A 144,179-nucleotide genomic window follows, 5' to 3' on the forward strand; every position below is an offset into this window, starting at 1 on the left:
TTGGGTTTGGCTCTATGACTCTAGTGTAGGCATTGGGTTTGACTCTATGACGCTAGTGTAGGCATTGAGTTTGACTCTATGACTCTAGTGTAGGCATTGGGTTTGAGTCTGTGAATCTAGTGTAGGCATTGGGTTTGACTCTGTGACTCTTGTGTAGGCGTTGAGTTTGACTCTATGACTCTAGTGTAGGCATTGGGTTTGACTCTATGACGCTAGTGTAGGCATTGAGTTTGACTCTATGACTCTAGTGTAGGCACTGGGTTTGAGTCTGTGACTCTAGTGTAGGCATTGGGTTTGACTCTATGACTCCAGTGTAGACATTGAGTCTGACTATGTAACTCTAGTGTAGGCATTGGGTTTGACTCTGTGACTCTAGTGTAGGCATTGGGTTTCACACTATGACTCCAGTGTAGGCATTGGGTTTGATTCTGTGACTCTAGTGTAGGCATTGGGGTTGACTCTGTGACTCTTCTGTAGGCTTTCGGTTTGACTCTATGACTCTAGTGTTGGCATTGAGTTTGACTCTGTGACTCTAGTGCAGGCATTGAGTTTCACTCTATGACTAGCGTAGGCATTGGGTTTGACTCTGTGATGCTAGCGTAGGCATTGGGTTTGGCTCTGTGACTCTGGTGTAGGCATTGGGTTTGACTCTGTGACTCTAGTGTAGGCATTGGGTTTGACTCAATGACTCTAGTGTAGGCATTGGGTTTGACTCTATGACGCTAGTGTAGGCATTGAGTTTGACTCTATGACTCTAGTGTAGGCATTGGGTTTGAGTCTGTGAATCTAGTGTAGGCATTGGGTTTCACTCTATGACTCTAGTGTAGACATTGAGTCTGACTATGTGACTCTAGTGTAGACATTGGGGTTGACTCTATGACCCTAGTGTAGGCATTGGGTTTGACTCCATGATTCTAGTGTAGGCATTGGGTTTGACTCTGTGACTCTAGTGTAGGCATTGGGTTTGACTCAATGACTCTAGTGTAGGCATTGGGTTTGACTCTATGACGCTAGTGTAGGCATTGACTTTGACTCTATGACTCTCGTGTAGGCATTGGGTTTGAGTCTGTGAATCTAGTGCAGGCATTGGGTTTCACTCTATGACTCTAGTGTAGACATTGAGTCTGACTATGTGACTCTAGTGTAGGCATTGGGTTTGACTCTATGACTCTAGTGTAGGCATTGGGTTTGACTCCATGACTCTAGTGTAGGCATTGGGTTTGACTCTGTGACTCTAGTGTAGCATTGGGTTTGACTCTATGACTCTAGTGTAGGCATTGAGTTTCACTCTATGACTAGCGTAGGCATTGGGTTTGACTCTATGACTCTAATGTAGGCATTGAGTTTCACTCTATGAATAGCTTAGGCATTGGGTTTGACTCTGTGATGCTAGCATAGGCATTGGGTTTGGCTCTATGACTCTAGTGTAGGCATTGGGATTGACTCTGTGCTCTAGTGTAGGCATTCGGTTTGACTATGTGACTCTAGTGTAGGCATTGGGTTTGACTCTGTGACTCTAGTGTCGGCATTGGGTTTGAATCTATGACTCTAGTGTAGGCATTGGGTTTGACTCTGTGACTCTTCTGTAGGCTTTCGGTTTGACTCTATGACTCTAGTGTAGGCATTGGGTTTGACTCTATGACTCTAGTGTAGACATTGAGTCTGACTATGTGACTCTAGTGTAGGCATTGGGTTTGACTCTATGACTCTAGTGTAGACATTGAGTCTGACTATGTGACTCTAGTGTAGGCATTGGGTTTGACTCTGTGACTCTAGTGTAGGCATTGGGTTTCACTCTATGACTCCAGTGTAGGCATTGGGTTTGATTATGTGACTCTAGTGTAGGCATTGGGGTTGACTCTGTGACTCTTTTGTAGGCTTTCGGTTTGACTCTATGACTCTAGTGTTGGCATTGAGTTTGACTCTGTGACTCTAGTGTAGGCATTGGGTTTGACTCTATGACTCTAATGTAGGCATTGAGTTTCACTCCATGACTAGCGTAGGCATTGGGTTTGACTCTGTGATGCTAGCGTAGGCATTGGGTTTGGCTCTGTGACTCTAGTGTAGGCATTGGGTTTGACTCTGTGACTCTAGTGTAGGCATTGGGTTTGACTCAATGACTCTAGTGTAGGCATTGGGTTTGACTCTATGACGCTAGTGTAGGCATTGAGTTTGACTCTATGACTCTAGTGTAGGCATTGGGTTTGAGTCTGTGAATCTAGTGTAGGCATTGGGTTTCACTCTATGACTCTAGTGTAGACATTGAGTCTGACTATGTGACTCTAGTGTAGGCATTGGGTTTGACTCTATGACTCTAGTGTAGGCATTGGGTTTGACTCTATGACTCCAGTGTAGACATTGAGTCTGACTCTGTGACTCCAGTGTAGGCATTGGGTTTTACTCTGTGACTCTAGTGTTGCAATTGTGTTTCACTATGACTCTAATGTAGGCATTGAGTTTCACTCTATGACTAGCGTAGGCATTGGGTTTGACTCTGTGATGCTAGCGTAGGCATTGGGTTTGGCTCTATGATTCTAGTGTAGGCATTGGGTTTGACTCTGTGACTCTAGTGTAGGCATTGGGTTTGACTCAATGACTCTTGTGTAGACATTGAGTCTGACTCTGTGACTCTAGTGTAGGCATTGGGTTTGACTCTGTGATGCTAGCGTAGGCATTGGGTTTGGCTCTATGACTCTAGTGTAGGTATTGGGTTTCACTCTATGACGCTAGTGTAGGCATTGAGTTTGACTCTGTGATGCTAGCGTAGGCATTGGGTTGGCTCTATGACTCTAGTGTAGGTATTGGGTTTGACTCTATGACGCTAGTGTAGGCATTGAGTTTGACTCTATGACTCTAGTGTAGGCATTGGGTTTGAGTCTGTGAATCTAGTGTAGGCATTGGGTTTGACTCTGTGACTCTAGTGTAGGCATTGGGTTTCACTCTATGACTCCAGTGTAGGCATTGGGTTTGATTCTGTGACTCTAGTGTGGGCATTGGGGTTGACTCTGTGACTCTAGTGTTGGCATTGAGTTTGACTCTGTGACTCTAGTGCAGGCATTGAGTTTCACTCTATGACTAGCGTAGGCATTGGGTTTGACTCTGTGATGCTAGCGTAGGCATTGGGTTTGGCTCTATGACTCTAGTGTAGGCATTGGGTTTGACTCTGTGACTCTAGTGTAGGCATTGGGTTTGACTCAATGACTCTAGTGTAGGCATTGGGTTTGACTCTATGACGCTAGTGTAGACATTGGGTTTGAGTCTGTGAATCTAGTGTAGGCATTGGGTTTCACTCTATGACTCTAGTGTAGACATTGAGTCTAACTATGTGACTCTAGTGTAGACATTGGGGTTGACTCTATGACTCTAGTGTAGGCATTGGGTTTGACTCCATGATTCTAGTGTAGGCATTGGGTTTGACTCTGTGACTCTAGTGTAGGCATTGGGTTTGACTCAATGACTCTAGTGTAGGCATTGGGTTTGACTCTATGACGCTAGTGTAGGCATTGACTTTGACTCTATGACTCTCGTGTAGGCATTGGGTTTGAGTCTGTGAATCTAGTGCAGGCATTGGGTTTCACTCTATGACTCTAGTGTAGACATTGAGTCTGACTATGTGACTCTAGTGTAGGCATTGGGTTTGACTCTATGACTCTAGTGTAGGCATTGGGTTTGACTCCATGACTCTAGTGTAGGCATTGGGTTTGACTCTGTGACTCTAGTGTAGCATTGGGTTTGACTCTCTGACTCCAGTGTAGGCATTGGGTTTGACTCTAAGAGTAGTGTAGGCATTGGGTTTGACTCTGTGCCTCTAGTGTAGGCATTGAGTTTGACTCTATGACTCTAGTGTAGGCATTGAGTTTCACTCTATGACTAGCGTAGGCATTGGGTTTGACTCTATGACTCTAATGTAGGCATTGAGTTTCACTCTATGAATAGCTTAGGCATTGGGATTGACTCTGTGATGCTAGCGTAGGCATTGGGTTTGGCTCTATGACTCTAGTGTAGGCATTGGGATTGACTCTGTGCTCTAGTGTAGGCATTCGGTTTGACTATGTGACTCTAGTGTAGGCATTGGGTTTGACTCTGTGACTCTAGTGTCGGCATTGGGTTTGAATCTATGACTCTAGTGTAGGCATTGGGTTTGACTCTGTGACTCTTCTGTAGGCTTTCGGTTTGACTCTATGACTCTAGTGTAGGCATTGGGTTTGACTCTATGACTCTAGTGTAGACATTGAGTCTGACTATGTGACTCTAGTGTAGGCATTGGGTTTGACTCTATGACTCTAGTGTAGACATTGAGTCTGACTATGTGACTCTAGTGTAGGCATTGGGTTTGACTCTGTGACTCTAGTGTAGGCATTGGGTTTCACTCTATGACTCCAGTGTAGGCAGTGGGTTTGATTCTGTGACTCTAGTGTAGGCATTGGGGTTGACTCTGTGACTCTTTTGTAGGCTTTCGGTTTGACTCTATGACTCTAGTGTTGGCATTGAGTTTGACTCTGTGACTCTAGTGTAGGCATTGGGTTTGACTCTATGACTCTAATGTAGGCATTGAGTTTCACTCCATGACTAGCGTAGGCATTGGGTTTGACTCTGTGATGCTAGCGTAGGCATTGGGTTTGGCTCTGTGACTCTAGTGTAGGCATTGGGTTTGACTCTGTGACTCTAGTGTAGGCATTGGGTTTGACTCAATGACTCTAGTGTAGGCATTGGGTTTGACTCTATGACGCTAGTGTAGGCATTGAGTTTGACTCTATGACTCTAGTGTAGGCATTGGGTTTGAGTCTGTGAATCTAGTGTAGGCATTGGGTTTCACTCTATGACTCTAGTGTAGACATTGAGTCTGACTATGTGACTCTAGTGTAGGCATTGGGTTTGACTCTATGACTCTAGTGTAGGCATTGGGTTTGACTCTATGACTCCAGTGTAGACATTGAGTCTGACTCTGTGACTCCAGTGTAGGCATTGGGTTTTACTCTGTGACTCTAGTGTTGCAATTGTGTTTCACTATGACTCTAATGTAGGCATTGAGTTTCACTCTATGACTAGCGTAGGCATTGGGTTTGACTCTGTGATGCTAGCGTAGGCATTGGGTTTGGCTCTATGATTCTAGTGTAGGCATTGGGTTTGACTCTGTGACTCTAGTGTAGGCATTGGGTTTGACTCAATGACTCTTGTGTAGACATTGAGTCTGACTCTGTGACTCTAGTGTAGGCATTGGGTTTGACTCTGTGATGCTAGCGTAGGCATTGGGTTTGGCTCTATGACTCTAGTGTAGGTATTGGGTTTGACTCTATGACGCTAGTGTAGGCATTGAGTTTGACTCTGTGATGCTAGCGTAGGCATTGGGTTTGGCTCTATGACTCTAGTGTAGGTATTGGGTTTGACTCTATGACGCTAGTGTAGGCATTGAGTTTGACTCTATGACTCTAGTGTAGGCATTGGGTTTGAGTCTGTGAATCTAGTGTAGGCATTGGGTTTGACTCTGTGACTCTAGTGTAGGCATTGGGTTTCACTCTATGACTCCAGTGTAGGCATTGGGTTTGATTCTGTGACTCTAGTGTAGGCATTGGGGTTGACTCTGTGACTCTTCTGTAGGCTTTCGGTTTGACTCTATGACTATAGTGTTGGTATTGAGTTTGACTCTGTGACTCTAGTGCAGGCATTGAGTTTCACTCTATGACTAGCGTAGGCATTGGGTTTGACTCTGTGATGCTAGCGTAGGCATTGGGTTTGGCTCTATGACTCTAGTGTAGGCATTGGGTTTGACTCTGTGACTCTAGTGTAGGCATTGGGTTTGACTCAATGACTCTAGTGTAGGCATTGGGTTTGACTCTATGACGCTAGTGTAGGCATTGAGTTTGACTCTATGACTCTAGTGTAGGCATTGGGTTTGAGTCTGTGAATCTAGTGTAGGCATTGGGTTTCACTCTATGACTCTAGTGTAGACGTTGAGTCTAACTATGTGACTCTAGTGTAGACATTGGGGTTGACTCTATGACTCTAGTGTAGGCATTGGGTTTGACTCCATGATTCTAGTGTAGGCATTGGGTTTGACTCTGTGACTCTAGCGTAGGCATTGGGTTTGGCTCTATGACTCTAGTGTAGGTATTGGGTTTGACTCTATGACGCTAGTGTAGGCATTGAGTTTGACTCTATGACTCTAGTGTAGGCACTGGGTTTGAGTCTGTGAATCTAGTGTAGGCATTGGGTTTGACTCTGTGACTCTTGTGTAGGCATTGAGTTTGACTCTATGACTCTAGTGTAGGCATTGGGTTTGACTCTGTGACTCTAGTGTAGGCATTGGGTTTGACTCAATGACTCTAGTGTAGGCATTGGGTTTGACTCTATGACGCTAGTGTAGGCATTGAGTTTGACTCTATGACTCTAGTGTAGGCACTGGGTTTGAGTCTGTGACTCTAGTGTAGGCATTGGGTTTGACTCTATGACTCTAGTGTAGACATTGAGTCTGACTATGTGACTCTTCTGTAGGCATTGGGTTTGACTCTGTGACTCTAGTGTAGGCATTGGGTTTCACTCTATGACTCCAGTGTAGGCATTGGGTTTGATTCTGTGACTCTAGTGTAGGCATTGGGGTTGACTCTGTGACTCTTCTGTAGGCTTTCGGTTTGACTCTATGACTCTAGTGTTGGCATTAAGTTTGACTCTGTGACTCTAGTGCAGGCATTGAGTTTCACTCTATGACTAGCTTTGGCATTGGGTTTGACTCTGTGATGCTAGCGTAGGCATTGGGTTTGGCTCTATGACTCTAGTGTAGGCATTGGGATTGACTTTGTGCTCTAGTGTAGGCATTCGGTTTGACTATGTGACTCTAGTGTAGGCATTGGGTTTGACTCTGTGACTCTAGTGTAGGCATTGGGTTTGACTCTGTGACTGTTCTGTAGGCATTGGGCTTGAATCTATGACTCTAGTGTAGGCATTGGGTTTGACTCTGTGACTCTTCTGTAGGCATTCGGTTTGACTCTATGACTCTAGTGTAGGCATTGGGTTTGACTCTATGACTCTAGTGTAGACATTGAGTCTGACTATGTGACTCTAGTGTAGGCATTGGGTTTGACTCTATGACTCTAGTGTAGACATTGAGTCTGACTATGTGACTCTAGTGTAGGCATTGGGTTTGACTCTGTGACTCTAGTGTAGGCATTGGGTTTCACTCTATGACTCTAATGTAGGCATTGAGTTTCACTCCATGACTAGCGTAGGCATTGGGTTTGACTCTGTGATGCTAGCGTAGGCATTGGGTTTGGCTCTGTGACTCTAGTGTAGGCATTGGGTTTGACTCAATGACTCTAGTGTAGGCATTGGGTTTGACTCTATGACGCTCGTGTAGGCATTGAGTTTGACTCTATGACTCTAGTGTAGGCATTGGGTTTGAGTCTGTGAATCTAGTGTAGGCATTGGGTTTCACTCTATGACTCTTGTGTAGACATTGAGTCTGACTATGTGACTCTAGTGTAGGCATTGGGTTTGACTCTATGACTCTAGTGTAGGCATTGGGTTTGACTCTATGACTCCAGTGTAGACATTGAGTCTGACTCTGTGACTCCAGTGTAGGCATTGGGTTTTACTCTGTGACTCTAGTGTTGCAATTGTGTTTCACTATGACTCTAATGTAGGCATTGAGTTTCACTCTATGACTAGCGTAGGCATTGGGTTTGACTCTGTGATGCTAGCGTAGGCATTGGGTTTGGCTCTATGATTCTAGTGTAGGCATTGGTTTGACTCTGTGACTCTAGTGTAGGAATTGGGTTTGACTCAATGACTCTTGTGTAGACATTGAGTCTGACTCTGTGACTCTAGTGTAGGCATTGGGTTTGACTCTGTGATGCTAGCGTAGGCATTGGGTTTGGCTCTATGACTCTAGTGTAGGCATTGGGTTTGACTCTATGACGCTAGTGTAGGCATTGAGTTTGACTCTATGACTCTAATGTAGGCATTGGGTTTGAGTCTGTGAATCTAGTGTAGGCATTGGGTTTGACTCTGTGACTCTTGTGTAGGCGTTGAGTTTGACTCTATGACTCTAGTGTAGGCATTGGGTTTGACTCTATGACGCTAGTGTAGGCATTGAGTTTGACTCTATGACTCTAGTGTAGGCACTGGGTTTGAGTCTGTGACTCTAGTGTAGGCATTGGGTTTGACTCTATGACTCCAGTGTAGACATTGAGTCTGACTATGTAACTCTAGTGTAGGCATTGGGTTTGACTCTGTGACTCTAGTGTAGGCATTGGGTTTCACTCTATGACTCCAGTGTAGGCATTGGGTTTGATTCTGTGACTCTAGTGTAGGCATTGGGGTTGACTCTGTGACTCTTCTGTAGGCTTTCGGTTTGACTCTATGACTCTAGTGTTGGCATTGAGTTTGACTCTGTGACTCTAGTGCAGGCATTGAGTTTCACTCTATGACTAGCGTAGGCATTGGGTTTGACTCTGTGATGCTAGCGTAGGCATTGGGTTTGGCTCTATGACTCTAGTGTAGGCATTGGGTTTGACTCTGTGACTCTAGTGTAGGCATTGGGTTTGACTCAATGACTCTAGTGTAGGCATTGGGTTTGACTCTATGACGCTAGTGTAGACATTGGGTTTGAGTCTGTGAATCTAGTGTAGGCATTGGGTTTCACTCTATGACTCTAGTGTAGACATTGAGTCTAACTATGTGACTCTAGTGTAGACATTGGGGTTGACTCTATGACTCTAGTGTAGGCATTGGGTTTGACTCCATGATTCTAGTGTAGGCATTGGGTTTGACTCTGTGACTCTAGTGTAGGCATTGGGTTTGACTCAATGACTCTAGTGTAGGCATTGGGTTTGACTCTATGACGCTAGTGTAGGCATTGACTTTGACTCTATGACTCTCGTGTAGGCATTGGGTTTGAGTCTGTGAATCTAGTGCAGGCATTGGGTTTCACTCTATGACTCTAGTGTAGACATTGAGTCTGACTATGTGACTCTAGTGTAGGCATTGGGTTTGACTCTATGACTCTAGTGTAGGCATTGGGTTTGACTCCATGACTCTAGTGTAGGCATTGGGTTTGACTCTGTGACTCTAGTGTAGCATTGGGTTTGACTCTCTGACTCCAGTGTAGGCATTGGGTTTGACTCTAAGAGTAGTGTAGGCATTGGGTTTGACTCTGTGCCTCTAGTGTAGGCCTTGAGTTTGACTCTATGACTCTAGTGTAGGCATTGAGTTTCACTCTATGACTAGCGTAGGCATTGGGTTTGACTCTATGACTCTAATGTAGGCATTGAGTTTCACTCTATGAATAGCTTAGGCATTGGGATTGACTCTGTGATGCTAGCGTAGGCATTGCGTTTGGCTCTATGACTCTAGTGTAGGCATTGGGATTGACTCTGTGCTCTAGTGTAGGCATTCGGTTTGACTATGTGACTCTAGTGTAGGCATTGGGTTTGACTCTGTGACTCTAGTGTCGGCATTGGGTTTGAATCTATGACTCTAGTGTAGGCATTGGGTTTGACTCTGTGACTCTTCTGTAGGCTTTCGGTTTGACTCTATGACTCTAGTGTAGGCATTGGGTTTGACTCTATGACTCTAGTGTAGACATTGAGTCTGACTATGTGACTCTAGTGTAGGCATTGGGTTTGACTCTATGACTCTAGTGTAGACATTGAGTCTGACTATGTGACTCTAGTGTAGGCATTGGGTTTGACTCTGTGACTCTAGTGTAGGCATTGGGTTTCACTCTATGACTCCAGTGTAGGCATTGGGTTTGATTCTGTGACTCTAGTGTAGGCATTGGGGTTGACTCTGTGACTCTTTTGTAGGCTTTCGGTTTGACTCTATGACTCTAGTGTTGGCATTGAGTTTGACTCTGTGACTCTAGTGTAGGCATTGGGTTTGACTCTATGACTCTAATGTAGGCATTGAGTTTCACTCCATGACTAGCGTAGGCATTGGGTTTGACTCTGTGATGCTAGCGTAGGCATTGGGTTTGGCTCTGTGACTCTAGTGTAGGCATTGGGTTTGACTCTGTGACTCTAGTGTAGGCATTGGGTTTGACTCAATGACTCTAGTGTAGGCATTGGGTTTGACTCTATGACGCTAGTGTAGGCATTGAGTTTGACTCTATGACTCTAGTGTAGGCATTGGGTTTGAGTCTGTGAATCTAGTGTAGGCATTGGGTTTCACTCTATGACTCTAGTGTAGACATTGAGTCTGACTATGTGACTCTAGTGTAGGCATTGGGTTTGACTCTATGACTCTAGTGTAGGCATTGGGTTTGACTCTATGACTCCAGTGTAGACATTGAGTCTGACTCTGTGACTCCAGTGTAGGCATTGGGTTTTACTCTGTGACTCTAGTGTTGCAATTGTGTTTCACTATGACTCTAATGTAGGCATTGAGTTTCACTCTATGACTAGCGTAGGCATTGGGTTTGACTCTGTGATGCTAGCGTAGGCATTGGGTTTGGCTCTATGATTCTAGTGTAGGCATTGGGTTTGACTCTGTGACTCTAGTGTAGGCATTGGGTTTGACTCAATGACTCTTGTGTAGACATTGAGTCTGACTCTGTGACTCTAGTGTAGGCATTGGGTTTGACTCTGTGATGCTAGCGTAGGCATTGGGTTTGGCTCTATGACTCTAGTGTAGGTATTGGGTTTGACTCTATGACGCTAGTGTAGGCATTGAGTTTGACTCTGTGATGCTAGCGTAGGCATTGGGTTTGGCTCTATGACTCTAGTGTAGGTATTGGGTTTGACTCTATGACGCTAGTGTAGGCATTGAGTTTGACTCTATGACTCTAGTGTAGGCATTGGGTTTGAGTCTGTGAATCTAGTGTAGGCATTGGGTTTGACTCTGTGACTCTAGTGTAGGCATTGGGTTTCACTCTATGACTCCAGTGTAGGCATTGGGTTTGATTCTGTGACTCTAGTGTAGGCATTGGGGTTGACTCTGTGACTCTTCTGTAGGCTTTCGGTTTGACTCTATGACTCTAGTGTTGGCATTGAGTTTGACTCTGTGACTCTAGTGCAGGCATTGAGTTTCACTCTATGACTAGCGTAGGCATTGGGTTTGACTCTGTGATGCTAGCGTAGGCATTGGGTTTGGCTCTATGACTCTAGTGTAGGCATTGGGTTTGACTCTGTGACTCCAGTGTAGGCATTGGGTTTGACTCAATGACTCTAGTGTAGGCATTGGGTTTGACTCTATGACGCTAGTGTAGACATTGGGTTTGAGTCTGTGAATCTAGTGTAGGCATTGGGTTTCACTCTATGACTCTAGTGTAGACATTGAGTCTAACTATGTGACTCTAGTGTAGACATTGGGGTTGACTCTATGACTCTAGTGTAGGCATTGGGTTTGACTCCATGATTCTAGTTTAGGCATTGGGTTTGACTCTGTGACTCTAGTGTAGGCATTGGGTTTGACTCAATGACTCTAGTGTAGGCATTGGGTTTGACTCTATGACGCTAGTGTAGGCATTGACTTTGACTCTATGACTCTCGTGTAGGCATTGGGTTTGAGTCTGTGAATCTAGTGCAGGCATTGGGTTTCACTCTATGACTCTAGTGTAGACATTGAGTCTGACTATGTGACTCTAGTGTAGGCATTGGGTTTGACTCTATGACTCTAGTGTAGGCATTGGGTTTGACTCCATGACTCTAGTGTAGGCATTGGGTTTGACTCTGTGACTCTAGTGTAGCATTGGGTTTGACTCTCTGACTCCAGTGTAGGCATTGGGTTTGACTCTAAGAGTAGTGTAGGCATTGGGTTTGACTCTGTGCCTCTAGTGTAGGCATTGAGTTTGACTCTATGACTCTAGTGTAGGCATTGAGTTTCACTCTATGACTAGCGTAGGCATTGGGTTTGACTCTATGACTCTAATGTAGGCATTGAGTTTCACTCTATGAATAGCTTAGGCATTGGGATTGACTCTGTGATGCTAGCGTAGGCATTGGGTTTGGCTCTATGACTCTAGTGTAGGCATTGGGATTGACTCTGTGCTCTAGTGTAGGCATTCGGTTTGACTATGTGACTCTAGTGTAGGCATTGGGTTTGACTCTGTGACTCTAGTGTCGGCATTGGGTTTGAATCTATGACTCTAGTGTAGGCATTGGGTTTGACTCTGTGACTCTTCTGTAGGCTTTCGGTTTGACTCTATGACTCTAGTGTAGGCATTGGGTTTGACTCTATGACTCTAGTGTAGACATTGAGTCTGACTATGTGACTCTAGTGTAGGCATTGGGTTTGACTCTATGACTCTAGTGTAGACATTGAGTCTGACTATGTGACTCTAGTGTAGGCATTGGGTTTGACTCTGTGACTCTAGTGTAGGCATTGGGTTTCACTCTATGACTCCAGTGTAGGCATTGGGTTTGATTCTGTGACTCTAGTGTAGGCATTGGGGTTGACTCTGTGACTCTTTTGTAGGCTTTCGGTTTGACTCTATGACTCTAGTGTTGGCATTGAGTTTGACTCTGTGACTCTAGTGTAGGCATTGGGTTTGACTCTATGACTCTAATGTAGGCATTGAGTTTCACTCCATGACTAGCGTAGGCATTGGGTTTGACTCTGTGATGCTAGCGTAGGCATTGGGTTTGGCTCTGTGACTCTAGTGTAGGCATTGGGTTTGACTCTGTGACTCTAGTGTAGGCATTGGGTTTGACTCAATGACTCTAGTGTAGGCATTGGGTTTGACTCTATGACACTAGTGTAGGCATTGAGTTTGACTCTATGACTCTAGTGTAGGCATTGGGTTTGAGTCTGTGAATCTAGTGTAGGCATTGGGTTTCACTCTATGACTCTAGTGTAGACATTGAGTCTGACTATGTGACTCTAGTGTAGGCATTGGGTTTGACTCTATGACTCTAGTGTAGGCAGTGGGTTTGACTCTATGACTCCAGTGTAGACATTGAGTCTGACTCTGTGACTCCAGTGTAGGCATTGGGTTTTACTCTGTGACTCTAGTGTTGCAATTGTGTTTCACTATGACTCTAATGTAGGCATTGAGTTTCACTCTATGACTAGCGTAGGCATTGGGTTTGACTCTGTGATGCTAGCGTAGGCATTGGGTTTGGCTCTATGATTCTAGTGTAGGCATTGGGTTTGACTCTGTGACTCTAGTGTAGGCATTGGGTTTGACTCAATGACTCTTGTGTAGACATTGAGTCTGACTCTGTGACTCTAGTGTAGGCATTGGGTTTGACTCTGTGATGCTAGCGTAGGCATTGGGTTTGGCTCTATGACTCTAGTGTAGGTATTGGGTTTGACTCTATGACGCTAGTGTAGGCATTGAGTTTGACTCTGTGATGCTAGCGTAGGCATTGGGTTTGGCTCTATGACTCTAGTGTAGGTATTGGGTTTGACTCTATGACGCTAGTGTAGGCATTGAGTTTGACTCTATGACTCTAGTGTAGGCATTGGGTTTGAGTCTGTGAATCTAGTGTAGGCATTGGGTTTGACTCTGTGACTCTAGTGTAGGCATTGGGTTTCACTCTATGACTCCAGTGTAGGCATTGGGTTTGATTCTGTGACTCTAGTGTAGGCATTGGGGTTGACTCTGTGACTCTTCTGTAGGCTTTCGGTTTGACTCTATGACTCTAGTGTTGGCATTGAGTTTGACTCTGTGACTCTAGTGCAGGCATTGAGTTTCACTCTATGACTAGCGTAGGCATTGGGTTTGACTCTGTGATGCTAGCGTAGGCATTGGGTTTGGCTCTATGACTCTAGTGTAGGCATTGGGTTTGACTCTGTGACTCTAGTGTAGGCATTGGGTTTGACTCAATGACTCTAGTGTAGGCATTGGGTTTGACTCTATGACGCTAGTGTAGGCATTGAGTTTGACTCTATGACTCTAGTGTAGGCATTGGGTTTGAGTCTGTGAATCTAGTGTAGGCATTGGGTTTCACTCTGTGACTCTAGTGTAGACATTGAGTCTAACTATGTGACTCTAGTGTAGACATTGGGGTTGACTCTATGACTCTAGTGTAGGCATTGGGTTTGACTCCATGATTCTAGTGTAGGCATTGGGTTTGACTCTGTGACTCTAGTGTAGGCATTGGGTTTGACTCAATGACTCTAGTGTAGGCATTGGGTTTGACTCTATGACGCTAGTGTAGGCATTGACTTTGACTCTATGACTCTCGTGTAGGCATTGGGTTTGAGTCTGTGAATCTAGTGCAGGCATTGGGTTTCACTCTATGACTCTAGTGTAGACATTGAGTCTGACTATGTGACTCTAGTGTAGGCATTGGGTTTGACTCTATGACTCTAGTGTAGGCATTGGGTTTGACTCCATGACTCTAGTGTAGGCATTGGGTTTGACTCTGTGACTCTAGTGTAGCATTGGGTTTGACTCTCTGACTCCAGTGTAGGCATTGGGTTTGACTCTAAGAGTAGTGTAGGCATTGGGTTTGACTCTGTGCCTCTAGTGTAGGCATTGAGTTTGACTCTATGACTCTAGTGTAGGCATTGAGTTTCACTCTATGACTAGCGTAGGCATTGGGTTTGACTCTATGACTCTAATGTAGGCATTGAGTTTCACTCTATGAATAGCTTAGGCATTGGGTTTGACTCTGTGATGCTAGCGTAGGCATTGGGTTTGGCTCTATGACTCTAGTGTAGGCATTGGGATTGACTCTGTGCTCTAGTGTAGGCATTCGGTTTGACTATGTGACTCTAGTGTAGGCATTGGGTTTGACTCTGTGACTCTAGTGTCGGCATTGGGTTTGAATCTATGACTCTAGTGTAGGCATTGGGTTTGACTCTGTGACTCTTCTGTAGGCTTTCGGTTTGACTCTATGACTCTAGTGTAGGCATTGGGTTTGACTCTATGACTCTAGTGTAGACATTGAGTCTGACTATGTGACTCTAGTGTAGGCATTGGGTTTGACTCTATGACTCTAGTGTAGACATTGAGTCTGACTATGTGACTCTAGTGTAGGCATTGGGTTTGACTCTGTGACTCTAGTGTAGGCATTGGGTTTCACTCTATGACTCCAGTGTAGGCATTGGGTTTGATTCTGTGACTCTAGTGTAGGCATTGGGGTTGACTCTGTGACTCTTTTGTAGGCTTTCGGTTTGACTCTATGACTCTAGTGTTGGCATTGAGTTTGACTCTGTGACTCTAGTGTAGGCATTGGGTTTGACTCTATGACTCTAATGTAGGCATTGAGTTTCACTCCATGACTAGCGTAGGCATTGGGTTTGACTCTGTGATGCTAGCGTAGGCATTGGGTTTGGCTCTGTGACTCTAGTGTAGGCATTGGGTTTGACTCTGTGACTCTAGTGTAGGCATTGGGTTTGACTCAATGACTCTAGTGTAGGCATTGGGTTTGACTCTATGACGCTAGTGTAGGCATTGAGTTTGACTCTATGACTCTAGTGTAGGCATTGGGTTTGAGTCTGTGAATCTAGTGTAGGCATTGGGTTTCACTCTATGACTCTAGTGTAGACATTGAGTCTGACTATGTGACTCTAGTGTAGGCATTGGGTTTGACTCTATGACTCTAGTGTAGGCATTGGGTTTGACTCTATGACTCCAGTGTAGACATTGAGTCTGACTCTGTGACTCCAGTGTAGGCATTGGGTTTTACTCTGTGACTCTAGTGTTGCAATTGTGTTTCACTATGACTCTAATGTAGGCATTGAGTTTCACTCTATGACTAGCGTAGGCATTGGGTTTGACTCTGTGATGCTAGCGTAGGCATTGGGTTTGGCTCTATGATTCTAGTGTAGGCATTGGGTTTGACTCTGTGACTCTAGTGTAGGCATTGGGTTTGACTCAATGACTCTAGTGTAGGCATTGGGTTTGACTCTATGACGCTAGTGTAGACATTGGGTTTGAGTCTGTGAATCTAGTGTAGGCATTGGGTTTCACTCTATGACTCTAGTGTAGACATTGAGTCTAACTATGTGACTCTAGTGTAGACATTGGGGTTGACTCTATGACTCTAGTGTAGGCATTGGGTTTGACTCCATGATTCTAGTGTAGGCATTGGGTTTGACTCTGTGACTCTAGTGTAGGCATTGGGTTTGACTCAATGACTCTAGTGTAGGCATTGGGTTTGACTCTATGACGCTAGTGTAGGCATTGACTTTGACTCTATGACTCTCGTGTAGGCATTGGGTTTGAGTCTGTGAATCTAGTGCAGGCATTGGGTTTCACTCTATGACTCTAGTGTAGACATTGAGTCTGACTATGTGACTCTAGTGTAGGCATTGGGTTTGACTCTATGACTCTAGTGTAGGCATTGGGTTTGACTCCATGACTCTAGTGTAGGCATTGGGTTTGACTCTGTGACTCTAGTGTAGCATTGGGTTTGACTCTCTGACTCCAGTGTAGGCATTGGGTTTGACTCTAAGAGTAGTGTAGGCATTGGGTTTGACTCTGTGCCTCTAGTGTAGGCCTTGAGTTTGACTCTATGACTCTAGTGTAGGCATTGAGTTTCACTCTATGACTAGCGTAGGCATTGGGTTTGACTCTATGACTCTAATGTAGGCATTGAGTTTCACTCTATGAATAGCTTAGGCATTGGGATTGACTCTGTGATGCTAGCGTAGGCATTGCGTTTGGCTCTATGACTCTAGTGTAGGCATTGGGATTGACTCTGTGCTCTAGTGTAGGCATTCGGTTTGACTATGTGACTCTAGTGTAGGCATTGGGTTTGACTCTGTGACTCTAGTGTCGGCATTGGGTTTGAATCTATGACTCTAGTGTAGGCATTGGGTTTGACTCTGTGACTCTTCTGTAGGCTTTCGGTTTGACTCTATGACTCTAGTGTAGGCATTGGGTTTGACTCTATGACTCTAGTGTAGACATTGAGTCTGACTATGTGACTCTAGTGTAGGCATTGGGTTTGACTCTATGACTCTAGTGTAGACATTGAGTCTGACTATGTGACTCTAGTGTAGGCATTGGGTTTGACTCTGTGACTCTAGTGTAGGCATTGGGTTTCACTCTATGACTCCAGTGTAGGCATTGGGTTTGATTCTGTGACTCTAGTGTAGGCATTGGGGTTGACTCTGTGACTCTTTTGTAGGCTTTCGGTTTGACTCTATGACTCTAGTGTTGGCATTGAGTTTGACTCTGTGACTCTAGTGTAGGCATTGGGTTTGACTCTATGACTCTAATGTAGGCATTGAGTTTCACTCCATGACTAGCGTAGGCATTGGGTTTGACTCTGTGATGCTAGCGTAGGCATTGGGTTTGGCTCTGTGACTCTAGTGTAGGCATTGGGTTTGACTCTGTGACTCTAGTGTAGGCATTGGGTTTGACTCAATGACTCTAGTGTAGGCATTGGGTTTGACTCTATGACGCTAGTGTAGGCATTGAGTTTGACTCTATGACTCTAGTGTAGGCATTGGGTTTGAGTCTGTGAATCTAGTGTAGGCATTGGGTTTCACTCTATGACTCTAGTGTAGACATTGAGTCTGACTATGTGACTCTAGTGTAGGCATTGGGTTTGACTCTATGACTCTAGTGTAGGCATTGGGTTTGACTCTATGACTCCAGTGTAGACATTGAGTCTGACTCTGTGACTCCAGTGTAGGCATTGGGTTTTACTCTGTGACTCTAGTGTTGCAATTGTGTTTCACTATGACTCTAATGTAGGCATTGAGTTTCACTCTATGACTAGCGTAGGCATTGGGTTTGACTCTGTGATGCTAGCGTAGGCATTGGGTTTGGCTCTATGATTCTAGTGTAGGCATTGGGTTTGACTCTGTGACTCTAGTGTAGGCATTGGGTTTGACTCAATGACTCTTGTGTAGACATTGAGTCTGACTCTGTGACTCTAGTGTAGGCATTGGGTTTGACTCTGTGATGCTAGCGTAGGCATTGGGTTTGGCTCTATGACTCTAGTGTAGGTATTGGGTTTGACTCTATGACGCTAGTGTAGGCATTGAGTTTGACTCTGTGATGCTAGCGTAGGCATTGGGTTTGGCTCTATGACTCTAGTGTAGGTATTGGGTTTGACTCTATGACGCTAGTGTAGGCATTGAGTTTGACTCTATGACTCTAGTGTAGGCATTGGGTTTGAGTCTGTGAATCTAGTGTAGGCATTGGGTTTGACTCTGTGACTCTAGTGTAGGCATTGGGTTTCACTCTATGACTCCAGTGTAGGCATTGGGTTTGATTCTGTGACTCTAGTGTAGGCATTGGGGTTGACTCTGTGACTCTTCTGTAGGCTTTCGGTTTGACTCTATGACTCTAGTGTTGGCATTGAGTTTGACTCTGTGACTCTAGTGCAGGCATTGAGTTTCACTCTATGACTAGCGTAGGCATTGGGTTTGACTCTGTGATGCTAGCGTAGGCATTGGGTTTGGCTCTATGACTCTAGTGTAGGCATTGGGTTTGACTCTGTGACTCCAGTGTAGGCATTGGGTTTGACTCAATGACTCTAGTGTAGGCATTGGGTTTGACTCTATGACGCGAGTGTAGACATTGGGTTTGAGTCTGTGAATCTAGTGTAGGCATTGGGTTTCACTCTATGACTCTAGTGTAGACATTGAGTCTAACTATGTGACTCTAGTGTAGACATTGGGGTTGACTCTATGACTCTAGTGTAGGCATTGGGTTTGACTCCATGATTCTAGTTTAGGCATTGGGTTTGACTCTGTGACTCTAGTGTAGGCATTGGGTTTGACTCAATGACTCTAGTGTAGGCATTGGGTTTGACTCTATGACGCTAGTGTAGGCATTGACTTTGACTCTATGACTCTCGTGTAGGCATTGGGTTTGAGTCTGTGAATCTAGTGCAGGCATTGGGTTTCACTCTATGACTCTAGTGTAGACATTGAGTCTGACTATGTGACTCTAGTGTAGGCATTGGGTTTGACTCTATGACTCTAGTGTAGGCATTGGGTTTGACTCCATGACTCTAGTGTAGGCATTGGGTTTGACTCTGTGACTCTAGTGTAGCATTGGGTTTGACTCTCTGACTCCAGTGTAGGCATTGGGTTTGACTCTAAGAGTAGTGTAGGCATTGGGTTTGACTCTGTGCCTCTAGTGTAGGCATTGAGTTTGACTCTATGACTCTAGTGTAGGCATTGAGTTTCACTCTATGACTAGCGTAGGCATTGGGTTTGACTCTATGACTCTAATGTAGGCATTGAGTTTCACTCTATGAATAGCTTAGGCATTGGGATTGACTCTGTGATGCTAGCGTAGGCATTGGGTTTGGCTCTATGACTCTAGTGTAGGCATTGGGATTGACTCTGTGCTCTAGTGTAGGCATTCGGTTTGACTATGTGACTCTAGTGTAGGCATTGGGTTTGACTCTGTGACTCTAGTGTCGGCATTGGGTTTGAATCTATGACTCTAGTGTAGGCATTGGGTTTGACTCTGTGACTCTTCTGTAGGCTTTCGGTTTGACTCTATGACTCTAGTGTAGGCATTGGGTTTGACTCTATGACTCTAGTGTAGACATTGAGTCTGACTATGTGACTCTAGTGTAGGCATTGGGTTTGACTCTATGACTCTAGTGTAGACATTGAGTCTGACTATGTGACTCTAGTGTAGGCATTGGGTTTGACTCTGTGACTCTAGTGTAGGCATTGGGTTTCACTCTATGACTCCAGTGTAGGCATTGGGTTTGATTCTGTGACTCTAGTGTAGGCATTGGGGTTGACTCTGTGACTCTTTTGTAGGCTTTCGGTTTGACTCTATGACTCTAGTGTTGGCATTGAGTTTGACTCTGTGACTCTAGTGTAGGCATTGGGTTTGACTCTATGACTCTAATGTAGGCATTGAGTTTCACTCCATGACTAGCGTAGGCATTGGGTTTGACTCTGTGATGCTAGCGTAGGCATTGGGTTTGGCTCTGTGACTCTAGTGTAGGCATTGGGTTTGACTCTGTGACTCTAGTGTAGGCATTGGGTTTGACTCAATGACTCTAGTGTAGGCATTGGGTTTGACTCTATGACGCTAGTGTAGGCATTGAGTTTGACTCTATGACTCTAGTGTAGGCATTGGGTTTGAGTCTGTGAATCTAGTGTAGGCATTGGGTTTCACTCTATGACTCTAGTGTAGACATTGAGTCTGACTATGTGACTCTAGTGTAGGCATTGGGTTTGACTCTATGACTCTAGTGTAGGCAGTGGGTTTGACTCTATGACTCCAGTGTAGACATTGAGTCTGACTCTGTGACTCCAGTGTAGGCATTGGGTTTTACTCTGTGACTCTAGTGTTGCAATTGTGTTTCACTATGACTCTAATGTAGGCATTGAGTTTCACTCTATGACTAGCGTAGGCATTGGGTTTGACTCTGTGATGCTAGCGTAGGCATTGGGTTTGGCTCTATGATTCTAGTGTAGGCATTGGGTTTGACTCTGTGACTCTAGTGTAGGCATTGGGTTTGACTCAATGACTCTTGTGTAGACATTGAGTCTGACTCTGTGACTCTAGTGTAGGCATTGGGTTTGACTCTGTGATGCTAGCGTAGGCATTGGGTTTGGCTCTATGACTCTAGTGTAGGTATTGGGTTTGACTCTATGACGCTAGTGTAGGCATTGAGTTTGACTCTGTGATGCTAGCGTAGGCATTGGGTTTGGCTCTATGACTCTAGTGTAGGTATTGGGTTTGACTCTATGACGCTAGTGTAGGCATTGAGTTTGACTCTATGACTCTAGTGTAGGCATTGGGTTTGAGTCTGTGAATCTAGTGTAGGCATTGGGTTTGACTCTGTGACTCTAGTGTAGGCATTGGGTTTCACTCTATGACTCCAGTGTAGGCATTGGGTTTGATTCTGTGACTCTAGTGTAGGCATTGGGGTTGACTCTGTGACTCTTCTGTAGGCTTTCGGTTTGACTCTATGACTCTAGTGTTGGCATTGAGTTTGACTCTGTGACTCTAGTGCAGGCATTGAGTTTCACTCTATGACTAGCGTAGGCATTGGGTTTGACTCTGTGATGCTAGCGTAGGCATTGGGTTTGGCTCTATGACTCTAGTGTAGGCATTGGGTTTGACTCTGTGACTCTAGTGTAGGCATTGGGTTTGACTCAATGACTCTAGTGTAGGCATTGGGTTTGACTCTATGACGCTAGTGTAGGCATTGAGTTTGACTCTATGACTCTAGTGTAGGCATTGGGTTTGAGTCTGTGAATCTAGTGTAGGCATTGGGTTTCACTCTGTGACTCTAGTGTAGACATTGAGTCTAACTATGTGACTCTAGTGTAGACATTGGGGTTGACTCTATGACTCTAGTGTAGGCATTGGGTTTGACTCCATGATTCTAGTGTAGGCATTGGGTTTGACTCTGTGACTCTAGTGTAGGCATTGGGTTTGACTCAATGACTCTAGTGTAGGCATTGGGTTTGACTCTATGACGCTAGTGTAGGCATTGACTTTGACTCTATGACTCTCGTGTAGGCATTGGGTTTGAGTCTGTGAATCTAGTGCAGGCATTGGGTTTCACTCTATGACTCTAGTGTAGACATTGAGTCTGACTATGTGACTCTAGTGTAGGCATTGGGTTTGACTCTATGACTCTAGTGTAGGCATTGGGTTTGACTCCATGACTCTAGTGTAGGCATTGGGTTTGACTCTGTGACTCTAGTGTAGCATTGGGTTTGACTCTCTGACTCCAGTGTAGGCATTGGGTTTGACTCTAAGAGTAGTGTAGGCATTGGGTTTGACTCTGTGCCTCTAGTGTAGGCATTGAGTTTGACTCTATGACTCTAGTGTAGGCATTGAGTTTCACTCTATGACTAGCGTAGGCATTGGGTTTGACTCTATGACTCTAATGTAGGCATTGAGTTTCACTCTATGAATAGCTTAGGCATTGGGTTTGACTCTGTGATGCTAGCGTAGGCATTGGGTTTGGCTCTATGACTCTAGTGTAGGCATTGGGATTGACTCTGTGCTCTAGTGTAGGCATTCGGTTTGACTATGTGACTCTAGTGTAGGCATTGGGTTTGACTCTGTGACTCTAGTGTCGGCATTGGGTTTGAATCTATGACTCTAGTGTAGGCATTGGGTTTGACTCTGTGACTCTTCTGTAGGCTTTCGGTTTGACTCTATGACTCTAGTGTAGGCATTGGGTTTGACTCTATGACTCTAGTGTAGACATTGAGTCTGACTATGTGACTCTAGTGTAGGCATTGGGTTTGACTCTATGACTCTAGTGTAGACATTGAGTCTGACTATGTGACTCTAGTGTAGGCATTGGGTTTGACTCTGTGACTCTAGTGTAGGCATTGGGTTTCACTCTATGACTCCAGTGTAGGCATTGGGTTTGATTCTGTGACTCTAGTGTAGGCATTGGGGTTGACTCTGTGACTCTTTTGTAGGCTTTCGGTTTGACTCTATGACTCTAGTGTTGGCATTGAGTTTGACTCTGTGACTCTAGTGTAGGCATTGGGTTTGACTCTATGACTCTAATGTAGGCATTGAGTTTCACTCCATGACTAGCGTAGGCATTGGGTTTGACTCTGTGATGCTAGCGTAGGCATTGGGTTTGGCTCTGTGACTCTAGTGTAGGCATTGGGTTTGACTCTGTGACTCTAGTGTAGGCATTGGGTTTGACTCAATGACTCTAGTGTAGGCATTGGGTTTGACTCTATGACGCTAGTGTAGGCATTGAGTTTGACTCTATGACTCTAGTGTAGGCATTGGGTTTGAGTCTGTGAATCTAGTGTAGGCATTGGGTTTCACTCTATGACTCTAGTGTAGACATTGAGTCTGACTATGTGACTCTAGTGTAGGCATTGGGTTTGACTCTATGACTCTAGTGTAGGCATTGGGTTTGACTCTATGACTCCAGTGTAGACATTGAGTCTGACTCTGTGACTCCAGTGTAGGCATTGGGTTTTACTCTGTGACTCTAGTGTTGCAATTGTGTTTCACTATGACTCTAATGTAGGCATTGAGTTTCACTCTATGACTAGCGTAGGCATTGGGTTTGACTCTGTGATGCTAGCGTAGGCATTGGGTTTGGCTCTATGATTCTAGTGTAGGCATTGGGTTTGACTCTGTGACTCTAGTGTAGGCATTGGGTTTGACTCAATGACTCTTGTGTAGACATTGAGTCTGACTCTGTGACTCTAGTGTAGGCATTGGGTTTGACTCTGTGATGCTAGCGTAGGCATTGGGTTTGGCTCTATGACTCTAGTGTAGGTATTGGGTTTGACTCTATGACGCTAGTGTAGGCATTGAGTTTGACTCTGTGATGCTAGCGTAGGCATTGGGTTTGGCTCTATGACTCTAGTGTAGGTATTGGGTTTGACTCTATGACGCTAGTGTAGGCATTGAGTTTGACTCTATGACTCTAGTGTAGGCATTGGGTTTGAGTCTGTGAATCTAGTGTAGGCATTGGGTTTGACTCTGTGACTCCTGTGTAGGCATTGAGTTTCACTCTATGACTCTAGTGTAGGCATTGGGTTTGACTCTGTGACTCTAGTGTAGGCATTGGGTTTGACTCAATGACTCTAGTGTAGGCATTGGGTTTGACTCTATGACGCTAGTGTAGGCATTGAGTTTGACTCTATGACTCTAGTGTAGGCACTGGGTTTGAGTCTGTGACTCTAGTGTAGGCATTGGGTTTGACTCTGTGACTCTAGTGTAGACATTGAGTCTGACTATGTGACTCTTCTGTAGGCATTGGGTTTGACTCTATGACTCTAGTGTATGCATTGGGTTTGACTCCATGACTCTAGTGTAGGAATTGAGTCTGACTCTGTGACTGTAGTGTAGGCATTGGGTTTTACTCTGTGACTCTAGTGTTGCAATTCTGTTTCACTATGACTCTAATGTAGGCATTGAGTTTCACTCTATGACTAGCGTAGGCATTGGGTTTGACTCTGTGATGCTAGCGTAGGCATTAGGTTTGGCTCTATGATTCTAGTGTAGGCATTGGGTTTGACTCTGTGACTCTAGTGTAGGCATTGGGTTTGACTCAATGACTCTTGTGTAGACATTGAGTCTGACTATGTGACTCTAGTGTAGGCATTGGGTTTGACTCTGTGACTCTAGTGTAGGCATTGGGTTTCACTCGATGACTCCAGTGTAGGCATTGGGTTTGATTCTGTGACTCTAGTGTAGGCATTGGGGTTGACTCTGTGACTCTTTTGTAGGCTTTCGGTTTGACTCTATGACTCTAGTGTTGGCATTGAGTTTGACTCTGTGACTCTAGTGTAGGCATTGGGTTTGACTCTATGACTCTAGTGTAGACATTGAGTCTGACTATGTGACTCTAGTGTAGGCATTGGGTTTGACTCTATGACTCTAGTGTAGACATTGAGTCTGACTATGTGACTCTAGTGTAGGCATTGGTTTTGACTCTGTGACTCTAGTGTAGGCATTGGGTGTCACTCTATGACTCCAGTGTAGGCATTGGGTTTGATTCTGTGACTCTAGTGTAGGCATTGGGGTTGACTCTGTGACTCTTTTGTAGGCTTTCGGTTTGACTCTATGACTCTAGTGTTGGCATTGAGTTTGACTCTGTGACTCTAGTGTAGGCATTGGGTTTGACTCTATGACTCTAATGTAGGCATTGAGTTTCACTCTATGACTAGCGTAGGCATTGGGTTTGACTCTGTGATGCTAGCGTAGGCATTGGGTTTGGCTCTATGACTCTAGTGTAGGCATTGGGTTTGACTCTGTGACTCTAGTGTAGACATTGAGTCTGACTATGTGACTCTAGTGTAGGCATTGGGTTTGACTCTATGACTCTAGTGTAGGCATTGGGTTTGACTCCATGACTCTAGTGTAGGCATTGGGTTTGACTCTATGACTCTCGTGTAGACATTGAGTCTGACTCTGTGACTCTAGTGTAGGCATTGGGTTTTACTCTGTGACTCTAGTGTTGCAATTCTGTTTCACTATGACTCTAATGTAGGCATTGAGTTTCACTCTATGACAAGCGTAGGCATTGGGTTTGACTCTGTGATGCTAGCGTAGGCATTAGGGTTGGCTCTATGATTCTAGTGTAGGCATTGGGTTTGACTCTGTGACTCTAGTGTAGGCATTGGGTTTGACTCAATGACTCTTGTGTAGACATTGAGTCTGACTCTGTGACTCTAGTGTAGGCATTGGGTTTTACTCTGTGACTCCAGTGTAGGCATTGGGTTTCACTATGACTCTAGTGTAGGCATTGAGTTTGACTCTGTGACTCTAGTATAGGCATTGAGTTTCAGTCTATGATTCTAGTGCAGGTATTGGGTTTGACTCTATGACTCTTGTGTAGACATTGAGTCTGACTCTGTGACTCTAGTGTAGGCATTTCGTGTTACTCTGTGACTCTAGTGTAGGCATTGGGTTTCACTATGACTCTAGTGTAGGCATTGAGTTTGACTCTGTGACTCCAGTGTAGGCATTGAGTTTCAGTCTATGATTCTAGTGTAGGTATTGGGTTTGACTCTATGACTAGTGTAGGCATTGGGTTTGACTCTATGACGCTAGTGTAGGCATTGAGTTTGACTCTGTGACTCTAGTGTAGGCATTGGGTTTCACTCGATGACTCCAGTGTAGGCATTGGGTTTGATTCTGTGACTCTAGTGTAGGCATTGGGGTTGACTCTGTGACTCTTTTGTAGGCTTTCGGTTTGACTCTATGACTCTAGTGTTGGCATTGAGTTTGACTCTGTGACTCTAGTGTAGGCATTGGGTTTGACTCTATGACTCTAGTGTAGACATTGAGTCTGACTATGTGACTCTAGTGTAGGCATTGGGTTTGACTCTATGACTCTAGTGTAGACATTGAGTCTGACTATGTGACTCTAGTGTAGGCATTGGTTTTGACTCTGTGACTCTAGTGTAGGCATTGGGTTTCACTCTATGACTCCAGTGTAGGCATTGGGTTTGATTCTGTGACTCTAGTGTAGGCATTGGGGTTGACTCTGTGACTCTTTTGTAGGCTTTCGGTTTGACTCTATGACTCTAGTGTTGGCATTGAGTTTGACTCTGTGACTCTAGTGTAGGCATTGGGTTTGACTCTATGACTCTAATGTAGGCATTGAGTTTCACTCTATGACTAGCGTAGGCATTGGGTTTGACTCTGTGATGCTAGCGTAGGCATTGGGTTTGGCTCTATGACTCTAGTGTAGGCATTGGGTTTGACTCTGTGACTCTAGTGTAGACATTGAGTCTGACTATGTGACTCTAGTGTAGGCATTGGGTTTGACTCTATGACTCTAGTGTAGGCATTGGGTTTGACTCCATGACTCTAGTGTAGGCATTGGGTTTGACTCTATGACTCTCGTGTAGACATTGAGTCTGACTCTGTGACTCTAGTGTAGGCATTGGGTTTTACTCTGTGACTCTAGTGTTGCAATTCTGTTTCACTATGACTCTAATGTAGGCATTGAGTTTCACTCTATGACAAGCGTAGGCATTGGGTTTGACTCTGTGATGCTAGCGTAGGCATTAGGGTTGGCTCTATGATTCTAGTGTAGGCATTGGGTTTGACTCTGTGACTCTAGTGTAGGCATTGGGTTTGACTCAATGACTCTTGTGTAGACATTGAGTCTGACTCCGTGACTCTAGTGTAGGCATTGGGTTTTACTCTGTGACTCCAGTGTAGGCATTGGGTTTCACTATGACTCTAGTGTAGGCATTGAGTTTGACTCTGTGACTCTAGTATAGGCATTGAGTTTCAGTCTATGATTCTAGTGCAGGTATTGGGTTTGACTCTATGACTCTTGTGTAGACATTGAGTCTGACTCTGTGACTCTAGTGTAGGCATTTCGTGTTACTCTGTGACTCTAGTGTAGGCATTGGGTTTCACTATGACTCTAGTGTAGGCATTGAGTTTGACTCTGTGACTCCAGTGTAGGCATTGAGTTTCAGTCTATGATTCTAGTGTAGGTATTGGGTTTGACTCTATGACTAGTGTAGGCATTGGGTTTGACTCTATGACGCTAGTGTAGGCATTGAGTTTGACTCTATGACTCTAGTGTAGGCATTGGGTTTGAGTCTGTGACTCTAGTGTAGGCATTGGGTTTGACTCTATGACTCTAGTGTAGACATTGAGTCTGACTATGTGACTCTAGTGTAGGCATTGGGTTTGACTCTGTGACTCTAGTGTAGGCATTGGGTTTCACTCTATGACTCCAGTGTAGGCATTGGGTTTGATTCTGTGACTCTAGTGTAGGCATTGGGGTTGACTCTGTGACTCTTTTGTAGGCTTTCGGTTTGACTCTATGACTCTAGTGTTGGCATTGAGTTTGACTCTGTGACTCTAGTGTAGGCATTGGGTTTGACTCTATGACTCTAATGTAGGCATTGAGTTTCACTCCATGACTAGCGTAGGCATTGGGTTTGACTCTGTGATGCTAGCGTAGGCATTGGGTTTGGCTCTGTGGCTCTAGTGTAGGCATTGGGTTTGACTCTGTGACTCTAGTGTAGGCATTGGGTTTGACTCAATGACTCTAGTGTAGGCATTGGGTTTGACTCTATGACGCTAGTGTAGGCATTGAGTTTGACTCTATGACTCTAGTGTAGGCATTGGGTTTGAGTCTGTGAATCTAGTGTAGGCATTGAGTTTCACTCTATGACTCTAGTGTAGACATTGAGTCTGACTATGTGACTCTAGTGTAGGCATTGGGTTTGACTCTATGACTCTAGTGTAGGCATTGGGTTTGACTCCATGACTCTAGTGTAGGCATTGGGTTTGACTCTATGACTCTAGTGTAGACATTCAGTCTGACTCTGTGACTCTAGTGTAGGCATTGGGTTTTACTCTGTGACTCTAGTGTTGCAATTCTGTTTCACTATGACTCTAATGTAGGCATTGAGTTTCACTCTATGACTAGCGTAGGCATTGGGTTTGACTCTGTGATGCTAGCGTAGGCATTAGGTTTGGCTCTATGATTCTAGTGTAGGCATTGGGTTTGACTCTGTGACTCTAGTGTAGGCATTGGGTTTGACTCAATGACTCTTGTGTAGACATTGAGTCTGACTATGTGACTCTAGTGTAGGCATTGGGTTTGACTCTGTGACTCTAGTGTAGGCATTGGGTTTCACTCTATGACTCCAGTGTAGGCATTGGGTTTGATTCTGTGACTCTAGTGTAGGCATTGGGGTTGACTCTGTGACTCTTTTGTAGGCTTTCGGTTTGACTCTATGTCTCCAGTGTTGGCATTGAGTTTGACTCTGTGACTCTAGTATAGGCATTGGGTTTGACTCTATGACTCTAGTGTAGACATTGAGTCTGACTATGTGACTCTAGTGTAGGCATTGGGTTTGACTCTATGACTCTAGTGTAGACATTGAGTCTGACTATGTGACTCTAGTGTAGGCATTGGGTTTGACTCTGTGACTCAAGTGTAGGCATTGGGTTTCACTCTATGACTCCAGTGTAGGCATTGGGTTTGATTCTGTGACTCTAGTGTAGGCATTGGGGTTGACTCTGTGACTCTTTTGTAGGCTTTCGGTTTGACTCTATGACTCTAGTGTTGGCATTGAGTTTGACTCTGTGACTCTAGTGTAGGCATTGGGTTTGACTCTATGACTCGAATGTAGGCATTGAGTTTCACTCTATGACTAGCGTAGGCATTGGGTTTGACTCTGTGATGCTAGCGTAGGCATTGGGTTTGGCTCTATGACTCTAGTGTAGGCATTGGGTTTGACTCTGTGACTCTAGTGTAGGCATTGGGTTTGACTCAATGACTCTAGTGTAGGCATTGGGTTTGACTCTATGACACTAGTGTAGTCATTGAGTTTGACTATATGACTCTAGTGTAGGCATTGGGTTTGAGTCTGTGAATCTAGTGTAGGCATTGAGTTTCACTCTATGACTCTAGTGTAGACATTGAGTCTGACTATGTGACTCCAGTGTAGGCATTGGGTTTGACTCTATGACTCTAGTGTAGACATTGAGTCTGACTCTGTGACTCTAGTGTAGGCATTGGGTTTTACTCTGTGACTCTAGTGTTGCAATACTGTTTCACTATGACTCTAATGTAGGCATTGAGTTTCACTCTATGACTAGCGTAGGCATTGGGTTTGACTCTGTGATGCTAGCGTAGGCATTAGGTTTGGCTCTATGATTCTCGTGTAGGCATTGGGTTTGACTCTGTGACTCTAGTGTAGGCATTGGGTTTGACTCAATGACTCTTGTGTAGACATTGAGTCTGACTCTGTGACTCTAGTGTAGGCATTGGGTTTTACTCTGTGACTCTAGTGTAGGGCATTGGGTTTCACTATGACTCTAGTGTAGGCATTGAGTTTGACTCTGTGACTCTAGTGTAGGCATTGAGTTTCAGTCTATGATTCTAGTGTAGGTATTGGGTTTGACTCTATGACTCTTGTGTAGACATTGAGTCTGACTCTGTGACTCTAGTGTAGGCATTGGGTTTTACTCTGTGACTCTAGTGTAGGCATTGGGTTTCACTATGACTCTAGTGTAGGCATTGAGTTTGACTCTCTGACTCTAGTGTAGGCATTGAGTTTCAGTCCATGATTCTAGTGTAGGTATTGGGTTTGACTCTATGACTAGTGTAGGCATTGGGTTTGACTCTATGACGCTAGTGTAGGCATTGAGTTTGACTCTATGACTCTAGTGTAGGCATTGGGTTTCAGTCTGTGACTCTAGTGTAGGCATTCGGTTTGACTCTATGACTCTAGTGTAGACATTGAGTCTGACTATGTGACTCTAGTGTAGGCATTGGGTTTGACTCTGTGACTCTAGTGTAGGCATTGGGTTTCACTCTATGACTCCAGTGTAGGCATTGGGTTTGATTCTGTGACTCTAGTGTAGTCATTGGGGTTGACTCTGTGACTCTTCTGTAGGCATTCGGTTTGACTCTATGACTCTAGTGTTGGCATTGAGTTTGACTCTGTGACTCTAGTGTAGGCATTGGGTTTGACTCTATGACTCTAATGTAGGCATTGAGTTTCACTCTATGACTAGCTTAGGCATTGGGTTTGACTCTGTGATGCAAGCGTAGGCATTGGGTTTGGCTCTATGACTCTAGTGTAGGCATTGGGTTTGACTCTATGACGCTAGTGTACGCATTGAGTTTGACTCTATGACTCTAGTGTAGGCATTGGGTTTGAGTCTGTGACTCTAGTGAAGGCATTGGGTTTGACTCTATGACTCTAGTGTAGACATTGAGTCTGACTATGTGACTCCAGTGTTGGCATTGGGTTTGACTCTATGATTCTAGTGTAGACATTGAGTCTGACTCTGTGACTCTAGTGTAGGCATTGGGTTTCACTATGACTCTAGTGTAGGCATTGAGTTTGACTCTGTGACTCTAGTGTAGGCATTGAGTTTCAGTCTATGATTCTAGTGTAGGTATTGGGTTTGACTCTATGACTAGTGTAGGCATTGGGTTTGACTCTATGACGCTAGTGTAGGCATTGAGTTTGACTCTATGACTCTAGTGTAGGCATTGGGTTTGAGTCTGTGACTCTAGTGTAGGCATTGGGTTTGACTCTATGACTCTAGTGTAGACATTGAGTCTGACTATGTGACTCTAGTGTAGGCATTGGGTTTGACTCTGTGATTCTAGTGCAGGCATTGGGTTTCACTCTATGACTCCAGTGTATGCATTGGGTTTGATTCTGTGACTCTAGTGTAGTCATTGGGGTTGACTCTGTGACTCTTCTGTAGGCATTCGGTTTGACTCTATGACTCTAGTGTTGGCATTGAGTTTGACTCTGTGACTCTAGTGTAGGCATTGGGTTTGACTCTATGACTCTAATGTAGGCATTGAGTTTCACTCTATGACTAGCTTAGGCATTGGGTTTGACTCTGTGATGCTAGCGTAGGCATTGGGTTTGGCTCTATGACTCTAGTGTAGGTATTGGGATTGACTCTGTGCTCTAGTGTAGGCATTCGGTTTGACTATGTGACTCTAGTGTAGGCATTGGGTTTGACTCTGTGACTCTAGTGTCGGCATTGGGTTTGAATCTATGACTCTAGTGCAGGCATTGGGTTTGTCTCTGTGACTCTTCTGTAGGTTTTCGGTTTGACTCTATGACTCTAGTGTAGGCATTGGGTTTGACTCTATGACTCTAGTGTAGACATTGAGTCTGACTATGTGACTCTAGTGTAGGCATTGGGTTTGACTCTATGACTCTAGTGTAGACATTGAGTCTGACTATGTGACTCATCTGTAGGCTTTCGGTTTGACTCTATGACTCTAGTGTAGGCATTGGGTTTGATTCTGTGACTCTAGTGTAGGCATTGGGGTTGACTCTGTGACTCTTTTGTAGGCTTTCGGTTTGACTCTATGACTCTAGTGTTGGCATTGAGTTTGACTCTGTGACTCTAGTGTAGGCATTGGGTTTGACTCTATGACTCTAATGTAGGCATTGAGTTTCACTCTATGACTAGCGTAGGCATTGGGTTTGACTCTGTGATGCTAGCGTAGGCATTGGGTTTGGCTCTATGACTCTAGTATAGGCATTGGGTTTGACTCTGTGACTCTAGTGTAGGCATTGGGTTTGACTCAATGACTCTAGTGTAGGCATTGGGTTTGACTCTATGACGCAAGTGTAGGCATTGAGTTTGACTCTATGACTCTAGTGTAGGCATTGGGTTTGAGTCTGTGAATCTAGTGTAGGCATTGGGTTTCACTCTATGACTCTAGTGTAGACATTGAGTCTGACTATGTGACTCTAGTGTAGGCATTGGGTTTGACTCTACGACTCTAGTGTAGACATTGAGTCTGACTCTGTGACTCTAGTGTAGGCATTGGGTTTTACTCTGTGACTCTAGTGTTGCAATTGTGTTTCACTATGACTCTAATGTAGGCATTGAGTTTCACTTTATGACTAGCGTAGGCATTGGGTTTGACTCTGTGATGCTAGCGTAGGCATTGGGTATGACTCAATGACTCTACTGTAGGCATTGGATTTGACTCTATGACGCTAGTGTAGGCATTGAGTTTGACTCTATGACTCCAGTGTAGGCATTGGGTTTGAGTCTGTGACTCTGGTGCAGGCATTGGGTTTGACTCTATGACTCTAGTGCAGACATTGAGTCTGACGATGTGACTCTAGTGTAGGCATTGGGTTTGACTCTGTGACTCTGGTGTAGGCATTGGGTTTCACTCTATGACTCCAGTGTAGGCATTGGGTTTGATTCTGTGACTCTAGTGTAGTCATTGGGGTTGACTCTGTGACTCTTCTGTAGGCATTCGGTTTGACTCTATGACTCTAGTGTTGGCATTGAGTTTGACTCTGTGACTCTAGTGTAGGCATTGGGTTTGACTCTATGACTCTAATGTAGGCATTGAGTTTCACTCTATGACTAGCTTAGGCATTGGGTTTGACGCTGTGATGCTGGCGTAGGTATTGGGTTTGGCTCTATGACTCTAGTGTAGGCATTGGGATTGACTCTGTGCTCTAGTGTAGGCATTCGGTTTGACTATGTGACTCTAGTGTAGGCATTGGGTTTGACTCTGTGACTCTAGTGTCGGCATTGGGTTTGAATCTATGACTCTAGTGTAGGCATTGGGTTTGACTCTGTGACTCTTCTGTAGGCTTTCGGTTTGACTCTATGACTCTAGTGTAGGCATTGGGTTTGACTCTATGACTCTAGTGTAGACATTGAGTCTGACTCTGTGACTCTAGTGTAGGCATTGGGTTTCACTCTATGACTCCAGTGTAGGCATTGGGTTTGATTCTGTGACTCTAGTGTAGGCATTGGGGTTGACTCTGTGACTCTTCTGTAGGCTTTCGGTTTGACTCTATGACTCTAGTGTTGGCATTGAGTTTGACTCTGTGACTCTAGTGTAGGCATTGGGTTTGACTCTATGACTCTAATGTAGGCATTGAGTTTCACTCTATGACAAGCGTCGGCATTGGGTTTGACTCTGTGATGCTAGCGTAGGCATTGGGTTTGGCTCTATCACTCTAGTGTAGGCATTGGGTTTGACTCTGTGACTCTAGTGTAGGCATTGGGTTTGACTCAAAGACTCTAGTGTCGGCATTGGGTTTGACTCTATGACGCTAGTGTAGGCACTGAGTTTGACTCTATGACTCTAGTGTAGGCATTGGGTTTGAGTCTGTGAATCTAGTGTAGGGATTGGGTTTCACTCTGTGACTCTAGTGTAGACATTGAGTCTGACTATGTGACTCTAGTGTAGGCATTGGGTTTGACTCTATGACTCTAGTGTAGGCACTGTGTTTGACTCCATGACTCTAGTGTAGGCATTGGGTTTGACTCAATGACTCTAGTGTAGACATTGAGTCTGACTCTGTGACACTAGTGTAGGCATTGGGTTTGACTCTGTGATGCTAGCGTAGGCATTGGGTTTGGCTCTATGACTCTAGTGTAGGTATTGGGTTTGACTCTATGACGCTAGTGTAGGCATTGAGTTTGACTCTGTGATGCTAGCGTAGGCATTGGGTTTGGCTCTATGACTCTAGTGTAGGTATTGGGTTTGACTCTATGACGCTAGTGTAGGCATTGAGTTTGACTCTATGACTCTAGTGTAGGCATTGGGTTTGAGTCTGTGAATCTAGTGTAGGCATTGGGTTTGACTCTGTGACTCTAGTGTAGGCATTGGGTTTCACTCTATGACTCCAGTGTAGGCATTGGGTTTGATTCTGTGACTCTAGTGTAGGCATTGGGGTTGACTCTGTGACTCTTCTGTAGGCTTTCGGTTTGACTCTATGACTCTAGTGTTGGCATTGAGTTTGACTCTGTGACTCTAGTGCAGGCATTGAGTTTCACTCTATGACTAGCGTAGGCATTGGGTTTGACTCTATGACTCTAGTGTAGGTATTGGGTTTGACTCTATGACGCTAGTGTAGGCATTGAGTTTGACTCTATGACGCTAGTGTAGGCATTGAGTTTGACTCTGTGATGCTAGCGTAGACATTGGGTTTGGCTCTATGACTCTAGTGTAGGTATTGGGTTTGACTCTATGACGCTAGTGTAGGCATTGAGTTTGACTCTATGACTCTAGTGTAGGCATTGGGTTTGAGTCTGTGAATCTAGTGTAGGCATTGGGTTTGACTCTGTGACTCTAGTGTAGGCATTGGGTTTCACTCTATGACTCCAGTGTAGGCATTGGGTTTGATTCTGTGACTCTAGTGTAGGCATTGGGGTTGACTCTGTGACTCTTCTGTAGGCTTTCGGTTTGACTCTATGACTCTAGTGTTGGCATTGAGTTTGACTCTGTGACTCTAGTGCAGGCATTGAGTTTCACTCTATGACTAGCGTAGGCATTGGGTTTGACTCTGTGATGCTAGCGTAGGCATTGGGTTTGGCTCTATGACTCTAGTGTAGGCATTGGGTTTGACTCTGTGACTCTAGTGTAGGCATTGGGTTTGACTCAATGACTCTAGTGTAGGCATTGGGTTTGACTCTATGACGCTAGTGTAGGCATTGAGTTTGACTCTATGACTCTAGTGTAGGCATTGGGTTTGAGTCTGTGAATCTAGTGTAGGCATTGGGTTTCACTCTATGACTCTAGTGTAGACATTGAGTCTGACTATGTGACTCTAGTGTAGACATTGGGGTTGACTCTATGACTCTAGTGTAGGCATTGGGTTTGACTCCATGATTCTAGTGTAGGCATTGGGTTTGACTCTGTGACTCTAGTGTAGGCATTGGGTTTGACTCAATGACTCTAGTGTAGGCATTGGGTTTGACTCTATGACGCTAGTGTAGGCATTGACTTTGACTCTATGACTCTCGTGTAGGCATTGGGTTTGAGTCTGTGAATCTAGTGCAGGCATTGGGTTTCACTCTATGACTCTAGTGTAGACATTGAGTCTGACTATGTGACTCTAGTGTAGGCATTGGGTTTGACTCTATGACTCTAGTGTAGGCATTGGGTTTGACTCCATGACTCTAGTGTAGGCATTGGGTTTGACTCTGTGACTCTAGTGTAGCATTGGGTTTGACTCTCTGACTCCAGTGTAGGCATTGGGTTTGACTCTAAGAGTAGTGTAGGCATTGGGTTTGACTCTGTGCCTCTAGTGTAGGCATTGAGTTTGACTCTATGACTCTAGTGTAGGCATTGAGTTTCACTCTATGACTAGCGTAGGCATTGGGTTTGACTCTATGACTCTAATGTAGGCATTGAGTTTCACTCTATGAATAGCTTAGGCATTGGGTTTGACTCTGTGATGCTAGCGTAGGCATTGGGTTTGGCTCTATGACTCTAGTGTAGGCATTGGGATTGACTCTGTGCTCTAGTGTAGGCATTCGGTTTGACTATGTGACTCTAGTGTAGGCATTGGGTTTGACTCTGTGACTCTAGTGTCGGCATTGGGTTTGAATCTATGACTCTAGTGTAGGCATTGGGTTTGACTCTGTGACTCTTCTGTAGGCTTTCGGTTTGACTCTATGACTCTAGTGTAGGCATTGGGTTTGACTCTATGACTCTAGTGTAGACATTGAGTCTGACTATGTGACTCTAGTGTAGGTATTGGGTTTGACTCTATGACTCTAGTGTAGACATTGAGTCTGACTATGTGACTCTAGTGTAGGTATTGGGTTTGACTCTGTGACTCTAGTGTAGGCATTGGGTTTCACTCTATGACTCCAGTGTAGGCATTGGGTTTGATTCTGTGACTCTAGTGTAGGCATTGGGGTTGACTCTGTGACTCTTTTGTAGGCTTTCGGTTTGACTCTATGACTCTATTGTTGGCATTGAGTTTGACTCTGTGACTCTAGTGTAGGCATTGGGTTTGACTCTATGACTCTAATGTAGGCATTGAGTTTCACTCCATGACTAGCGTAGGCATTGGGTTTGACTCTGTGATGCTAGCGTAGGCATTGGGTTTGGCTCTGTGACTCTAGTGTAGGCATTGGGTTTGACTCTGTGACTCTAGTGTAGGCATTGGGTTTGACTCAATGACTCTAGTGTAGGCATTGGGTTTGACTCTATGACGCTAGTGTAGGCATTGAGTTTGACTCTATGACTCTAGTGTAGGCATTGGGTTTGAGTCTGTGAATCTAGTGTAGGCATTGGGTTTCACTCTATGACTCTAGTGTAGACATTGAGTCTGACTATGTGACTCTAGTGTAGGCATTGGGTTTGACTCTATGACTCTAGTGTAGGCATTGGGTTTGACTCTATGACTCCAGTGTAGACATTGAGTCTGACTCTGTGACTCCAGTGTAGGCATTGGGTTTTACTCTGTGACTCTAGTGTTGCAATTGTGTTTCACTATGACTCTAATGTAGGCATTGAGTTTCACTCTATGACTAGCGTAGGCATTGGGTTTGACTCTGTGATGCTAGCGTAGGCATTGGGTTTGGCTCTATGATTCTAGTGTAGGCATTGGGTTTGACTCTGTGACTCTAGTGTAGGCATTGGGTTTGACTCAATGACTCTTGTGTAGACATTGAGTCTGACTCTGTGACTCTAGTGTAGGCATTGGGTTTGACTCTGTGATGCTAGCGTAGGCATTGCGTTTGGCTCTATGACTCTAGTGTAGGTATTGGGTTTGACTCTATGACGCTAGTGTAGGCATTGAGTTTGACTCTGTGATGCTAGCGTAGGCATTGGGTTTGGCTCTATGACTCTAGTGTAGGTATTGGGTTTGACTCTATGACGCTAGTGTAGGCATTGAGTTTGACTCTTTGACTCTAGTGTAGGCATTGGGTTTGAGTCTGTGAATCTAGTGTAGGCATTGGGTTTGACTCTGTGACTCCTGTGTAGGCATTGAGTTTGACTCTATGACTCTAGTGTAGGCATTGGGTTTGACTCTGTGACTCTAGTGTAGGCATTGGGTTTGACTCTATGACTCTAATGTAGGCATTGAGTTTCACTCTATGAATAGCTTAGGCATTGGGTTTGACTCTGTGATGCTAGCGTAGGCATTGGGTTTGGCTCTATGACTCTAGTGTAGGCATTGGGATTGACTCTGTGCTCTAGTGTAGGCATTCGGTTTGACTATGTGACTCTAGTGTAGGCATTGGGTTTGACTCTGTGACTCTAGTGTCGGCATTGGGTTTGAATCTATGACTCTAGTGTAGGCATTGGGTTTGACTCTGTGACTCTTCTGTAGGCTTTCGGTTTGACTCTATGACCCTAGTGTAGGCATTGGGTTTGACTCTATGACTGTAGTGTAGACATTGAGTCTGACTATGTGACTCTAGTGTAGGCATTGGGTTTGACTCTATGACTCTAGTGTAGACATTGAGTCTGACTATGTGACTCTAGTGTAGGTATTGGGTTTGACTCTGTGACTCTAGTGTAGGCATTGGGTTTCACTCTATGACTCCAGTGTAGGCATTGGGTTTGATTCTGTGACTCTAGTGTAGGCATTGGGGTTGACTCTGTGACTCTTTTGTAGGCTTTCGGTTTGACTCTATGACTCTAGTGTTGGCATTGAGTTTGACTCTGTGACTCTAGTGTAGGCATTGGGTTTGACTCTATGACTCTAATGTAGGCATTGAGTTTCACTCCATGACTAGCGTAGGCATTGGGTTTGACTCTGTGATGCTAGCGTAGGCATTGGGTTTGGCTCTGTGACTCTAGTGTAGGCATTGGGTTTGACTCTGTGACTCTAGTGTAGGCATTGGGTTTGACTCAATGACTCTAGTGTAGGCATTGGGTTTGACTCTATGACGCTAGTGTAGGCATTGAGTTTGACTCTATGACTCTAGTGTAGGCATTGGGTTTGAGTCTGTGAATCTAGTGTAGGCATTGGGTTTCACTCTATGACTCTAGTGTAGACATTGAGTCTGACTATGTGACTCTAGTGTAGGCATTGGGTTTGACTCTATGACTCTAGTGTAGGCATTGGGTTTGACTCTATGACTCCAGTGTAGACATTGAGTCTGACTCTTGTGACTCCAGTGTAGGCATTGGGTTTTACTCTGTGACTCTAGTGTTGCAATTGTGTTTCACTATGACTCTAATGTAGGCATTGAGTTTCACTCTATGACTAGCGTAAGGCATTGGGTTTGACTCTGTGATGCTAGCGTAGGCATTGGGTTTGGCTCTATGATTCTAGTGTAGGCATTGGGTTTGACTCTGTGACTCTAGTGTAGGCATTGGGTTTGACTCAATGACTCTTGTGTAGACATTGAGTCTGACTCTGTGACTCTAGTGTAGGCATTGGGTTTGACTCTGTGATGCTAGCGTAGGCATTGGGTTTGGCTCTATGACTCTAGTGTAGGTATTGGGTTTGACTCTATGACGCTAGTGTAGGCATTGAGTTTGACTCTGTGATGCTAGCGTAGGCATTGGGTTTGGCTCTATGACTCTAGTGTAGGTATTGGGTTTGACTCTATGACGCTAGTGTAGGCATTGAAGTTTGACTCTATGACTCTAGTGTAGGCATTCGGTTGAGTCTGTGAATCTAGTGTAGGCATTGGGTTTGACTCTGTGACTCCTGTGTAGGCATTGAGTTTGACTCTATGACTCTAGTGTAGGCATTGGGTTTGACTCTGTGACTCTAGTGTAGGCATTGGGTTGACTCAATGACTCTAGTGTAGGCATTGGGTTTGACTCTATGACGCTAGTGTAGGCATTGAGTTTGACTCTATGACTCTAGTGTAGGCACTGGGTTTGAGTCTGTGACTCTAGTGTAGGCATTGGTTTGACTCTGTGACTCTAGTGTAGACATTGAGTCTGACTATGTGACTCTTCTGTAGGCATTGGGTTTGACTCTATGACTCTAGTGTATGCATTGGTTTGACTCCATGACTCTAGTGTAGGAATTGAGTCTGACTCTGTGACTGTAGTGTAGGCATTGGGTTTTACTCTGTGACTCTAGTGTTGCAATTCTGTTTCACTATGACTCTAATGTAGGCATTGAGTTTCACTCTATGACTAGCGTAGGCATTGGGTTTGACTCTGTGATGCTAGCGTAGGCATTAGGTTTGGCTCTATGATTCTAGTGTAGGCATTGGGTTTGACTCTGTGACTCTAGTGTAGGCATTGGGTTTGACCTCAATGACTCTTGTGTAGACATTGAGTCTGACTATGTGACTCTAGTGTAGGCATTGGGTTTGACTCTGTGACTCTAGTGTAGGCATTGGGTTTCACTCGATGACTCCAGTGTAGGCATTGGGTTTGATTCTGTGACTCTAGTGTAGGCATTGGGGTTGACTCTGTGACTCTTTTGTAGGCTTTCGGTTTGACTCTATGACTCTAGTGTTGGCATTGAGTTTGACTCTGTGACTCTAGTGTAGGCATTGGGTTTGACTCTATGACTCTAGTGTAGACATTGAGTCTGACTATGTGACTCTAGTGTAGGCATTGGGTTTGACTCTATGACTCTAGTGTAGACATTGAGTCTGACTATGTGACTCTAGTGTAGGCATTGGTTTTGACTCTGTGACTCTAGTGTAGGCATTGGGTTTCACTCTATGACTCCAGTGTAGGCATTGGGTTTGATTCTGTGACTCTAGTGTAGGCATTGGGGTTGACTCTGTGACTCTTTTGTAGGCTTTCGGTTTGACTCTATGACTCTAGTGTTGGCATTGAGTTTGACTCTGTGACTCTAGTGTAGGCATTGGGTTTGACTCTATGACTGTAATGTAGGCATTGAGTTTCACTCTATGACTAGCGTAGGCATTGGGTTTGACTCTGTGATGCTAGCGTAGGCATTGGTTTTGGCTCTATGACTCTAGTGTAGGCATTGGGTGTGACTCTGTGACTCTAGTGTAGACATTGAGTCTGACTATGTGACTCTAGTGTAGGCATTGGGTTTGACTCTATGACTCTAGTGTAGGCATTGGGTTTGACTCCATGACTCTAGTGTAGGCATTGGGTTTGACTCTATGACTCTCGTGTAGACATTGAGTCTGACTCTGTGACTCTAGTGTAGGCATTGGGTTTTACTCTGTGACTCTAGTGTTGCAATTCTGTTTCACTATGACTCTAATGTAGGCATTGAGTTTCACTCTATGACAAGCGTAGGCATTGGGTTTGACTCTGTGATGCTAGCGTAGGCATTAGGTTTGGCTCTATGATTCTAGTGTAGGCATTGGGTTTGACTCTGTGACTCTAGTGTAGGCATTGGGTTGACTCAATGACTCTTGTGTAGACATTGAGTCTGACTCTGTGACTCTAGTGTAGGCATTGGGTTTTACTCTGTGACTCCAGTGTAGGCATTGGGTTTCACTATGACTCTAGTGTAGGCATTGAGTTTGACTCTGTGACTCTAGTATAGGCATTGAGTTTCAGTCTATGATTCTAGTGTAGGTATTGGGTTTGACTCTATGACTCTTGTGTAGACATTGAGTCTGACTCTGTGACTCTAGTGTAGGCATTTCGTTTTACTCTGTGACTCTAGTGTAGGCATTGGGTTTCACTATGACTCTAGTGTAGGCATTGAGTTTGACTCTGTGACTCCAGTGTAGGCATTGAGTTTCAGTCTATGATTCTAGTGTAGGTATTGGGTTTGACTCTATGACTAGTGTAGGCATTGGGTTTGACTCTATGACGCTAGTGTAGGCATTGAGTTTGACTCTATGACTCTAGTGTAGGCATTGGGTTTGAGTCTGTGACTCTAGTGTAGGCATTGGGTTTGACTCTATGACTCTAGTGTAGACATTGAGTCTGACTATGTGACTCTAGTGTAGGCATTGGGTTTGACTCTGTGACTCTAGTGCAGGCATTGGGTTTCACTCTATGACTCCAGTGTAGGCATTGGGTTTGATTCTGTGACTCTAGTGTAGGCATTGGGGTTGACTCTGTGACTCTTTTGTAGGCTTTCGGTTTGACTCTATGACTCTAGTGTTGGCATTGAGTTTGACTCTGTGACTCTAGTGTAGGCATTGGGTTTGACTCTATGACTCTAATGTTGGCATTGAGTTTCACTCCATGACTAGCGTAGGCATTGGGTTTGACTCTGTGATGCTAGCGTAGGCATTGGGTTTGGCTCTGTGACTCTAGTGTACGCATTGGGTTTGACTCTGTGACTCTAGTGTAGGCATTGGGTTTGACTCAATGACTCTAGTGTAGGCATTGGGTTTGACTCTATGACGCTAGTGTAGGCATTGAGTTTGACTCTATGACTCTAGTGTAGGCATTGGGTTTGAGTCTGTGAATCTAGTGTAGGCATTGAGTTTCACTCTATGACTCTAGTGTAGACATTGAGTCTGACTATGTGACTCTAGTGTAGGCATTGGGTTTGACTCTATGACTCTAGTGTAGGCATTGGGTTTGACTCCATGACTCTAGTGTAGGCATTGGGTTTGACTCTATGACTCTAGTGTAGACATTGAGTCTGACTCTGTGACTCTAGTGTAGGCATTGGGTTTTACTCTGTGACTCCAGTGTAGGCATTGGGTTTCACTATGACTCTAGTGTAGGCATTGAGTTTGACTCTGTGACTCTAGTATAGGCATTGAGTTTCAGTCTATGATTCTAGTGTAGGTATTGGGTTTGACTCTATGACTCTTGTGTAGACATTGAGTCTGACTCTGTGACTCTAGTGTAGGCATTTCGTTTTACTCTGTGACTCTAGTGTAGGCATTGGGTTTCACTATGACTCTAGTGTAGGCATTGAGTTTGACTCTGTGACTCCAGTGTAGGCATTGAGTTTCAGTCTATGATTCTAGTGTAGGTATTGGGTTTGACTCTATGACTAGTGTAGGCATTGGGTTTGACTCTATGACGCTAGTGTAGGCATTGAGTTTGACTCTATGACTCTAGTGTAGGCATTGGGTTTGAGTCTGTGACTCTAGTGTAGGCATTGGGTTTGACTCTATGACTCTAGTGTAGACATTGAGTCTGACTATGTGACTCTAGTGTAGGCATTGGGTTTGACTCTGTGACTCTAGTGTAGGCATTGGGTTTCACTCTATGACTCCAGTGTAGGCATTGGGTTTGATTCTGTGACTCTAGTGTAGGCATTGGGGTTGACTCTGTGACTCTTTTGTAGGCTTTCGGTTTGACTCTATGACTCTAGTGTTGGCATTGAGTTTGACTCTGTGACTCTAGTGTAGGCATTGGGTTTGACTCTATGACTCTAATGTTGGCATTGAGTTTCACTCCATGACTAGCGTAGGCATTGGGTTTGACTCTGTGATGCTAGCGTAGGCATTGGGTTTGGCTCTGTGACTCTAGTGTACGCATTGGGTTTGACTCTGTGACTCTAGTGTAGGCATTGGGTTTGACTCAATGACTCTAGTGTAGGCATTGGGTTTGACTCTATGACGCTAGTGTAGGCATTGAGTTTGACTCTATGACTCTAGTGTAGGCATTGGGTTTGAGTCTGTGAATCTAGTGTAGGCATTGAGTTTCACTCTATGACTCTAGTGTAGACATTGAGTCTGACTATGTGACTCTAGTGTAGGCATTGGGTTTGACTCTATGACTCTAGTGTAGGCATTGGGTTTGACTCCATGACTCTAGTGTAGGCATTGGGTTTGACTCTATGACTCTAGTGTAGACATTGAGTCTGACTCTGTGACTCTAGTGTAGGCAATGGGTTTTACTCTGTGACTCTAGTGTTGCAATTCTGTTTCACTATGACTCTAATGTAGGCATTGAGTTTCACTCTATGACTAGCGTAGGCATTGGGTTTGACTCTGTGATGCTAGCGTAGGCATTAGGTTTGGCTCTATGATTCTAGTGTAGGCATTGGGTTTGACTCTGTGACTCTAGTGTAGGCATTGGGTTTGACTCAATGACTCTTGTGTAGACATTGAGTCTGACTATGTGACTCTAGTGTAGGCATTGGGTTTGACTCTGTGACTCTAGTGTAGGCATTGGGTTTCACTCTATGACTCCAGTGTAGGCATTGGGTTTGATTCTGTGACTCTAGTGTAGGCATTGGGGTTGACTCTGTGACTCTTTTGTAGGCTTTCGGTTTGACTCTATGTCTCTAGTGTTGGCATTGAGTTTGACTCTGTGACTCTAGTATAGGCATTGGGTTTGACTCTATGACTCTAGTGTAGACATTGAGTCTGACTATGTGACTCTAGTGTAGGCATTGGGTTTGACTCTCTGATGCTAGCGTAGGCATTGCGTTTGGCTCTATGACTCTAGTGTAGGTATTGGGTTTGACTCTATGACGCTAGTGTAGGCATTGAGTTTGACTCTGTGATGCTAGCGTAGGCATTGGGTTTGGCTCTATGACTCTAGTGTAGGTATTGGGTTTGACTCTATGACGCTAGTGTAGGCATTGAGTTTGACTCTTTGACTCTAGTGTAGGCATTGGGTTTGAGTCTGTGAATCTAGTGTAGGCATTGGGTTTGACTCTGTGACTCCTGTGTAGGCATTGAGTTTGACTCTATGACTCTAGTGTAGGCATTGGGTTTGACTCTGTGACTCTAGTGTAGGCATTGGGTTTGACTCTATGACTCTAATGTAGGCATTGAGTTTCACTCTATGAATAGCTTAGGCATTGGGTTTGACTCTGTGATGCTAGCGTAGGCATTGGGTTTGGCTCTATGACTCTAGTGTAGGCATTGGGATTGACTCTGTGCTCTAGTGTAGGCATTCGGTTTGACTATGTGACTCTAGTGTAGGCATTGGGTTTGACTCTGTGACTCTAGTGTCGGCATTGGGTTTGAATCTATGACTCTAGTGTAGGCATTGGGTTTGACTCTGTGACTCTTCTGTAGGCTTTCGGTTTGACTCTATGACCCTAGTGTAGGCATTGGGTTTGACTCTATGACTGTAGTGTAGACATTGAGTCTGACTATGTGACTCTAGTGTAGGCATTGGGTTTGACTCTATGACTCTAGTGTAGACATTGAGTCTGACTATGTGACTCTAGTGTAGGTATTGGGTTTGACTCTGTGACTCTAGTGTAGGCATTGGGTTTCACTCTATGACTCCAGTGTAGGCATTGGGTTTGATTCTGTGACTCTAGTGTAGGCATTGGGGTTGACTCTGTGACTCTTTTGTAGGCTTTCGGTTTGACTCTATGACTCTAGTGTTGGCATTGAGTTTGACTCTGTGACTCTAGTGTAGGCATTGGGTTTGACTCTATGACTCTAATGTAGGCATTGAGTTTCACTCCATGACTAGCGTAGGCATTGGGTTTGACTCTGTGATGCTAGCGTAGGCATTGGGTTTGGCTCTGTGACTCTAGTGTAGGCATTGGGTTTGACTCTGTGACTCTAGTGTAGGCATTGGGTTTGACTCAATGACTCTAGTGTAGGCATTGGGTTTGACTCTATGACGCTAGTGTAGGCATTGAGTTTGACTCTATGACTCTAGTGTAGGCATTGGGTTTGAGTCTGTGAATCTAGTGTAGGCATTGGGTTTCACTCTATGACTCTAGTGTAGACATTGAGTCTGACTATGTGACTCTAGTGTAGGCATTGGGTTTGACTCTATGACTCTAGTGTAGGCATTGGGTTTGACTCTATGACTCCAGTGTAGACATTGAGTCTGACTCTGTGACTCCAGTGTAGGCATTGGGTTTTACTCTGTGACTCTAGTGTTGCAATTGTGTTTCACTATGACTCTAATGTAGGCATTGAGTTTCACTCTATGACTAGCGTAGGCATTGGGTTTGACTCTGTGATGCTAGCGTAGGCATTGGGTTTGGCTCTATGATTCTAGTGTAGGCATTGGGTTTGACTCTGTGACTCTAGTGTAGGCATTGGGTTTGACTCAATGACTCTTGTGTAGACATTGAGTCTGACTCTGTGACTCTAGTGTAGGCATTGGGTTTGACTCTGTGATGCTAGCGTAGGCATTGGGTTTGGCTCTATGACTCTAGTGTAGGTATTGGGTTTGACTCTATGACGCTAGTGTAGGCATTGAGTTTGACTCTGTGATGCTAGCGTAGGCATTGGGTTTGGCTCTATGACTCTAGTGTAGGTATTGGGTTTGACTCTATGACGCTAGTGTAGGCATTGAGTTTGACTCTATGACTCTAGTGTAGGCATTCGGTTTGAGTCTGTGAATCTAGTGTAGGCATTGGGTTTGACTCTGTGACTCCTGTGTAGGCATTGAGTTTGACTCTATGACTCTAGTGTAGGCATTGGGTTTGACTCTGTGACTCTAGTGTAGGCATTGGGTTTGACTCAATGACTCTAGTGTAGGCATTGGGTTTGACTCTATGACGCTAGTGTAGGCATTGAGTTTGACTCTATGACTCTAGTGTAGGCACTGGGTTTGAGTCTGTGACTCTAGTGTAGGCATTGGGTTTGACTCTGTGACTCTAGTGTAGACATTGAGTCTGACTATGTGACTCTTCTGTAGGCATTGGGTTTGACTCTATGACTCTAGTGTATGCATTGGGTTTGACTCCATGACTCTAGTGTAGGAATTGAGTCTGACTCTGTGACTGTAGTGTAGGCATTGGGTTTTACTCTGTGACTCTAGTGTTGCAATTCTGTTTCACTATGACTCTAATGTAGGCATTGAGTTTCACTCTATGACTAGCGTAGGCATTGGGTTTGACTCTGTGATGCTAGCGTAGGCATTAGGTTTGGCTCTATGATTCTAGTGTAGGCATTGGGTTTGACTCTGTGACTCTAGTGTAGGCATTGGGTTTGACTCAATGACTCTTGTGTAGACATTGAGTCTGACTATGTGACTCTAGTGTAGGCATTGGGTTTGACTCTGTGACTCTAGTGTAGGCATTGGGTTTCACTCGATGACTCCAGTGTAGGCATTGGGTTTGATTCTGTGACTCTAGTGTAGGCATTGGGGTTGACTCTGTGACTCTTTTGTAGGCTTTCGGTTTGACTCTATGACTCTAGTGTTGGCATTGAGTTTGACTCTGTGACTCTAGTGTAGGCATTGGGTTTGACTCTATGACTCTAGTGTAGACATTGAGTCTGACTATGTGACTCTAGTGTAGGCATTGGGTTTGACTCTATGACTCTAGTGTAGACATTGAGTCTGACTATGTGACTCTAGTGTAGGCATTGGTTTTGACTCTGTGACTCTAGTGTAGGCATTGGGTTTCACTCTATGACTCCAGTGTAGGCATTGGGTTTGATTCTGTGACTCTAGTGTAGGCATTGGGGTTGACTCTGTGACTCTTTTGTAGGCTTTCGGTTTGACTCTATGACTCTAGTGTTGGCATTGAGTTTGACTCTGTGACTCTAGTGTAGGCATTGGGTTTGACTCTATGACTGTAATGTAGGCATTGAGTTTCACTCTATGACTAGCGTAGGCATTGGGTTTGACTCTGTGATGCTAGCGTAGGCATTGGTTTTGGCTCTATGACTCTAGTGTAGGCATTGGGTGTGACTCTGTGACTCTAGTGTAGACATTGAGTCTGACTATGTGACTCTAGTGTAGGCATTGGGTTTGACTCTATGACTCTAGTGTAGGCATTGGGTTTGACTCCATGACTCTAGTGTAGGCATTGGGTTTGACTCTATGACTCTCGTGTAGACATTGAGTCTGACTCTGTGACTCTAGTGTAGGCATTGGGTTTTACTCTGTGACTCTAGTGTTGCAATTCTGTTTCACTATGACTCTAATGTAGGCATTGAGTTTCACTCTATGACAAGCGTAGGCATTGGGTTTGACTCTGTGATGCTAGCGTAGGCATTAGGTTTGGCTCTATGATTCTAGTGTAGGCATTGGGTTTGACTCTGTGACTCTAGTGTAGGCATTGGGTTGACTCAATGACTCTTGTGTAGACATTGAGTCTGACTCTGTGACTCTAGTGTAGGCATTGGGTTTTACTCTGTGACTCCAGTGTAGGCATTGGGTTTCACTATGACTCTAGTGTAGGCATTGAGTTTGACTCTGTGACTCTAGTATAGGCATTGAGTTTCAGTCTATGATTCTAGTGTAGGTATTGGGTTTGACTCTATGACTCTTGTGTAGACATTGAGTCTGACTCTGTGACTCTAGTGTAGGCATTTCGTTTTACTCTGTGACTCTAGTGTAGGCATTGGGTTTCACTATGACTCTAGTGTAGGCATTGAGTTTGACTCTGTGACTCCAGTGTAGGCATTGAGTTTCAGTCTATGATTCTAGTGTAGGTATTGGGTTTGACTCTATGACTAGTGTAGGCATTGGGTTTGACTCTATGACGCTAGTGTAGGCATTGAGTTTGACTCTATGACTCTAGTGTAGGCATTGGGTTTGAGTCTGTGACTCTAGTGTAGGCATTGGGTTTGACTCTATGACTCTAGTGTAGACATTGAGTCTGACTATGTGACTCTAGTGTAGGCATTGGGTTTGACTCTGTGACTCTAGTGCAGGCATTGGGTTTCACTCTATGACTCCAGTGTAGGCATTGGGTTTGATTCTGTGACTCTAGTGTAGGCATTGGGGTTGACTCTGTGACTCTTTTGTAGGCTTTCGGTTTGACTCTATGACTCTAGTGTTGGCATTGAGTTTGACTCTGTGACTCTAGTGTAGGCATTGGGTTTGACTCTATGACTCTAATGTTGGCATTGAGTTTCACTCCATGACTAGCGTAGGCATTGGGTTTGACTCTGTGATGCTAGCGTAGGCATTGGGTTTGGCTCTGTGACTCTAGTGTACGCATTGGGTTTGACTCTGTGACTCTAGTGTAGGCATTGGGTTTGACTCAATGACTCTAGTGTAGGCATTGGGTTTGACTCTATGACGCTAGTGTAGGCATTGAGTTTGACTCTATGACTCTAGTGTAGGCATTGGGTTTGAGTCTGTGAATCTAGTGTAGGCATTGAGTTTCACTCTATGACTCTAGTGTAGACATTGAGTCTGACTATGTGACTCTAGTGTAGGCATTGGGTTTGACTCTATGACTCTAGTGTAGGCATTGGGTTTGACTCCATGACTCTAGTGTAGGCATTGGGTTTGACTCTATGACTCTAGTGTAGACATTGAGTCTGACTCTGTGACTCTAGTGTAGGCATTGGGTTTTACTCTGTGACTCCAGTGTAGGCATTGGGTTTCACTATGACTCTAGTGTAGGCATTGAGTTTGACTCTGTGACTCTAGTATAGGCATTGAGTTTCAGTCTATGATTCTAGTGTAGGTATTGGGTTTGACTCTATGACTCTTGTGTAGACATTGAGTCTGACTCTGTGACTCTAGTGTAGGCATTTCGTTTTACTCTGTGACTCTAGTGTAGGCATTGGGTTTCACTATGACTCTAGTGTAGGCATTGAGTTTGACTCTGTGACTCCAGTGTAGGCATTGAGTGTAGGTATTGGGTTTGACTCTATGACTAGTGTAGGGCATTGGGTTTGACTCTATGACGCTAGTGTAGGGCATTGAGGTTTGACTCTATGACTCTAGTGTAGGCATTGGGGTTTGAGTCTGTGACTCTAGTGTAGGCATTGGGGTTTGACTCTATGACTCTAGTGTAGACATTGAGTCTGACTATGTGACTCTAGTGTAGGCATTGGGTTTGACTCTGTGACTCTAGTGTAGGCATTGGGTTTCACTCTATGACTCCAGTGTAGGGCATTGGGTTTGGATTCTGTGACTCTAGTGTAGGCATTGGGGTTGACTCTGTGACTCTTTTGTAGGCTTTCGGTTTGACTCTATGACTCTAGTGTTGGCATTGAGTTTGACTCTGTGACTCTAGTGTAGGCATTGGGTTTGACTCTATGACTCTAATGTTGGCATTGAGTTTCACTCCATGACTAGCGTAGGCATTGGGTTTGACTCTGTGATGCTAGCGTAGGCATTGGGTTTGGCTCTGTGACTCTAGTGTAAGGCATTGGGTTTGACTCTGTGACTCTAGTGTAGGCATTGGGTTTGACTCAATGACTCTAGTGTAGGCATTGGGGTTTGACTCTATGACGCTAGTGTAGGCATTGAGTTTGACTCTATGACTCTAGTGTAGGCATTGGGTTTGAGTCTGTGAATCTAGTGTAGGCATTGAGTTTCACTCTATGACTCTAGTGTAGACATTGAGTCTGACTATGTGACTCTAGTGTAGGCATTGGGTTTTGACGTCTATGACTCTAGTGTAGGCATGGGTTTGCTCCATGACTCTAGTGTAGGCATTGGGTTTGACTCTATGACTCTAGTGTAGACATTGAGTCTGACTCTGTGACTCTAGTGTAGGCAATGGGTTTTACTCTGTGACTCTAGTGTTGCAATTCTGTTTCACTATGACTCTAATGTAGGCATTGAGTTTCACTCTATGACTAGCGTAGGCATTGGGTTTGACTCTGTGATGCTAGCGTAGGCATTAGGTTTGGCTCTATGATTCTAGTGTAGGCATTGGGTTTGACTCTGTGACTCTAGTGTAGGCATTGGGTTTGACTCAATGACTCTGTGTAGACATTGAGTCTGACTATGTGACTCTAGTGTAGGCATTGGGTTTGACTCTGTGACTCTAGTGTAGGCATTGGGTTTTCACTCTATGACTCCAGTGTAGGCATTGGGTTTGATTCTGTGACTCTAGTGTAGGCATTGGGGTTGACTCTGTGACTCTTTTGTAGGCTTTCGGTTTGACTCTATGTCTCTAGTGTTGGCATTGAGTTTGACTCTGTGACTCTCTAGTATAGGGCATTGGGTTTGACTCTATGACTCTAGTGTAGACATTGAGTCTGACTATGTGACTCTAGTGTAGGCATTGGGTTTGACTCTATGACTCTAGTGTAGACATTGAGTCTGACTATGTGACTCTAGGTGTAGGCATTGGGTTTGACTCTGTGACTCAAGTGTAGGCATTGGGTTTCACTCTATGACTCCAGTGTAGGCATTGGGTTTGTTCTGTGACTCTAGTGTAGGCATTGGGGTTGACTCTGTGACTCTTTTGTAGGCTTTCGGTTTGACTCTATGACTCTAGTGTAGGCATTGGGTTTGACTCTATGACTCGAATGTAGGCATTGAGTTTCACTCTATGACTAGCGTAGGCATTGGGTTTGACTCTGTGATGCTAGCGTAGGCATTGGGTTTGGCTCTATGACTCTAGTGTAGGCATTGGGTTTGACTCTGTGACTCTAGTGTAGGCATTGGGTTTTGACTCAATGACTCCTAGTGTAGGCATTGGGTTTGACTCTATGACACTAGTGTAGTCATTGAGTTTGACTATATGACTCTAGTGTAGGCATTGGGTTTGAGTCTGTGAATCTAGTGTAGGCATTGAGTTTCACTCTATGACTCTAGTGTAGACATTGAGTCTGACTATGTGACTCCAGTGTAGGCATTGGGTTTGACTCTATGACTCTAGTGTAGACATTGAGTCTGACTCTGTGACTCTAGTGTAGGCATTGGGTTTTACTCTGTGACTCTAGTGTTGCAATTCTGTTTCACTATGACTCTAATGTAGGCATTGAGTTTCACTCTAATGACTAGCGTAGGCATTGGGGTTTGACTCTGTGATGCTAGCGTAGGCATTAGGTTTGGCTCTATGATTCTAGTGTAGGCATTGGGTTTGACTCTGTGACTCTAGTGTAGGGCATTGGGTTTTGACTCAATGACTCTTGTATAAGACATTGAGTCTGACTCTGTGACTCTAGTGTAGGCATTGGGTTTTACTCTGTGACTCTAGTGTAGGCATTGGGTTTCACTATGACTCTAGTGTAGGCATTGAGTTTGACTCTCTGACTCTAGTGTAGGCATTGAGTTTCAGTCCATGATTCTAGTGTAGGTATTGGGTTTGACTCTATGACTAGTGTAGGCATTGGGTTTGACTCTATGACGCTAGTGTAGGCATTGAGTTTGACTCTATGACTCTAGTGTAGGCATTGGGTTTGAGTCTGTGACTCTAGTGTAGGCATTCGGTTTGACTCTATGACTCTAGTGTAGACATTGAGTCTGACTATGTGACTCTAGTGTAGGCATTGGGTTTGACTCTATGACTCTAGTGTAGGCATTGAGTTTCACTCTATGACTAGCTTAGGCATTGGGTTTGACTCTGTGATGCAAGCGTAGGCATTGGGTTTGGCTCTATGACTCTAGTGTAGGCATTGGGTTTGACTCTATGACGCTAGTGTACGCATTGAGTTTGACTCTATGACTCTAGTGTAGGCATTGGGTTTGAGTCTGTGACTCTAGTGAAGGCATTGGGTTTGACTCTATGACTCTAGTGTAGACATTGAGTCTGACTATGTGACTCCAGTGTTGGCATTGGGTTTGACTCTATGATTCTAGTGTAGACATTGAGTCTGACTCTGTGACTCTAGTGTAGGCATTGGGTTTCACTATGACTCTAGTGTAGGCATTGAGTTTGACTCTGTGACTCTAGTGTAGGCATTGAGTTTCAGTCTATGATTCTAGTGTAGGTATTGGGTTTGACTCTATGACTAGTGTAGGCATTGGGTTTGACTCTATGACGCTAGTGTAGGCATTGAGTTTGACTCTATGACTCTAGTGTAGGCATTGGGTTTGAGTCTGTGACTCTAGTGTAGGCATTGGGTTTGACTCTATGACTCTAGTGTAGACATTGAGTCTGACTATGTGACTCTAGTGTAGGCATTGGGTTTGACTCTGTGATTCTAGTGCAGGCATTGGGTTTCACTCTATGACTCCAGTGTATGCATTGGGTTTGATTCTGTGACTCTAGTGCAGTCATTGGGGTTGACTCTGTGACTCTTCTGTAGGCATTCGGTTTGACTCTATGACTCTAGTGTTGGCATTGAGTTTGACTCTGTGACTCTAGTGTAGGCATTGGGTTTGACTCTATGACTCTAATGTAGGCATTGAGTTTCACTCTATGACTAGCTTAGGCATTGGGTTTGACTCTGTGATGCTAGCGTAGGCATTGGGTTTGGCTCTATGACTCTAGTGTAGGTATTGGGATTGACTCTGTGCTCTAGTGTAGGCATTCGGTTTGACTATGTGACTCTAGTGAGGCATTGGGTTTGACTCTGTGACTCTAGTGTCGGCATTGGGTTTGAATCTATGACTCTAGTGCAGGCATTGGGTTTGTCTCTGTGACTCTTCTGTAGGTTTTCGGTTTGACTCTATGACTCTAGTGTAGGCATTGGGTTTGACTCTATGACTCTAGTGTAGACATTGAGTCTGACTATGTGACTCTAGTGTAGGCATTGGGTTTGACTCTATGACTCTAGTGTAGACATTGAGTCTGACTATGTGACTCTTCTGTAGGCTTTCGGTTTGACTCTATGACTCTAGTGTAGGCATTGGGTTTGATTCTGTGACTCTAGTGTAGGCATTGGGGTTGACTCTGTGACTCTTTTGTAGGCTTTCGGTTTGACTCTATGACTCTAGTGTTGGCATTGAGTTTGACTCTGTGACTCTAGTGTAGGCATTGGGTTTGACTCTATGACTCTAATGTAGGCATTGAGTTTCACTCTATGACTAGCGTAGGCATTGGGTTTGACTCTGTGATGCTAGCGTAGGCATTGGGTTTGGCTCTATGACTCTAGTATAGGCATTGGGTTTGACTCTGTGACTCTAGTGTAGGCATTGGGTTTGACTCAATGACTCTAGTGTAGGCATTGGGTTTGACTCTATGACGCAAGTGTAGGCATTGAGTTTGACTCTATGACTCTAGTGTAGGCATTGGGTTTGAGTCTGTGAATCTAGTGTAGGCATTGGGTTTCACTCTATGACTCTAGTGTAGACATTGAGTCTGACTATGTGACTCTAGTGTAGGCATTGGGTTTGACTCTGTGACTCTAGTGTTGCAATTGTGTTTCACTATGACTCTAATGTAGGCATTGAGTTTCACTTTATGACTAGCGTAGGCATTGGGTTTGACTCTGTGATGCTAGCGTAGGCATTGGGTTTGACTCAATGACTCTAGTGTAGACATTGAGTCTGACGATGTGACTCTAGTGTAGGCATTGGGTTTGACTCAATGACTCTAGTGTAGGCATTGGGTTTCACTCTATGACTCCAGTGTAGGCATTGGGTTTGATTCTGTGACTCTAGTGTAGTCATTGGGGTTGACTCTGTGACTCTTCTGTAGGCATTTGGTTTGACTCTATGACTCTAGTGTTGGCATTGAGTTTGACTCTGTGACTCTAGTGTAGGCATTGGGTTTGACTCTATGACTCTAATGTAGGCATTGGGATTGACTCTGTGCTCTAGTGTAGGCATTCGGTTTGACTATGTGACTCTAGTGTAGGCATTGGGTTTGACTCTGTGACTCTAGTGTCGGCATTGGGTTTGAATCTATGACTCTAGTGTAGGCATTGGGTTTGACTCTGTGACTCTTCTGTAGGCTTTCGGTTTGACTCTATGACTCTAGTGTAGGCATTGGGTTTGACTCTATGACTCTAGTGTAGACATTGAGTCTGACTCTGTGACTCTAGTGTAGGCATTGGGTTTCACTCTATGACTCCAGTGTAGGCATTGGGTTTGATTCTGTGACTCTAGTGTAGGCATTGGGGTTGACTCTGTGACTCTTCTGTAGGCTTTCGGTTTGACTCTATGACTCTAGTGTTGGCATTGAGTTTGACTCTGTGACTCTAGTGTAGGCATTGGGTTTGACTCTATGACTCTAATGTAGGCATTGAGTTTCACTCTATGACTAGCGTAGGCATTGGGTTTGACTCTGTGATGCTAGCGTAGGCATTGGGTTTGGCTCTATGACTCTAGTGTAGGCATTGGGTTTGACTCTGTGACTCTAGTGTAGGCATTGGGTTTGACTCAAAGACTCTAGTGTCGGCATTGGGTTTGACTCTATGACGCTAGTGTAGGCACTGAGTTTGACTCTATGACTCTAGTGTAGGCATTGGGTTTGAGTCTGTGAATCTAGTGTAGGGATTGGGTTTCACTCTGTGACTCTAGTGTAGACATTGAGTCTGACTATGTGACTCTAGTGTAGGCATTGGGTTTGACTCTATGACTCTAGTGTAGGCACTGTGTTTGACTCCATGACTCTAGTGTAGGCATTGGGTTTGACTCAATGACTCTAGTGTAGACATTGAGTCTGACTCTGTGACTCTAGTGTAGGCATTGGGTTTTACTCTGTGACTCCAGTGTTAGCATTGTGTTTCACTATGACTCTAGTGTAGGCATTGAGTTTGACTCTGTGACTCTAGTGTAGGCATTGAGTTTCAGTCTATGATTCTAGTGTAGGTATTGGGTTTGACTCTATGACTAGTGTAGGCATTGGGTTTGACTCTTGACTCTAGTGTAGGCATTGGGTTTGACTCTCTGACTCTAGTGTAGGCATTGGGTTTGACTCTAAGAGTAGTGTAGGCATTGGGTTTGACTCTCTGACTCTAGTGTAGGCATTGGGTTTCAGTCTGTGACTCTAGTGTAGGCATTGGGTTTGACTCTATGACTCTAGTGTAGGCATTGGGTTTGACTCTGTGACTCTAGTGTAGGCATTCGGTTTGACTATGTGACTGTAGTGTAGGCATTGGGTTTGACTCTGTGACTCTAGTGTCGGCATTGGGTTTGAATCTATGACTCTAGTGTAGGCATTGGGTTTGACTCTGTGACTCTTCTGTAGGCTTTCGGTTTGACTCAATGACTCTAGTGTAGGCATTGGGTTTGACTCTATGACGCTAGTGTAGGCATTGAGTTTGACTCTATGACTCTAGTGTAGGCATTGGGTTTGAGTCTGTGAATCTAGTGTAGGCATTGGGTTTCACTATGACTCTAGTGTAGGCATTGAGTTTGACTCTGTGACTCTAGTGTAGGCATTGAGTTTCAGTCTATGATTCTAGTGTAGGTATTGGGTTTGACTCTATGACTAGTGTAGGCATTGGGTTTGACTCTGTGACTCTAGTGTAGCATTGGGTTTGACTCTCTGACTCTAGTGTTGGCATTGGGTTTGACTCTAAGAGTAGTGTAGGCATTGGGTTTGACTCTGTGACTCTAGTGTAGGCATTGAGTTTGACTCTATGACTGTAGTGTAGGCATTGGTTTCAGTCTGTGACTCTAGTGTAGGCATTGGGTTTGATTCTATGACTCTAGTGTAGGCATTGAGTTTCACTCTATGACTAGCGTAGGCATTGGGTTTGACTCTGTGATGCTAGCGTAGGCATTGGGTTTGGTTCTATGACTCTAGTGTAGGCATTGGGATTGACTCTGTGACTCTAGTGTAGGCATTGGGTTTGACTATGTGAGTCTAGTGTAGGCATTGGGTTTGACTCTGTGACTCTAGTGTAGGCATTCAGTATGACTCTGTGACTCCAGTGTAGGCATTGAGTTTGATTCTATGACTCTAGTGTAGGCATTGGGTTTGACTCTATGACTCTAGTGTAGGCATCGGGTTTGACTCTATGACTCTAGTGTAGGCATTGGGTTTGACTCTATGACTCAAGTGTAGACATTGAGTTTGACTCTATGACTCCAGTGTAGGCAATGGGTTTGACTCTATGACTCTAGTGTCGGCATTGGGTTTGACTCTATGACTCTAGTGTAGGCATTGGGTTTGACTCCATGACTATGGTGTAGGCATTGGGTTTGACTCTATGACTAGTGTAGGCATTGGGTTTGACTCTGTGACGCTAGTGTAGGCATTGATTTTGACTCTATGACTCTAGTGTAGGCATTGGGTTTGAGTCTGTGACTCTAGTGTAGGCATTGGGTTTGACTCTATGACTCTAGTGTAGACATTGAGTCTGACTATGTGACTCTAGTGTAGGCATTGGGTTTGACTCTGTGACTCTAGTGTAGGCATTGGGTTTCACTCTATGACTCCAGTGTAGGCATCGGGTTTGACTCTGTGACTCTAGTGTAGGCATTGGGTTTCACTCGATGACTCCAGTGTAGGCATTGGGTTTGATTCTGTGACTCTAGTGTAGGCATTGGGGTTGACTCTGTGACTCTTTTGTAGGCTTTCGGTTTGACTCTATGACTCTAGTGTTGGCATTGAGTTTGACTCTGTGACTCTAGTGTAGGCATTGGGTTTGACTCTATGACTCTAGTGTAGACATTGAGTCTGACTATGTGACTCTAGTGTAGGCATTGGGTTTGACTCTATGACTCTAGTGTAGACATTGAGTCTGACTATGTGACTCTAGTGTAGGCATTGGTTTTGACTCTGTGACTCTAGTGTAGGCATTGGGTTTCACTCTATGACTCCAGTGTAGGCATTGGGTTTGATTCTGTGACTCTAGTGTAGGCATTGGGGTTGACTCTGTGACTCTTTTGTAGGCTTTCGGTTTGACTCTATGACTCTAGTGTTGGCATTGAGTTTGACTCTGTGACTCTAGTGTAGGCATTGGGTTTGACTCTATGACTGTAATGTAGGCATTGAGTTTCACTCTATGACTAGCGTAGGCATTGGGTTTGACTCTGTGATGCTAGCGTAGGCATTGGTTTTGGCTCTATGACTCTAGTGTAGGCATTGGGTGTGACTCTGTGACTCTAGTGTAGACATTGAGTCTGACTATGTGACTCTAGTGTAGGCATTGGGTTTGACTCTATGACTCTAGTGTAGGCATTGGGTTTGACTCCATGACTCTAGTGTAGGCATTGGGTTTGACTCTATGACTCTCGTGTAGACATTGAGTCTGACTCTGTGACTCTAGTGTAGGCATTGGGTTTTACTCTGTGACTCTAGTGTTGCAATTCTGTTTCACTATGACTCTAATGTAGGCATTGAGTTTCACTCTATGACAAGCGTAGGCATTGGGTTTGACTCTGTGATGCTAGCGTAGGCATTAGGTTTGGCTCTATGATTCTAGTGTAGGCATTGGGTTTGACTCTGTGACTCTAGTGTAGGCATTGGGTTGACTCAATGACTCTTGTGTAGACATTGAGTCTGACTCTGTGACTCTAGTGTAGGCATTGGGTTTTACTCTGTGACTCCAGTGTAGGCATTGGGTTTCACTATGACTCTAGTGTAGGCATTGAGTTTGACTCTGTGACTCTAGTATAGGCATTGAGTTTCAGTCTATGATTCTAGTGTAGGTATTGGGTTTGACTCTATGACTCTTGTGTAGACATTGAGTCTGACTCTGTGACTCTAGTGTAGGCATTTCGTTTTACTCTGTGACTCTAGTGTAGGCATTGGGTTTCACTATGACTCTAGTGTAGGCATTGAGTTTGACTCTGTGACTCCAGTGTAGGCATTGAGTTTCAGTCTATGATTCTAGTGTAGGTATTGGGTTTGACTCTATGACTAGTGTAGGCATTGGGTTTGACTCTATGACGCTAGTGTAGGCATTGAGTTTGACTCTATGACTCTAGTGTAGGCATTGGGTTTGAGTCTGTGACTCTAGTGTAGGCATTGGGTTTGACTCTATGACTCTAGTGTAGACATTGAGTCTGACTATGTGACTCTAGTGTAGGCATTGGGTTTGACTCTGTGACTCTAGTGCAGGCATTGGGTTTCACTCTATGACTCCAGTGTAGGCATTGGGTTTGGTTCTGTGACTCTAGTGTAGGCATTGGGGTTGACTCTGTGACTCTTTTGTAGGCTTTCGGTTTGACTCTATGACTCTAGTGTTGGCATTGAGTTTGACTCTGTGACTCTAGTGTAGGCATTGGGTTTGACTCTATGACTCTAATGTTGGCATTGAGTTTCACTCCATGACTAGCGTAGGCATTGGGTTTGACTCTGTGATGCTAGCGTAGGCATTGGGTTTGGCTCTGTGACTCTAGTGTACGCATTGGGTTTGACTCTGTGACTCTAGTGTAGGCATTGGGTTTGACTCAATGACTCTAGTGTAGGCATTGGGTTTGACTCTATGACGCTAGTGTAGGCATTGAGTTTGACTCTATGACTCTAGTGTAGGCATTGGGTTTGAGTCTGTGAATCTAGTGTAGGCATTGAGTTTCACTCTATGACTCTAGTGTAGACATTGAGTCTGACTATGTGACTCTAGTGTAGGCATTGGGTTTGACTCTATGACTCTAGTGTAGGCATTGGGTTTGACTCCATGACTCTAGTGTAGGCATTGGGTTTGACTCTATGACTCTAGTGTAGACATTGAGTCTGACTCTGTGACTCTAGTGTAGGCATTGGGTTTTACTCTGTGACTCCAGTGTAGGCATTGGGTTTCACTATGACTCTAGTGTAGGCATTGAGTTTGACTCTGTGACTCTAGTATAGGCATTGAGTTTCAGTCTATGATTCTAGTGTAGGTATTGGGTTTGACTCTATGACTCTTGTGTAGACATTGAGTCTGACTCTGTGACTCTAGTGTAGGCATTTCGTTTTACTCTGTGACTCTAGTGTAGGCATTGGGTTTCACTATGACTCTAGTGTAGGCATTGAGTTTGACTCTGTGACTCCAGTGTAGGCATTGAGTTTCAGTCTATGATTCTAGTGTAGGTATTGGGTTTGACTCTATGACTAGTGTAGGCATTGGGTTTGACTCTATGACGCTAGTGTAGGCATTGAGTTTGACTCTATGACTCTAGTGTAGGCATTGGGTTTGAGTCTGTGACTCTAGTGTAGGCATTGGGTTTGACTCTATGACTCTAGTGTAGACATTGAGTCTGACTATGTGACTCTAGTGTAGGCATTGGGTTTGACTCTGTGACTCTAGTGTAGGCATTGGGTTTCACTCTATGACTCCAGTGTAGGCATTGGGTTTGATTCTGTGACTCTAGTGTAGGCATTGGGGTTGACTCTGTGACTCTTTTGTAGGCTTTCGGTTTGACTCTATGACTCTAGTGTTGGCATTGAGTTTGACTCTGTGACTCTAGTGTAGGCATTGGGTTTGACTCTATGACTCTAATGTTGGCATTGAGTTTCACTCCATGACTAGCGTAGGCATTGGGTTTGACTCTGTGATGCTAGCGTAGGCATTGGGTTTGGCTCTGTGACTCTAGTGTAGGCATTGGGTTTGACTCTGTGACTCTAGTGTAGGCATTGGGTTTGACTCAATGACTCTAGTGTAGGCATTGGGTTTGACTCTATGACGCTAGTGTAGGCATTGAGTTTGACTCTATGACTCTAGTGTAGGCATTGGGTTTGAGTCTGTGAATCTAGTGTAGGCATTGAGTTTCACTCTATGACTCTAGTGTAGACATTGAGTCTGACTATGTGACTCTAGTGTAGGCATTGGGTTTGACTCTATGACTCTAGTGTAGGCATTGGGTTTGACTCCATGACTCTAGTGTAGGCATTGGGTTTGACTCTATGACTCTAGTGTAGACATTGAGTCTGACTCTGTGACTCTAGTGTAGGCAATGGGTTTTACTCTGTGACTCTAGTGTTGCAATTCTGTTTCACTATGACTCTAATGTAGGCATTGAGTTTCACTCTATGACTAGCGTAGGCATTGGGTTTGACTCTGTGATGCTAGCGTAGGCATTAGGTTTGGCTCTATGATTCTAGTGTAGGCATTGGGTTTGACTCTGTGACTCTAGTGTAGGCATTGGGTTTGACTCAATGACTCTTGTGTAGACATTGAGTCTGACTATGTGACTCTAGTGTAGGCATTGGGTTTGACTCTGTGACTCTAGTGTAGGCATTGGGTTTCACTCTATGACTCCAGTGTAGGCATTGGGTTTGATTCTGTGACTCTAGTGTAGGCATTGGGGTTGACTCTGTGACTCTTTTGTAGGCTTTCGGTTTGACTCTATGTCTCTAGTGTTGGCATTGAGTTTGACTCTGTGACTCTAGTATAGGCATTGGGTTTGACTCTATGACTCTAGTGTAGACATTGAGTCTGACTATGTGACTCTAGTGTAGGCATTGGGTTTGACTCTATGACTCTAGTGTAGACATTGAGTCTGACTATGTGACTCTAGTGTAGGCATTGGGTTTGACTCTGTGACTCAAGTGTAGGCATTGGGTTTCACTCTATGACTCCAGTGTAGGCATTGGGTTTGATTCTGTGACTCTAGTGTAGGCATTGGGGTTGACTCTGTGACTCTTTTGTAGGCTTTCGGTTTGACTCTATGACTCTAGTGTAGGCATTGGGTTTGACTCTATGACTCGAATGTAGGCATTGAGTTTCACTCTATGACTAGCGTAGGCATTGGGTTTGACTCTGTGATGCTAGCGTAGGCATTGGGTTTGGCTCTATGACTCTAGTGTAGGCATTGGGTTTGACTCTGTGACTCTAGTGTAGGCATTGGGTTTGACTCAATGACTCTAGTGTAGGCATTGGGTTTGACTCTATGACACTAGTGTAGTCATTGAGTTTGACTATATGACTCTAGTGTAGGCATTGGGTTTGAGTCTGTGAATCTAGTGTAGGCATTGAGTTTCACTCTATGACTCTAGTGTAGACATTGAGTCTGACTATGTGACTCCAGTGTAGGCATTGGGTTTGACTCTATGACTCTAGTGTAGACATTGAGTCTGACTCTGTGACTCTAGTGTAGGCATTGGGTTTTACTCTGTGACTCTAGTGTTGCAATTCTGTTTCACTATGACTCTAATGTAGGCATTGAGTTTCACTCTATGACTAGCGTAGGCATTGGGTTTGACTCTGTGATGCTAGCGTAGGCATTAGGTTTGGCTCTATGATTCTAGTGTAGGCATTGGGTTTGACTCTGTGACTCTAGTGTAGGCATTGGGTTTGACTCAATGACTCTTGTGTAGACATTGAGTCTGACTCTGTGACTCTAGTGTAGGCATTGGGTTTTACTCTGTGACTCTAGTGTAGGCATTGGGTTTCACTATGACTCTAGTGTAGGCATTGAGTTTGACTCTCTGACTCTAGTGTAGGCATTGAGTTTCAGTCCATGATTCTAGTGTAGGTATTGGGTTTGACTCTATGACTAGTGTAGGCATTGGGTTTGACTCTATGACGCTAGTGTAGGCATTGAGTTTGACTCTATGACTCTAGTGTAGGCATTGGGTTTGAGTCTGTGACTCTAGTGTAGGCATTCGGTTTGACTCTATGACTCTAGTGTAGACATTGAGTCTGACTATGTGACTCTAGTGTAGGCATTGGGTTTGACTCTATGACTCTAGTGTAGGCATTGAGTTTCACTCTATGACTAGCTTAGGCATTGGGTTTGACTCTGTGATGCAAGCGTAGGCATTGGGTTTGGCTCTATGACTCTAGTGTAGGCATTGGGTTTGACTCTATGACGCTAGTGTACGCATTGAGTTTGACTCTATGACTCTAGTGTAGGCATTGGGTTTGAGTCTGTGACTCTAGTGAAGGCATTGGGTTTGACTCTATGACTCTAGTGTAGACATTGAGTCTGACTATGTGACTCCAGTGTTGGCATTGGGTTTGACTCTATGATTCTAGTGTAGACATTGAGTCTGACTCTGTGACTCTAGTGTAGGCATTGGGTTTCACTATGACTCTAGTGTAGGCATTGAGTTTGACTCTGTGACTCTAGTGTAGGCATTGAGTTTCAGTCTATGATTCTAGTGTAGGTATTGGGTTTGACTCTATGACTAGTGTAGGCATTGGGTTTGACTCTATGACGCTAGTGTAGGCATTGAGTTTGACTCTATGACTCTAGTGTAGGCATTGGGTTTGAGTCTGTGACTCTAGTGTAGGCATTGGGTTTGACTCTATGACTCTAGTGTAGACATTGAGTCTGACTATGTGACTCTAGTGTAGGCATTGGGTTTGACTCTGTGATTCTAGTGCAGGCATTGGGTTTCACTCTATGACTCCAGTGTATGCATTGGGTTTGATTCTGTGACTCTAGTGCAGTCATTGGGGTTGACTCTGTGACTCTTCTGTAGGCATTCGGTTTGACTCTATGACTCTAGTGTTGGCATTGAGTTTGACTCTGTGACTCTAGTGTAGGCATTGGGTTTGACTCTATGACTCTAATGTAGGCATTGAGTTTCACTCTATGACTAGCTTAGGCATTGGGTTTGACTCTGTGATGCTAGCGTAGGCATTGGGTTTGGCTCTATGACTCTAGTGTAGGTATTGGGATTGACTCTGTGCTCTAGTGTAGGCATTCGGTTTGACTATGTGACTCTAGTGAGGCATTGGGTTTGACTCTGTGACTCTAGTGTCGGCATTGGGTTTGAATCTATGACTCTAGTGCAGGCATTGGGTTTGTCTCTGTGACTCTTCTGTAGGTTTTCGGTTTGACTCTATGACTCTAGTGTAGGCATTGGGTTTGACTCTATGACTCTAGTGTAGACATTGAGTCTGACTATGTGACTCTAGTGTAGGCATTGGGTTTGACTCTATGACTCTAGTGTAGACATTGAGTCTGACTATGTGACTCTTCTGTAGGCTTTCGGTTTGACTCTATGACTCTAGTGTAGGCATTGGGTTTGATTCTGTGACTCTAGTGTAGGCATTGGGGTTGACTCTGTGACTCTTTTGTAGGCTTTCGGTTTGACTCTATGACTCTAGTGTTGGCATTGAGTTTGACTCTGTGACTCTAGTGTAGGCATTGGGTTTGACTCTATGACTCTAATGTAGGCATTGAGTTTCACTCTATGACTAGCGTAGGCATTGGGTTTGACTCTGTGATGCTAGCGTAGGCATTGGGTTTGGCTCTATGACTCTAGTATAGGCATTGGGTTTGACTCTGTGACTCTAGTGTAGGCATTGGGTTTGACTCAATGACTCTAGTGTAGGCATTGGGTTTGACTCTATGACGCAAGTGTAGGCATTGAGTTTGACTCTATGACTCTAGTGTAGGCATTGGGTTTGAGTCTGTGAATCTAGTGTAGGCATTGGGTTTCACTCTATGACTCTAGTGTAGACATTGAGTCTGACTATGTGACTCTAGTGTAGGCATTGGGTTTGACTCTGTGACTCTAGTGTTGCAATTGTGTTTCACTATGACTCTAATGTAGGCATTGAGTTTCACTTTATGACTAGCGTAGGCATTGGGTTTGACTCTGTGATGCTAGCGTAGGCATTGGGTTTGACTCAATGACTCTAGTGTAGACATTGAGTCTGACGATGTGACTCTAGTGTAGGCATTGGGTTTGACTCAATGACTCTAGTGTAGGCATTGGGTTTCACTCTATGACTCCAGTGTAGGCATTGGGTTTGATTCTGTGACTCTAGTGTAGTCATTGGGGTTGACTCTGTGACTCTTCTGTAGGCATTTGGTTTGACTCTATGACTCTAGTGTTGGCATTGAGTTTGACTCTGTGACTCTAGTGTAGGCATTGGGTTTGACTCTATGACTCTAATGTAGGCATTGGGATTGACTCTGTGCTCTAGTGTAGGCATTCGGTTTGACTATGTGACTCTAGTGTAGGCATTGGGTTTGACTCTGTGACTCTAGTGTCGGCATTGGGTTTGAATCTATGACTCTAGTGTAGGCATTGGGTTTGACTCTGTGACTCTTCTGTAGGCTTTCGGTTTGACTCTATGACTCTAGTGTAGGCATTGGGTTTGACTCTATGACTCTAGTGTAGACATTGAGTCTGACTCTGTGACTCTAGTGTAGGCATTGGGTTTCACTCTATGACTCCAGTGTAGGCATTGGGTTTGATTCTGTGACTCTAGTGTAGGCATTGGGGTTGACTCTGTGACTCTTCTGTAGGCTTTCGGTTTGACTCTATGACTCTAGTGTTGGCATTGAGTTTGACTCTGTGACTCTAGTGTAGGCATTGGGTTTGACTCTATGACTCTAATGTAGGCATTGAGTTTCACTCTATGACTAGCGTAGGCATTGGGTTTGACTCTGTGATGCTAGCGTAGGCATTGGGTTTGGCTCTATGACTCTAGTGTAGGCATTGGGTTTGACTCTGTGACTCTAGTGTAGGCATTGGGTTTGACTCAAAGACTCTAGTGTCGGCATTGGGTTTGACTCTATGACGCTAGTGTAGGCACTGAGTTTGACTCTATGACTCTAGTGTAGGCATTGGGTTTGAGTCTGTGAATCTAGTGTAGGGATTGGGTTTCACTCTGTGACTCTAGTGTAGACATTGAGTCTGACTATGTGACTCTAGTGTAGGCATTGGGTTTGACTCTATGACTCTAGTGTAGGCACTGTGTTTGACTCCATGACTCTAGTGTAGGCATTGGGTTTGACTCAATGACTCTAGTGTAGACATTGAGTCTGACTCTGTGACTCTAGTGTAGGCATTGGGTTTTACTCTGTGACTCCAGTGTTAGCATTGTGTTTCACTATGACTCTAGTGTAGGCATTGAGTTTGACTCTGTGACTCTAGTGTAGGCATTGAGTTTCAGTCTATGATTCTAGTGTAGGTATTGGGTTTGACTCTATGACTAGTGTAGGCATTGGGTTTGACTCTTGACTCTAGTGTAGGCATTGGGTTTGACTCTCTGACTCTAGTGTAGGCATTGGGTTTGACTCTAAGAGTAGTGTAGGCATTGGGTTTGACTCTCTGACTCTAGTGTAGGCATTGGGTTTCAGTCTGTGACTCTAGTGTAGGCATTGGGTTTGACTCTATGACTCTAGTGTAGGCATTGGGTTTGACTCTGTGACTCTAGTGTAGGCATTCGGTTTGACTATGTGACTGTAGTGTAGGCATTGGGTTTGACTCTGTGACTCTAGTGTCGGCATTGGGTTTGAATCTATGACTCTAGTGTAGGCATTGGGTTTGACTCTGTGACTCTTCTGTAGGCTTTCGGTTTGACTCAATGACTCTAGTGTAGGCATTGGGTTTGACTCTATGACGCTAGTGTAGGCATTGAGTTTGACTCTATGACTCTAGTGTAGGCATTGGGTTTGAGTCTGTGAATCTAGTGTAGGCATTGGGTTTCACTATGACTCTAGTGTAGGCATTGAGTTTGACTCTGTGACTCTAGTGTAGGCATTGAGTTTCAGTCTATGATTCTAGTGTAGGTATTGGGTTTGACTCTATGACTAGTGTAGGCATTGGGTTTGACTCTGTGACTCTAGTGTAGCATTGGGTTTGACTCTCTGACTCTAGTGTTGGCATTGGGTTTGACTCTAAGAGTAGTGTAGGCATTGGGTTTGACTCTGTGACTCTAGTGTAGGCATTGAGTTTGACTCTATGACTGTAGTGTAGGCATTGGTTTCAGTCTGTGACTCTAGTGTAGGCATTGGGTTTGATTCTATGACTCTAGTGTAGGCATTGAGTTTCACTCTATGACTAGCGTAGGCATTGGGTTTGACTCTGTGATGCTAGCGTAGGCATTGGGTTTGGTTCTATGACTCTAGTGTAGGCATTGGGATTGACTCTGTGACTCTAGTGTAGGCATTGGGTTTGACTATGTGAGTCTAGTGTAGGCATTGGGTTTGACTCTGTGACTCTAGTGTAGGCATTCAGTATGACTCTGTGACTCCAGTGTAGGCATTGAGTTTGATTCTATGACTCTAGTGTAGGCATTGGGTTTGACTCTATGACTCTAGTGTAGGCATCGGGTTTGACTCTATGACTCTAGTGTAGGCATTGGGTTTGACTCTATGACTCAAGTGTAGACATTGAGTTTGACTCTATGACTCCAGTGTAGGCAATGGGTTTGACTCTATGACTCTAGTGTCGGCATTGGGTTTGACTCTATGACTCTAGTGTAGGCATTGGGTTTGACTCCATGACTATGGTGTAGGCATTGGGTTTGACTCTATGACTAGTGTAGGCATTGGGTTTGACTCTGTGACGCTAGTGTAGGCATTGATTTTGACTCTATGACTCTAGTGTAGGCATTGGGTTTGAGTCTGTGACTCTAGTGTAGGCATTGGGTTTGACTCTATGACTCTAGTGTAGACATTGAGTCTGACTATGTGACTCTAGTGTAGGCATTGGGTTTGACTCTGTGACTCTAGTGTAGGCATTGGGTTTCACTCTATGACTCCAGTGTAGGCATCGGGTTTGACTCTGTGACTCTAGTGTAGGCATTGGGTTTCACTCGATGACTCCAGTGTAGGCATTGGGTTTGATTCTGTGACTCTAGTGTAGGCATTGGGGTTGACTCTGTGACTCTTTTGTAGGCTTTCGGTTTGACTCTATGACTCTAGTGTTGGCATTGAGTTTGACTCTGTGACTCTAGTGTAGGCATTGGGTTTGACTCTATGACTCTAGTGTAGACATTGAGTCTGACTATGTGACTCTAGTGTAGGCATTGGGTTTGACTCTATGACTCTAGTGTAGACATTGAGTCTGACTATGTGACTCTAGTGTAGGCATTGGTTTTGACTCTGTGACTCTAGTGTAGGCATTGGGTTTCACTCTATGACTCCAGTGTAGGCATTGGGTTTGATTCTGTGACTCTAGTGTAGGCATTGGGGTTGACTCTGTGACTCTTTTGTAGGCTTTCGGTTTGACTCTATGACTCTAGTGTTGGCATTGAGTTTGACTCTGTGACTCTAGTGTAGGCATTGGGTTTGACTCTATGACTCTAATGTAGGCATTGAGTTTCACTCTATGACTAGCGTAGGCATTGGGTTTGACTCTGTGATGCTAGCGTAGGCATTGGTTTTGGCTCTATGACTCTAGTGTAGGCATTGGGTGTGACTCTGTGACTCTAGTGTAGACATTGAGTCTGACTATGTGACTCTAGTGTAGGCATTCGGTTTGACTCTATGACTCTAGTGTAGGCATTGGGTTTGACTCCATGACTCTAGTGTAGGCATTGGGTTTGACTCTATGACTCTCGTGTAGACATTGAGTCTGACTCTGTGACTCTAGTGTAGGCATTGGGTTTTACTCTGTGACTCTAGTGTTGCAATTCTGTTTCACTATGACTCTAATGTAGGCATTGAGTTTCACTCTATGACAAGCGTAGGCATTGGGTTTGACTCTGTGATGCTAGCGTAGGCATTAGGTTTGGCTCTATGATTCTAGTGTAGGCATTGGGTTTGACTCTGTGACTCTAGTGTAGGCATTGGGTTTGACTCAATGACTCTTGTGTAGACATTGAGTCTGACTCTGTGACTCTAGTGTAGGCATTGGGTTTTACTCTGTGACTCCAGTGTAGGCATTGGGTTTCACTATGACTCTAGTGTAGGCATTGAGTTTGACTCTGTGACTCTAGTATAGGCATTGAGTTTCAGTCTATGATTCTAGTGTAGGTATTGGGTTTGACTCTATGACTCTTGTGTAGACATTGAGTCTGACTCTGTGACTCTAGTGTAGGCATTTCGTTTTACTCTGTGACTCTAGTGTAGGCATTGGGTTTCACTATGACTCTAGTGTAGGCATTGAGTTTGACTCTGTGACTCCAGTGTAGGCATTGAGTTTCAGTCTATGATTCTAGTGTAGGTATTGGGTTTGACTCTATGACTAGTGTAGGCATTGGGTTTGACTCTATGACGCTAGTGTAGGCATTGAGTTTGACTCTATGACTCTAGTGTAGGCATTGGGTTTGAGTCTGTGACTCTAGTGTAGGCATTGGGTTTGACTCTATGACTCTAGTGTAGACATTGAGTCTGACTATGTGACTCTAGTGTAGGCATTGGGTTTGACTCTGTGACTCTAGTGTAGGCATTGGGTTTCACTCTATGACTCCAGTGTAGGCATTGGGTTTGATTCTGTGACTCTAGTGTAGGCATTGGGGCTGACTCTGTGACTCTTTTGTAGGCTTTCGGTTTGACTCTATGACTCTAGTGTTGGCATTGAGTTTGACTCTGTGACTCTAGTGTAGGCATTGGGTTTGACTCTATGACTCTAATGTAGGCATTGAGTTTCACTCCATGACTAGCGTAGGCATTGGGTTTGACTCTGTGATGCTAGCGTAGGCATTGGGTTTGGCTCTGTGACTCTAGTGTAGGCATTGGGTTTGACTCTGTGACTCTAGTGTAGGCATTGGGTTTGACTCAATGACTCTAGTGTAGGCATTGGGTTTGACTCTATGACGCTAGTGTAGGCATTGAGTTTGACTCTATGACTCTAGTGTAGGCATTGGGTTTGAGTCTGTGAATCTAGTGTAGGCATTGAGTTTCACTCTATGACTCTAGTGTAGACATTGAGTCTGACTATGTGACTCTAGTGTAGGCATTGGGTTTGACTCTATGACTCTAGTGTAGGCATTGGGTTTGACTCCATGACTCTAGTGTAGGCATTGGGTTTGACTCTATGACTCTAGTGTAGACATTGAGTCTGACTCTGTGACTCTAGTGTAGGCATTGGGTTTTACTCTGTGACTCTAGTGTTGCAATTCTGTTTCACTATGACTCTAATGTAGGCATTGAGTTTCACTCTATGACTAGCGTAGGCATTGGGTTTGACTCTGTGATGCTAGCGTAGGCATTAGGTTTGGCTCTATGATTCTAGTGTAGGCATTGGGTTTGACTCTGTGACTCTAGTGTAGGCATTGGGTTTGACTCAATGACTCTTGTGTAGACATTGAGTCTGACTATGTGACTCTAGTGTAGGCATTGGGTTTGACTCTGTGACTCTAGTGTAGGCATTGGGTTTCACTCTATGACTCCAGTGTAGGCATTGGGTTTGATTCTGTGACTCTAGTGTAGGCATTGGGGTTGACTCTGTGACTCTTTTGTAGGCTTTCGGTTTGACTCTATGTCTCTAGTGTTGGCATTGAGTTTGACTCTGTGACTCTAGTATAGGCATTGGGTTTGACTCTATGACTCTAGTGTAGACATTGAGTCTGACTATGTGACTCTAGTGTAGGCATTGGGTTTGACTCTATGACTCTAGTGTAGACATTGAGTCTGACTATGTGACTCTTGTGTAGGCATTGGGTTTGACTCTGTGACTCAAGTGAAGGCATTGGGTTTCACTCTATGACTCCAGTGTAGGCATTGGGTTTGATTCTGTGACTCTAGTGTAGGCATTGGGGTTGACTCTGTGACTCTTTTGTAGGCTTTCGGTTTGACTCTATGACTCTAGTGTTGGCATTGAGTTTGACTCTGTGACTCTAGTGTAGGCATTGGGTTTGACTCTATGACTCGAATGTAGGCATTGAGTTTCACTCTATGACTAGCGTAGGCATTGGGTTTGACTCTGTGATGCTAGCGTAGGCATTGGGTTTGGCTCTATGACTCTAGTGTAGGCATTGGGTTTGACTCTGTGACTCTAGTGTAGGCATTGGGTTTGACTCAATGACTCTAGTGTAGGCATTGGGTTTGACTCTATGACACTAGTGTAGTCATTGAGTTTGACTATATGACTCTAGTGTAGGCATTGGGTTTGAGTCTGTGAATCTAGTGTAGGCATTGAGTTTCACTCTATGACTCTAGTGTAGACATTGAGTCTGACTATGTGACTCCAGTGTAGGCATTGGGTTTGACTCTATGACTCTAGTGTAGACATTGAGTCTGACTCTGTGACTCTAGTGTAGGCATTGGGTTTTACTCTGTGACTCTAGTGTTGCAATTCTGTTTCACTATGACTCTAATGTAGGCATTGAGTTTCACTCTATGACTAGCGTAGGCATTGGGTTTGACTCTGTGATGCTAGCGTAGGCATTAGGTTTGGCTCTATGATTCTAGTGTAGGCATTGGGTTTGACTCTGTGACTCTAGTGTAGGCATTGGGTTTGACTCAATGACTCCTGTGTAGACATTGAGTCTGACTCTGTGACTCTAGTGTAGGCATTGGGTTTTACTCTGTGACTCTAGTGTAGGGCATTGGGTTTCACTATGACTCTAGTGCAGGCATTGAGTTTGACTCTGTGACTCTAGTGTAGGCATTGAGTTTCAGTCTATGATTCTAGTGTAGGTATTGGGTTTGACTCTATGACTCTTGTGTAGACATTGAGTCTGACTCTGTGACTCTAGTGTAGGCATTGGGTTTTACTCTGTGACTCTAGTGTAGGCATTGGGTTTCACTATGACTCTAGTGTAGGCATTGAGTTTGACTCTCTGACTCTAGTGTAGGCATTGAGTTTCAGTCCATGATTCTAGTGTAGGTATTGGGTTTGACTCTATGACTAGTGTAGGCATTGGGTTTGACTCTATGACGCTAGTGTAGGCATTGAGTTTGACTCTATGACTCTAGTGTAGGCATTGGGTTTGAGTCTGTGACTCTAGTGTAGGCATTCGGTTTGACTCTATGACTCTAGTGTAGACATTGAGTCTGACTATGTGACTCTAGTGTAGGCATTGGGTTTGACTCTGTGACTCTAGTGTAGGCATTGGGTTTCACTCTATGACTCCAGTGTAGGCATTGGGTTTGATTCTGTGACTCTAGTGTAGTCATTGGGGTTGACTCTGTGACTCTTCTGTAGGCATTCGGTTTGACTCTATGACTCTAGTGTTGGCATTGAGTTTGACTCTGTGACTCTAGTGTAGGCATTGGGTTTGACTCTATGACTCTAATGTAGGCATTGAGTTTCACTCTATGACTAGCTTAGGCATTGGGTTTGACTCTGTGATGCAAGCGTAGGCATTGGGTTTGGCTCTATGACTCTAGTGTAGGCATTGGGTTTGACTCTATGACGCTAGTGTACGCATTGAGTTTGACTCTATGACTCTAGTGTAGGCATTGGGTTTGAGTCTGTGACTCTAGTGAAGGCATTGGGTTTGACTCTATGACTCTAGTGTAGACATTGAGTCTGACTATGTGACTCCAGTGTTGGCATTGGGTTTGACTCTATGATTCTAGTGTAGACATTGAGTCTGACTCTGTGACTCTAGTGTAGGCATTGGGTTTCACTATGACTCTAGTGTAGGCATTGAGTTTGACTCTGTGACTCTAGTGTAGGCATTGAGTTTCAGTCTATGATTCTAGTGTAGGTATTGGGTTTGACTCTATGACTAGTGTAGGCATTGGGTTTGACTCTATGACGCTAGTGTAGGCATTGAGTTTGACTCTATGACTCTAGTGTAGGCATTGGGTTTGAGTCTGTGACTCTAGTGTAGGCATTGGGTTTGACTCTATGACTCTAGTGTAGACATTGAGTCTGACTATGTGACTCTAGTGTAGGCATTGGGTTTGACTCTGTGATTCTAGTGCAGGCATTGGGTTTCACTCTATGACTCCAGTGTATGCATTGGGTTTGATTCTGTGACTCTAGTGTAGTCATTGGGGTTGACTCTGTGACTCTTCTGTAGGCATTCGGTTTGACTCTATGACTCTAGTGTTGGCATTGAGTTTGACTCTGTGACTCTAGTGTAGGCATTGGGTTTGACTCTATGACTCTAATGTAGGCATTGAGTTTCACTCTATGACTAGCTTAGGCATTGGGTTTGACTCTGTGATGCTAGCGTAGGCATTGGGTTTGGCTCTATGACTCTAGTGTAGGTATTGGGATTGACTCTGTGCTCTAGTGTAGGCATTCGGTTTGACTATGTGACTCTAGTGTAGGCATTGGGTTTGACTCTGTGACTCTAGTGTCGGCATTGGGTTTGAATCTATGACTCTAGTGCAGGCATTGGGTTTGTCTCTGTGACTCTTCTGTAGGTTTTCGGTTTGACTCTATGACTCTAGTGTAGGCATTGGGTTTGACTCTATGACTCTAGTGTAGACATTGAGTCTGACTATGTGACTCTAGTGTAGGCATTGGGTTTGACTCTATGACTCTAGTGTAGACATTGAGTCTGACTATGTGACTCTTCTGTAGGCTTTCGGTTTGACTCTATGACTCTAGTGTAGGCATTGGGTTTGATTCTGTGACTCTAGTGTAGGCATTGGGGTTGACTCTGTGACTCTTTTGTAGGCTTTCGGTTTGACTCTATGACTCTAGTGTTGGCATTGAGTTTGACTCTGTGACTCTAGTGTAGGCATTGGGTTTGACTCTATGACTCTAATGTAGGCATTGAGTTTCACTCTATGACTAGCGTAGGCATTGGGTTTGACTCTGTGATGCTAGCGTAGGCATTGGGTTTGGCTCTATGACTCTAGTATAGGCATTGGGTTTGACTCTGTGACTCTAGTGTAGGCATTGGGTTTGACTCAATGACTCTAGTGTAGGCATTGGGTTTGACTCTATGACGCAAGTGTAGGCATTGAGTTTGACTCTATGACTCTAGTGTAGGCATTGGGTTTGAGTCTGTGAATCTAGTGTAGGGATTGGGTTTCACTCTATGACTCTAGTGTAGACATTGAGTCTGACTATGTGACTCTAGTGTAGGCATTGGGTTTGACTCTGTGACTCTAGTGTTGCAATTGTGTTTCACTATGACTCTAATGTAGGCATTGAGTTTCACTTTATGACTAGCGTAGGCATTGGGTTTGACTCTGTGATGCTAGCGTAGGCATTGGGTTTGACTCAATGACTCTACTGTAGGCATTGGATTTGACTCTATGACGCTAGTGTAGGCATTGAGTTTGTCTCTATGACTCCAGTGTAGGCATTGGGTTTGAGTCTGTGACTCTAGTGTAGGCATTGGGTTTGACTCTATGACTCTAGTGTAGACATTGAGTCTGACTATGTGACTACAGTGTTGGCATTGGGTTTGACTCTATGACTCTTGTGTAGACATTGAGTCTGACTCTGTGACTCTAGTGTAGGCATTGGGTTTTACTCTGTGACTCTAGTGTAGGCATTGGGTTTCACTATGACTCTAGTGTAGGCATTGAGTTTGACTCTGTGACTCTGGTGGAGGCATTGGGTTTGACTCTATGACTCTAGTGCTGACATTGAGTCTGACGATGTGACTCTAGTGTAGGCATTGGGTTTGACTCTGTGACTCTGGTGTAGGCATTGGGTTTCACTCTATGACTCCAGTGTAGGCATTGGGTTTGATTCTGTGACTCTAGTGTAGTCATTGGGGTTGACTCTGTGACTCTTCTGTAGGCATTCGGTTTGACTCTATGACTCTAGTGTTGGCATTGAGTTTGACTCTGTGACTCTAGTGTAGGCATTGGGTTTGACTCTATGACTCTAATGTAGGCATTGGGATTGACTCTGTGCTCTAGTGTAGGCATTCGGTTTGACTATGTGACTCTAGTGTAGGCATTGGGTTTGACTCTGTGACTCTAGTGTCGGCATTGGGTTTGAATCTATGACTCTAGTGTAGGCATTGGGTTTGACTCTGTGACTCTTCTGTAGGCTTTCGGTTTGACTCTATGACTCTAGTGTAGGCATTGGGTTTGACTCTATGACTCTAGTGTAGACATTGAGTCTGACTCTGTGACTCTAGTGTAGGCATTGGGTTTCACTCTATGACTCCAGTGTAGGCATTGGGTTTGATTCTGTGACTCTAGTGTAGGCATTGGGGTTGACTCTGTGACTCTTCTGTAGGCTTTCGGTTTGACTCTATGACTCTAGTGTTGGCATTGAGTTTGACTCTGTGACTCTAGTGTAGGCATTGGGTTTGACTCTATGACTCTAATGTAGGCATTGAGTTTCACTCTATGACTAGCGTAGGCATTGGGTTTGACTCTGTGATGCTAGCGTAGGCATTGGGTTTGGCTCTATGACTCTAGTGTAGGCATTGGGTTTGACTCTGTGACTCTAGTGTAGGCATTGGGTTTGACTCAAAGACTCTAGTGTCGGCATTGGGTTTGACTCTATGACGCTAGTGTAGGCACTGAGTTTGACTCTATGACTCTAGTGTAGGCATTGGGTTTGAGTCTGTGAATCTAGTGTAGGGATTGGGTTTCACTCTGTGACTCTAGTGTAGACATTGAGTCTGACTATGTGACTCTAGTGTAGGCATTGGGTTTGACTCTATGACTCTAGTGTAGGCACTGTGTTTGACTCCATGACTCTAGTGTAGGCATTGGGTTTGACTCAATGACTCTAGTGTAGACATTGAGTCTGACTCTGTGACTCTAGTGTAGGCATTGGGTTTTACTCTGTGACTCCAGTGTTAGCATTGTGTTTCACTATGACTCTAGTGTAGGCATTGAGTTTGACTCTGTGACTCTAGTGTAGGCATTGAGTTTCAGTCTATGATTCTAGTGTAGGTATTGGGTTTGACTCTATGACTAGTGTAGGCATTGGGTTTGACTCTGTGACTCTAGTGTAGGCATTGGGTTTGACTCTCTGACTCTAGTGTAGGCATTGGGTTTGACTCTAAGAGTAGTGTAGGCATTGGGTTTGACTCTCTGACTCTAGTGTAGGCATTGGGTTTCAGTCTGTGACTCTGGTGTAGGCATTGGGTTTGACTCTATGACTCTAGTGTAGGCATTGGGTTTGACTCTGTGACTCTAGTGTAGGCATTCGGTTTGACTATGTGACTGTAGTGTAGGCATTGGGTTTGACTCTGTGACTCTAGTGTCGGCATTGGGTTTGAATCTATGACTCTAGTGTAGGCATTGGGTTTGACACTGTGACTCTTCTGTAGGCTTTCGGTTTGACTCAATGACTCTAGTGTAGGCATTGGGTTTGACTCTATGACGCTAGTGTAGGCATTGAGTTTGACTCTATGACTCTAGTGTAGGCATTGGGTTTGAGTCTGTGAATCTAGTGTAGGCATTGGGTTTCACTATGACTCTAGTGTAGGCATTGAGTTTGACTCTGTGACTCTAGTGTAGGCATTGAGTTTCAGTCTATGATTCTAGTGTAGGTATTGGGTTTGACTCTATGACTAGTGTAGGCATTGGGTTTGACTCTGTGACTCTAGTGTAGCATTGGGTTTGACTCTCTGACTCTAGTGTTGGCATTGGGTTTGACTCTAAGAGTAGTGTAGGCATTGGGTTTGACTCTGTGACTCTAGTGTAGGCATTGAGTTTGACTCTATGACTGTAGTGTAGGCATTGGTTTCAGTCTGTGACTCTAGTGTAGGCATTGGGTTTGATTCTATGACTCTAGTGTAGGCATTGAGTTTCACTCTATGACTAGCGTAGGCATTGGGTTTGACTCTGTGATGCTAGCGTAGGCATTGGGTTTGGTTCTATGACTCTAGTGTAGGCATTGGGATTGACTCTGTGACTCTAGTGTAGGCATTGGGTTTGACTATGTGAGTCTAGTGTAGGCATTGGGTTTGACTCTGTGACTCTAGTGTAGGCATTCAGTATGACTCTGTGACTCCAGTGTAGGCATTGAGTTTGATTCTATGACTCTAGTGTAGGCATTGGGTTTGACTCTATGACTCTAGTGTAGGCATCGGGTTTGACTCTATGACTCTAGTGTAGGCATTGGGTTTGACTCTATGACTCAAGTGTAGACATTGAGTTTGACTCTATGACTCCAGTGTAGGCAATGGGTTTGACTCTATGACTCTAGTGTCGGCATTGGGTTTGACTCTATGACTCTAGTGTAGGCATTGGGTTTGACTCCATGACTATGGTGTAGGCATTGGGTTTGACTCTATGACTCTCGTGTAGACATTGAGTCTGACTCTGTGACTCTAGTGTAGGCATTGGGTTTTACTCTGTGACTCTAGTGTAGGCATTGGGTTTCACTATGACTCTAGTGTAGGCATTGAGTTTGACTCTGTGACTCTAGTGTAGGCATTGAGTTTCAGTCTATGATTCTAGTGTAGGTATTGGGTTTGACTCTATGACTAGTGTAGGCATTGGGTTTGACTCTGTGACGCTAGTGTAGGCATTGAGTTTGACTCTATGACTCTAGTGTAGGCATTGGGTTTGAGTCTGTGACTCTAGTGTAGGCATTGGGTTTGACTCTATGACTCTAGTGTAGACATTGAGTCTGACTATGTGACTCTAGTGTAGGCATTGGGTTTGACTCTGTGACTCTAGTGTAGGCATTGGGTTTCACTCTATGACTCCAGTGTAGGCATTGGGTTTGATTTGTGACTCTAGTGTAGTCATTGGGGTTGACTCTGTGACTCTTCTGTAGGCATTCGGTTTGACTCTATGACTCTAGTGTTGGCATTGAGTTTGACTCTATGACTAGCTTAGGCATTGGGTTTGACTCTGTGATGCTAGCGTAGGCATTGGGTTTGGCTCTATGACTCTAGTGTAGGCATTGGGATTGACTCTGTGCTCTAGTGTAGGCATTCGGTTTGACTATGTGACTCTAGTGTAGGCATTGGGTTTGACTCTGTGACTCTAGTGTAGGCATTGGGTTTCACTCTATGACTCCAGTGTAGGCATTGGGTTTGATTCTGTGACTCTAGTGTAGGCATTGGGGTTGACTCTGTGACTCTTCTTTAGGCTTTCGGTTTGACTCTATGACTCTAGTGTTGGCATTGAGTTTGACTCTGTGACTCTAGTGTAGGCATTGGGTTTGACTCTATGACTCTAATGTAGGCATTGAGTTTCACTCTATGACTAGCGTAGGCATTGGGTTTGACTCTGTGATGCTAGCGTAGGCATTGGGTTTGGCTCTATGACTCTAGTGTAGGCATTGGGTTTGACTCTGTGACTCTAGTGTAGGCATTGGGTTTGACTCAATGACTCTAGTGTCGGCATTGGGTTTGACTCTATGACGCTAGTGTAGGCACTGAGTTTGACTCTATGACTCTAGTGTAGGCATTGGGTTTGAGTCTGTGAATCTAGTGTAGGGATTGGGTTTCACTCTATGACTCTAGTGTAGACATTGAGTCTGACTATGTGACTCTAGTGTAGGCATTGTGTTTGACTCCATGACTCTAGTGTAGGCATTGGGTTTGACTCTATGACTCTAGTGTAGACATTGAGTCTGACTCTGTGACTCTAGTGTAGGCATTGGGTTTTACTCTGTGACTCTAGTGTTAGCATTGTGTTTCACTATGACTCTAGTGTAGGCGTTGAGTTTGACTCTGTGACTCTAGTGTAGGCATTGAGTTTCAGTCTATGATTCTAGTGTAGGTATTGGGTTTGACTCTATGACTAGTGTAGGCATTGGGTTTGACTCTCTGACTCTAGTGTAGGCATTGGGTTTGACTCTAAGAGTAGTGTAGGCATTGGGTTTGACTCTCTGACTCTAGTGTAGGCATTGGGTTTCAGTCTGTGACTCTAGTGTAGGCATTGGGTTTGACTCTATGACTCTAGTGTAGGCATTGGGTTTGACTCTGTGACTCTAGTGTAGGCATTGGGTTTGACTCTATGACTCTAGTGTAGACATTGAGTCTGACTATGTGACTCTAGTGTAGGCATTGGGTTTGACTCTGTGACTCAAGTGTAGGCATTGGGTTTCACTCTATGACTCCAGTGTAGGCATTGGGTTTGATTCTGTGACTCTAGTGTAGGCATTGGGGTTGACTCTGTGACTCTTTTGTAGGCTTTCGGTTTGACTCTATGACTCTAGTGTTGGCATTGAGTTTGACTCTGTGACTCTAGTGTAGGCATTGGGTTTGACTCTATGACTCGAATGTAGGCATTGAGTTTCACTCTATGACTAGCGTAGGCATTGGGTTTGACTCTGTGATGCTAGCGTAGGCATTGGGTTTGGCTCTCTGACTCTAGTGTAGGCATTGGGTTTGACTCTGTGACTCTAGTGTAGGCATTGGGTTTGACTCAACGACTCTAGTGTAGGCATTGGGTTTGACTCTATGACACTAGTGTAGTCATTGAGTTTGACTATATGACTCTAGTGTAGGCATTGGGTTTGAGTCTGTGACTCTAGTGTAGGCATTGGGTTTGACTCTATGACTCTAGTGTAGACATTGAGTCTGACTATGTGACTCCAGTGTAGGCATTGGGTTTGACTCTATGACTCTAGTGTAGACATTGAGTCTGACTCTGTGACTCTAGTGTAGGCATTGGGTTTTACTCTGTGACTCTAGTGTTGCAATTCTGTTTCACTATGACTCTAATGTAGGCATTGAGTTTCACTCTATGACTAGCGTAGGCATTGGGTTTGACTCTGTGATGCTAGCGTAGGCATTAGGTTTGGCTCTATGATTCTAGTGTAGGCATTGGGTTTGACTCTGTGACTCTAGTGTAGGCATTGGGTTTGACTCAATGACTCTTGTGTAGACATTGAGTCTGACTCTGTGACTCTAGTGTAGGCATTGGGTTTTACTCTGTGACTCTAGTGTAGGGCATTGGGTTTCACTATGACTCTAGTGTAGGCATTGAGTTTGACTCTGTGACTCTAGTGTAGGCATTGAGTTTCAGTCTATGATTCTAGTGTAGGTATTGGGTTTGACTCTATGACTCTTGTGTAGACATTGAGTCTGACTCTGTGACTCTAGTGTAGGCATTGGGTTTTACTCTGTGACTCTAGTGTAGGCATTGGGTTTCACTATGACTCTAGTGTAGGCATTGAGTTTGACTCTCTGACTCTAGTGTAGGCATTGAGTTTCAGTCCATGATTCTAGTGTAGGTATTGGGTTTGACTCTATGACTAGTGTAGGCATTGGGTTTGACTCTATGACGCTAGTGTAGGCATTGAGTTTGACTCTATGACTCTAGTGTAGGCATTGGGTTTGAGTCTGTGACTCTAGTGTAGGCATTCGGTTTGACTCTATGACTCTAGTGTAGACATTGAGTCTGACTATGTGACTCTAGTGTAGGCATTGGGTTTGACTCTGTGACTCTAGTGTAGGCATTGGGTTTCACTCTATGACTCCAGTGTAGGCATTGGGTTTGATTCTGTGACTCTAGTGTAGTCATTGGGGTTGACTCTGTGACTCTTCTGTAGGCATTCGGTTTGACTCTATGACTCTAGTGTTGGCATTGAGTTTGACTCTGTGACTCTAGTGTAGGCATTGGGTTTGACTCTATGACTCTAATGTAGGCATTGAGTTTCACTCTATGACTAGCTTAGGCATTGGGTTTGACTCTGTGATGCAAGCGTAGGCATTGGGTTTGGCTCTATGACTCTAGTGTAGGCATTGGGTTTGACTCTATGACGCTAGTGTACGCATTGAGTTTGACTCTATGACTCTAGTGTAGGCATTGGGTTTGAGTCTGTGACTCTAGTGAAGGCATTGGGTTTGACTCTATGACTCTAGTGTAGACATTGAGTCTGACTATGTGACTCCAGTGTTGGCATTGGGTTTGACTCTATGATTCTAGTGTAGACATTGAGTCTGACTCTGTGACTCTAGTGTAGGCATTGGGTTTCACTATGACTCTAGTGTAGGCATTGAGTTTGACTCTGTGACTCTAGTGTAGGCATTGAGTTTCAGTCTATGATTCTAGTGTAGGTATTGGGTTTGACTCTATGACTAGTGTAGGCATTGGGTTTGACTCTATGACGCTAGTGTAGGCATTGAGTTTGACTCTATGACTCTAGTGTAGGCATTGGGTTTGAGTCTGTGACTCTAGTGTAGGCATTGGGTTTGACTCTATGACTCTAGTGTAGACATTGAGTCTGACTATGTGACTCTAGTGTAGGCATTGGGTTTGACTCTGTGATTCTAGTGCAGGCATTGGGTTTCACTCTATGACTCCAGTGTATGCATTGGGTTTGATTCTGTGACTCTAGTGTAGTCATTGGGGTTGACTCTGTGACTCTTCTGTAGGCATTCGGTTTGACTCTATGACTCTAGTGTTGGCATTGAGTTTGACTCTGTGACTCTAGTGTAGGCATTGGGTTTGACTCTATGACTCTAATGTAGGCATTGAGTTTCACTCTATGACTAGCTTAGGCATTGGGTTTGACTCTGTGATGCTAGCGTAGGCATTGGGTTTGGCTCTATGACTCTAGTGTAGGTATTGGGATTGACTCTGTGCTCTAGTGTAGGCATTCGGTTTGACTATGTGACTCTAGTGTAGGCATTGGGTTTGACTCTGTGACTCTAGTGTCAGCATTGGGTTTGAATCTATGACTCTAGTGCAGGCATTGGGTTTGTCTCTGTGACTCTTCTGTAGGTTTTCGGTTTGACTCTATGACTCTAGTGTAGGCATTGGGTTTGACTCTATGACTCTAGTGTAGACATTGAGTCTGACTATGTGACTCTAGTGTAGGCATTGGGTTTGACTCTATGACTCTAGTGTAGACATTGAGTCTGACTATGTGACTCTTCTGTAGGCTTTCGGTTTGACTCTATGACTCTAGTGTAGGCATTGGGTTTGATTCTGTGACTCTAGTGTAGGCATTGGGGTTGACTCTGTGACTCTTTTGTAGGCTTTCGGTTTGACTCTATGACTCTAGTGTTGGCATTGAGTTTGACTCTGTGACTCTAGTGTAGGCATTGGGTTTGACTCTATGACTCTAATGTAGGCATTGAGTTTCACTCTATGACTAGCGTAGGCATTGGGTTTGACTCTGTGATGCTAGCGTAGGCATTGGGTTTGGCTCTATGACTCTAGTATAGGCATTGGGTTTGACTCTGTGACTCTAGTGTAGGCATTGGGTTTGACTCAATGACTCTAGTGTAGGCATTGGGTTTGACTCTATGACGCAAGTGTAGGCATTGAGTTTGACTCTGTGACTCTGGTGTAGGCATTGGGTTTGAGTCTGTGAATCTAGTGTAGGCATTGGGTTTCACTCTATGACTCTAGTGTAGACATTGAGTCTGACTATGTGACTCTAGTGTAGGCATTGGGTTTGACTCTACGACTCTAGTGTAGACATTGAGTCTGACTCTGTGACTCTAGTGTAGGCATTGGGTTTTACTCTGTGACTCTAGTGTTGCAATTGTGTTTCACTATGACTCTAATGTAGGCATTGAGTTTCACTTTATGACTAGCGTAGGCATTGGGTTTGACTCTGTGATGCTAGCGTAGGCATTGGGTTTGACTCAATGACTCTACTGTAGGCATTGGATTTGACTCTATGACGCTAGTGTAGGCATTGAGTTTGACTCTATGACTCCAGTGTAGGCATTGGGTTTGAGTCTGTGACTCTAGTGTAGGCATTGGGTTTGACTCTATGACTCTAGTGTAGACATTGAGTCTGACTATGTGACTACAGTGTTGGCATTGGGTTTGACTCTATGACTCTTGTGTAGACATTGAGTCTGACTCTGTGACTCTAGTGTAGGCATTGGGTTTTACTCTGTGACTCTAGTGTAGGCATTGGGTTTCACTATGACTCTAGTGTAGGCATTGAGTTTGACTCTGTGACTCTGGTGCAGGCATTTGGTTTGACTCTATGACTCTAGTGCAGACATTGAGTCTGACGATGTGACTCTAGTGTAGGCATTGGGTTTGACTCTGTGACTCTGGTGTAGGCATTGGGTTTCACTCTATGACTCCAGTGTAGGCATTGGGTTTGATTCTGTGACTCTAGTCTAGTCATTGGGGTTGACTCTGTGACTCTTCTGTAGGCATTCGGTTTGACTCTATGACTCTAGTGTTGGCATTGAGTTTGACTCTGTGACTCTAGTGTAGGCATTGGGTTTGACTCTATGACTCTAATGTAGGCATTGAGTTTCACTCTATGACTAGCTTAGGCATTGGGTTTGACGCTGTGATGCTGGCGTAGGTATTGGGTTTGGCTCTATGACTCTAGTGTAGGCATTGGGATTGACTCTGTGCTCTAGTGTAGGCATTCGGTTTGACTATGTGACTCTAGTGTAGGCATTGGGTTTGACTCTGTGACTCTAGTGTCGGCATTGGGTTTGAATCTATGACTCTAGTGTAGGCATTGGGTTTGACTCTGTGACTCTTCTGTAGGCTTTCGGTTTGACTCTATGACTCTAGTGTAGGCATTGGGTTTGACTCTATGACTCTAGTGTAGACATTGAGTCTGACTCTGTGACTCTAGTGTAGGCATTGGGTTTCACTCTATGACTCCAGTGTAGGCATTGGGTTTGATTCTGTGACTCTAGTGTAGGCATTGGGGTTGACTCTGTGACTCTTCTGTAGGCTTTCGGTTTGACTCTATGACTCTAGTGTTGGCATTGAGTTTGACTCTGTGACTCTAGTGTAGGCATTGGGTTTGACTCTATGACTCTAATGTAGGCATTGAGTTTCACTCTATGACTAGCGTAGGCATTGGGTTTGACTCTGTGATGCTAGCGTAGGCATTGGGTTTGGCTCTATGACTCTAGTGTAGGCATTGGGTTTGACTCTGTGACTCTAGTGTAGGCATTGGGTTTGACTCAAAGACTCTAGTGTCGGCATTGGGTTTGACTCTATGACGCTAGTGTAGGCACTGAGTTTGACTCTATGACTCTAGTGTAGGCATTGGGTTTGAGTCTGTGAATCTAGTGTAGGGATTGGGTTTCACTCTGTGACTCTAGTGTAGACATTGAGTCTGACTATGTGACTCTAGTGTAGGCATTGGGTTTGACTCTATGACTCTAGTGTAGGCACTGTGTTTGACTCCATGACTCTAGTGTAGGCATTGGGTTTGACTCAATGACTCTAGTGTAGACATTGAGTCTGACTCTGTGACTCTAGTGTAGGCATTGGGTTTTACTCTGTGACTCCAGTGTTAGCATTGTGTTTCACTATGACTCTAGTGTAGGCATTGAGTTTGACTCTGTGACTCTAGTGTAGGCATTGAGTTTCAGTCTATGATTCTAGTGTAGGTATTGGGTTTGACTCTATGACTAGTGTAGGCATTGGGTTTGACTCTGTGACTCTAGTGTAGGCATTGGGTTTGACTCTCTGACTCTAGTGTAGGCATTGGGTTTGACTCTAAGAGTAGTGTAGGCATTGGGTTTGACTCTCTGACTCTAGTGTAGGCATTGGGTTTCAGTCTGTGACTCTAGTGTAGGCATTGGGTTTGACTCTATGACTCTAGTGTAGGCATTGGGTTTGACTCTGTGACTCTAGTGTAGGTATTCGGTTTGACTATGTGACTGTAGTGTAGGCATTGGGTTTGACTCTGTGACTCTAGTGTCGGCATTGGGTTTGAATCTATGACTCTAGTGTAGGCATTGGGTTTGACTCTGTGACTCTTCTGTAGGCTTTCGGTTTGACTCAATGACTCTAGTGTAGGCATTGGGTTTGACTCTATGACGCTAGTGTAGGCATTGAGTTTGACTCTATGACTCTAGTGTAGGCATTGGGTTTGAGTCTGTGAATCTAGTGTAGGCATTGGGTTTCACTATGACTCTAGTGTAGGCATTGAGTTTGACTCTGTGACTCTAGTGTAGGCATTGAGTTTCAGTCTATGATTCTAGTGTAGGTATTGGGTTTGACTCTATGACTAGTGTAGGCATTGGGTTTGACTCTGTGACTCTAGTGTAGCATTGGGTTTGACTCTCTGACTCTAGTGTTGGCATTGGGTTTGACTCTAAGAGTAGTGTAGGCATTGGGTTTGACTCTGTGACTCTAGTGTAGGCATTGAGTTTGACTCTATGACTGTAGTGTAGGCATTGGTTTCAGTCTGTGACTCTAGTGTAGGCATTGGGTTTGATTCTATGACTCTAGTGTAGGCATTGAGTTTCACTCTATGACTAGCGTAGGCATTGGGTTTGACTCTGTGATGCTAGCGTAGGCATTGGGTTTGGTTCTATGACTCTAGTGTAGGCATTGGGATTGACTCTGTGACTCTAGTGTAGGCATTGGGTTTGACTATGTGAGTCTAGTGTAGGCATTGGGTTTGACTCTGTGACTCTAGTGTAGGCATTCAGTATGACTCTGTGACTCCAGTGTAGGCATTGAGTTTGATTCTATGACTCTAGTGTAGGCATTGGGTTTGACTCTATGACTCTAGTGTAGGCATCGGGTTTGACTCTATGACTCTAGTGTAGGCATTGGGTTTGACTCTATGACTCAAGTGTAGACATTGAGTTTGACTCTATGACTCCAGTGTAGGCAATGGGTTTGACTCTATGACTCTCGTGTAGACATTGAGTCTGACTCTGTGACTCTAGTGTAGGCATTGGGTTTTACTCTGTGACTCTAGTGTAGGCATTGGGTTTCACTATGACTCTAGTGTAGGCATTGAGTTTGACTCTGTGACTCTAGTGTAGGCATTGAGTTTCAGTCTATGATTCTAGTGTAGGTATTGGGTTTGACTCTATGACTAGTGTAGGCATTGGGTTTGACTCTGTGACGCTAGTGTAGGCATTGAGTTTGACTCTATGACTCTAGTGTAGGCATTGGGTTTGAGTCTGTGACTCTAGTGTAGGCATTGGGTTTGACTCTATGACTCTAGTGTAGACATTGAGTCTGACTATGTGACTCTAGTGTAGGCATTGGGTTTGACTCTGTGACTCTAGTGTAGGCATTGGGTTTCACTCTATGACTCCAGTGTAGGCACTGGGTTTGATTTGTGACTCTAGTGTAGTCATTGGGGTTGACTCTGTGACTCTTCTGTAGGCATTCGGTTTGACTCTATGACTCTAGTGTTGGCATTGAGTTTGACTCTATGACTAGCTTAGGCATTGGGTTTGACTCTGTGATGCTAGCGTAGGCATTGGGTTTGGCTCTATGACTCTAGTGTAGGCATTGGGTTTGACTCTGTGCTCTAGTGTAGGCATTCGGTTTGACTATGTGACTCTAGTGTAGGCATTGGGTTTGACTCTGTGACTCTAGTGTAGGCATTGGGTTTCACTCTATGACTCCAGTGTAGGCATTGGGTTTGATTCTGTGACTCTAGTGTAGGCATTGGGGTTGACTCTGTGACTCTTCTGTAGGCTTTCGGTTTGACTCTATGACTCTAGTGTTGGCATTGAGTTTGACTCTGTGACTCTAGTGTAGGCATTGGGTTTGACTCTATGACTCTAATGTAGGCATTGAGTTTCACTCTATGACTAGCGTAGGCATTGGGTTTGACTCTGTGATGCTAGCGTAGGCATTGGGTTTGGCTCTATGACTCTAGTGTAGGCATTGGGTTTGACTCTGTGACTCTAGTGTAGGCATTGGGTTTGACTCAATGACTCTAGTGTCGGCATTGGGTTTGACTCTATGACGCTAGTGTAGGCACTGAGTTTGACTCTATGACTCTAGTGTAGGCATTGGGTTTGAGTCTGTGAATCTAGTGTAGGGATTGGGTTTCACTCTATGACTCTAGTGTAGACATTGAGTCTGACTATGTGACTCTAGTGTAGGCATTGTGTTTGACTCCATGACTCTAGTGTAGGCATTGGGTTTGACTCTATGACTCTAGTGTAGACATTGAGTCTGACTCTGTGACTCTAGTGTAGGCATTGGGTTTTACTCTGTGACTCTAGTGTTAGCATTGTGTTTCACTATGACTCTAGTGTAGGCATTGAGTTTGACTCTGTGACTCTAGTGTAGGCATTGAGTTTCAGTCTATGATTCTAGTGTAGGTATTGGGTTTGACTCTATGACTAGTGTAGGCATTGGGTTTGACTCTCTGACTCTAGTGTAGGCATTGGGTTTGACTCTAAGAGTAGTGTAGGCATTGGGTTTGACTCTCTGACTCTAGTGTAGGCATTGGGTTTCAGTCTGTGACTCTAGTGTAGGCATTGGGTTTGACTCTATGACTCTAGTGTAGGCATTGGGTTTGACTCTGTGACTCTAGTGTAGGCATTCGGTTTGACTATGTGACTGTAGTGTAGGCATTGGGTTTGACTCTGTGACTCTTGTGTCGGCATTGGGTTTGAATCTATGACTCTCGTGTAGGCATTGGGTTTGACTCTGTGACTCTTCTGTAGGCTTTCGGTTTGACTCAATGACTCTAGTGTAGGCATTGGGTTTGACTCTATGACGCTAGTGTAGGCATTGAGTTTGACTCTATGACTCTAGTGTAGGCATTGGGTTTGAGTCTGTGAATCTAGTGTAGGCATTGGGTTTCACTATGACTCTAGTGTAGGCATTGAGTTTGACTCTGTGACTCTAGTGTAGGCATTGAGTTTCAGTCTATGATTCTAGTGTAGGTATTGGGTTTGACTCTATGACTAGTGTAGGCATTGGGTTTGACTCTGTGACTCTAGTGTAGCATTGGGTTTGACTCTCTGACTCTAGTGTAGGCATTGGGTTTGACTCTAAGAGTAGTGTAGGCATTGGGTTTGACTCTGTGACTCTAGTGTAGGCATTGAGTTTGACTCTATGACTGTAGTGTAGGCATTGGTTTCAGTCTGTGACTCTAGTGTAGGCATTGGGTTTGATTCTATGACTCTAGTGTAGGCATTGAGTTTCACTCTATGACTAGCGTAGGCATTGGGTTTGACTCTGTGATGCTAGCGTAGGCATTGGGTTTGACTCTGTGACTCTAGTGTAGGCATTGGGTTTGACTATGTGAGTCTAGTGTAGGCATTGGGTTTGACTCTGTGACTCTAGTGTAGGCATTCAGTATGACTCTGTGACTCCAGTGTAGGCATTGAGTTTGATTCTATGACTCTAGTGTAGGCATTGGGTTTGACTCTATGACTCTAGTGTAGGCATCGGGTTTGACTCTATGACTCCAGTGTAGGCATTGGGTTTGACTCTATGACTCAAGTGTAGACATTGAGTTTGACTCTATGACTCCAGTGTAGGCAATGGGTTTGACTCTATGACTCTAGTGTCGGCATTGGGTTTGACTCTATGACTCTAGTGTAGGCATTGGGTTTGACTCCATGACTATGGTGTAGGCATTGGGTTTGACTCTATGACTCTCGTGTAGACATTGAGTCTGACTCTGTGACTCTAGTGTAGGCATTGGGTTTTACTCTGTGACTCTAGTGTAGGCATTGGGTTTCACTATGACTCTAGTGTAGGCATTGAGTTTGACTCTGTGACTCTAGTGTTGGCATTGAGTTTCAGTCTATGATTCTAGTGTAGGCATTGGGTTTGACTCTGTGACGCTAGTGTAGGCATTGAGTGTGACTCTATGACTCTAGTGCAGGCATTGGGTTTGAGTCTGTGACTCTAGTGTAGGCATTGGGTTTGACTCTATGACTCTAGTGTAGACATTGAGTCTGACTATGTGACTCTAGTGTAGGCATTGGGTTTGACTCTGTGACTCTAGTGTAGGCATTGGGTTTCACTCTATGACTCCAGTGTAGGCATTGGGTTTGATTCTGTGACTCTAGTGTAGTCATTGGGGTTGACTCTGTGACTCTTCTGTAGGCATTCGGTTTGACTCTATGACTCTAGTGTTGGCATTGAGTTTGACTCTATGACTAGCTTAGGCATTGGGTTTGACTCTGTGATGCTAGCGTAGGCATTGGGTTTGGCTCTATGACTCTAGTGTAGGCATTGGGATTGACTCTGTGCTCTAGTGTAGGCATTCGGTTTGACTATGTGACTCTAGTGTAGGCATTGGGTTTGACTCTGTGACTCTAGTGTCGGCATTGGGTTTGAATCTATGACTCTAGTGTAGGCATTGGGTTTGACTCTGTGACTCTTCTGTAGGCTTTCGGTTTGACTCTATGACTCTAGTGTAGGCATTGGGTTTGACTCTGTGACTCTAGTGTAGGCATTGAGTTTGACTCTATGACTGTAGTGTAGGCATTGGTTTCAGTCTGTGACTCTAGTGTAGGCATTGGGTTTGATTCTATGACTCTAGTGTAGGCATTGAGTTTCACTCTATGACTAGCGTAGGCATTGGGTTTGACTCTGTGATGCTAGCGTAGGCATTGGGTTTGACTCTGTGACTCTAGTGTAGGCATTGGGTTTGACTATGTGAGTCTAGTGTAGGCATTGGGTTTGACTCTGTGACTCTAGTGTAGGCATTCAGTATGACTCTGTGACTCCAGTGTAGGCATTGAGTTTGATTCTATGACTCTAGTGTAGGCATTGGGTTTGACTCTATGACTCTAGTGTAGGCATCGGGTTTGACTCTATGACTCCAGTGTAGGCATTGGGTTTGACTCTATGACTCAAGTGTAGACATTGAGTTTGACTCTATGACTCCAGTGTAGGCAATGGGTTTGACTCTATGACTCTAGTGTCGGCATTGGGTTTGACTCTATGACTCTAGTGTAGGCATTGGGTTTGACTCCATGACTATGGTGTAGGCATTGGGTTTGACTCTATGACTCTCGTGTAGACATTGAGTCTGACTCTGTGACTCTAGTGTAGGCATTGGGTTTTACTCTGTGACTCTAGTGTAGGCATTGGGTTTCACTATGACTCTAGTGTAGGCATTGAGTTTGACTCTGTGACTCTAGTGTTGGCATTGAGTTTCAGTCTATGATTCTAGTGTAGGCATTGGGTTTGACTCTGTGACGCTAGTGTAGGCATTGAGTGTGACTCTATGACTCTAGTGCAGGCATTGGGTTTGAGTCTGTGACTCTAGTGTAGGCATTGGGTTTGACTCTATGACTCTAGTGTAGACATTGAGTCTGACTATGTGACTCTAGTGTAGGCATTGGGTTTGACTCTGTGACTCTAGTGTAGGCATTGGGTTTCACTCTATGACTCCAGTGTAGGCATTGGGTTTGATTCTGTGACTCTAGTGTAGTCATTGGGGTTGACTCTGTGACTCTTCTGTAGGCATTCGGTTTGACTCTATGACTCTAGTGTTGGCATTGAGTTTGACTCTATGACTAGCTTAGGCATTGGGTTTGACTCTGTGATGCTAGCGTAGGCATTGGGTTTGGCTCTATGACTCTAGTGTAGGCATTGGGATTGACTCTGTGCTCTAGTGTAGGCATTCGGTTTGACTATGTGACTCTAGTGTAGGCATTGGGTTTGACTCTGTGACTCTAGTGTCGGCATTGGGTTTGAATCTATGACTCTAGTGTAGGCATTGGGTTTGACTCTGTGACTCTTCTGTAGGCTTTCGGTTTGACTCTATGACTCTAGTGTAGGCATTGGGTTTGACTCTATGACTCTAGTGTAGACATTGAGTCTGACTATGTGACTCTAGTGTAGGCATTGGGTTTGACTCTATGACTCTAGTGTAGACATTGAGTCTGACTATGTGACTCTAGTGTAGGCATTGGGTTTGACTCTGTGACTCTAGTGTAGGCATTGGGTTTCACTCTATGACTCCCGTGTAGGCATTGGGTTTGATTCTGTGACTCTAGTGTAGGCATTGGGGTTGACTCTGTGACTCTTCTGTAGGCTTTCGGTTTGACTCTATGACTCTAGTGTTGGCATTGAGTTTGACTCTGTGACTCTAGTGTAGGCATTGGGTTTGACTCTATGACTCTAATGTAGGCATTGAGTTTCACTCTATGACTAGCGTAGGCATTGGGTTTGACTCTGTGATGCTAGCGTAGGGATTGGGTTTGGCTCTATGACTCTAGTGTAGGTATTGGGTATGACTCTGTGACTCTAGTGTAGGCATTGGGTTTGACTCAATGACTCTAGTGTAGGCATTGGGTTTGAGTCTGTGAATCTAGTGTAGGCATTGGGTTTCACTCTATGACTCTAGTGTTGGCATTGTGTTTCACTATGACTCTAGTGTAGGCATTGAGTTTGACTCTGTGACTCTCGTGTAGGCATTGAGTTTCAGTCTATGATTCTAGTGTAGGTATTGGGTTTGACTCTATGACTAGTGTAGGCATTGGGTTTGACTCTGTGACTCTAGAGTAGGCATTGGGTTTGACTCTCTGACTCTAGTGTAGGCATTGGGTTTGACTCTAAGAGTAGTGTAGGCATTGGGTTTGACTCTGTGACTCTTGTGTAGGCATTGAGTTTGACTCTATGACTGTAGTGTAGGCATTGGGTTTCAGTCTGTGACTCCAGTGTCGGCATTGGGTTTGACTCTATGTCTCTAGTGTAGGCATTGGGTTTGACTCTGTGACTGTAGTGTAGGCATTCGGTTTGACTATGTGACTGTAGTGTAGGCATTGGGTTTGACTCTGTGACTCTAGTGTCGGCATTGGGTTTGAATCTATGACTCTATTGTAGGCATTGGGTTTGACTCTGTGACTCTTCTGTAGGCTTTCGGTTTGACTCTATGACTCTAGTGTAGGCATTGGGTTTGACTCTATGACTCTAGTGTAGACGTTGGGTTTGACTCTCTGACTCTATTGTGGACATTGGGTTTGACTCTCTGACTCTATTGCGGACATTGGGTTCGACAATCAGACTCTATTGTGGACATTGGATTCGACTCTCTGACTCTATTGTGGACGTTGGGTTTGACTCTCTGACTCTATTGTGGACATTGGGTTTGACTCTCTGACTCTATTGCGGACATTGGGTTCGACACTCAGACTCTATTGTAGACATTGGATTTGACTCTCTGACTCTATTGCGGACATTGGGTTTGAGTCTCTGACTCTATTGTGGGCATTGGGTTTGACTCTCTGACTCTATTGCGGACATTGGGTTCGACACTCAGACTCTATTGTGGACATTGGATTCGACTCTCTGACTCTATTGCGGACATTGGGTTTGACTCTGTGACTCTATTGCGGACATTGGGTTCGACAATCAGACTCTATTGTGGACATTGGATTCGACTCTCTGACTCCATTGCGGACGTTGGGTTTGATTCTCTGACTCTATTGTGGACATTGGGTTTGACTCTCTGACTCTATTGCGGACATTGGGTTTGACTCTCTGACTCTATTGTGGACATTGGATTCGACTCGCTGAGTCTATTGCGGACACTGGGTTTGACTCTCTGACTCTGTTGCAGACATTGGGTTTGACTCTGAGTCTATCGTAGACACTGGGTTTGACTCTCTGACTCTAGTACGGACATTGGGTTCTGCTCTCTGACTCTATTGTGGACATTGGGTTTGACTCTCTGACTCTATTGTGGACATTGTGTTCGACTCTCTGATTCTATTCTGGATATTAGGTTCGACTCTCTAACTCTATTGCCAACATTGGGTTTGACTCTCTGACTCTATTGTGGGCATTGGGTTTGACTCTCTGACTCTATTGCGGACATTGGGTTCGACACTCAGACTCTATTGTAGACATTGGATTCGACTCTCTGACTCTATTGCGGACATTGGGTTTGACTCTCTGACTCTATTGCGGACATTGGGTTCGACAATCAGACTCTATTGTGGACATTGGATTCGACTCTCTGACTCTATTGTGGACGTTGGGTTTGACTCTCTGACTCTATTGTGGACATTTGGTTTGACTCTCTGACTCTATTGCGGACATTGGGTTTGACTCTCTGACTCTATTGTGGACATTGGATTCGACTCGCTGAGTCTATTGCGGACACTGGGTTTGACTCTCTGACTCTATTGCAGACATTGGGTTTGACTCTGAGTCTATTGTGGACACTGGGTTTGACTCTCTGACTCTAGTACGGACATTGGGTTCTGCTCTCTGACTCTATTGTGGACATTGGGTTTGACTCTCTGACTCTATTGTGGACATCGTGTTCGACTCTCTGATTCTATTCCAGATATTAGGTTCGACTCTCTAACTCTATTGCCAATATTGGGTTTGACTCTCTGACTCTATTGTGGACATTGGATTCGACTCTCTGAGTCTATTGTGGACACTGGGTTTGACTCTCTGACTCTATTGCGGACATTGGGTTCGACAATCAGACTCTATTGTGGACATTGGATTCGACTCTCTGACTCTATTGTGGACGTTGGGTTTGACTCTCTGACTCTATTGTGGACGTTGGGTTTGACTCTCTGACTCTATTGTGGACATTGGGTTTGACTCTCTGACTCTATTGTGGACATTGCGTTCGACTCTCTGATTCTATTCTGGATATTAGGTTCGACTCTCTGACTCTATTGTGGGCATTACGTTTGACTCTCTGACTGTATTGTGGACATTGGATGCGACTCTCTGAGTCTATTGTGGACATTGGATTCGACTCTCTGACTGTATTGTGGACATTGGATTCGACTCTCTGAGTCTCTGACTCTCTGACTCTTTGACTCTCTGACTCTGGGTTTGACTCTCGACTCTCTGAGTCTATTGCGGACACTGGGTTTGACTCTCTGACTGTATTGTGGACATTGAGTTCGATTCTATGACTGTATTGTGGACAGTGGATTTGACTCTCTGAGTCTATTGCGGACACTGGGTTTGACTCTCTGACTCTCGTGCGGACGTTGGGTTCTGCTCTCTGACTCTATTGCGGACATTGGGTTCGACTCTCTGACTCTATTGCGGTCATTGGGTTCGAATCTTTGACTCTGGGTTGCACTCTCTGACTCTAGTGCAGACATTGGGTTCTGCTCTCTGACTCTAGTATGGACACTGGGTTTGACTCTCTGACTCTAGTGCGGACATTGGGTTCTGCTCTCTGAGTCTATTGCGGACATTGGGTTTGACTCTCTGACTCTATTGCGGACACTGGGTTTGACTCTCTGAATCTTGTGCGGACATTGGGTTCTGCTCTCTGACTCTATTGCAGTTACTGGGTTCGACTCTGTCACTCTTATTGCGGTCATTGGATTTGACTCTGTGACTCTAGTGCAGGACCTATGGAAGGCTCAGTCCTTCTAAGTGAAATCAGCCAAGAACTTAACAAGACTCTATTATGGCTTGGGATGTTGAAGTTCAGAGTTCAATTGCAATGCCATCTGTAAGTACTTTGTATGTCCTTCACCTGATTGTGTAGGTCTCCTCTGGGTGCTCAGGTTTCCTCTGGGTGCTGAAGTTTCCTCCACAGTCCAAAGGCGTAACAATTCATAAGTTAATAGGTTGTTGTAAGTTATCCTGTGTTTAGACTCTGGATAGCTAGCTGGGTGGCTAGTCAGCCAGCCTGCTGTATATCTAAATAAATGAACATTTGCTCCCAGCACAATGTTAGCAATCATTTGTATAATTGTCCCAGCCTGGATTTTATCATCGGTCAAATGGGACTGGGCAATGGATTTAATGGGCCAAAAGGCCTGTTTCTGTGCTGCAGGTCTTTGACTGTGATTGTGTTATCACTACTCAATCCTAGACCACTGCCATATGAAGAAACCTCTGGTGCGGGATTTGAACCGTCAGCCATTAGGGGTGGAAGCTTTTTGCACTGCATAGGGTGGCAGTATTAACGGTTTTATTCACTGTGACCTCTCCCTTCTCAATACGCCTGTTCTCTTGGACCAAATATTGTGAGTTAAATCAGAAATCAAGTTTAAGTAAATGACACTGAACTGCTCCTCTATAAATACTTACCGTAGACCGGGCCAAGGAGAACCTCAACCGGCAACTACCACAATAATCAGGTTCCTTTCATGTACCGGCTGAATCTTGCATCAATATTATCTGTGGTTATATTAAATACAGTGAAACTTACTGTCTTACCTCAGTATCTGGATGTTGCTGGTATGGCGAGGATTTACTGTCACTCCCTAACTGCCCTTGAGAAAGCAGGAATCAGCGACTGTCCTATCGAATTTGACACCATAAGACATAGGTGCAGAATTAGGCCATTCAGCCCATTGAGTCTGCTCCACTCTTCCATCATGGTTGATTTATTATCCCTCTCAACACCATTCTTTTGCCTTCTCCCCATAACCCTTGATGCCTTTACTAATCAAGAAACTCTTAACGTCTGCTTTAAGTATATCCAGTGACTTGGCCTCCATGGCCATCTTCGGCAGTGAATTCCACAGACTCAACAACCTCTGACTGAAAAAACTTTACTATATCTCTGTTCCAAAGGGACGTCCCTCTGTTCTGAGTCTGTGCCCTCTGGGCCTAGACTTCCTCCCTCTTCACATCCAGTCTATCTAGGTCTTTCAATATTCGTTAGGTTTCTATGAGATCCCCCTCTGATTCTTCAAAACTCCAGTAAGTCGTGGCTCAGAGTCATCAACAGCCCCTCATACCTTAATCCTTTCATCCCTGCAATCATTCTTGTGAACCTCCTCTGGGCCCTTTTCAATGCCAACGCATCCTTTCTTAGATAATAGGCTCTTGATTAGTCAGGATGTCAAAGGTAATGGGGAGAAGGCAGGAGAATGGGATTGAGAGGGATAATTAATCAGCCATTATGGAATGGCAGAGCAAACTTGATGGGCCGAATGCCCTATTTTCACTCCCATGTCTTCTCATCTTAAGGTTGTTAGGATGGTTGTTGATTCTTTTCTTCAATATTGGGTGCAATGGTAGTATAGAGGTTAGCACGATGCTACTACAGCTTGAGGTTTCAAAATTCAGAGTTCAATCCCAGCATCCTCTGTAAAGGGATGTACACCTTTCCCATGGAATGCATGTTTTTTCCCTGGGTCCTCCGGTTTCCTCCCACAGTCCAAAAAAGTACCTGGCAGATTAATTGGTCATTAGTCATTGTAAATTGTCTGTGATTAGATTAAGTTTAAATTGGATTTCTGGGGTTGCTGGGCAGTGCAGCTTGAAAGGCCAAATGGGCAGATTCTGTACTGTATCATTAAATAAAGTGAATAAATAAGGACCCCAAACTGCTCACAATACTGTAAATGGGCCCGAAATTGCTCACAGTACTGCAAGTGAACCCAAATCTGGTCACAACACTCAAAAAGGGCCCAAAACTGCTCACAACCCTCCAAGTGTCATCTGCACAGCTAAAGTGTTTATAAGGTCATTCAAGAAGCAGCCACATTTATGGCTGTAGGTTTGCAAGACTGACAAACGGTGATATATTTCCTCTTAATATTTTCATATTGCTATCTTATAGCTTTTTTGAAGCTAGCTTTCCTGATCCTTGGCACTGGATACAAAACAATGGTCTAACGTTCCCTCCTCCTTCTTCATTCCCTGCCGTCTCTTGATTTGCTAACACTCCTGCTGTGTTGGTTCTGAGGTGGGCAACATGGGTAAGGCAGGTTCTTCTGCAGATGGGGCAGGATAGGGTCCAGGTTGTGAGGGTGAGGGTAGGTTATGAGGGTAGGTTGTGACGGTAGGTTGTGAGGGTGGGTTGAAGGTAGGTTGTGAGGGTAGGTTGTGAGGGGAGGTTGTGAGGGTAGGTTGTGAGAGCAGGTTGTGAGGGTGGGTTGTGAGGGGAGGTTGTGAGGGTGGATTGTGAGGGTGGGTTGTGAGGGGAGGTTGTGAGGGTGGGTTGTGAGGGGAGGCTGTGAGGGTAGGTTGAAGGTAGGTTGTGCAGGTAGGTTGTGAGGGGAGGTGTGAGGGTAGGTTGTAAGGGTAGGTTGAAGGTAGGTTGTGCAGGTAGGTTGTGAGGGTAGGTTGTGAGGGTGGGTTTAGAATCAGAATCAGAGTGAAGAAGTTTCTCTTAAATATTTCACCCTTCACCCTTAACTATGACCTCTAGTTTTAGTCACACACCACCGGAGAGGAAAAGTCTGCATGTGTTCACATTATCTATACCGCTCATGACTTTGTACACCTCTATCAAATCTCCCCTCATTCTCCTATGCTGTAGGGAATGAAGTCCAAACCAATTCAACCTTTCCCTGTGACTCAGGGCCTCAGGTTCTGGCAACATCGCTATGAAATTTCTCTGCAGTTTTTCAAGCTTATTGATATCCTTCTGGTGGGTAGGTGACCAGAACGGCACACAGTACTCCAAGTATGGCTTCTTTAATATCTTATACAACTTCAAGGTAATATAACTCCTGTTCCCGTTGCCCTGATTTCTGAAGACCAATGCGCCAAAAGCTCTCTTTATGACCCTATCACGTGTGTTGCCATTTTCAAGGAATTATCGATCTGTATTCCCAGACCCCTTTGTTTTACTTCACTCCTCCATGCCCTACTGCTCGCCATGTTAGTTTGACCATGATTTGCCCTGCCAAGGTGTAACACCTCACATGTGTCTGCATTCAATTCTATTTGTCATTTTCAGCCCATTCACCCAGCTGGTCCAAATCACTCTGCTAATCTTCCTCACTGTCCACCATACCTGATTACTGATTACTGCCTCAGCCATCTTTCCCACTGCCGACGAAGTAGGATTACATCGGAATCCTGACTAGATGATATGCTCACCCCTGGGGTGAGTCTTGCATCTCCAACTTTCTGACTCAAAGGCATCAGGTTCAGATTTATTAATCACATGCATGTCGAGACACACAGGGAAATGTGTCATTCGGGTTATAGCCAGCACAACCTAAGGGTAGCCTACCATGCAGTGTGCTGCCAACATAACACCCACAATGCTTGGCAGAACAACACGGAACACAGCAAAGCCAAACAAAACAAGCAGCATATCAACAATTTCAAGACAAGCCCCTCTGCCCCCGCCCCCAATCCTACCCACATACATGGACAGTCGTCCAACTGCAGGACAGGTGTCCAGCCTCTTGTCTCCAGACTCTGGCCATCAGGCTTCCACTTTCAGACTACCAATGGATCTTCAGGCTCCAATATTTAGTATCGCCCCCGGACTGGCTGATGGTGGGACCCTGGGCTCCTCGAATTCTAGGAACAGCAGCTTACCAGCTCTCGTGCTTCCTCGTGACTCCTGTGAGCACAGAGCAGAGCCCTGGACTGTAGTGTCCGTCATCACCCGCCCACGTGGCTGGACTTCAAATGCGGAACATGGAAGGTGGAGAGGAGGCATGGCTATAATCCTTAAACCCTAACCGGACCTCTCTGTGTCTAGAAGGATACCTATGAACTTAAAGAAAGGTAGCAAAGTCAAAGCCACAGTCTCGATGGAGGTCGCAGCTGGGGGCCATCTTGAACAAAAATGCATCTTGGGAATTCTTGAATCATGGCCTATGTGGCCAGAGGTAGAAGTGGAAGAAGCAAAGGAGCTGGAGGAAGTATATGACGAGTCCAGGTTGGTGCAGTGGCATAACACAATTCCAGCGCAGTGTCCTGGGTTCAAATCTCCCCATGTCTGCGTGCATTCCCCATGTCTCCAGCAGTTCCGGTTTCTTCCCATTTTCAGAAGACAGGTCAGTAGGTTCATGGTTAATGGCTGTAATAGGGAGATACAGGCTTGTTGGGCCGGAAGTATCTGTCACTGTGCTCTATCCCTAAATGAAATAAAACACGGAGACATAGCAGTTAGCGTAACACTGTTACAGCGCCAGTGACACAGGTTCAACGTCAGAAGGAGTCTGTAGGGTTTCTCTGTGACTGCATGCATTTCCTCTGAATGCTCTGGCTAGATTCCTGAGGAACATTAATCTCATCAGAGATTAGAAGGCAGCAAATAAAGTGCTGGTGACTGGGATCAGCAAGAAGGCCAATTTATGGGTATCCTGCATTGTATAGGTCTGTAAATAGTGAGAAAGACACCAGATGGGCCTCCTGCTCTGTATGGGTCTGTAAATAGTGAGAAGGACATGAGATGGGTGTGTAAATAGTGAGAAGGACACGAGATAGATCTGAAAATAGTGAGAAGGACACGAGATGGGTCTGTAAATAGTGAGAAGGACAAGAGATGGGTCTCCTGCACTGTATGGGTCTGTAAATAGTGAGAAGGACAAGAGATGGGTCTCCTGCACTGTATGGGTCTGTAAATACTGAGAAGATCATGAGATGGGTCTCCTGCACTGTATGGGTCTGTAAATACTGAGAAGATCATGAGATGGGTCTCTTGCACTGTATGGGTCTGTAAATAGTGAGAAGGCCATGAGATGGGTCTGTAAATAGTAAGAAGGACAGGAGATGGGTCTGTAAATAGTGAGAAGGACATGAGATGGGTCTGTAAATAGTGAGAAGGACACGCGATGGGTCTGTAAATAGAGAGAAGGACACTGTATGGGTCTGTAAAGAGTGAGAAGATCATCAGGTGGGTCTGTAAATAGTGAGAAGGTCACGAGATGGGTCTTCTGCACTGTATGGGTCTGTAAATAGCGAGAAGGCCACGAGATGGGTCTTCTGCACTGTATGGGTCTATAAATAGTGAGAAGGACACAAGATGGGTCTCCTGCACTGTATGGGACTGTAAATAGTGAGAAGGACATGAGATGGGTCTGTAAATAGTGAGAAGGACATGAGATGGGTCTGTAAATACTGAGAAGGACACGAGATGGGTCTGTAAATAGTGAGAAGGGCACTGTACGGGTCTGTAAATAGTGAGAAGGTCATGAGATGGGTCTGTAAATACTGAGAAGGTCACGAGATGGGCCTCTTGCTCTGTATGGGACTGTAAATTGTGAAAAGGCCACGAGATGGGCCTCCTACACTATACGGGTTTGTAAATAGTGAGAAGGACATGAGATTGGCCTCCTGCTCTGTATGGGTCTGTAAATAGTGAGAAGGACACGAGATGAGTCTCCTGCACTGTATGGGTCTGTAAATAGTGAGAAGGCCAGGAGATGGGTCTTCTGCACTGTATGGGTCTGTAAATAGTAAGAAGGACACGAGATGGGTCTCCTGCACTGTATGGGTCTGTACATAGTGAGAAGGCCACGAGATGCACTTCCTGCTATGTATGGGTTTGTAAATAGTGAGAAAGACACGAGTTGGGTCTCTTGCACTGTATGTGTCTGCAAATAGTGAGAAGGCCATGAGATGGGTCTACTGCTCTGTATGTGGTTGTAAATAGTGAGAAGGACACGAGATGGGTCTGTAAATAGTGAGTAGGGCACGAGATAGGTCTGTAAATACTGAGAAGGACCGGAGATGTGTCTGTAAATAATGAGAAGGACACAAGATGCAAGTTCTGCTCTGTATGGGTTTGTAAGTAATGAGAAGGATACGAGATGTGTCTGAAAATAGTGAGAAGGAAACGAGATGTGTCTCCTGCACCGTATGGGTCTGTAAAGAGTGAGAAGGCCACGAGCTGGGTGTCCCGCACTGTATGGGTCTGTAAATAGTGAGAAGGCCACGAGATGCACTTCCTGCTATGTATGGGTTTGTAAGTAGTGAGAAAGACACGAGATGGGACTCCTGCACTATATGGGTCTGTAAATAGTGAGAAGGCCACAAGATGCACTTCCTGCTCGCTATGGGTTTGTAAATAGTGAGAAGGACACCAGATGGGTCTGTAAATAGTGAGAAGGACACCAGATGGGTCTGTAAATAGTGAAAAGGACACGAGATGGGTCTGTAAATAGTGAGAAGGCCACGAGCTGGGTGTCCCGCACTGTATGGGTCTGTAAATAGTGAGAAGGCCACGAGATGCACTTCCTTCTATGTATGGGTTTGTAAGTAGTGAGAAAGACACGAGATGGGTCTTCTGCACTGTATGGGTCTGTAAATAGTGAAAAGGCCACGAAATGCACTTCCTGCTATGTATGGGTTTGTAAATAGTGAGAAGGCCACAAGATGCACTTCCTGCTCGCTATGGGTTTGTAAATAGTGAGAAGGACACCAGATGGGTCTGTAAATAGTGAGAAGGACACGAGATGGGTCCCTGCACTGTATGGGTCTGTAAATAGTGAGAAGGACAAGAGATGGGTCTGTAAATAGTGAGAAGGACACGAGATGGGTCTGTAAATAGTGAGAAGGACACGAGATGGGTCTGTAAATAGTGAGAAGGACACGAGATGGGTCTTCTGCACTGTATGGGTCTGTAAATAGTTAGAGGGACACGAGATGGTATCCTGCACTGTATGAGTCTGTAAATAGTGAGAAGGACACGAGATGGGTCTCCTGTACTGTATAGGTCTGTAAATAGTGAGAAGACCACGAGATGGGTCACCTGCACTGTATGGGTCTGTACATAGTGAGAAGGACAAGAAATGGGTCTGTAAAGAGTGAGAAGGACACGAGATGGGTCTGTAAATAGTGAGAAGGACACCAGATGGGTCTGTAAATAGTGAGAAGGACATGAGATGGGTCTGTAGATATGGAGAAGGACACGAGATGGTTCTCCTGGCCTGTATGGGTCTGTAAATAGTGAGAAGGACACGAGATGGGTCACCTGCACTGTATGGGCCTGTACATAGGGAAAAGGCCACGAGATGGGTCCACTGCACTGTATAGGTCTGTAAATAGTGAGAAGGCCATGAGATGGGTCTGTAAATAGGGAGAAGGCCACGAGATGCATTTCCTGCTCTGTATGGGTTTGCAAATAGTGAGAAGGACATGAAATGGGTCTGCAAATAGTGAGAAGGACACCAGATGGGTCTGTAAATAGTGAGAAGGCCACGAGATGGGTCTACTGCACTGTATAGGCCTGTAAATAGAGAGGCCAGGAGATGCACTTCCTGCTCTCTATGCGTTTGTAAATAATGAGAAGGACACGAGTTGGGTCTGTAAATAGTGAAAAGGACACCAGATGGATCTGTAAATAGTGAGAACACCAGATGGGTTTGTAACTAGTTAAAAGGAAACGAGATGGGTCTGTAAATAGTGAGAAGGACAGGAGATGTGTCTGTAAATAATGAGAAGGACACGAGATGGGTCTATAAATAGTGAGAAGGACAGGAGATAGGTCTTCTGCACTGTATGGGTTTGTAAATAGTGAGAAGGACACGAGATGGGTCTGTAAATAGTGAGAAGGACATGAGATGGCTCTGTAAATAGAAGGACACGAGATGGGCCTCCTGCTCTGTATGGGTCTGTAAAATGTGAAAAGGCCATGAGATGAGCCTCCGACTCTATATGGTTCTGTAAATAGTGAGAAGGCATGAGATTGGACAGTAAATAGTGAGAAGGACACGAGATTGGCCTCCTGCTCTGTATGGGTCTGTAAATAGTGAGAAGGACACGAGATGGGTCCCTGCACTGTATGGGTCTGTAAATAGTGAGAAGGACAAGAGATGGGTCTGTAAATAGTGAGAAGGACACGAGATGGGTCTTCTGTACTGTATGGGTCTGTAAATAGTTAGAGGGACACGAGATGGTATCCTGCACTGTATGTGTCTGTAAATAGTGAGAAGGACACGAGATGGTTCTCCTGTACTGTATAGGTATGTAAATAGTGAGAAGACCACGAGATGGGTCACCTGCACTGTATGGGTCTGTACGTAGTGAGAAGGACAAGAAATGGGTCTGTAAAGAGTGAGAAGGACACGAGATGGGTCTGTAAATAGTGAGAAGGACACCAGATGGGTCTGTAAATAGTGAGAAGGACATGAGATGGGTCTGTAGATATGGAGAAGGACACGAGATGGTTCTCCTGGCCTGTATGGGTCTGTAAATAGTGAGAAGGACAAGAGATGGGTCTGTAAATAGTGAGAAGGACAAGAGATGGGTCTGTAAATAGTGAGAAGGACACGAGATGGGTCTGTAAATAGTGAGAAGGACACGAGATGGGTCTGTAAATAGTGAGAAGGACACAAGATGGGTCTTCTGCACTGTATGGGTCTGTAAATAGTTAGAGGGACACGAGATGGTATCCTGCACTGTATGGGTCTGTAAATAGTGAGAAGGACACGAGATGGGTCTCCTGTACTGTATAGATCTGTAAATAGTGAGAAGACCACGAGATGGGTCACCTGCACTGTGTGGGTCTGTACATAGTGAGAAGGACAAGAAATGTGTCTGTACATAGTGAGAAGGACAAGAAATGTGTCTGTAAAGAGTGAGAAGGACACCAGATGGGTCTGTAAATAGTGAGAAGGATACAAGATGGCTCTTCTGCACTGTATGGGTCTGTAAATAGTTAGAGGGCCACGAGATGGTCTCCTGCACTGTATGAGTCTGTAAATAGTGAGAAGGACACGAGATGGGTCTCCTGTACTGTATAGGTCTGTAAATAGTGAGAAGACCACGAGATGGGTCACCTGCACTGTATGGGTCTGTACATAGTGAGAAGGACAAGAAATGGGTCTGTAAAGAGTGAGAAGGACACGAGATGGGTCTCATTTACTGTATAGGTCTGTAAATAGTGAGAAGACCACGAGATGGGTCACCTGCACTGTATGGGTCTGTACATAGGGAAAAGGCCACGAGATGGGTCTACTGCACTGTATGGGTCTGTAAATAGTGAGAAGACCACGAGATGCACTTCCTGCTCTGTATGGGTTTGTAAATAGTGAGAAGGACATGAGATGGGTCTATAAATAGTGAGAAGGCCCAGGGTTGGGTCTCCTGCACTGTATGGGTCTGTAAATAGTGAGAAGGACACAAGATGGGTCACCTGCACAGTATGGGTCTTTAAATAGTGAGAAGGCCACCAGATGGGTTTGTAAATAGTAAGAAGGACAGCAGATGGGTCTGTAAATAGTGAGAAGGACACGAGATGGGCCTGTAATTAGTGAGAAGGACACGAGATGGGTCGGTAAATAGTGAGAAGGATACGAGATGGGTCTCCTGCACTGTATAGGTCTGTAAATAGTGAGAAGGACACGAGATGGGTCTGTAAATAGTGAGAAGGACACGAGATCCACATCCTGCTCTGTATGGGTTGGTAAATTGTGAGGAGGTTACGAGATGTGTCTGTAAATAGTGAGAAGGGCACGAGATGGGTCTCCTGCACTGTATGGGTCTGCAAATAGTGAGAAGGTCATGAGATGGGTCTCCTGCACTGTATAGGTTTGAAAATAGTGAGAAGGACTTGAGATGGGTCTGTAAATAGTGGGAAGGGCACTGTGTGGGTCTGTAAATAGTGAGAAGGACACGAGATGCACGTCCTGCTCTGCATGGGTTTGTAAATTGTGAGGAGGAGACAAACTGGGTCTGTAAATAGTGAGAAGGGCACGAGATGGGTCTCCTGCACTGTATGGGTGTGTAAATAGTGAGAAGGATACGAGATGGGTCTGTAAATATTGAGAAGGACACGAGATGGGTCTGTAAATGGTAAGAAGGACAGGAGATGGGTCTGTAAGTAGTGAGAAGGACACGAGATGGGTCTCCTGCACTGTATGGGTTTGTAAATAGTGAGAAGGACACATGGGTCTGTAAATAGTGAGAAGGACACGAGATGGGTCTGTAAATAGTGAGATGGACACAAGATGCGTCTGTAAATAGTGAGAAGGACATGAGATGCACATCCTGCTCTGTTTGGTTTGTAAATTGTGAGGAGGATATGAGATGGGTCTGTAAATAGTGAGAAGGGCACGAGATGGGTCTTCTGCACTGTATGGGTGTGTAAATAGTGAGAAGGATACGAGATGGGTCTGTAAATAGTGAGAAGGACATGAGATGGGTCTGTAAATATTGAGAAGGACACGAGATGGGTCTGTAAATGGTAAGAAGGACAGGAGATGGGTCTGTAAGTAGTGAGAAGGACACGAGATGGGTCTCCTGCACTGTATGGGTTTGTAAATAGTGAGAAGGACACATGGGTCTGTAAATAGTGAGAAGGACACGAGATGGGTCTGTAAATAGTGAGATGGACACAAGATGCGTCTGTAAATAGTGAGAAGGACATGAGATGCACATCCTGCTCTGTTTGGTTTGTAAATTGTGAGGAGGATATGAGATGGGTCTGTAAATAGTGAGAAGGACATGAGATGGGTCTGTAAATATTGAGAAGGACACGAGATGGGTCTGTAAATGGTAAGAAGGACAGGAGATGGGTCTGTAAGTAGTGAGAAGAACACGAGATGGGTCTCCTTCACTGTATTGGTGTGTAAATAGTGAGGATACAAGTTGGGACTGTAAATAGTGAGGACACGAGATGGGTCTCCTGCACTGCATGCGTCTGTAAGTAGTGAGAAGGTCATGAGATGGGTCTCCTGCACTGTATGGGTTTGTAAATAGTGAGAAGGACACGAGATGGGTCTGTAAATAGTGAGAAGGGCACTGTGTGGGACTGTAAATATTGAGAAGGACACGAGATGGGTCTTTAAATAGTAAGAAGGACAGGAGATGGGTCTGTAAGTAGTGAGAAGGACAGGAGATGGTTCTGTAAGTAGTGAGAAGGACATGAGATGGGTCTCCTACTCTATATGGGTTTGTAAATAGTGAGAAGAATATGAGATGGGCCTTCTGCTCTGTATGGGTCTGTAAATAGTGAGAAGGACACGAGATGGGTCTGTAAATAGTGAGAGGGACACAAGATGGGTCTGTAAATAGTGAGAAGGACACGAGATGCACATCCTGCTATGTATGGGTTTGTAAATTGTGAGGAGTATGCGAGATGGGTCTGTAAATAGTGAGGACACGAGATGGGTCCCCTTCACTGTATGGGTGTGTAAATAGTGAGTATACCAGATGGGACTGTAAATAGTGAGGACACGAGATGGGTCTCCTGCACTGCATGGGTCTGTAAGTAGTGAGAAGGTCATGAGATGTGTCTCCTGCACTGTATGGGTTTGTAAATAGTGAGAAGGACACAAGATGAGTCTGTAAATAGTGAGAAGGGCACTGTGTGGGACTGTAAATATTGAGAAGGACACGAGATGGGTCTTTAAATAGTAAGGACAGGAGATGGGTCTGTAAGTAGTAAGAAGGACAGGAGATGGATCTGTAAGTAGTGAGAAGGACACGAGATGGGTCTGTAAATAGTGAGAAGGGCACGAGATGGGTCTGTAAATAGTGAGAAGGGCACCTTATTGGTCTGTAAATAATGAGAAAGTCATGAGATGGGTCTATAAATAGGGAGAAGGTCACGAGCTGGGCCTCTTGCTGTGTATGGGTCTGTAAATAGTGAGAAGGCCACGAGATGGGCTTCCTACTCTATATGGATCTGCAAGTAGTGAGAAGGACACGAGATGGGTCTGTAAATAGTGAGAAGGTCACGAGATGGGTCTTCTGCACTGTATGGGTCTGTAAATAGTGAGAAGGACATGAGATGGGTCTCCTGCACTGTATGGGTCTGTAAATAGCGAGAAGGCCACGAGATGGGTCTACTGCACTGTATGGGTCTGTAAATAGTGAGAAGACCACGAGATGCACTTCCTGCTCTGTATGGGTTTGTAAATAGTGAGAAGGACATGAGATGGGTCTATAAATAGTGAGAAGGCCCAGGGTTGGGTCTCCTGCACTGTATGGGTCTGTAAATAGTGAGAAGGACACAAGATGGGTCACCTGCACAGTATGGGTCTTTAAATAGTGAGAAGGCCACCAGATGGGTTTGTAAATAGTAAGAAGGACAGCAGATGGGTCTGTAAATAGTGAGAAGGACACGAGATGGGCCTGTAATTAGTGAGAAGGACGCGAGATGGGTCGGTAAATAGTGAGAAGGATACGAGATGGGTCTCCTGCACTGTATAGGTCTGTAAATAGTGAGAAGGACACGAGATGGGTCTGTAAATAGTAAGAAGGACACGAGATCCACATCCTGCTCTGTATGGGTTGGTAAATTGTGAGGAGGTTACGAGATGTGTCTGTAAATAGTGAGAAGGGCACGAGATGGGTCTCCTGCACTGTATGGGTCTGCAAATAGTGAGAAGGTCATGAGATGGGTCTCCTGCACTGTATAGGTTTGAAAATAGTGAGAAGGACTTGAGATGGGTGTGTAAATACTGAGAAGGGCACTGTGTGGGTCTGTAAATAGTGAGAAGGACACGAGATGCACGTCCTGCTCTGCATGGGTTTGTAAATTGTGAGGAGGAGACAAACTGGGTCTGTAAATAGTGAGAAGGGCACGAGATGGGTCTCCTGCACTGTATGGGTGTGTAAATAGTGAGAAGGATACGAGATGGGTCTGTAAATATTGAGAAGGACACGAGATGGGTCTGTAAATGGTAAGAAGGACAGGAGATGGGTCTGTAAGTAGTGACAAGGACACGAGATGGGTCTCCTGCACTGTATGGGTTTGTAAATAGTGAGAAGGACACATGGGTCTGTAAATAGTGAGAAGGACACGAGATGGGTCTGTAAATAGTGAGATGGACACAAGATGCGTCTGTAAATAGTGAGAAGGACATGAGATGCACATCCTGCTCTGTTTGGTTTGTAAATTGTGAGGAGGATATGAGATGGGTCTGTAAATAGTGAGAAGGGCACGAGATGGGTCTCCTGCACTGTATGGGTGTGTAAATAGTGAGAAGGATACGAGATGGGTCTGTAAATAGTGAGAAGGACATGAGATGGGTCTGTAAATATTGAGAAGGACACGAGATGGGTCTGTAAATGGTAAGAAGGACAGGAGATGGGTCTGTAAGTAGTGAGAAGGACACGAGATGGGTCTCCTGCACTGTATGGGTTTGTAAATAGTGAGAAGGACACATGGGTCTGTAAATAGTGAGAAGGACACGAGATGGGTCTGTAAATAGTGAGATGGACACAAGATGTGTCTGTAAATAGTGAGAAGGACATGAGATGCACATCCTGCTCTGTTTGGTTTGTAAATTGTGAGGAGGATATGAGATGGGTCTGTAAATAGTGAGAAGGACATGAGATGGGTCTGTAAATATTGAGAAGGACACGAGATGGGTCTGTAAATGGTAAGAAGGACAGGAGATGTGTCTGTAAGTAGTGAGAAGAACATGAGATGGGTCTCCTTCACTGTATTGGTGTGTAAATAGTGAGGATACAAGTTGGGACTGTAAATAGTGAGGACACGAGATGGGTCTCCTGCACTGCATGCGTCTGTAAGTAGTGAGAAGGTCATGAGATGGGTCTCCTGCACTGTATGGGTTTGTAAATAGTGAGAAGGACACGAGATGGGTCTGTAAATAGTGAGAAGGGCACTGTGTGGGACTGTAAATATTGAGAAGGACACGAGATGGGTCTTTAAATAGTAAGAAGGACAGGAGATGGGTCTGTAAGTAGTGAGAAGGACAGGAGATGGTTCTGTAAGTAGTGAGAAGGACATGAGATGGGTCTCCTACTCTATATGGGTTTGTAAATAGTGAGAAGAATATGAGATGGGCCTTCTGCTCTGTATGGGTCTGTAAATAGTGAGAAGGACACGAGATGGGTCTGTAAATAGTGAGAGGGACACAAGATGGGTCTGTAAATAGTGAGAAGGACACGAGATGCACATCCTGCTATGTATGGGTTTGTAAATTGTGAGGAGTATGCGAGATGGGTCTGTAAATAGTGAGGACACGAGATGGGTCCCCTTCACTGTATGGGTGTGTAAATAGTGAGTATACCAGATGGGACTGTAAATAGTGAGGACACGAGATGGGTCTCCTGCACTGCATGGGTCTGTAAGTAGTGAGAAGGTCATGAGATGTGTCTCCTGCACTGTATGGGTTTGTAAATAGTGAGAAGGACACAAGATGAGTCTGTAAATAGTGAGAAGGGCACTGTGTGGGACTGTAAATATTGAGAAGGACACGAGATGGGTCTTTAAATAGTAAGGACAGGAGATGGGTCTGTAAGTAGTAAGAAGGACAGGAGATGGATCTGTAAGTAGTGAGAAGGACACGAGATGGGTCTGTAAATAGTGAGAAGGGCACGAGATGGGTCTGTAAATAATGAGAAGGGCACCTTATCGGTCTGTAAATAATGAGAAAGTCATGAGATGGGTCTATAAATAGGGAGAAGGTCACGAGCTGGGCCTCTTGCTGTGTATGGGTCTGTAAATAGTGAGAAGGCCACGAGATGGGCTTCCTACTCTATATGGATCTGCAAGTAGTGAGAAGGACACGAGATGGGTCTGTAAATAGTGAGAAGGTCACGAGATGGGTCTTCTGCACTGTATGGGTCTGTAAATAGTGAGAAGGACATGAGATGGGTCTCCTGCACTGTATGGGTCTGTAAATAGCGAGAAGGCCACGAGATGGGTCTACTGCACTGTATGGGTCTGTAAATAGTGAGAAGGCCACGAGATGTGTCTACTGCACTGTATGGGTCTGTAAATAGTGAGAAGGCCACGAGATGCACTTCCAGCTCTGCATGGGTTTGTAAATATTGAGAAGGACACAAGGCGTGTCTGTAAATAGTGAGAAGGACACCAGATGGGTCTGCAAATACTGAGAAGGACACGAGATGGGTCTGGAAATAGTAAGAAGGACAGGAGATGGCTCTGTAAATAGTGAGAAGGGCACGAGATAGGTCTCCTGCACTGTATGGGTCTGTAAATAGTGAGAAGAGCAGGAGTTGTGTATGTAAATAATGAGAAGGAGATGAGATGGGTCTGTAAATAGTGAGAGGGACATGGGATGGGTCTCCTGCACTGTATGAGTTTGGAAATACTGTGAAGGTCACGAGATGGGTCTGTAAATAATGAGAAGGCCACGAGATGGTTCGACTACGCTGTATGGGTCTGTAAATAGTGAGAAGGACACGAGATGGTTCTACTGCACTGTATGGGTTTGTAAATAGTGAGAAGGACAGGAGATGGGTCTGTAAATAATGGGAAGACCACGAGATGCACTTCCTGCTCTGTATGGGTTTGTAAATAATAAGAAGGAAATGAGATGGGTCTGTAAATAGTGAGAAGGCCAGGAGATAGGTCTTCTGCACTGTATGGGTCTATAAATAGTGAGAACGCCACGAGATGGGTCTTCTGCACTGTATGGGTCTGTAAATAGTGAGAAGGCCACGAGATATGTCTCCTGCACTGTATGGGTCTGTAAATAGTGAGAAGGCCACGAGATATGTCTCCTGCACTGTATGGGTCTGTAAATAGTGAGAAGGCCACGAGATGCACTTCCTGCTCTGTATGGGTTTGTAAATAGTAAGAAGGAAATGAGATGGGTCTGTAAATAGTGAGAAGGCCAGGAGATAGGTCTTCTGCACTGTATGGGTCTATAAATAGTGAGAAGGCCACGAGATGTGTCTTCTGCACTGTATGGGTCTGTAAATAGTGAGAAGGCCACGAGATGGGTCTTCTGCACTGTATGGGTCTGTAAATAGTGAGAAGGCCAGGAGATATGTCTCCTGCACTGTATGGGTCTGTAAATAGTGAGAAGGCCATGAGATGCACTTCCTGCTCTGTATGGGTTTGTAAATATTGAGAAGGACACGAGATGGGTCTGTAATTAGTGAGAAGGATATGAGAGGGTCTGTAAATAGTGAGAAGGACAGGAGTTGTGTCTGTAAATAATGAGAAGGACACGAGATGGGTCTCCTGCACTGTATGGGTTTGTAAATAGTGAGAAGGACATGAGATGGGTCTGTAAATAGTGAGAAGGGCACTGTATGGGTCTGTAAATAGTGAGAAGGACACGTGATGGGTCTGTAAATAGTGAAAAGGACACGAGATGGGTCTGTAAATAGTGAGAAGAACACGTGATGGGTTGGTAAATAGTGAGAAGGACACGAGATGCACATCCTTCTATGTATGGGTTTGTAAATTGTGAGGAGTATGCAAGATGGGTCTGTAAATAGTGAGAAGGACACGAGATGGGTCCCCTTCACTGTATGGGTGTGTAAATAGTGAGGATACCAGATGGGACTGTAAATAGTGAGGACACGAGATGGGTCTCCTGCACTGCATGGGTCTGTAAGTAGTGAGAAGGTCATGAGATGTGTCTCTTGCACTGTATGGGTTTGTAAATAGTGAGAAGGACACGAGATGGGTCTGTAAATAGTGAGAAGGGCACTGTGTGGGACTGTAAATATTGAGAAGGACACGAGATGGGTCTTTAAATAGTAAGGACAGGAGATGGGTCTGTAAGTAGTAAGAAGGACAGGAGATGGATCTGTAAGTAGTCAGAAGGACACGAGATGGGTCTCCTGCACTGTATGGGTTTGTAAATAGTGAGAAGGACATGAGATGGGTCTGTAAATAGTGAGAAGGGCACGAGATGGGTCTGTAAATAGTGAGAAGGGCACCTTATCGGTCTGTAAATAATGAGAAAGTCATGAGATGGGTCTATAAATAGGGAGAAGGTCACGAGCTGGGCCTCTTGCTGTGTATGGGTCTGTAAATAGTGAGAAGGCCACGAGATGGGCTTCCTACTCTATATGGATCTGCAAGTAGTGAGAAGGACACGAGATGGGTCTGTAAATAGTGAGAAGGTCACGAGATGTGTCTTCTGCACTGTATGGGTCTGTAAATAGTGAGAAGGAGACAAGATGGGTCTGTAAATAGTGAAAAGGATACCAGATGGGTCTCCTGCACTGTATGGGTCTGTAAGTAGTGAGAAGGTCATGAGATGTGTCTCCTGCACTGTATGGGTTTGTAAATAGTGAGAAGGACACAAGATGAGTCTGTAAATAGTGAGAAGGGCACTGTGTGGGACTGTAAATATTGAGAAGGACACGAGATGGGTCTTTAAATAGTAAGGACAGGAGATGGGTCTGTAAGTAGTAAGAAGGACAGGAGATGGATCTGTAAATAGTAAGAAGAACAGGAGATGGGTCTGTAAATAGTGAGAAGGACATGAGATGGGCCTGTAAATAGTGAGAATGACACGAGATTGGTCGGTAAATAGTGAGAAGGAAGTGAGATGCACGTCCTGCTCTGTATGGGTTTGTAAATTGTGAGGAGGAGATGAAATGGGTCTGTGATTAGAGAGAAGGACACGAGATGGGTCTCCTGCACTGTATGTGTGTGTAAACAGTGAGAAACATACGAGATGGGTCTGTAGATAGTGAGAAGGACATGAGATGGGTCTCCTGCACTGTATGGGTCTGTAACTAGTGAGAAGGATACAAGATGGGTCTACTGCACTGTAAGGGTCTGTAAATTGTGAGAAGGCCAGGAGATGGGTCTCCTGCACTGTATGGGTCTGTAAATAGTAAGGCCACGAGATGCACTTCCAGCTCTGCATGGGTTTGTAAATTTTAAGAAGGACACGAGATGGGCCAGTAAGTAGTGAGAAGGAGATGAGATAGGCCTGTAAATAGTGAGAAGGACATGAGATGGGTCTCTAAATAGTGAGAAGGACATGAGATGGGCCTGTAAATTGTGAGAAGGACACGAAATGGGTCTGTAAATAGTGAGAAGGATACAAAATGGGTCTCCTGCACTGTATGGGTCTGCAATTAGTGAGAAGGACAAGTGATGTGTCTGTAAATAGTGAGAAGGAAACAGGATGGGTATGTAAATACTGAGAAGAGCACCAGATGGGTCTTCTGCTCTGTATGGGTCTGTGAATAGTGAGAAGGACACGTGATGGGTTTCTAAATATTGAGAAGGTCACGAGATTGGTCTGTAAATAGTGAGAAGGACACGAGATGGGTCCCTGCACTGTATGGGTCTGTAAATAGTGAGAAGGACAAGAGATGGGTCTGTAAATAGTGAGAAGGACACGAGATGGGTCTGTAAATAGTGAGAAGGACACGAGATGGGTCTGTAAATAGTGAGAAGGACACGAGATGGGTCTTCTGCACTGTATGGGTCTGTAAATAGTTAGAGGGACACGAGATGGTATCCTGCACTGTATGAGTCTGTAAATAGTGAGAAGGACACGAGATGGGTCTCCTGTACTGTATAGGTCTGTAAATAGTGAGAAGACCACGAGATGGGTCACCTGCACTGTATGGGTCTGTACATAGTGAGAAGGACAAGAAATGGGTCTGTAAAGAGTGAGAAGGACACGAGATGGGTCTGTAAATAGTGAGAAGGACACCAGATGGGTCTGTAAATAGTGAGAAGGACATGAGATGGGTCTGTAGATATGGAGAAGGACACGAGATGGTTCTCCTGGCCTGTATGGGTCTGTAAATAGTGAGAAGGACACGAGATGGGTCACCTGCACTGTATGGGCCTGTACATAGGGAAAAGGCCACGAGATGGGTCCACTGCACTGTATAGGTCTGTAAATAGTGAGAAGGCCATGAGATGGGTCTGTAAATAGGGAGAAGGCCACGAGATGCATTTCCTGCTCTGTATGGGTTTGCAAATAGTGAGAAGGACATGAAATGGGTCTGCAAATAGTGAGAAGGACACCAGATGGGTCTGTAAATAGTGAGAAGGCCACGAGATGGGTCTACTGCACTGTATAGGCCTGTAAATAGAGAGGCCAGGAGATGCACTTCCTGCTCTCTATGCGTTTGTAAATAATGAGAAGGACACGAGTTGGGTCTGTAAATAGTGAAAAGGACACCAGATGGATCTGTAAATAGTGAGAACACCAGATGGGTTTGTAACTAGTTAAAAGGAAACGAGATGGGTCTGTAAATAGTGAGAAGGACAGGAGATGTGTCTGTAAATAATGAGAAGGACACGAGATGGGTCTATAAATAGTGAGAAGGACAGGAGATAGGTCTTCTGCACTGTATGGGTTTGTAAATAGTGAGAAGGACACGAGATGGGTCTGTAAATAGTGAGAAGGACATGAGATGGCTCTGTAAATAGAAGGACACGAGATGGGCCTCCTGCTCTGTATGGGTCTGTAAAATGTGAAAAGGCCATGAGATGAGCCTCCGACTCTATATGGTTCTGTAAATAGTGAGAAGGCATGAGATTGGACAGTAAATAGTGAGAAGGACACGAGATTGGCCTCCTGCTCTGTATGGGTCTGTAAATAGTGAGAAGGACACGAGATGGGTCCCTGCACTGTATGGGTCTGTAAATAGTGAGAAGGACAAGAGATGGGTCTGTAAATAGTGAGAAGGACACGAGATGGGTCTTCTGTACTGTATGGGTCTGTAAATAGTTAGAGGGACACGAGATGGTATCCTGCACTGTATGTGTCTGTAAATAGTGAGAAGGCCATGAGATGCACTTCCTGCTCTGTATGGGTTTGTAAATATTGAGAAGGACACGAGATGGGTCTGTAATTAGTGAGAAGGATATGAGAGGGTCTGTAAATAGTGAGAAGGACAGGAGTTGTGTCTGTAAATAATGAGAAGGACACGAGATGGGTCTCCTGCACTGTATGGGTTTGTAAATAGTGAGAAGGACATGAGATGGGTCTGTAAATAGTGAGAAGGGCACTGTATGGGTCTGTAAATAGTGAGAAGGACACGTGATGGGTCTGTAAATAGTGAAAAGGACACGAGATGGGTCTGTAAATAGTGAGAAGAACACGTGATGGGTTGGTAAATAGTGAGAAGGACACGAGATGCACATCCTTCTATGTATGGGTTTGTAAATTGTGAGGAGTATGCAAGATGGGTCTGTAAATAGTGAGAAGGACACGAGATGGGTCCCCTTCACTGTATGGGTGTGTAAATAGTGAGGATACCAGATGGGACTGTAAATAGTGAGGACACGAGATGGGTCTCCTGCACTGCATGGGTCTGTAAGTAGTGAGAAGGTCATGAGATGTGTCTCTTGCACTGTATGGGTTTGTAAATAGTGAGAAGGACACGAGATGGGTCTGTAAATAGTGAGAAGGGCACTGTGTGGGACTGTAAATATTGAGAAGGACACGAGATGGGTCTTTAAATAGTAAGGACAGGAGATGGGTCTGTAAGTAGTAAGAAGGACAGGAGATGGATCTGTAAGTAGTCAGAAGGACACGAGATGGGTCTCCTGCACTGTATGGGTTTGTAAATAGTGAGAAGGACATGAGATGGGTCTGTAAATAGTGAGAAGGGCACGAGATGGGTCTGTAAATAGTGAGAAGGGCACCTTATCGGTCTGTAAATAATGAGAAAGTCATGAGATGGGTCTATAAATAGGGAGAAGGTCACGAGCTGGGCCTCTTGCTGTGTATGGGTCTGTAAATAGTGAGAAGGCCACGAGATGGGCTTCCTACTCTATATGGATCTGCAAGTAGTGAGAAGGACACGAGATGGGTCTGTAAATAGTGAGAAGGTCACGAGATGTGTCTTCTGCACTGTATGGGTCTGTAAATAGTGAGAAGGACATGAGATGGGCCTGTAAATAGTGAGAAGGAGACAAGATGGGTCTGTAAATAGTGAAAAGGATACCAGATGGGTCTCCTGCACTGTATGGGTCTGTAAGTAGTGAGAAGGTCATGAGATGTGTCTCCTGCACTGTATGGGTTTGTAAATAGTGAGAAGGACACAAGATGAGTCTGTAAATAGTGAGAAGGGCACTGTGTGGGACTGTAAATATTGAGAAGGACACGAGATGGGTCTTTAAATAGTAAGGACAGGAGATGGGTCTGTAAGTAGTAAGAAGGACAGGAGATGGATCTGTAAATAGTAAGAAGAACAGGAGATGGGTCTGTAAATAGTGAGAAGGACATGAGATGGGCCTGTAAATAGTGAGAATGACACGAGATTGGTCGGTAAATAGTGAGAAGGAAGTGAGATGCACGTCCTGCTCTGTATGGGTTTGTAAATTGTGAGGAGGAGATGAAATGGGTCTGTGATTAGAGAGAAGGACACGAGATGGGTCTCCTGCACTGTATGTGTGTGTAAACAGTGAGAAACATACGAGATGGGTCTGTAAATAGTGAGAAGGACATGAGATGGGTCTCCTGCACTGTATGGGTCTGTAACTAGTGAGAAGGATACAAGATGGGTCTACTGCACTGTAAGGGTCTGTAAATTGTGAGAAGGCCAGGAGATGGGTCTCCTGCACTGTATGGGTCTGTAAATAGTAAGGCCACGAGATGCACTTCCAGCTCTGCATGGGTTTGTAAATTTTAAGAAGGACACGAGATGGGCCAGTAAGTAGTGAGAAGGAGATGAGATAGGCCTGTAAATAGTGAGAAGGACATGAGATGGGTCTCTAAATAGTGAGAAGGACATGAGATGGGCCTGTAAATTGTGAGAAGGACACGAAATGGGTCTGTAAATAGTGAGAAGGATACAAAATGGGTCTCCTGCACTGTATGGGTCTGCAATTAGTGAGAAGGACAAGTGATGTGTCTGTAAATAGTGAGAAGGAAACAGGATGGGTATGTAAATACTGAGAAGAGCACCAGATGGGTCTTCTGCTCTGTATGGGTCTGTGAATAGTGAGAAGGACACGTGATGGGTTTCTAAATATTGAGAAGGTCACGAGATTGGTCTGTAAATAGTGAGAAGGACACGAGATGGGTCCCTGCACTGTATGGGTCTGTAAATAGTGAGAAGGACAAGAGATGGGTCTGTAAATAGTGAGAAGGACACGAGATGGGTCTGTAAATAGTGAGAAGGACACGAGATGGGTCTGTAAATAGTGAGAAGGACACGAGATGGGTCTTCTGCACTGTATGGGTCTGTAAATAGTTAGAGGGACACGAGATGGTATCCTGCACTGTATGAGTCTGTAAATAGTGAGAAGGACACGAGATGGGTCTCCTGTACTGTATAGGTCTGTAAATAGTGAGAAGACCACGAGATGGGTCACCTGCACTGTATGGGTCTGTACATAGTGAGAAGGACAAGAAATGGGTCTGTAAAGAGTGAGAAGGACACGAGATGGGTCTGTAAATAGTGAGAAGGACACCAGATGGGTCTGTAAATAGTGAGAAGGACATGAGATGGGTCTGTAGATATGGAGAAGGACACGAGATGGTTCTCCTGGCCTGTATGGGTCTGTAAATAGTGAGAAGGACACGAGATGGGTCACCTGCACTGTATGGGCCTGTACATAGGGAAAAGGCCACGAGATGGGTCCACTGCACTGTATAGGTCTGTAAATAGTGAGAAGGCCATGAGATGGGTCTGTAAATAGGGAGAAGGCCACGAGATGCATTTCCTGCTCTGTATGGGTTTGCAAATAGTGAGAAGGACATGAAATGGGTCTGCAAATAGTGAGAAGGACACCAGATGGGTCTGTAAATAGTGAGAAGGCCACGAGATGGGTCTACTGCACTGTATAGGCCTGTAAATAGAGAGGCCAGGAGATGCACTTCCTGCTCTCTATGCGTTTGTAAATAATGAGAAGGACACGAGTTGGGTCTGTAAATAGTGAAAAGGACACCAGATGGATCTGTAAATAGTGAGAACACCAGATGGGTTTGTAACTAGTTAAAAGGAAACGAGATGGGTCTGTAAATAGTGAGAAGGACAGGAGATGTGTCTGTAAATAATGAGAAGGACACGAGATGGGTCTATAAATAGTGAGAAGGACAGGAGATAGGTCTTCTGCACTGTATGGGTTTGTAAATAGTGAGAAGGACACGAGATGGGTCTGTAAATAGTGAGAAGGACATGAGATGGCTCTGTAAATAGAAGGACACGAGATGGGCCTCCTGCTCTGTATGGGTCTGTAAAATGTGAAAAGGCCATGAGATGAGCCTCCGACTCTATATGGTTCTGTAAATAGTGAGAAGGCATGAGATTGGACAGTAAATAGTGAGAAGGACACGAGATTGGCCTCCTGCTCTGTATGGGTCTGTAAATAGTGAGAAGGACACGAGATGGGTCCCTGCACTGTATGGGTCTGTAAATAGTGAGAAGGACAAGAGATGGGTCTGTAAATAGTGAGAAGGACACGAGATGGGTCTTCTGTACTGTATGGGTCTGTAAATAGTTAGAGGGACACGAGATGGTATCCTGCACTGTATGTGTCTGTAAATAGTGAGAAGGACACGAGATGGTTCTCCTGTACTGTATAGGTATGTAAATAGTGAGAAGACCACGAGATGGGTCACCTGCACTGTATGGGTCTGTACGTAGTGAGAAGGACAAGAAATGGGTCTGTAAAGAGTGAGAAGGACACGAGATGGGTCTGTAAATAGTGAGAAGGACACCAGATGGGTCTGTAAATAGTGAGAAGGACATGAGATGGGTCTGTAGATATGGAGAAGGACACGAGATGGTTCTCCTGGCCTGTATGGGTCTGTAAATAGTGAGAAGGACACGAGATGGGTCCCTGCACTGTATGGGTCTGTAAATAGTGAGAAGGACAAGAGATGGGTCTGTAAATAGTGAGAAGGACACGAGATGGGTCTGTAAATAGTGAGAAGGACACGAGATGGGTCTGTAAATAGTGAGAAGGACACAAGATGGGTCTTCTGCACTGTATGGGTCTGTAAATAGTTAGAGGGACACGAGATGGTATCCTGCACTGTATGGGTCTGTAAATAGTGAGAAGGACACGAGATGGGTCTCCTGTACTGTATAGATCTGTAAATAGTGAGAAGACCACGAGATGGGTCACCTGCACTGTGTGGGTCTGTACATAGTGAGAAGGACAAGAAATGTGTCTGTACATAGTGAGAAGGACAAGAAATGTGTCTGTAAAGAGTGAGAAGGACACCAGATGGGTCTGTAAATAGTGAGAAGGACACGAGATGGGTCTCATTTACTGTATAGGTCTGTAAATAGTGAGAAGACCACGAGATGGGTCACCTGCACTGTATGGGTCTGTACATAGGGAAAAGGCCACGAGATGGGTCTACTGCACTGTATGGGTCTGTAAATAGTGAGAAGACCACGAGATGCACTTCCTGCTCTGTATGGGTTTGTAAATAGTGAGAAGGACATGAGATGGGTCTATAAATAGTGAGAAGGCCCAGGGTTGGGTCTCCTGCACTGTATGGGTCTGTAAATAGTGAGAAGGACACAAGATGGGTCACCTGCACAGTATGGGTCTTTAAATAGTGAGAAGGCCACCAGATGGGTTTGTAAATAGTAAGAAGGACAGCAGATGGGTCTGTAAATAGTGAGAAGGACACGAGATGGGCCTGTAATTAGTGAGAAGGACACGAGATGGGTCGGTAAATAGTGAGAAGGATACGAGATGGGTCTCCTGCACTGTATAGGTCTGTAAATAGTGAGAAGGACACGAGATGGGTCTGTAAATAGTGAGAAGGACACGAGATCCACATCCTGCTCTGTATGGGTTGGTAAATTGTGAGGAGGTTACGAGATGTGTCTGTAAATAGTGAGAAGGGCACGAGATGGGTCTCCTGCACTGTATGGGTCTGCAAATAGTGAGAAGGTCATGAGATGGGTCTCCTGCACTGTATAGGTTTGAAAATAGTGAGAAGGACTTGAGATGGGTCTGTAAATAGTGGGAAGGGCACTGTGTGGGTCTGTAAATAGTGAGAAGGACACGAGATGCACGTCCTGCTCTGCATGGGTTTGTAAATTGTGAGGAGGAGACAAACTGGGTCTGTAAATAGTGAGAAGGGCACGAGATGGGTCTCCTGCACTGTATGGGTGTGTAAATAGTGAGAAGGATACGAGATGGGTCTGTAAATATTGAGAAGGACACGAGATGGGTCTGTAAATGGTAAGAAGGACAGGAGATGGGTCTGTAAGTAGTGAGAAGGACACGAGATGGGTCTCCTGCACTGTATGGGTTTGTAAATAGTGAGAAGGACACATGGGTCTGTAAATAGTGAGAAGGACACGAGATGGGTCTGTAAATAGTGAGATGGACACAAGATGCGTCTGTAAATAGTGAGAAGGACATGAGATGCACATCCTGCTCTGTTTGGTTTGTAAATTGTGAGGAGGATATGAGATGGGTCTGTAAATAGTGAGAAGGGCACGAGATGGGTCTTCTGCACTGTATGGGTGTGTAAATAGTGAGAAGGATACGAGATGGGTCTGTAAATAGTGAGAAGGACATGAGATGGGTCTGTAAATATTGAGAAGGACACGAGATGGGTCTGTAAATGGTAAGAAGGACAGGAGATGGGTCTGTAAGTAGTGAGAAGGACACGAGATGGGTCTCCTGCACTGTATGGGTTTGTAAATAGTGAGAAGGACACATGGGTCTGTAAATAGTGAGAAGGACACGAGATGGGTCTGTAAATAGTGAGATGGACACAAGATGCGTCTGTAAATAGTGAGAAGGACATGAGATGCACATCCTGCTCTGTTTGGTTTGTAAATTGTGAGGAGGATATGAGATGGGTCTGTAAATAGTGAGAAGGACATGAGATGGGTCTGTAAATATTGAGAAGGACACGAGATGGGTCTGTAAATGGTAAGAAGGACAGGAGATGGGTCTGTAAGTAGTGAGAAGAACACGAGATGGGTCTCCTTCACTGTATTGGTGTGTAAATAGTGAGGATACAAGTTGGGACTGTAAATAGTGAGGACACGAGATGGGTCTCCTGCACTGCATGCGTCTGTAAGTAGTGAGAAGGTCATGAGATGGGTCTCCTGCACTGTATGGGTTTGTAAATAGTGAGAAGGACACGAGATGGGTCTGTAAATACTGAGAAGGGCACTGTGTGGGACTGTAAATATTGAGAAGGACACGAGATGGGTCTTTAAATAGTAAGAAGGACAGGAGATGGGTCTGTAAGTAGTGAGAAGGACAGGAGATGGTTCTGTAAGTAGTGAGAAGGACATGAGATGGGTCTCCTACTCTATATGGGTTTGTAAATAGTGAGAAGAATATGAGATGGGCCTTCTGCTCTGTATGGGTCTGTAAATAGTGAGAAGGACACGAGATGGGTCTGTAAATAGTGAGAGGGACACAAGATGGGTCTGTAAATAGTGAGAAGGACACGAGATGCACATCCTGCTATGTATGGGTTTGTAAATTGTGAGGAGTATGCGAGATGGGTCTGTAAATAGTGAGGACACGAGATGGGTCCCCTTCACTGTATGGGTGTGTAAATAGTGAGTATACCAGATGGGACTGTAAATAGTGAGGACACGAGATGGGTCTCCTGCACTGCATGGGTCTGTAAGTAGTGAGAAGGTCATGAGATGTGTCTCCTGCACTGTATGGGTTTGTAAATAGTGAGAAGGACACAAGATGAGTCTGTAAATAGTGAGAAGGGCACTGTGTGGGACTGTAAATATTGAGAAGGACACGAGATGGGTCTTTAAATAGTAAGGACAGGAGATGGGTCTGTAAGTAGTAAGAAGGACAGGAGATGGATCTGTAAGTAGTGAGAAGGACACGAGATGGGTCTGTAAATAGTGAGAAGGGCACGAGATGGGTCTGTAAATAGTGAGAAGGGCACCTTATTGGTCTGTAAATAATGAGAAAGTCATGAGATGGGTCTATAAATAGGGAGAAGGTCACGAGCTGGGCCTCTTGCTGTGTATGGGTCTGTAAATAGTGAGAAGGCCACGAGATGGGCTTCCTACTCTATATGGATCTGCAAGTAGTGAGAAGGACACGAGATGGGTCTGTAAATAGTGAGAAGGTCACGAGATGGGTCTTCTGCACTGTATGGGTCTGTAAATAGTGAGAAGGACATGAGATGGGTCTCCTGCACTGTATGGGTCTGTAAATAGCGAGAAGGCCACGAGATGGGTCTACTGCACTGTATGGGTCTGTAAATAGTGAGAAGACCACGAGATGCACTTCCTGCTCTGTATGGGTTTGTAAATAGTGAGAAGGACATGAGATGGGTCTATAAATAGTGAGAAGGCCCAGGGTTGGGTCTCCTGCACTGTATGGGTCTGTAAATAGTGAGAAGGACACAAGATGGGTCACCTGCACAGTATGGGTCTTTAAATAGTGAGAAGGCCACCAGATGGGTTTGTAAATAGTAAGAAGGACAGCAGATGGGTCTGTAAATAGTGAGAAGGACACGAGATGGGCCTGTAATTAGTGAGAAGGACACGAGATGGGTCGGTAAATAGTGAGAAGGATACGAGATGGGTCTCCTGCACTGTATAGGTCTGTAAATAGTGAGAAGGACACGAGATGGGTCTGTAAATAGTAAGAAGGACACGAGATCCACATCCTGCTCTGTATGGGTTGGTAAATTGTGAGGAGGTTACGAGATGTGTCTGTAAATAGTGAGAAGGGCACGAGATGGGTCTCCTGCACTGTATGGGTCTGCAAATAGTGAGAAGGTCATGAGATGGGTCTCCTGCACTGTATAGGTTTGAAAATAGTGAGAAGGACTTGAGATGGGTGTGTAAATACTGAGAAGGGCACTGTGTGGGTCTGTAAATAGTGAGAAGGACACGAGATGCACGTCCTGCTCTGCATGGGTTTGTAAATTGTGAGGAGGAGACAAACTGGGTCTGTAAATAGTGAGAAGGGCACGAGATGGGTCTCCTGCACTGTATGGGTGTGTAAATAGTGAGAAGGATACGAGATGGGTCTGTAAATATTGAGAAGGACACGAGATGGGTCTGTAAATGGTAAGAAGGACAGGAGATGGGTCTGTAAGTAGTGACAAGGACACGAGATGGGTCTCCTGCACTGTATGGGTTTGTAAATAGTGAGAAGGACACATGGGTCTGTAAATAGTGAGAAGGACACGAGATGGGTCTGTAAATAGTGAGATGGACACAAGATGCGTCTGTAAATAGTGAGAAGGACATGAGATGCACATCCTGCTCTGTTTGGTTTGTAAATTGTGAGGAGGATATGAGATGGGTCTGTAAATAGTGAGAAGGGCACGAGATGGGTCTCCTGCACTGTATGGGTGTGTAAATAGTGAGAAGGATACGAGATGGGTCTGTAAATAGTGAGAAGGACATGAGATGGGTCTGTAAATATTGAGAAGGACACGAGATGGGTCTGTAAATGGTAAGAAGGACAGGAGATGGGTCTGTAAGTAGTGAGAAGGACACGAGATGGGTCTCCTGCACTGTATGGGTTTGTAAATAGTGAGAAGGACACATGGGTCTGTAAATAGTGAGAAGGACACGAGATGGGTCTGTAAATAGTGAGATGGACACAAGATGTGTCTGTAAATAGTGAGAAGGACATGAGATGCACATCCTGCTCTGTTTGGTTTGTAAATTGTGAGGAGGATATGAGATGGGTCTGTAAATAGTGAGAAGGACATGAGATGGGTCTGTAAATATTGAGAAGGACACGAGATGGGTCTGTAAATGGTAAGAAGGACAGGAGATGTGTCTGTAAGTAGTGAGAAGAACATGAGATGGGTCTCCTTCACTGTATTGGTGTGTAAATAGTGAGGATACAAGTTGGGACTGTAAATAGTGAGGACACGAGATGGGTCTCCTGCACTGCATGCGTCTGTAAGTAGTGAGAAGGTCATGAGATGGGTCTCCTGCACTGTATGGGTTTGTAAATAGTGAGAAGGACACGAGATGGGTCTGTAAATAGTGAGAAGGGCACTGTGTGGGACTGTAAATATTGAGAAGGACACGAGATGGGTCTTTAAATAGTAAGAAGGACAGGAGATGGGTCTGTAAGTAGTGAGAAGGACAGGAGATGGTTCTGTAAGTAGTGAGAAGGACATGAGATGGGTCTCCTACTCTATATGGGTTTGTAAATAGTGAGAAGAATATGAGATGGGCCTTCTGCTCTGTATGGGTCTGTAAATAGTGAGAAGGACACGAGATGGGTCTGTAAATAGTGAGAGGGACACAAGATGGGTCTGTAAATAGTGAGAAGGACACGAGATGCACATCCTGCTATGTATGGGTTTGTAAATTGTGAGGAGTATGCGAGATGGGTCTGTAAATAGTGAGGACACGAGATGGGTCCCCTTCACTGTATGGGTGTGTAAATAGTGAGTATACCAGATGGGACTGTAAATAGTGAGGACACGAGATGGGTCTCCTGCACTGCATGGGTCTGTAAGTAGTGAGAAGGTCATGAGATGTGTCTCCTGCACTGTATGGGTTTGTAAATAGTGAGAAGGACACAAGATGAGTCTGTAAATAGTGAGAAGGGCACTGTGTGGGACTGTAAATATTGAGAAGGACACGAGATGGGTCTTTAAATAGTAAGGACAGGAGATGGGTCTGTAAGTAGTAAGAAGGACAGGAGATGGATCTGTAAGTAGTGAGAAGGACACGAGATGGGTCTGTAAATAGTGAGAAGGGCACGAGATGGGTCTGTAAATAGTGAGAAGGGCACCTTATCGGTCTGTAAATAATGAGAAAGTCATGAGATGGGTCTATAAATAGGGAGAAGGTCACGAGCTGGGCCTCTTGCTGTGTATGGGTCTGTAAATAGTGAGAAGGCCACGAGATGGGCTTCCTACTCTATATGGATCTGCAAGTAGTGAGAAGGACACGAGATGGGTCTGTAAATAGTGAGAAGGTCACGAGATGGGTCTTCTGCACTGTATGGGTCTGTAAATAGTGAGAAGGACATGAGATGGGTCTCCTGCACTGTATGGGTCTGTAAATAGCGAGAAGGCCACGAGATGGGTCTACTGCACTGTATGGGTCTGTAAATAGTGAGAAGGCCACGAGATGTGTCTACTGCACTGTATGGGTCTGTAAATAGTGAGAAGGCCACGAGATGCACTTCCAGCTCTGCATGGGTTTGTAAATATTGAGAAGGACACAAGGCGTGTCTGTAAATAGTGAGAAGGACACCAGATGGGTCTGCAAATACTGAGAAGGACACGAGATGGGTCTGGAAATAGTAAGAAGGACAGGAGATGGCTCTGTAAATAGTGAGAAGGGCACGAGATAGGTCTCCTGCACTGTATGGGTCTGTAAATAGTGAGAAGAGCAGGAGTTGTGTATGTAAATAATGAGAAGGAGATGAGATGGGTCTGTAAATAGTGAGAGGGACATGGGATGGGTCTCCTGCACTGTATGAGTTTGGAAATACTGTGAAGGTCACGAGATGGGTCTGTAAATAATGAGAAGGCCACGAGATGGTTCGACTACGCTGTATGGGTCTGTAAATAGTGAGAAGGACACGAGATGGTTCTACTGCACTGTATGGGTTTGTAAATAGTGAGAAGGACAGGAGATGGGTCTGTAAATAATGGGAAGACCACGAGATGCACTTCCTGCTCTGTATGGGTTTGTAAATAATAAGAAGGAAATGAGATGGGTCTGTAAATAGTGAGAAGGCCAGGAGATAGGTCTTCTGCACTGTATGGGTCTATAAATAGTGAGAACGCCACGAGATGGGTCTTCTGCACTGTATGGGTCTGTAAATAGTGAGAAGGCCACGAGATATGTCTCCTGCACTGTATGGGTCTGTAAATAGTGAGAAGGCCACGAGATATGTCTCCTGCACTGTATGGGTCTGTAAATAGTGAGAAGGCCACGAGATGCACTTCCTGCTCTGTATGGGTTTGTAAATAGTAAGAAGGAAATGAGATGGGTCTGTAAATAGTGAGAAGGCCAGGAGATAGGTCTTCTGCACTGTATGGGTCTATAAATAGTGAGAAGGCCACGAGATGTGTCTTCTGCACTGTATGGGTCTGTAAATAGTGAGAAGGCCACGAGATGGGTCTTCTGCACTGTATGGGTCTGTAAATAGTGAGAAGGCCAGGAGATATGTCTCCTGCACTGTATGGGTCTGTAAATAGTGAGAAGGCCATGAGATGCACTTCCTGCTCTGTATGGGTTTGTAAATATTGAGAAGGACACGAGATGGGTCTGTAATTAGTGAGAAGGATATGAGAGGGTCTGTAAATAGTGAGAAGGACAGGAGTTGTGTCTGTAAATAATGAGAAGGACACGAGATGGGTCTCCTGCACTGTATGGGTTTGTAAATAGTGAGAAGGACATGAGATGGGTCTGTAAATAGCGAGAAGGGTACTGTGTGGGTCTGTAAACAGTGAGAAGGACACGTGATGGGTCTGTAAATAGTGAAAAGGACACGAGATGGGTCTGTAAATAGTGAGAAGAACACGTGATGGGTTGGTAAATAGTGAGAAGGACACGAGATGCACATCCTTCTATGTATGGGTTTGTAAATTGTGAGGAGTATGCAAGATGGGTCTGTAAATAGTGAGAAGGACACGAGATGGGTCCCCTTCACTGTATGGGTGTGTAAATAGTGAGGATACCAGATGGGACTGTAAATAGTGAGGACACGAGATGGGTCTCCTGCACTGCATGGGTCTGTAAGTAGTGAGAAGGTCATGAGATGTGTCTCTTGCACTGTATGGGTTTGTAAATAGTGAGAAGGACACGAGATGGGTCTGTAAATAGTGAGAAGGGCACTGTGTGGGACTGTAAATATTGAGAAGGACACGAGATGGGTCTTTAAATAGTAAGGACAGGAGATGGGTCTGTAAGTAGTAAGAAGGACAGGAGATGGATCTGTAAGTAGTCAGAAGGACACGAGATGGGTCTCCTGCACTGTATGGGTTTGTAATTAGTGAGAAGGACATGAGATGGGTCTGTAAATAGTGAGAAGGGCACGAGATGGGTCTGTAAATAGTGAGAAGGGCACCTTATCGGTCTGTAAATAATGAGAAAGTCATGAGATGGGTCTATAAATAGGGAGAAGGTCACGAGCTGGGCCTCTTGCTGTGTATGGGTCTGTAAATAGTGAGAAGGCCACGAGATGGGCTTCCTACTCTATATGGATCTGCAAGTAGTGAGAAGGACACGAGATGGGTCTGTAAATAGTGAGAAGGTCACGAGATGTGTCTTCTGCACTGTATGGGTCTGTAAATAGTGAGAAGGACATGAGATGGGCCTGTAAATAGTGAGAAGGAGACAAGATGGGTCTGTAAATAGTGAAAAGGATACCAGATGGGTCTCCTGCACTGTATGGGTCTGTAAGTAGTGAGAAGGTCATGAGATGTGTCTCCTGCACTGTATGGGTTTGTAAATAGTGAGAAGGACACAAGATGAGTCTGTAAATAGTGAGAAGGGCACTGTGTGGGACTGTAAATATTGAGAAGGACACGAGATGGGTCTTTAAATAGTAAGGACAGGAGATGGGTCTGTAAGTAGTAAGAAGGACAGGAGATGGATCTGTAAATAGTAAGAAGAACAGGAGATGGGTCTGTAAATAGTGAGAAGGACATGAGATGGGCCTGTAAATAGTGAGAATGACACGAGATTGGTCGGTAAATAGTGAGAAGGAAGTGAGATGCACGTCCTGCTCTGTATGGGTTTGTAAATTGTGAGGAGGAGATGAAATGGGTCTGTGATTAGAGAGAAGGACACGAGATGGGTCTCCTGCACTGTATGTGTGTGTAAACAGTGAGAAACATACGAGATGGGTCTGTAAATAGTGAGAAGGACATGAGATGGGTCTCCTGCACTGTATGGGTCTGTAACTAGTGAGAAGGATACAAGATGGGTCTACTGCACTGTAAGGGTCTGTAAATTGTGAGAAGGCCAGGAGATGGGTCTCCTGCACTGTATGGGTCTGTAAATAGTAAGGCCACGAGATGCACTTCCAGCTCTGCATGGGTTTGTAAATTTTAAGAAGGACACGAGATGGGCCAGTAAGTAGTGAGAAGGAGATGAGATAGGCCTGTAAATAGTGAGAAGGACATGAGATGGGTCTCTAAATAGTGAGAAGGACATGAGATGGGCCTGTAAATTGTGAGGAGGACACGAAATGGGTCTGTAAATAGTGAGAAGGATACAAAATGGGTCTCCTGCACTGTATGGGTCTGCAATTAGTGAGAAGGACAAGAGATGTGTCTGTAAATAGTGAGAAGGAAACAGGATGGGTATGTAAATACTGAGAAGAGCACCAGATGGGTCTTCTGCTCTGTATGGGTCTGTGAATAGTGAGAAGGACACGTGATGGGTTTCTAAATATTGAGAAGGTCACGAGATTGGTCTGTAAATAGTGAGAAGGACGCGTGATGGGTTTGTAAATAGTGAGAAGGACACGAGATTGGTCTGTAAATAGTGAGAAGGACACGAGATGGGTCTGTAAATACTGAGAAGGATACGAGATGGGTCTCCTGCACCGTATGTGTCTGTAAATAGTGAGAAGGCCATGAGATGGGTCTCCTGCACTGTATGGGTCTGTAAATACTGAGAAGGCCATGAGATGAGTCTGTAAATAGTAAGAAGGACAGGAGATGGGTCTGTAAATAGTGAGATGGACACGAGCTGGTGCTGTAAATAGTGAGAAGGACACGAGATGGGTCTGTAAATACTGAGAAGGACACAAGATAGGACTCCTGCACTGTCAGGGTCTGTAAATAGTGAGAAGGTCATGAGATGGGTCTCCTGCACTGTATGGGTCTGTAAATAGTGAGAAGGACAAAAGATGTGTCTCCTGCTCTGTATGGGTATGTAAATAGTGAGACGGACACGTGTTGGGTTTGTAAATAATGAGAAGGACACGATATTGGTCTGTAAATACTGAGAAGGAGACAAGATGGGCCTGTAAATAGTGAGAAGGACACGAGATGGGCCAGTAAGTAGTGAGAAGGAGATGAGATAGGCCTGTAAATAGTGAGAAGGACATGAGATGGGTCTCTAAATAGTGAGAAGGACACGAGATGGGTCTGTAAATAGTGAGAAGGATACAAAATGGGTCTCCTGCACCGTATGGGACTGTAAATAGTGAGAAGGCCACGAGATGGGTCTCCTGCACTGTATGGATCTGTAAATAATCAGAAGGCCACGAGATGAGTCTGTAAATAATAAGAAGGACAGGAGATGGGTCTGTAAATAGTGAGATGGACAAGAGCTGGTACTGTAAATAGTGAGAAGGACACGCGATGGGTCTGTAAATATTGAGAAGGATACAAGATGGGACTCCAGCACTGTAAAGGTCTGTAAATAGTGAGAAAGTCATGAGATGGGTCTCCTGCACTGTATGGGTCTGTAAATAGTGAGAAGGACACAGGATGGATCTCCTGCACTGTATGGGTCTGTAAATAGTGAGAAGGCCACGAGATGGGTCTCCTGCACGGTATGGGTCTGTAAGTAGTGAGAAGGCCAGGAGATGGGTCTGTAAATAGTAAGAAGGACAGGAGATGTGTCTGTAAATAGTAAGAAGAACAGGAGATGGGTCTGTAAATAGTGAGAAGGACATGAGATGGGCCTGTAAATAGTGAGAATGACACGAGATTGGTCGGTAAATAGTGAGAAGGAAGTGAGATGCACGTCCTGCTCTGTATGGGTTTGTAAATTGTGAGGAGGAGATGAAATGGGTCTGTGATTAGAGAGAAGGACACGAGATGGGTCTCCTGCACTGTATGTGTGTGTAAACAGTGAGAAACATACGAGATGGGTCTGTAAATAGTGAGAAGGACATGAGATGGGTCTCCTGCACTGTATGGGTCTGTAACTAGTGAGAAGGATACAAGATGGGTCTACTGCACTGTAAGGGTCTGTAAATTGTGAGAAGGCCAGGAGATGGGTCTCCTGCACTGTATGGGTCTGTAAATAGTAAGGCCACGAGATGCACTTCCAGCTCTGCATGGGTTTGTAAATTTTAAGAAGGACACGAGATGGGCCAGTAAGTAGTGAGAAGGAGATGAGATAGGCCTGTAAATAGTGAGAAGGACATGAGATGGGTCTCTAAATAGTGAGAAGGACATGAGATGGGCCTGTAAATTGTGAGAAGGACACGAAATGGGTCTGTAAATAGTGAGAAGGATACAAAATGGGTCTCCTGCACTGTATGGGTCTGCAATTAGTGAGAAGGACAAGAGATGTGTCTGTAAATAGTGAGAAGGAAACAGGATGGGTATGTAAATACTGAGAAGAGCACCAGATGGGTCTTCTGCTCTGTATGGGTCTGTGAATAGTGAGAAGGACACGTGATGGGTTTCTAAATATTGAGAAGGTCACGAGATTGGTCTGTAAATAGTGAGAAGGACACGTGATGGGTTTGTAAATAGTGAGAAGGACACGAGATTGGTCTGTAAATAGTGAGAAGGACACGAGATGGGTCTGTAAATACTGAGAAGGATACGAGATGGGTCTCCTGCACCGTATGTGTCTGTAAATAGTGAGAAGGCCATGAGATGGGTCTCCTGCACTGTATGGGTCTGTAAATACTGAGAAGGCCATGAGATGAGTCTGTAAATAGTAAGAAGGACAGGAGATGGGTCTGTAAATAGTGAGATGGACACGAGCTGGTGCTGTAAATAGTGAGAAGGACACGAGATGGGTCTGTAAATACTGAGAAGGACACAAGATAGGACTCCTGCACTGTCAGGGTCTGTAAATAGTGAGAAGGTCATGAGATGGGTCTCCTGCACTGTATGGGTCTGTAAATAGTGAGAAGGACAAAAGATGTGTCTCCTGCTCTGTATGGGTATGTAAATAGTGAGACGGACACGTGTTGGGTTTGTAAATAATGAGAAGGACACGATATTGGTCTGTAAATACTGAGAAGGAGACAAGATGGGCCTGTAAATAGTGAGAAGGACACGAGATGGGCCAGTAAGTAGTGAGAAGGAGATGAGATAGGCCTGTAAATAGTGAGAAGGACATGAGATGGGTCTCTAAATAGTGAGAAGGACACGAGATGGGTCTGTAAATAGTGAGAAGGATACAAAATGGGTCTCCTGCACTGTATGGGTCTGCAAATAGTGAGAAGGACAAGAGATGTGTCTGTAAATAGTGAGAAGGAAACAGGATGGGTATGTAAATACTGAGAAGGACACCAGATGGGTCTCCTTCTCTGTATGGGTCTGTGAATAGTGAGAAGGACACGTGATGGGTTTCTAAATAGTGAGAAGGTCACGAAATTGGTCTGTAAATAGTGAGAAGGACACGTGATGGGTTTGTAAATAGTGAGAAGGACAGGAGATTGGTCTGTAAATACTGAGAAGGAGACGAGATGGGTTGTAAATAGTGAGAAGGACACGAGATGGGTCTCCTACACCGTATGGGTCTGTAAATAGTGAGAAGGCCATGAGATGGGTCTCCTGCACTGTATGGGTCTGTAAATACTGAGAAGGCCACGAGATGAGTCTGTAAATAGTAAGAAGGACAGGAGATGGGTCTGTAAATAGTGAGATGGACACGAGCTGGTACTGTAAATAGTGAGAAGGACACGAGATGGGTCTGTAAATACTGAGAAGGACACAAGATGGGACTCCTGCACTGTAAAGGTCTGTAAATAGTGAGAAGGTCATGAGATGGGTCTCCTGCACTGTATGGGTCTGTAAATAGTGAGAAGGCCACGAGATGGGTCTCCTGCACGATATGGGTCTGTAAGTAGTGAGAAGGCCAGGAGATGGGTCTGTAAATAGTAAGAAGGACAGGAGATGGGTCTGTAAATAGTAAGAAGGATAGGAGATAGGTCTGTAAATAGTGAGAAGGACACGAGATGGGCCTGTAAATAGTGAGAAGGACATGAGATGGGCATGTAAATAGTGAGAATGATACGAGATTGGTCGGTAAATAGTGAGAAAGAAGTGAGATGCACGTCCTGCTCTGTATGGGTTTGTAAATTGTGAGGAGGAGATGAAATGGGTCTGTAATTATAGAGAAGGACACGAGATGGGTCTCCTGCACTCTATGGGTGTGTAAATAGTGAGAAACATACGAGATGGGTCTGTAAATAGTGAGAAGGAGATGAGATGGGTCTCCTGCACTGTATGGGTCTGTAACTAGTGAGAAGGATACAAGATGGGTCTACTGCACTGTATGGGTCTGTAAATAGTGAGAAGGCCAGGAGATGGGTCTCCTGCACTGTATGGGTCTATAAATAGTAAGGCCACGAGATGCACTTCCAGCACTGCATGGGTTTGTAAATATTAAGAAGGACACGAGATGTGTCAGTAAATAGTGAGAAGGACACCAGATGTGTCTGCAAATACTGAGAAGGACACAAGATGTGTCTCCTGCTCTGTATGGGTCAGTAAATAGTGAGAACGACACGATATTGGTCTGTAAATACTGAGAAGGAGACAAGATGGGCCTGTAAATAGTGAGAAGGGCACGAGATGGGCCTGTAAATAGTGAGAAGGACACGAGATGGGTCTGTAAATTGTGAGAAGGACACAAGGTGCATCTCCTGCAATGTATGGGTCTGTAAATAGTGAGAAGGCCACGAGATGGGTCTCCTGCACTGTATGGGGCTGTAAATAGTGAGAAGGCCACGAGATGGGTCTGTAAATAGTGAGAAGGACACGAGATGGGTCTGTAAATAGTGAGAAGGAGACGAGATGGGTCTGTAAATAGTGAAAAGGATACCAGATGGGTCTCCTGCACTGTATGGGTCTGTAAATAGTGAGAAGGTCACAAGATGAGTCTCCTGCACTGTATGGGTCTGTAAATAGTCAGAATGCCATGAGATGGATCTGTAAGTAGTAAGAAGGACAGGAGATGGGTCTGTAAATAGTGAGAAGGATACAAAATGGGTCTCCTGCACTGTATCGGTCTGCAAATAGTGAGAAGGACAAGAGATGTGTCTGTAAATAGTGAGAAGAACACCAGATGGGTCTGCAAATACTGAGAAGGACACCAGATGGGTCTCCTGCATAGTATGGGTCTGTAAGTAGAGAGAAGGACACGTGATGGGTTTGTAAATAGTGAGAAGGACACGAGATTGGTCTGTAAATAGTGAGAAGGACACGAGATGGGTCTCCTGCACTGTATGGGTCTGTAAATAGTGAGAAGGTCATGAGATGGGTCTCCTGCACTGTATGGGTCTGTAAATAGTGAGACGGACACGTGTTGGGTTTGTAAATAATGAGAAGGACACGATATTGGTCTGTAAATACTGAGAAGGAGACAAGATGGGCCTGTAAATAGTGAGAAGGACACGAGATGGGCCAGTAAGTAGTGAGAAGGAGATGAGATAGGCCTGTAAATAGTGAGAAGGACACGAGATGGGTCTCTAAATAGTGAGAAGGACACGAGATGGGCCTGTAAATTGTGAGGAGGACACGAAATGGGTCTGTAAATAGTGAGAAGGATACAAAATGGGTCTCCTGCACCGTATGGGTCTGCAAATAGTGAGAAGGAAACAGGATGGGTATGTAAATACTGAGAAGGACACCAGATGGGCCTCCTTCTCTGTATGGGTCTGTGAATAGTGAGAAGGACACGTGATGGGTTTCTAAATAGTGAGAAGGTCACGAGATTGGTCTGTAAATAGTGAGAAGGACATGTGATGGGTTTGTAAATAGTGAGAAGGACACGAGATTGGTCTGTAAATAGTGAGAAGGAGACGAGATGGGTTGTAAATAGTGAGAAGGACACGAGATGGGTCTCCTACACCGTATGGGTCTGTAAATAGTGAGAAGGCCACGAGATGGGTCTCCTGCACTGTTTGGGTCTGTAAATGCTGAGAAGGCCACGAGATGAGTCTGTAAATAGTAAGAAGGACAGGAGATGGGTCTGTAAATAGTGAGATGGACACGAGCTGGTACTGTAAATAGTGAGAAGGACACGAGATGGGTCTGAAAATTATGAGAAGGACACAAGATGGGAGTCCTGCACTGTAAAGGTCTGTAAATAGTGAGAAGGTCATGAGATGGGTCTCCTGCACTGTATGGGTCTGTAAATAGTGAGAAGGCCACGAGATGGGTCTCCTGCACGGTATGGGTCTGTAAGTAGTGAGAAGGCCAGGAGATGGGTCTGTAAATAGTAAGAAGGCCAGGAGATGGGTCTGTAAATAGTAAGAAGGATAGGAGATAGGTCTGTAAATAGTGAGAAGGACACGAGATGGGCCTGTAAATAGTGAGAAGGACATGAGATGGGCCTGTAAATAGTGAGAATGACACGAGATTGGTCGGTAAATAGTGAGAAGGAAGTGAGATGCACGTCCTGCTCTGTATGGGTTTGTAAATTGTGAGGAGGAGATGAAATGGGTCTGTAATTATAGAGAAGGACACGAGATGGGTCTCCTGCACTCTATGCGTGTGTAAATAGTGAGAAACATACGAGATGGGTCTGTAAATAGTGAGAAGGACATGAGATGGGTCTCCTGCACTGTATGGGTCTGTAACTAGTGAGAAGGATACAAGATGGGTCTACTGCACTGTATGGGTCTGTAAATAGTGAGAAGGCCAGGAGATGGGTCTCCTGCACTGTATGGGTCTGTAAATAGTAAGGCCACGAGATGCACTTCCAGCTCTGCATGGGTTTGTAAATATTAAGAAGGACACGAGATGTGTCAGTAAATAGTGAGAAGGACACCAGATGTGTCTGCAAATACTGAGAAGGACACAAGATGTGTCTCCTGCTCTGTATGGGTCTGTAAATAGTGAGAAGGACACGATATTGGTCTGTAAATACTGAGAAGGAGACAAGATGGGCCTGTAAATAGTGAGAAGGGCACGAGATGGGCCTGTAAATAGTGAGAAGGACATGAGATGGGTCTGTAAATTGTGAGAAGGACACAAGGTGCATCTCCTGCATGTATGGGTCTGAAAATAGTGAGAAGGCCACGAGATGGGTCTCCTGCACTGTATGGGGCTGTAAATAGTGAGAAGGCCACGAGATGGGTCTGTAAATAGTGAGAAGGACACGAGATGGGCCTGTAAATAGTGAGAAGGTCACAAGATGAGTCTCCTGCACTGTATGGGTCTGTAAATAGTCAGAATGCCACGAGATGGGTCTGTAAGTAGTAAGAAGGACAGGAGATGGGTCTGTAAATAGTGAGAAGGATACAAAATGGGTCTCCTGCACTGTATGGGTCTGCAAATAGTGAGAAGGACAAGAGATGTGTCTGTAAATAGTGAGAAGAACACCAGATGGGTCTGCAAATACTGAGAAGGACACTAGGTGGGTCTCCTGCTTAGTATGGGTCTGTAAGTAGAGAGAAGGACACGTGATGGGTTTGTAAATAGTGAGAAGGACACGAGATTGGTCTGTAAATAGTGAGAAGGACACGAGATGGGTCTCCTGCACTGTATGGGTCTGTAACTAGTGAGAAGGATACAAGATGGGTCTACTGCACTGTATGGGTCTGTAAATAGTGAGAAGGCCACGAGATGGGAGTCCTGCACTGTATGGGTCTGTAAATGCTGAGAAGGCCACGAGATGAGTCTGTAAATAGTAAGAAGGACAGGAGATGGGTCTGTAAATAGTGAGATGGACACGAGATGGGTCTCCTGCACGGTATGGGTCTGTAAGTAGTGAGAAGGCCAGGAGATGGGTCTGTAAATAGTAAAAAGGACAGGAGATGGGTCTGTAAATAGTAAGAAGGATAGGAGATAGGTCTGTAAATAGTGAGAAGGACACGAAATGGGCCTGTAAATAGTGAGAAGTACATGAGATGGGCCTGTAAATAGTGAGAATGACACGAGATTGGTCGGTAAATAGTGAGAAGGAAGTGAGATGCACGTCCTGCTCTGTATGGGTTTGTAAATTGTGAGGAGGAGATGAAATGGGTCTGTAATTATAGAGAAGGACACGAGATGGGTCTCCTGCACTCTATGGGTGTGTAAATAGTGAGAAACATACGAGATGGGCCTGTAAATAGTGAGAAGGACACGAGATGGGCCTGTAAATAGTGAGAAGGAGACAAGATGGGTCTGTAAATAGTGAAAAGGATACCAGATGGGTCTCCTGCACTGTATGGGTCTGTAAGTAGTGAGAAGGTCATGAGATGTGTCTCCTGCACTGTATGGGTTTGTAAATAGTGAGAAGGACACAAGATGAGTCTGTAAATAGTGAGAAGGGCACTGTGTGGGACTGTAAATATTGAGAAGGACACGAGATGGGTCTTTAAATAGTAAGGACAGGAGATGGGTCTGTAAGTAGTAAGAAGGACAGGAGATGGATCTGTAAGTAGTGAGAAGGACACGAGATGGGTCTGTAAATAGTGAGAAGGGCACGAGATGGGTCTGTAAATAGTGAGAAGGGCACCTTATCGGTCTGTAAATAATGAGAAAGTCATGAGATGGGTCTATAAATAGGGAGAAGGTCACGAGCTGGGCCTCTTGCTGTGTATGGGTCTGTAAATAGTGAGAAGGCCACGAGATGGGCTTCCTACTCTATATGGATCTGCAAGTAGTGAGAAGGACACGAGATGGGTCTGTAAATAGTGAGAAGGTCACGAGATGTGTCTTCTGCACTGTATGGGTCTGTAAATAGTGAGAAGGACATGAGATGGGTGTGTAAATAGTGAGAAGGACACGAGATAGATCTGAAAATAGTGAGAAGGACACGAGATGGGTCTCCTGCACCGTATGGGTCTGCAAATAGTGAGAAGGAAACAGGATGGGTATGTAAATACTGAGAAGGACACCAGATGGGTCTCCTTCTCTGTATGGGTCTGTGAATAGTGAGAAGGACACGTGATGGGTTTCTAAATAGTGAGAAGGTCACGAGATTGGTCTGTAAATAGTGAGAAGGACATGTGATGGGTTTGTAAATAGTGAGAAGGACACGAGATTGGTCTGTAAATAGTGAGAAGGAGACGAGATGGGTTGTAAATAGTGAGAAGGACACGAGATGGGTCTCCTACACCGTATGGGTCTGTAAATAGTGAGAAGGCCACGAGATGGGTCTCCTGCACTGTTCGGGTCTGTAAATGCTGAGAAGGCCACGAGATGAGTCTGTAAATAGTAAGAAGGACAGGAGATGGGTCTGTAAATAGTGAGATGGACACGAGCTGGTACTGTAAATAGTGAGAAGGACACGAGATGGGTCTGAAAATTATGAGAAGGACACAAGATGGGAGTCCTGCACTGTAAAGGTCTGTAAATAGTGAGAAGGTCATGAGATGGGTCTCCTGCACTGTATGGGTCTGTAAATAGTGAGAAGGCCACGAGATGGGTCTCCTGCACGGTATGGGTCTGTAAGTAGTGAGAAGGCCAGGAGATGGGTCTGTAAATAGTAAGAAGGCCAGGAGATGGGTCTGTAAATAGTAAGAAGGATAGGAGATAGGTCTGTAAATAGTGAGAAGGACACGAGATGGGCCTGTAAATAGTGAGAAGGACATGAGATGGGCCTGTAAATAGTGAGAATGACACGAGATTGGTCGGTAAATAGTGAGAAGGAAGTGAGATGCACGTCCTGCTCTGTATGGGTTTGTAAATTGTGAGGAGGAGATGAAATGGGTCTGTAATTATAGAGAAGGACACGAGATGGGTCTCCTGCACTCTATGGGTGTGTAAATAGTGAGAAACATACGAGATGGGTCTGTAAATAGTGAGAAGGACATGAGATGGGTCTCCTGCACTGTATGGGTCTGTAACTAGTGAGAAGGATACAAGATGGGTCTACTGCACTGTATGGGTCTGTAAATAGTGAGAAGGCCAGGAGATGGGTCTCCTGCACTGTATGGGTCTGTAAATAGTAAGGCCACGAGATGCACTTCCAGCTCTGCATGGGTTTGTAAATATTAAGAAGGACACGAGATGTGTCAGTAAATAGTGAGAAGGACACCAGATGTGTCTGCAAATACTGAGAAGGACACAAGATGTGTCTCCTGCTCTGTATGGGTCTGTAAATAGTGAGAAGGACACGATATTGGTCTGTAAATACTGAGAAGGAGACAAGATGGGCCTGTAAATAGTGAGAAGGGCACGAGATGGGCCTGTAAATAGTGAGAAGGACATGAGATGGGTCTGTAAATTGTGAGAAGGACACAAGGTGCATCTCCTGCATGTATGGGTCTGAAAATAGTGAGAAGGCCACGAGATGGGTCTCCTGCACTGTATGGGGCTGTAAATAGTGAGAAGGCCACGAGATGGGTCTGTAAATAGTGAGAAGGACACGAGATGGGCCTGTAAATAGTGAGAAGGTCACAAGATGAGTCTCCTGCACTGTATGGGTCTGTAAATAGTCAGAATGCCACGAGATGGGTCTGTAAGTAGTAAGAAGGACAGGAGATGGGTCTGTAAATAGTGAGAAGGATACAAAATGGGTCTCCTGCACTGTATGGGTCTGCAAATAGTGAGAAGGACAAGAGATGTGTCTGTAAATAGTGAGAAGAACACCAGATGGGTCTGCAAATACTGAGAAGGACACTAGGTGGGTCTCCTGCTTAGTATGGGTCTGTAAGTAGAGAGAAGGACACGTGATGGGTTTGTAAATAGTGAGAAGGACACGAGATTGGTCTGTAAATAGTGAGAAGGACACGAGATGGGTCTCCTGCACTGTATGGGTCTGTAACTAGTGAGAAGGATACAAGATGGGTCTACTGCACTGTATGGGTCTGTAAATAGTGAGAAGGCCACGAGATGGGAGTCCTGCACTGTATGGGTCTGTAAATGCTGAGAAGGCCACGAGATGAGTCTGTAAATAGTAAGAAGGACAGGAGATGGGTCTGTAAATAGTGAGATGGACACGAGATGGGTCTCCTGCACGGTATGGGTCTGTAAGTAGTGAGAAGGCCAGGAGATGGGTCTGTAAATAGTAAAAACGACAGGAGATGGGTCTGTAAATAGTAAGAAGGATAGGAGATAGGTCTGTAAATAGTGAGAAGGACACGAAATGGGCCTGTAAATAGTGAGAAGTACATGAGATGGGCCTGTAAATAGTGAGAATGACACGAGATTGGTCGGTAAATAGTGAGAAGGAAGTGAGATGCACGTCCTGCTCTGTATGGGTTTGTAAATTGTGAGGAGGAGATGAAATGGGTCTGTAATTATAGAGAAGGACACGAGATGGGTCTCCTGCACTCTATGGGTGTGTAAATAGTGAGAAACATACGAGATGGGCCTGTAAATAGTGAGAAGGACACGAGATGGGCCTGTAAATAGTGAGAAGGAGACAAGATGGGTCTGTAAATAGTGAAAAGGATACCAGATGGGTCTCCTGCACTGTATGGGTCTGTAAGTAGTGAGAAGGTCATGAGATGTGTCTCCTGCACTGTATGGGTTTGTAAATAGTGAGAAGGACACAAGATGAGTCTGTAAATAGTGAGAAGGGCACTGTGTGGGACTGTAAATATTGAGAAGGACACGAGATGGGTCTTTAAATAGTAAGGACAGGAGATGGGTCTGTAAGTAGTAAGAAGGACAGGAGATGGATCTGTAAGTAGTGAGAAGGACACGAGATGGGTCTGTAAATAGTGAGAAGGGCACGAGATGGGTCTGTAAATAATGAGAAGGGCACCTTATCGGTCTGTAAATAATGAGAAAGTCATGAGATGGGTCTATAAATAGGGAGAAGGTCACGAGCTGGGCCTCTTGCTGTGTATGGGTCTGTAAATAGTGAGAAGGCCACGAGATGGGCTTCCTACTCTATATGGATCTGCAAGTAGTGAGAAGGACACGAGATGGGTCTGTAAATAGTGAGAAGGTCACGAGATGGGTCTTCTGCACTGTATGGGTCTGTAAATAGTGAGAAGGACACGAGATGGGTCCCCTTCACTGTATGGGTGTGTAAATAGTGAGGATACCAGATGGGACTGTAAATAGTGAGGACACGAGATGGGTCTCCTGCACTGCATGGGTCTGTAAGTAGTGAGAAGGTCATGAGATGTGTCTCTTGCACTGTATGGGTTTGTAAATAGTGAGAAGGACACGAGATGGGTCTGTAAATAGTGAGAAGGGCACTGTGTGGGACTGTAAATATTGAGAAGGACACGAGATGGGTCTTTAAATAGTAAGGACAGGAGATGGGTCTGTAAGTAGTAAGAAGGACAGGAGATGGATCTGTAAGTAGTCAGAAGGACACGAGATGGGTCTCCTGCACTGTATGGGTTTGTAAATAGTGAGAAGGACATGAGATGGGTCTGTAAATAGTGAGAAGGGCACGAGATGGGCCTGTAAATAGTGAGAAGGACACGAGATGGGTCTGTAAATTGTGAGAAGGACACAAGGTGCATCTCCTGCAATGTATGGGTCTGTAAATAGTGAGAAGGCCACGAGATGGGTCTCCTGCACTGTATGGGGCTGTAAATAGTGAGAAGGCCACGAGATGGGTCTGTAAATAGTGAGAAGGACACGAGATGGGTCTGTAAATAGTGAGAAGGAGACGAGATGGGTCTGTAAATAGTGAAAAGGATACCAGATGGGTCTCCTGCACTGTATGGGTCTGTAAATAGTGAGAAGGTCACAAGATGAGTCTCCTGCACTGTATGGGTCTGTAAATAGTCAGAATGCCATGAGATGGATCTGTAAGTAGTAAGAAGGACAGGAGATGGGTCTGTAAATAGTGAGAAGGATACAAAATGGGTCTCCTGCACTGTATCGGTCTGCAAATAGTGAGAAGGACAAGAGATGTGTCTGTAAATAGTGAGAAGAACACCAGATGGGTCTGCAAATACTGAGAAGGACACCAGATGGGTCTCCTGCATAGTATGGGTCTGTAAGTAGAGAGAAGGACACGTGATGGGTTTGTAAATAGTGAGAAGGACACGAGATTGGTCTGTAAATAGTGAGAAGGACACGAGATGGGTCTCCTGCACTGTATGGGTCTGTAAATAGTGAGAAGGTCATGAGATGGGTCTCCTGCACTGTATGGGTCTGTAAATAGTGAGACGGACACGTGTTGGGTTTGTAAATAATGAGAAGGACACGATATTGGTCTGTAAATACTGAGAAGGAGACAAGATGGGCCTGTAAATAGTGAGAAGGACACGAGATGGGCCAGTAAGTAGTGAGAAGGAGATGAGATAGGCCTGTAAATAGTGAGAAGGACACGAGATGGGTCTCTAAATAGTGAGAAGGACACGAGATGGGCCTGTAAATTGTGAGGAGGACACGAAATGGGTCTGTAAATAGTGAGAAGGATACAAAATGGGTCTCCTGCACCGTATGGGTCTGCAAATAGTGAGAAGGAAACAGGATGGGTATGTAAATACTGAGAAGGACACCAGATGGGCCTCCTTCTCTGTATGGGTCTGTGAATAGTGAGAAGGACACGTGATGGGTTTCTAAATAGTGAGAAGGTCACGAGATTGGTCTGTAAATAGTGAGAAGGACATGTGATGGGTTTGTAAATAGTGAGAAGGACACGAGATTGGTCTGTAAATAGTGAGAAGGAGACGAGATGGGTTGTAAATAGTGAGAAGGACACGAGATGGGTCTCCTACACCGTATGGGTCTGTAAATAGTGAGAAGGCCACGAGATGGGTCTCCTGCACTGTTTGGGTCTGTAAATGCTGAGAAGGCCACGAGATGAGTCTGTAAATAGTAAGAAGGACAGGAGATGGGTCTGTAAATAGTGAGATGGACACGAGCTGGTACTGTAAATAGTGAGAAGGACACGAGATGGGTCTGAAAATTATGAGAAGGACACAAGATGGGAGTCCTGCACTGTAAAGGTCTGTAAATAGTGAGAAGGTCATGAGATGGGTCTCCTGCACTGTATGGGTCTGTAAATAGTGAGAAGGCCACGAGATGGGTCTCCTGCACGGTATGGGTCTGTAAGTAGTGAGAAGGCCAGGAGATGGGTCTGTAAATAGTAAGAAGGCCAGGAGATGGGTCTGTAAATAGTAAGAAGGATAGGAGATAGGTCTGTAAATAGTGAGAAGGACACGAGATGGGCCTGTAAATAGTGAGAAGGACATGAGATGGGCCTGTAAATAGTGAGAATGACACGAGATTGGTCGGTAAATAGTGAGAAGGAAGTGAGATGCACGTCCTGCTCTGTATGGGTTTGTAAATTGTGAGGAGGAGATGAAATGGGTCTGTAATTATAGAGAAGGACACGAGATGGGTCTCCTGCACTCTATGCGTGTGTAAATAGTGAGAAACATACGAGATGGGTCTGTAAATAGTGAGAAGGACATGAGATGGGTCTCCTGCACTGTATGGGTCTGTAACTAGTGAGAAGGATACAAGATGGGTCTACTGCACTGTATGGGTCTGTAAATAGTGAGAAGGCCAGGAGATGGGTCTCCTGCACTGTATGGGTCTGTAAATAGTAAGGCCACGAGATGCACTTCCAGCTCTGCATGGGTTTGTAAATATTAAGAAGGACACGAGATGTGTCAGTAAATAGTGAGAAGGACACCAGATGTGTCTGCAAATACTGAGAAGGACACAAGATGTGTCTCCTGCTCTGTATGGGTCTGTAAATAGTGAGAAGGACACGATATTGGTCTGTAAATACTGAGAAGGAGACAAGATGGGCCTGTAAATAGTGAGAAGGGCACGAGATGGGCCTGTAAATAGTGAGAAGGACATGAGATGGGTCTGTAAATTGTGAGAAGGACACAAGGTGCATCTCCTGCATGTATGGGTCTGAAAATAGTGAGAAGGCCACGAGATGGGTCTCCTGCACTGTATGGGGCTGTAAATAGTGAGAAGGCCACGAGATGGGTCTGTAAATAGTGAGAAGGTCACGAGATGTGTCTTCTGCACTGTATGGGTCTGTAAATAGTGAGAAGGACATGAGATGGGTGTGTAAATAGTGAGAAGGACACGAGATAGATCTGAAAATAGTGAGAAGGACACGAGATGGGTCTCCTGCACCGTATGGGACTGTAAATAGTGAGAAGGCCACGAGATGGGTCTCCTGCACTGTATGGATCTGTAAATAATCAGAAGGCCACGAGATGAGTCTGTAAATAATAAGAAGGACAGGAGATGGGTCTGTAAATAGTGAGATGGACAAGAGCTGGTACTGTAAATAGTGAGAAGGACACGCGATGGGTCTGTAAATATTGAGAAGGATACAAGATGGGACTCCAGCACTGTAAAGGTCTGTAAATAGTGAGAAAGTCATGAGATGGGTCTCCTGCACTGTATGGGTCTGTAAATAGTGAGAAGGACACAGGATGGATCTCCTGCACTGTATGGGTCTGTAAATAGTGAGAAGGCCACGAGATGGGTCTCCTGCACGGTATGGGTCTGTAAGTAGTGAGAAGGCCAGGAGATGGGTCTGTAAATAGTAAGAAGGACAGGAGATGTGTCTGTAAATAGTAAGAAGAACAGGAGATGGGTCTGTAAATAGTGAGAAGGACATGAGATGGGCCTGTAAATAGTGAGAATGACACGAGATTGGTCGGTAAATAGTGAGAAGGAAGTGAGATGCACGTCCTGCTCTGTATGGGTTTGTAAATTGTGAGGAGGAGATGAAATGGGTCTGTAATTAGAGAGAAGGACACGAGATGGGTCTCCTGCACTGTATGTGTGTGTAAACAGTGAGAAACATACGAGATGGGTCTGTAAATAGTGAGAAGGACATGAGATGGGTCTCCTGCACTGTATGGGTCTGTAACTAGTGAGAAGGATACAAGATGGGTCTACTGCACTGTAAGGGTCTGTAAATTGTGAGACGGACACGTGATGGGTTTGTAAATAGTGAGAAGGTCACGAGATTGGTCTGCAAATAGTGAGAAGGGTACGAGATGAGTCTCCTGCACTGTATGGGTCTGTAAATAGTGAGAAGGCCACGAGATGGTTCTCCTGCACTGTATGGGTCTGTAAATACTGAGAAGGCCACGAGATGAGTCTGTAAATAGTAAGAAGGACAGCAGATGGGTCTGTAAATAGTAAGAAGGACAGGAGATGGGTCTGTAAATAGTGAGAAGGACACAAGATGGGTCTTCTGCACTGTATGGGTCTGTATATAGTGAGAAGGACACAAGATTGGTCTGTAAATAGTGAGAAGGAAGTGAGATGCACGTCCTGCTCTGTATGGGTTTGTAAATTGTGAGGAGGAGATGAAATGGGTCTGTAATTAGAGAGAAGGACACGAGATGGGTCTCCTGCACTGTATGTGTGTGTAAACAGTGAGAAACATACGAGATGGGTCTGTAAATAGTGAGAAGGACATGAGATGGGTCTCCTGCACTGTATGGGTCTGTAACTAGTGAGAAGGATACAAGATGGGTCTACTGCACTGTAAGGGTCTGTAAATTGTGAGAAGGCCAGGAGATGGGTCTCCTGCACTGTATGGGTCTGTAAATAGTAAGGCCACGAGATGCACTTCCAGCTCTGCATGGGTTTGTAAATATTAAGAAGGACACGAGATGGGCCAGTAAGTAGTGAGAAGGAGATGAGATAGGCCTGTAAATAGTGAGAAGGACATGAGATGGGTCTCTAAATAGTGAGAAGGACATGAGATGGGCCTGTAAATTGTGAGAAGGACACGAAATGGGTCTGTAAATAGTGAGAAGGATACAAAATGGGTCTCCTGCACTGTATGGGTCTGCAATTAGTGAGAAGGACAAGAGATGATTCTGTAAATAGTGAGAAGGAAACAGGATGGGTATGTAAATACTGAGAAGAGCACCAGATGGGTCTTCTGCTCTGTATGGGTCTGTGAATAGTGAGAAGGACACGTGATGGGTTTGTAAATAGTGAGAAGGACACGAGATTGGTCTGTAAATAGTGAGAAGGACACGAGATGGGTCTGTAAATACTGAGAAGGATACGAGATGGGTCTCTTGCACCGTATGTGTCTGTAAATAGTGAGAAGGCCATGAGATGGGTCTCCTGCACTGTATGGGTCTGTAAATACTGAGAAGGCCATGAGATGAGTCTGTAAATAGTAAGAAGGACAGGAGATGGGTCTGTAAATAGTGAGATGGACACGAGCTGGTGCTGTAAATAGTGAGAAGGACACGAGATGGGTCTGTAAATACTGAGAAGGACACAAGATAGGACTCCTGCACTGTCAGGGTCTGTAAATAGTGAGAAGGTCATGAGATGGGTCTCCTGCACTGTATGGGTCTGTAAATAGTGAGAAGGACAAAAGATGTGTCTCCTGCTCTGTATGGGTATGTAAATAGTGAGACGGACACGTGTTGGGTTTGTAAATAATGAGAAGGACACGATATTGGTCTGTAAATACTGAGAAGGAGACAAGATGGGCCTGTAAATAGTGAGAAGGACACGAGATGGGCCAGTAAGTAGTGAGAAGGAGATGAGATAGGCCTGTAAATAGTGAGAAGGACATGAGATGGGTCTCTAAATAGTGAGAAGGACACGAGATGGGCCTGTAAATTGTGAGAAGGACACGAAATGGGTCTGTAAATAGTGAGAAGGATACAAAATGGGTCTCCTGCACTGTATGGGTCTGCAAATAGTGAGAAGGACAAGAGATGTGTCTGTAAATAGTGAGAAGGAAACAGGATGGGTATGTAAATACTGAGAAGGACACCAGATGGGTCTCCTTCTCTGTATGGGTCTGTGAATAGTGAGAAGGACACGTGATGGGTTTCTAAATAGTGAGAAGGTCACGAAATTGGTCTGTAAATAGTGAGAAGGACACGTGATGGGTTTGTAAATAGTGAGAAGGACAGGAGATTGGTCTGTAAATAGTGAGAAGGAGACGAGATGGGTTGTGAATAGTGAGAAGGACACGAGATGGGTCTCCTACACCGTATGGGTCTGTAAATAGTGAGAAGGCCATGAGATGGGTCTCCTGCACTGTATGGGTCTGTAAATACTGAGAAGGCCACGAGATGAGTCTGTAAATAGTAAGAAGGACAGGAGATGGGTCTGTAAATAGTGAGATGGACACGAGCTGGTACTGTAAATAGTGAGAAGGACACGAGATGGGTCTGTAAATACTGAGAAGGACACAAGATGGGACTCCTGCACTGTAAAGGTCTGTAAATAGTGAGAAGGTCATGAGATGGGTCTCCTGCACTGTATGGGTCTGTAAATAGTGAGAAGGCCACGACATGGGTCTCCTGCACGGTATGGGTCTGTAAGTAGTGAGAAGGCCAGGAGATGGGTCTGTAAATAGTAAGAAGGACAGGAGATGGGTCTGTAAATAGTAAGAAGGATAGGAGATAGGTCTGTAAATAGTGAGAAGGACACGAGATGGGCCTGTAAATAGTGAGAAGGACATGAGATGGGCCTGTAAATAGTGAGAATGATACGAGATTGGTCGGTAAATAGTGAGAAAGAAGTGAGATGCACGTCCTGCTCTGTATGGGTTTGTAAATTGTGAGGAGGAGATGAAATGGGTCTGTAATTATAGAGAAGGACACGAGATGGGTCTCCTGCACTCTATGGGTGTGTAAATAGTGAGAAACATACGAGATGGGTCTGTAAATAGTGAGAAGGAGATGAGATGGGTCTCCTGCACTGTATGGGTCTGTAACTAGTGAGAAGGATACAAGATGGGTCTACTGCACTGTATGGGTCTGTAAATAGTGAGAAGGCCAGGAGATGGGTCTCCTGCACTGTATGGGTCTATAAATAGTAAGGCCACGAGATGCACTTCCAGCACTGCATGGGTTTGTAAGTATTAAGAAGGACACGAGATGTGTCAGTAAATAGTGAGAAGGACACCAGATGTGTCTGCAAATACTGAGAAGGACACAAGATGTGTCTCCTGCTCTGTATGGGTCAGTAAATAGTGAGAACGACACGATATTGGTCTGTAAATACTGAGAAGGAGACAAGATGGGCCTGTAAATAGTGAGAAGGGCACGAGATGGGCCTGTAAATAGTGAGAAGGACACGAGATGGGTCTGTAAATTGTGAGAAGGACACAAGGTGCATCTCCTGCAATGTATGGGTCTGTAAATAGTGAGAAGGCCACGAGATGGGTCTCCTACTCTATATGGGTTTGTAAATAGTGAGAAGAATATGAGATGGGCCTTCTGCTCTGTATGGGTCTGTAAATAGTGAGAAGGACACGAGATGGGTCTGTAAATAGTGAGAGGGACACAAGATGCGTCTGTAAATAGTGAGAAGGACACGAGATGCACATCCTGCTATGTATGGGTTTGTAAATTGTGAGGAGTATGCGAGATGGGTCTGTAAATAGTGAGGACACGAGATGGGTCCCCTTCACTGTATGGGTGTGTAAATAGTGAGTATACCAGATGGGACTGTAAATAGTGAGGACACGAGATGGGTCTCCTGCACTGCATGGGTCTGTAAGTAGTGAGAAGGTCATGAGATGTGTCTCCTGCACTGTATGGGTTTGTAAATAGTGAGAAGGACACAAGATGAGTCTGTAAATAGTGAGAAGGGCACTGTGTGGGACTGTAAATATTGAGAAGGACACGAGATGGGTCTTTAAATAGTAAGGACAGGAGATGGGTCTGTAAGTAGTAAGAAGGACAGGAGATGGATCTGTAAGTAGTGAGAAGGACACGAGATGGGTCTGTAAATAGTGAGAAGGGCACCTTATCGGTCTGTAAATAGTGAGAAGGGCACCTTATCGGTCTGTAAATAATGAGAAAGTCATGAGATGGGTCTATAAATAGGGAGAAGGTCACGAGCTGGGCCTCTTGCTGTGTATGGGTCTGTAAATAGTGAGAAGGCCACGAGATGGGCTTCCTACTCTATATGGATCTGCAAGTAGTGAGAAGGACACGAGATGGGTCTGTAAATAGTGAGAAGGTCACGAGATGGGTCTTCTGCACTGTATGGGTCTGTAAATAGTGAGAAGGACATGAGATGGGTCTCCTGCACTGTATGGGTCTGTAAATAGCGAGAAGGCCACGAGATGGGTCTACTGCACTGTATGGGTCTGTAAATAGTGAGAAGGCCACGAGATGTGTCTACTGCACTGTATGGGTCTGTAAATAGTGAGAAGGCCACGAGATGCACTTCCAGCTCTGCATGGGTTTGTAAATATTGAGAAGGACACAAGGCGTGTCTGTAAATAGTGAGAAGGCCACGAGATGCACTTCCAGCTCTGCATGGGTTTGTAAATATTGAGAAGGACACAAGGCGTGTCTGTAAATAGTGAGAAGGACACCAGATG

The sequence above is a fragment of the Mobula birostris genome, chromosome 6 (assembly GCF_030028105.1).
Source record: "Mobula birostris isolate sMobBir1 chromosome 6, sMobBir1.hap1, whole genome shotgun sequence".
Taxonomy (NCBI): domain Eukaryota; kingdom Metazoa; phylum Chordata; class Chondrichthyes; order Myliobatiformes; family Myliobatidae; genus Mobula; species Mobula birostris.